The sequence below is a fragment of the Chionomys nivalis genome, chromosome 1 (genome assembly GCF_950005125.1).
Source record: "Chionomys nivalis chromosome 1, mChiNiv1.1, whole genome shotgun sequence".
Classification (NCBI taxonomy): Eukaryota; Metazoa; Chordata; class Mammalia; order Rodentia; family Cricetidae; genus Chionomys; species Chionomys nivalis.
The window spans coordinates 197,965,592-198,109,770 of record NC_080086.1 but is presented as its reverse complement, the minus strand read 5'-3'; the positions used below and the strand labels follow the sequence as shown (position 1 = coordinate 198,109,770).

At 37.3% G+C, this 144,179-nt stretch overlaps 1 non-coding gene across 1 annotated transcript; it reads right to left on the bottom strand.

Annotated features, from left to right (window-relative positions):
* Window positions 1–5,203: 5,203 nt before the first annotated feature.
* Window positions 5,204–5,310, bottom strand: LOC130890020 (U6 spliceosomal RNA). The gene has a single exon (XR_009058674.1). It is a non-coding gene; the product is annotated as a U6 spliceosomal RNA (small nuclear RNA).
* Window positions 5,311–144,179: the final 138,869 nt, after the last annotated feature.

Here is a 144,179-nt window from a genome sequence, read left to right as displayed (position 1 = left end):
TTGTCTGTTGCAGGGTTGGTGAAGATCTTCTCCCAGTCAGTGGGTTGCCTTTTTGTCTTAGTGACAGTGTCCTTTGCTTTACAGAAGCTTCTCAGTTTCAGGAGGTCCAATTTATTCAATGTTGTCCTTAATGTCTGTGCTGCTGGGGATATACATAGGAAATGATCTCGTGTACCCATATGTTGTAGAGTACTTCCAACTTTTTCTTCTATCAGGTTCAATGTGTTCAGACTGATATTGAGGTCTTTAATCCATTTGGACTTGAGTTCTGTGCATGGTGATAGATATGGATCTATTTTCATTCTTCTACAGGTTGACAACCAGTTCTGCCAGCACCATTTGTTGAAGATGCTCTCTTTTTTCCATTGAATACTTTTAGCTCCTTTATCAAAAATCAGGTGTTCATAGGTTTGTGGGTTAAAATCAGGGTCTTCTACTTGGTTCCATTGATTGACTTCTCTGTTTTTACGCCAATACCAAGCTGTTTTCAATACTGAACCTCTGTAATAGAGTTTGAAGTCAGGGATGGTAATGCCTCCAGACGATCCTTTATTATATAAGATTGTTTTGGCTACAAGTTTGCAGTCCCACCAGCAATGGATGAGGGTACCCCTTTCTCCACAACCTCTCCAGCAAAGGCTATCCTTGGTGTTTTTGATTTTAGCCATTCTGACAGGTGTAAGATGATATCTCAGAGTTGTTTTGATTTGCATTTCTCTGATCGCTAAGGAGGTTGAGCATGACCTTAAGTATCTTTTGGCCATTTTAACTTCTTCTGGTGAGAATTCTCTGTTCAGTTCAGTGCCCCATTTTTTAATTGGGTTAATTATCCTTTTAAAGTCTAGTTTCTTGAGTTCTTTATAAATTTTGGAGATCAGACCTTTGTCTGTAGCGGGGTTGGTGAAGATCTTCTCCCAGTCAGTAGGCTGCCTTTTTGTCTTAATGACAGTGTCCTTTGCTTTACAGAAGCTTGTGCAACCACTTTCGAAATCAGTGTGGCGGTTTCTCAGAAAAATTGGGATCAACCTACCCCTGGACCCAGCAATAGCACTCTTGGGAATATACCCAAGAGATGCCCTATCATATGACAAAAGCATTTGTCCAACTATGTTCATAGCAGCATTATTTGTAATAGCCAGAACCTGGAAGCAACCTAGATGCCCTTCAATGGAAGAATGGATGAAGAAAGTGTGGAATATATATACATTAGAGTACTACTCTGCGGTAAAAAACAATGACTTCTCGAATTTTGCATGCAAATGGATGGAAATAGAAAATACGATCCTGAGTGAGGTAACCCAGACCCAAAAAGAAGATCATGGGATGTACTCACTCATAATTGGTTTCTAGCCATGGATAGGGGCCACTGAGTCTATAATTTGTGATCCTAAAGAAGCTAAACAAGAGGGTAAACCCAAGGAAAAACATATAGATATCCTCCCAGCTATGGGAAATAGACAAGATTGATGGGCAAAAAATTGGAATCTTGGGGGGTGGGGTGGGATGGGGATGAGGGGTGATGGGGAGAGAAAAGTGTGAAGGAGAGGATGAGGGGAACTGGGGGAATCGGGGTGATTGGGGTTAAAGGAAGGTTGGATTGGGGAGCAGGGAAACTCATACCTTAGTTAAGGGAACCACCTAAGGGTTGGCAAGAGACTTGAACCTGGAATGGCTACCAGATGCCCAGGGCAATGTCCCCAGTTAGTTCATTGGGGCACCTGAGGATAGGGAACCTGAAATGAACCTATCCTATAATCATACTGATGAATATCTTGCATATCGCCATAGAACCTTCATCTAGCGATGGATGGAGATAGAGACAGAGACCCACACTGGAGCACCGGACTGAGCTCCCAAGGTTATAATGAGGAGCAGAAGGAGAGAGAACATGAACAAGGAAGTCAGGACCATGAGGGGTGCACCCAACCACTGAGACAGGGGGGCCGATCTATTGGGAGCTTACCAAGGCCAGCTGGACTGCTACTGAAAAAAACATGGGACAAAACAGGACTCTCTGAATGTGGTGGACAATGAGAGCTGACGAGAGGCCAAGGAGAATGGCACAGGAACTTTCACCTGGCGATGGATCGAGAGAGAGACAGAGACCCAATTTGGATCAACCGTCTGAGCTCTTAAGGTCCAAATGAGGAGCAGAAGGAGGGAGAACATGAGCAAGGAAATCAGGACCACGAGGCGTGCACCCACCCACTGTGACAGTGTAACTGATCTATTGGGAGCTCTCCAAGGCCAGCTGGACTGGGACTGAATAAGCATGGGTTGAAACTGGACTCTCTGAACAAGGAGGACAATGAAGGCTGATGAGAAGCCAAGGACAATGGCACTAGGTTTCGATCCTAATACATGAACTGGCTTTGTGGGAGCGTAGCCTGTTTGGATGCTCACCTTCCTGGACCTAGATAGAAGTGGGAGGACCTTGGTCTTCCTGTAGAGCAGGGAATTTGGACTGCTCTTCAGTATCGAGAGGGAGGGGGAGTGGACTAGGGGGAGGAGAAGTGGATTGGGGATAGGGGGAGGGGAGCGGGGGAGGGGGCAATATGTGGGAGGAGGGGGAGGGAAATGGGAAACGGGGAGCAGTTGGAAATTTTAATTAAAAAAGAATAAAAAAAGAAAAAAAAGATTGTTTTGGCTATCCTGGGTTTTTTGTTTTTCCATATAAAGTTGATTAATGTCCTCTCGAGATCTGTGAAGAATTTTGATGGAATTTTAATGGGGATTGCATTGAATCTATAAATTGCCCTTGGTAGAATTGCCATTTTTACTATGTTGATCCTCCCAATCCAAGAGCAAGGGAGATCCTTCCATTTTCTGGTATCGTCCTCAATTTCTTTCATCAAAGACTTAAAGTTCTTGTCAAATAGATCCTTCACTTCCTTGGTTAGAGTTACCCCAAGATATTTTATGCTATTTGTGACTATCATGAAAGGTGATGCTTCTCTGATTTTCCTCTCTGCTTCCTTATCCTTTGTGTAACGGAGGGCAACTGATATTTTGGAGTTGATCTCATATCCTGCCACGCTACTAATGGTGTTTATCAGCTATAGGAGTTCTTTGGTAGAGTTTTTGGGGTCGCTTATGTACACTATCATATTGTCTGGAAATAATGAAAGTTTAACTTCTTCCTTTCCAATTTGAACCCCTTTGATCCCCTTATGTTGTCTTATTGCTCTCGCTAGAATTTCAAGCACTATATTGAAGAGGTATGGAGAGAGTGGACAGCCTTGTCGTGTTCCTGATTTTAGTGGAATAGCTTTGAGTTTCTCTCCATTGAATTTGATGTTAGCTGTCGGCTTGCTATAAATAGCTTTTATTATAGTTAGGTCCGACCCTTGTATCCCTAATCTCTCTAAGACCTTTATCATAAAGGGATGTTGAATTTTGTCAAATGCTTTTTCAGCATCTAATGAAATGATCATATGTTTTTTTCTTTCAGTTTATTTATATGGTTGATTACATTGATAGATTTGCGTATGTTGAACCAGCCCTGCATCTCTGGGATGAAGCCTACTTGATCATAATGGATAATTTTTCTAATGTGTTCTTAGATTCGGTTTGCCAGTATTTTATTGAGGATTTTCGCATCGATGTTCATGAGTGAGATTGGCTTGTAGTTCTCTTTTTTGGTTGTGTCTTTGTGTGGTTTTGGTATCAGAGTAACTGCAGCTTCATAAAAGAAATTTGGCAATGACTTCTCTGTTTCTATATTGTGAAATACATTAAGGAGTATAGGTATTAGGTCTTCTTGGAAGTTCTGGTAGAATTCTGCTTTGAAGCCGTCTGGACCTGGGCTTTTTTTGGTAGGGAGGTTTTTTATAACAACTTCTAATTCTTCACGACTAACAGGTCTATTTAGATTGTTCACCTGGTCCTGGTTTAACTTTGGTATATGGTACTTATCTAAAAAAGTGTCCATTTCTTTTACATTTTCCAATTTTGTGGCATACAGGCTTTTGTAGTAAGATCTAATGATTCTCTGAATTTCCTCTGTGTCTGTGGTTATGTCTCCCTTTTCGTTTCTGATTTTGTTAATTTGTGTATTCTCTCTCTGCTGTTTGATTAGTTTGGATAGGGGTTTATCAATCTTGTTGATTTTCTCCAAGAACCAGCTTTTTGTTTCATTGATTCTTTGGATTGTTTTCTGTGTTTCTATTTTGTTGATTTCAGCCCTCAGTTTGATTATTTCCAGTCTTCTACTTCTCCTAGGTGAGCCTGCTTCTTTTTTTTTCTAGAGCTTTCAGGTGGGCTATTAAGTCTCCAGTATGTGCTTTCTCCGTTTTCTTTAAGTGGGCACTTAATGCTATGAACTTTCCTCTTAGCACTGCTTTCATAGTGTCCCATAGGTTTAAGTATGTTGAGTCTTCGTTTTCATTGAATTCAAGAAGGATTTTAATTTCTTTCTTTATTTCTTCCTTGATCCAGGTGTGGTTCAGTAGTTGACTGTCCACTTTCCATGAGTTCATAGGCTTTCTGGGGATAGCATTGTTGAATTCTAACTTTAATCCATGGTGATCTGATAAGACACAGGTGGTTACCGATATTTTTTTGTAACTGTGTAAGTTTGCTTTGTTACCGAGTATGTGGTCTATTTTCGAGAAGGTTCCATGAGCTGCAGAGAAGAAGGTATATTCTTTCCTATTTGGATGGAATGTTCGATAGATGTCTGTTAAGTCCATTTGATTCATTACCTCCCTTAATCCTCTTATTTCTCTGTTAGGTTTCTGTCTGATTGAACTGTCCATTGGTGAGAGAGGAGTGTTGAAATCTCCTACTACTAGTGAGTTTTAGTAATGTGTCTTTTACATAAGGGGGTGCTTTTATATTAGGGGCATAGATATTCAGGATTGAGACTTCATCCTGATGAATTGTTCCTCTTATGAGTAAAAAATGTCCCTTTCCATCTCTTCTGATTGATTTTAGTTTGAAGTCAACTTTGTTAGAAATTAGTATGGCCACACCTGCTTGTTTCTTAGGTCTGTTTGCTTGATAAACATTTTCCCAGCCCTTTACTCTGAGTAGATGTCTATCTTTGTGGTTGAGGTGTGTTTCTTGTAAACAGCAGAATGTTGGATCCTGTTTTCATATCCAATCTCTTAGCCTGAGCCTCTTTATAGGTGAGTTGAGTCCATTGATATTAAGTGATATTAATGACCAGTGGTTGTTAACTCGGGTCATTTTTTCTTTCTTTAAAAATATGGAACGCTTCATGAATTTGCATGTCACCCTTGCGCAGGGGCCATGCTAATCTCCTCTGTATCGTTCCAATTTTAGTATATGTGCTGCCGAAGTGAGCACTGAACCACTGAGTCTTAATACATCCAAAGAACAGCATTCATATATGAAGAAGGATGCATAAAAGAAATCCCATACTAGCTCAGAATTGAGAAAGAGATGGTTATTTTTTTAGGGGTAGACTCACAAATCTACCCCTGGAATCCTCTGTTGGAATGGAGATCAGAAACCAAATCCTGCAGCTAGAAAAGTGGGAAGAAGCATGCTCTACATCAGCATAAATAGTATAAGAGGCCATGCTCCAATGGGTGGGTAAATATTAGTTGTAAGATTTTCTACAGCACCTTCCCCTTTTGTTTAAATAAGAGCCTAATACAACATTATATACAATACAAACAAATATATTCAGTAATTATCCTAACTAGTTTAAGTCTTGTATAATAAACAACTTGGCCAAGTCATGAGAGGAAAGAAACTGCAACTATCTAGTCTTTAACCCCATTGAAGACCTGAGAAGGAAAATAACATTACTTGTGTAAGCAGGAAGTGCAATCAAACAACTTCCAAAATGTGCAACAAATGACAGAGACAACTGGCTCCCTGGGCAATCACCCAAAGTCTCATTTGCAATATCGAAGCAACCAACTTTGGCTAAGACCTAGAATAACCAACAGACCATTTTCAGAGGCAGGAAACTTTTCACAACCATCTTACCCTGTCTTGGCAAGATTTGACAGTCCTGATTATCCTTTCCAGATACCATGTACCTTGTTAGTGGTTGAGGCATGGGCAGTTCTTTGCCCAAAGTTCAGTTTTGCCAAAAAGAAAACAAGCTCCAAATGGCGTGTCTTCAGTGTTCAACATTCTCTCAGGAATAGATCAGTGCTGCCAGGAGCAATCATGTTTCACTTCAACAGAACCCTTAATTATTTAAATGCCACATTCTACAGCTCTTTGAAGTGGTTGAAGATTGCCTATCTATGCAGAATATAATCTTTATGTATCTAAAGAACCTGATTAGTCTAACTATAAGTATGACAAACATAGATGACTATTGACCTATAATTCTTATTACCTATATAACTTAAAGACTAAGACTTTATTTTAAAATATTAAACAATAAACAGCTGTACAACAAGTGAAGACAATGACCTCAAAATGTAAACAATGTATAAGTGTCTTGATCAGAGGTAGAAATGTACATTGCAATATGATAAATATATCCTAAAATTGTATCAATATGCAAAAATGTTTTAAGGAGAGGTAGAAGCATGCCTGCATACAATATGACAAAATAACTTTGCTAGGTATACAAATATGGTGGATGAAAATAGAAATATATTTAATTTAATAATTGTTAGTATCAATACACAAGATCTATACCAATGTAAATTGCCTATAAATAATAGCTCACAAGTATTCACTCTATTGCTCACTATTATTATTAGTGTAAGTAAGCCCACACTAATCTATTATCCCATTCAATTTTTCCATTTTTTAAAAAGATCCCTGAACCAATAAAATTTCCCCCAACCTGCAATTCTATACCAATTATAATCAACCCTTAAATGATGTCCCTAACCCTGAGGACAAACTTTGTTGGGAGAAGGGATACCATCTTCTAGAATTACTTCCAGCTGTCATGGGGGTGATGTTCTTTCTATGGAATCTTGTGAAAGTAAAGTGATGATTAAGTTCCAAGATTACTGGCTGATATAATTGCAAATAGTCTCTGAGAATTTGATAAAGTTTTTCTGAGCTTCCTATTTGAAGGTCTGGCCATAACATTGTAAAAAAAAGTGCATCATTTTAGCTAACCAAGTTGGAACCATCTCGAGTAGCTGGTACCAAAAAAAGGTCTTATGGTAGCACCATCAGCATCATGACATCATATCAACCAGGTGGAGTTATTGTGGGGTCCCATCTTCTTCCTGGAAACCTAAAGGATTACTGAAGGAAAATTAATTGTTCATTGTGGAAAACTTAAATATTATTTATATAGACATATACATATATATACATATATATGTAATATATATGTACCTACAATGAAAGGTACAATAGAGACAAAAATAGATATGAAGAAAAGTAAAATTTTTCTAAATTCTTTTTTCTTTCTGTCCCATATCATGGCTCCTGACATGGACAGAAGCTCTGAATTTTTATTTTAACAAATCCTTAGATTTAGAGAGAGACAGGGCAAGTAGCCAGCTCCCTATATGAATATGTATAATTATATAATTATATAAATATATATATGTATATATGACTATATATATATACATTTAAATGTATGTGTATCCGTTACCTGATCTCATAAATCTGATTCATTTTTCCCAATGATCCTTACTGGATAGTTAATTTTCCTTCTGTCAGCTTCCAAACATCCAGGATCTCTCAGACTTTTGAAGATGCGTATTTTCCTGCAAAGACAAGAACAGAACCCTGCCCAAACCCTTATGAAGTTTCCTTACCATCTGTATGATTGTCACCATTTTAGATGAGCTGTCATTTCTCTTTTTCAAGAGGTTTCTTCATTTCAAACAGAATCTTCATTAATTTTGATAGTATTCATAGTTTTTATTCTCTTGTGGAAATAAGACAAAAACCCCTTCCACAATGCCACACATCTCCTGGCTTCCATTGTGAGGTCAGTATATTCTTGAAATAAATCGGTTGATTTAATTCAGAAGACTTTTCTATTATACAATGTCTCTCTGCTTCTGTTGTCCCTTTCTCATTAGCGTTAAGCAAATTCAAGGTTAATAATCTATTTCGGGAGCCTTTTCCCACCTCTTCCTGTTTGTTTAACATATCCTTTAAAGGTCAATTTGATTTTTCTATAACTGCCTTACCTGGACAAAAAAACTGTTTTTTTTTTTTTTTTTTTGTGCAGGTATACCCGTGATGGCCATAACTTCTAAGAAATGTAGGATTACTGAATCAGCCTTTTCTTAGCTTAAAGCAGTTGCCCACTGAAAACCTGAATAAGTGTCAATGGTATGGTGTACACATTTTAATTATCCAAATTCTGCAAAGTGGAACACATCCATCTGCCAGATTTCATTCCTTTGAGTACCCTTTGGGTTAGTCCCTGCAGGTAGCAGTGTTTGGTTATAGGAAGAACAAGCAGGACATCTCTTTATAATCTCATCAGCTTGTTGTCATATAATATGAAACTCTTTCTTTAAATTTTTGCTATTGATGTGATGTTTTTTATGAAATTCTGAGGCCTGCAACATGTTTCCAATCAATAATTGATCAATTTCTGCATTACCTTATGATAGAGGACCTGGCAGATCCGTATGGGACAGGATGTGTGTTATGTACATCAGACAAAGCCTATTCCTGATTATGTCTTGTACCTGGATAAACAATGAAGTCAACTCTTGTCATTTGGTATAAATTCAGCACTTTCAATATGCAAGACAACTCTTTCTGTATATTGTGACTCAGTAACTATATTAAGAGGTTCTTTAAAATCCCTTAGCACCATGAGAATAGCATATAATTCTGCTTTCCTCACAGAATTATAAGGGCTTTGTTCTGCCTTACTTAATTCTTCTGATTTGTAACCTGCCTTCCATGATTTATTTGAATCCGTAGAAAATGTACAGGCTCCAGTTATTGGAATATCACGTACAATTTGGGGAAGAATCCAAGAAGTTTTCTTTATAAGGTTAAGTCTATCACTTTTGGGATAATTGCAATTAATTTCTCCCAAAAAATTATCACAAGCCCTCTGCCATGATTCATTGTCTTTCCATAACTTTTTTATTTCATCAGCAGTAAAATGCACTATAATCTCTGCACTATAGTACCTGCAAATTTATTAAGTCTCAATTTGCCTTTTAAAATTAATTCAGAGACTTTTCCCCATAAGTTTTTAATTTTTACTTGGTTTATGTGGTAAAAAGATCCATTCTAAGATAATATCATCCCACTGTATTAAAATTCCTGTAGGAAAAATTCTGGAAGGCAATATGATTAGAATACAATTAGGATTTGCATTCACCCTAGCCACATGTGCCTCCTGTAATTTCTCCTCAACAATTGTCAATTTCTCTTCTGCTTCAGCTGTTAATTCTCTGGGACTATTGAAGTCTTTATCACTATCTATGGTTTTGTTTAAATGAATTATTAGATCAGGTGTTAATCCAACAGCCAGTTGTAGACTGGAAATGTCTTCTAATAATCTTTGAAAGTCGTTAAGAGTCTGCAACCAGTCTTTCCTAATTTGTGCCTTTTGTGTTCTAATTTTCTGCAAACCTATTTTATAATCTAGATGATTGACAGAATCTCCTCTCTATATTTTTTCAGGAGCAATTTGTAATCCCATTTTGGCAAAACTTTCTTTACTTATTCAAACATTTGTTCTAAAGTATCTATGTTTGAATTAGATAGCAAAATGTCATCCATGTAATAATATAATGTAGATTATAGACTTAGGAAATTGCTTACATATTATTTCCAATGGCTGATTTACTGAGTATTGGCACAGAATGAGGCTATTGAGCATTCCTTGTGGGAGGATATCTCATAGTAGGCTGAGAATTATTATAAGTAGGCACAGTGAAGGCAAATTTTTTCTCTATCATTTTCTTGTAAAGGTATGGTGAAGAAACAATCTTTTAAATCAATAATTATAAGAGGCCATCCTTTTGGTAATAGAGAAGGCAGAGGAATTCCAGAGTGTAGAGGCCATAGGTTTAATTACCTTATTTACACTCTTAGATCTGTCACCAGCTGTTCTAAAGCCTGTATCTTATCTTCAACTAGAGACTGCTGCTTAGCCCATATTGGTTTCTCAGTTAACCATTTTAAAGGTAAGGCTATTGGTACATCTAAAGGTTTGCTAGTTGCTTTATGTTCTTGTACAGCCTGAATGGCTAGTGACCTTTGTGTATAGTACCTTATTATATCCTTCCCAGAATTATGAGTTCATGGGACCACAGCAATGTTAATTTGGGTATTCCATTTCTGTAGCAGGTCATGACCCCATAAATTTACTGTAATATTAGCCACATATGGCCTCAGCTTCCCTTTTTGACCTTCTGGCCCAATACAGTCAACACATCTCGTGCTTTGTTTAACTTGAGATATGGTTCCAATTCCTAGTAACAGAACAAGTGCCTTTTGAAGAGGCCAATTTGTATGCCAAGATTTTGGGGCAATTATACTCCCATCCGCACCTGTGTCTATCAAACAAACAATTACAATGCCATTTATACTCACTCTTAGCTTTGATCTTTGATCATTTATAGAAGTCTGCCAGAATATACGTTTCCTATTGGAATTTTTGACTTATCCTCCATGTTTATGCCATCATCTAGAACAGTATAGTCTTTTACAGAAAGCTCTGGAGTTTTTAATTTTCCTGGTGAGACATGCCCTCCATAGTTACTAGGAATGACTAGGCAACTTTTGGCTTGGGGGCCTGTGAGAGGCCCCTCAGGAGTTTCCTGATGGTATCAGGTTGCCCTGTCTGTCTTTTGTTGATCTGCATTCATTGGTCCAATGTTGACCTTTGCCACACTTTCTACATATACCTGAAGGCTAAGATCTCCTATTTTTGCTATTCCCAGGGGAGATATTATTTCTAGCAATTTCTTGTCTACAATCCCTTCTCAGATGTCCTATTCTACCACAATTAAAACATTTAGGATTTTGATGTCTCTTCATTCCTTTGGATATTGCTTCTCCTACCCAAGATTCTGTATTATAGTCAAATGTCTCAATATTCATTGTATGCAGGATCCATTTATCCATAGGTGCTGATCTAATATTTAACTGCCCAAGCATCTTTCTGCATTCTAAATTGGCATTTTCAAAAGTCAGAGATTCAATAAGTACTCATCCAGCATCTGGGTCTGTTACTCCTATTTGTACAACCTTAGTTAATCTTTGTAAAAAGTCAGTAAAGGGTTCTCTCTGACCCTGTTTAACCCTGGTATATGATTCAATTTATTTTTATGGTTCTTGAATTTTGTCCCAAGCATTTAAGGCTGCTTTGTGGCATAGGGACAAGATTTTTTCATTGTAAAGAGCTTGAACCTGTGGGTCAGCATAAGGACCTTTACCAAGAATTTGATATTGGGAAATCTCAAGGCCTTTTGCTTTTCCCTGTCATTCCAAAATTTTTGTCTCTTCTATGAAATAAATTCTAAACATTAATTGAGGCCCATTATCAAGGACTGCTAAAACTGAGTCCAGTCATGTGGCATTGCTTTGATGCTTGAAGACCATGTCTTTATCATCTCCCTAACAAATGTGGAATGCAAGCCATAAGTTACAACAGATTGCTTAATTTCTTTTAGATCATTCATTCCAATAGGTATCCATCTACCTTTTTGGATCCTTTTTGGCCTGTGGAACTTGATGCTTTGTCAGAGTAGATTATAGGGTAAGAAACTGAAAATCTGAGTAAGTCATCTCTGACAGCTACTGGCAATGTTTAATCCTGTCCTTGTGGCTTCTTTCCCTGTTCATCAGCTTCACTAATTTCCTTAATCATTTCAAATCCTTTTACTATCATCTTTTGTAAATCCTGAGTCTCCTGGCCTGTATATATTTCTAGTGATTTTATTGAGGTACCTAGCCTCTTGTCCTCATTCTGCACATATGAGTCCAAGTTCTGAACTTTCTCCTTTAAAGATAACGTCTAATTCTTGGACATTACTTCAATAGCGTGCAGACTGCCATCATGGTGAGATATTCTATCTGCTAACTTATCATAACTTTTCATCAATTTTTGATTGTCAAATTCAACAGTATGAATTCTTTCAGATAATTTCTTAGTACCCTTAGATATGGATTCAATTTTGTCTGCCAAATTAATGTTATCCTTTTTAATAGTATTAATATTTTCATGTAACTTTTGATTTTCTATGGTATTAATCTTTTCAACTAGCTGTACATTATTAATCTGTAAAGACTGTATCATTCCTACAATTGCCGCATTCTTTCTTAATATGAAAAAAATTGAGTCCCAATATTCAATAATTTGAAGTATCACCATAACCTAATATAACTTAATGTAAAAAATAAATAACTTAAAATGAAAAATATTGAGTCCCAATACTCAATAATTTGAAGTATCACCATTACCATATAAGCTTAGCAAAATACAATCCATAGTATTAGAAAAAAGTTACTAAATTTTCAATATTAATGTAGTCTGCTATATTGATTTATTAATTACCTGTTATGTGATCTCGTAAACTGTAATCTTTATTGTCCAGCAGATGTTGTGGTTACAGAGTTGTGACTAGAAGCAATGCAACCAGTGGTGACAGGAACGGTCCTGAGCCAATTTAGTTACCCACCTTGGTACTGGTTAAATACTGAGAAATATGCTTTGCTTGACAACTTAAAAGCAATTAAATCAATACCATACATGGAGTAAGAAACCCAGAACTCATGGGCAAGGAGCAGAAACCAGAAGCTTCACAAGTCGCAGTGAGGCAAGGAACTGTGCCAGGGAACCCCACCAGGGAGCCCAGGTAACTGCACCAGGAAACTGCACCAGGGAATGCAGCAGTCATGCACGCACTTAGGAAATTTACAAGTTGCCACACGCAATAAGCTCCGCTGTGGCAGGGGTTTTACAAAAAAATTGCTTAGGTAAAAGCAAGCCAAGCGGGCAGGGTTGGGAGACTGCCTGGGCTGTAGAGTGGTTAGGGCATTGGCCGTCCACCTAGTAGATGTAGAGTCTGAATCCATGTGGGTACCAGAACGAAGAAGGATGCTTAAAAGAAATCCCACACTAGCTCAGAACTGAGAAATAGAATGTTATTTATTTAGAAGTAGACTCACAAATCAGAATCCTCTGCTGTCCCACAGCCAGAAAAGAGGCAGGACTTGGATGCTCTACATTGGCATAAATAGTAAAGTAACCACTGGCTGTAAGACTTTCTACAATACATACAATTTTTATTATTTTTCTGGGACACATGTATTTGTATCCAAGTTTATATGTCAAGAAACTTTTCATTCTAGATAAAGACAGAGCAGTTGTCCATTAATTTAGCATCTTTTAGGTTATAAAAACAGATATATCTTAAGATCTAACCTTTGATAAATTTTGAAAATTGAGCTACATAGGATGTGGACAATATTGAGAGAGTGAGGGAAAGAAATAGTAACTAAGATAAAGTATAGTGATAAAAAAAACACCAGAAAGAGAAGAAAACAAGGGAGTTGAAGGCTTGAAGCTCCTGCAGGACTGGGTCCTCAGATCACCCCATACGTGTTTCTGAAGTTTTCACAGACTAACCTTCCTTTCAGCCCTGGGTCATCATCTCCTGCCTGACCCTGCTCTGTGATCTCATTCCACTCCCTCATCTCTGGACTCTGAGTGATACCATCAGCTTGAGTTTTAATAGACTTAGGAGCCACACCACACCCCCAATAGAGTAGATTATGACATGCCTTATTAAGTTTCTTGTGAATTGTATTGCTTTATGAAAATTAGGTGCCTATTTGAATGAGAAGGAATAAATTAGCAGAGTAATGTAACAGGTATAGATGTCATGCACTATACATATATTAAAACATTGGCTCTGTATTAATTGTTGCTGAATCATTATTTTTTGTTTGCTGTTTGTTTGTTTTTTTCCTTTTTTTCTTTTTGGAGATGGCTTCACAGTGGAGCCGTATTTATCATAAACTTACAGTGATTCTCCTGTCTCTGCCTCTCTGGGGTTGGAATTACAGGACTAGGCCTCCATGTCTGACTGAATCAGTTCTTTTGTCCAAACTGTTTCTGTGGTCACAGCAACATTATAAATAGTGTATCTAAGAAGAAGGAAAGCAGGGATTGAAAAGTAAAAATTAACCAAAAGAAAGCAGGTATGATTTGCATATACCTATTTAGATGATTTTCTATTTAACTAACAAGTTTTAAGAATAGCTGTCAAACTTTTAAGACCATAGTTCCACTAACCTTGTTGGCTTTTAAGAGGAATGAACAAAATCTACTAGAGACCTAGAGTGAAACATTTTATTTCCTTCTATTGTGTAGAAAAAGAAAAGGGAAAGAAAAGGAAAAGAAGATAAAAAAAACAAATACGAAAATTAAAGACCAACATTAATTTTAGATGTGGTTTATAGTATTGGATTAATCTGATCCCCAAAGGCTGTCACTACAATGCCCACTAAAACAAAACAGAATATTAGTTATCGAGACACATACACTCTTTTTGAGCCTTCATAGATGTAACTAGAATTCCAAGACTGATGAGTGAGGGCTAGATGGAAAAGTCACAGAATATGTGCGTTTTGCTCAGTTTGTTCTTGGGGTCTATATTTCCCACTATTCATAAAGATAGTGGCATTTCATGTGTTCTTACTCATTAATCAACTGGTAGCTTCATTGATTCTTTCTGGCAGACAGCTCTATTCTGAAAACTACCATGATAGAGATCCCTTGACCAAGATAGAAATCCCCTGCTCAGAGAAGAACCACACATGTAGCAGCAACAATTTATCCAGGATTCCTTTCTTCTATCCTTTGATAGACATTTTACCAGCATTCCCAAATACACTCAAATCCTTGTAATAAGAAGACAGCAATTCTATTGCATTTCTTTGATAAAATGAGACATAGAAATAATGAAGGTTAAAGACAGTAAAATTTCCATCATCTTTAGAAAAGAAATGCTACAGAATAACCTGCATTGAGACACTGACAGCCTGAGTAGTATTTTAAATTAAAAATGTATCCTTAATTTACATGCAGTTAGAAATCAGTTTTTATGCCTTGTAAATCTAGGAAGGTTGGCGAATGTTTAGAGTCACATAATCACAAGCACAATCAAGATACAGAATAATTTCATCAGTCCACACTGCCACTCAAATAATTATCCTGGGCTGCTACTTGATAGTCTGAACTGCTTGTATTGACCTGCTCGATAGTGTACAATTTTGCTTTTCTTATATATTCTGGAGTGCCAAATACAAGGAATCATACACTGGCATGCTTTTCTTTTATATAGTATGCTGTATTTAAAATACATGCATGTTATTGTGATGTCAGTAGTGTGTACATTTATTATAAGTACTAGTATTATTAATAGTATTGTGTGATGTTACAGATCAAAATCAGGGCTTTACATACAATACAGAAGCAGTCTATCACTGAGTTTCATTCCCAGACCTGTGATTTTATACTTGAGTAATTCTTTCAAGTGAGTTTACCTCTTCTGCCTACAAAGGAGTTTTGATGTTCCTAAGTCTTAAAAAATAAAATTATATAATCATGTTTATTAATAGTTTTTGTTTGGGCAAAGATATTTCACTACCAGATAACTTTGAGTAGGAGTTATGAGTATGTTCAAACTGTCAGTTAACTTTACATGAACCCACCAAGACATTTTCATTAATGTTGTTCTTTTCAGTTCAGAATGTGACAGCCCTGCTTGTTCCTCTTCATCCTTGTCATGATTGCCATAGCCAGGTAGTTTCTACTTCCATGTAGATTAGGTCCATATATGTCTCTTTTAGGGTCCTTATTGTCATCTAGGTTCTCTGGGATTGTGAGTTGCAGGCTGGTTTTTCTTTGATTTATGTCTAAAAGACACTTATGAGTGAGTACATATTATATTTGTCATTTTGGGCCTGAGTTACCTCACTCAAATTTATGTTTTCTGGAACCATCCATTTGCCTACAAATTTCAAGATGTCATTATTTTTTTCTGCTGCGTAGTACTCCATTGTGTAAATGTACCACATCTTTCTTATCCATTCTTCAGTCAAGTGCATTTAGGTTGTTTTCAGGTTCTAGTTATGACAAATGATGATCACATGTCCTTGTGGTATGATTGAGCATCCTTTGGATGTATCCCCAACAGTGGTATTTCTGGGTCTTGAAGTAGATTCTTATGGTTCCATTTTTTATCTCATGAATTAAATTTTCATTTTTTAATCTTTTAAAAATATAATCTGAAGATTTAGTATGTGTTTTTGTATATGTTTTAAGATTTTGTGTATGTTTTAAAATATTCCAAATTCATCTTTAACCACAAAGCACTTTTCACGTGCAGCTCAGGAAACAAGGATTAGTACTAGTTAGCCTTTCTTTTCAGTGTTACTAATTATGACTATCATCATTATTACGTTGTGTACATTCTTGGCACATGTTCCTTTTTAAGGGTACATGTGTGTGTGTGTGTGTGTGTGTGTGTGTGCATACTTTCCATAGCATGGTCCTGGAGGTCAGAGGGAATCTTTATGGAACTGATCATCTCCTTTCTCCTCTATATGACTTCTGAAGATTGAACTCTGTTTCCAGGCATGTGTAGAGAGTATTTTAATCTTGTGAGCTACCTTGCTAGCCTTAGCCCTCCTTAATTTGTAATTTCCTAAATCCTTCTTGCATTTGCCAAGATAATCTTTGAGACGGAGAAGAAAGGGGAGGGAGAATGAGAGATAATTTATCAGAATGATATATAATGCTGTATCAAATACTCTACAAAACCACTCATTGAATTGGTGACATTAGTGACTGTTCAGTTTGAAGATGGTGAAAATAAGAGAAGAAAATTATACCGTATTAAAATGCTCATTTTTATAAGTGGCTACAATCAATGAAAATATTAGCTCAGTTTTATCTAATATATCATTGTGCAAAGAATCAAAATTATTCTGTATATGTAGTGAAGATTCCAAATTGAGTTCCATTTGTTTTGTTTTGCAATGTTTGTAACAATGCCAGATCATAATCACCAGAAGACAATTCATCATTCAAATATTTGTCTTAGGTAAAGAATAAATTATATCTCATCTACAATAATCAAAACAATAAACACAGGAATAAGTTTAACTTAAATGGCTGCTTTGTGAAATGTTCCAGTTACATTGGAATAGAATTTAGTATTATTTTTAAAAACTGAGAATGTAAGCCTAGACATCCTGCACCCCATGTTTATATTAAGCGCAGTGTACAAAGATGTTCTTTTATTAAAGTGGTGTGAAGTCAGGCATAGCCTGTTTATCAATAGACAATACACACACACACACATGCATAGTAATTAGAAAAGAAAAACAGTGTATTCACATGAAATAAAAATTGGGGCAATTATAAGAAATCAATGAATTATGTTTATTAAAGAAAATTTATACCCAAAATACATTGTTAAAATATAGACTTATATATCTACCTAAAGTCATATGACCACTACACATTAGGAAGTATCTTCAGGGAAGAGTTCCAAAGCATTAACACAACTAGAATGACTGATGGACCAGAATAGAAGAAAGAAATGTTTGACATTCAAACAAAATTTTTTTAGTGTCCCTCTAAATGCGATGCAATACTAAAGAGAGAATAATTTGTATTGTGATATATACATGTGTACATATAACATAACCTTTTGTGTAAACATGGTTTAAGACAATAATGACTTAGTTTTGTATTAATGCTGCAATTACTGATTGGTTGGCAAAGGTATTTGTTTATATAACACTTTCAGAGTTTTAGGTTGATAGGCCAGCTACCCTCTCAAATATTAGAGGGTTTTGCATTGGGGATTAATGTTTGACTTGCAAGCTACATGCAAAAGTTACTGCCTCAGCTAAAATGCTGGGAGAGTAACATGACATCATTCACTGGCAAGTGAATTGGAAACTGGAACCTGTCATAGTCCGGGAACATTAAGAGTGAGAAATATTGGGGGAACCCAAACTAAATTCACTTCACAGGAAAGCAGACTGTGTGTAAGCTCTGCACTGGTTGTTTAGAAATGGAGTGACACAGGGTGCAGTCCTTTTGTGAGAACCAGACAGCAAGTGCAACCTGTGGCTCTATAAGGCAATTAGGTCTGCTTTCAATGATAACTATGATGGCTAGTCCTGGCGGTCAATTTCTGAAATCAAGTTAAATGCAAGCTTTTGGTTATTCTACTGTGGGATTTCTTGATAGGTTTATTTAAAGCTGGAAACTACACTCCATACATCTCCAAAATATATAAAGAACTCAAGAAATTAGAAACCAAAATCCAAACAACCCAATTAAAAATGGGGTACAGAACTAAAGAGAGAATTCTCAACAGAAAAATCTCAAATGGCCAAAAGACACTTAAGGAAATGTTCAACATCTTTAGCCATCAGGGAAATGCAAATCAAAATAACTCTGAGATATCATCTTACACCTGTCAGAATGGCTAAGATCAAAAACACCAATGATAGCCTATGCTGGGGAGGATGTGGAGTAAGGAAAACACTCCTCCATTGCTGGTGGGAATGCAAACTTGTGCAACCAGTTTGGAAATCAGTGTGGAAGTTTTTCAGAAAATTGAGAATCAACCTACTTCAGGATACTCTGGGGCATATACCCAAAAGATGCTCAATCATACTACAAAGACATATGTTCCATAGCAGCATTATTTGTAATAGCCAGAAACTGCAAACAACCTAGATGCTTTTCAGCTGAAGAATGGATAAAGAAAATGTGGCTTATTTACACATCAGAGTACTACTTAGTGGTAAAAAACAATGACATCTTGAAATTTACATGCAAATAGATGGAACTAGACAACACCATCCTGAGTGAGGTAACTCAGAGCAAAAAGATGAGTATAGTATGGATACTCTGAGTATACAGCTCATAAATGGATACTAGTTATAAACAAAGAATATTGATCCTATAGTTCATGATCCTAGAGAAGTTAAGTAACAAGGTGAACACTAACAAAAGCATATATAGATCCATCTGGAACAGGGAAATAGACAATATCACCTGACAAAATTGGGAACATAGGGGGTAGGGGAGAAGGGAGGCTAGAAAGGGAATAAAAGGGGAGAAGGGGAGGGCAATGAGAACTTGAGCAATGGAAACTTTCAACAGAATACCATCTGGCAGGAACTCGAAGGAGCTGGGCAATGAGACATTTGCAGAGTAGACAGAGTAAGGCATTTTATTTATTTGCACTGCATAGAAGTAGAAATTGTAGATGAGATTCTACAATGACTTTTAGGATATATCTTGCAAGGAAGAAATTGAGAGGAGCACAATTGAGAATTTATGCTGATGTTAAGTATGTTGGAGATGCTAGGCACCAACTTCATGGTCAGACATCTCAGAAATAGCAGGGTAAGAGACAGTTGAATTTAAAGTGCGTGCTCACTGCCATCATCTACTTCAGAGGATACTCTAATGAGGTATGCATGTGATGTATTTCCATTTTTCTCCACAGGGCAAGCTGTAGGGTGGCTTATTAGTACTGACCTTTCTCACCTTTCAACCCTTCCAATTTTAATACATCAACAATTCTTTTTACCATAGGGATTTATTCTTAGGATGCAGAGACTGATTTGGTTTTGGCTAATTAAAAACTGACAGATACAATATGTTATAAAGGCGGTAAAGTGTTACAATTGGAAGTGTGTGTGCCTAGGAAAGTACAGCTGAGCAGAATATTTGGATAAAGCAGGAGTTTTCTAATAATAAATTTGAGATGAATAGTCTAAAATATCCATTAGAAATATATTTACTTTTTTATTCTTTTTAGCATAAATGCCTGGTATAAAACTTTCCAATTTAGATACTATTTAACAGTCACATAGGGATGGGTTGGAACAACAGTAAGTTATGCCATTGAATTCAACTATTTCATATGTTTCTTTAAATTTTTGTATAGAGTTTAGGTGAGGTTGTAAATATAGTGGTCCAGAGGATGTATAACTTTCTAATTGTAGGCTGATTATATGGAAGAGTTTTAAATTTAGTTTACTCTTAATATAAGTATAGAATTAAAAACAACTACAAATTTTATCATGGAAAAGGAGTTATCTCAAAATACAATACAGTGACTTACAAACCAGTGGGGGGGGGCGGTCAAGCAACTCTTCTCATTTTTATTGAGCAATATTTCTGTGCTAATCGCTAATTTTTATTCTTTCAAAAATATAGCTTTGATTTTTCTAGTTATTACTCTCTCATTATCCTGCCCCCTAGCTCAAAACACTAGCTGAAAAATTTCAATAGCCCTTGGTATTGTCAGCCCCTTCTACTTGTGTTGTCTCCTGTTTATCATTATCAGAGCAAACAGCTGGCTTAAAGTGATATGTGCAGAGTGGTTTTTCTTTACATACAGTCCACAACTCCAGACAACCTAGACAACAAAGAAGACCCTAACAAAGGCATACATGGATCCACATAGGAAAGAGAAAAAGACAAGACCTCCTGAGTAGATTGGAAGCATGGGGGTCGTGGCAATGGGTATAAGGGAGAGGGGAGGAAGGAAGGGGAGCAGAGAAAAAAATCTATAGTGCCATAAAAAAATAATAAAAAAGTGGTGTTTGCGTCTTTGATCTTGCTACATTGTCAATGGAAACTCTCTTGTAGGTTTCCATTTCTTCTCAGAGAAGTTCTTTGTTTCTTGACAATACTCACTACACCCTCTTTAAGAATACTCAGCCTTTGTTTCTGGCCTCTCAGCCTTGCACTGCTTTCCCTTCACAATGTGTGTTCCTTCTTTATTTGTTCAACCACTTTTCTCCTTCCCATAGACTTTTCCTGTGATATTTCTCTTCCCAGGATCATAATCTTCTGCTATCTAATTCTTACTTACGCATTCTATCTCAATTTAAATTAGTGTTGTTTCATATAGGATGACTTAAAACTATTTTAGGTCATAATGGGTTTATGTAACTGCATGTTTCTCTCCTGACTGCCAGTTCCTGAACAGCCATTCAGAGGCTTAGTATTAATTATGAATGTTTGGCCAGTGACTCAAGCTTATTACTAGCTAGCTCTTTCATTTCAATTAATCCATTTCTATTCATCTAAGTATTGCCATGTGGCTGTGGCATTGGCTGTGCAGTTGCCAATACATTGGCATGTCGTTCCTTGTGCAGGTAGATGGCATCTCTCAGACTTCACACTTCTGTATTTTTGCTTGGGTCTCCTACCTGGCTCTATCCTGCCTTGCCATTGGCCAAAGCCACTTTATTTATCAACCAATGAGAGCAACACATATCTACAGGGTACAGAAAGACCCTGTTTCAACAGCTGGTTTGGAACAGGAATTTAACTAATATATAAATGCAGAACTCAAGAAATGTTTAAACACTCCCCCAAGTGTAAGATGTCTGCCTGTGGGCAGGAACTGACAATCCCACAGCACTGACAGTTTGAGAACTGAAAGCTTCGCTTTACACTCATTTCCTCAAAGATTCTAGAAGCATAAAATGAATTCTTTTCTCTCTATCATGCTATTCTTTTCCTCAGAAAGTCATTTGAACTTCCAATTACGAATTCAGTTCTGTACCCATTTGTTAATGCTTACTTCCTCCACTAACGTAAATCCCACAAGAACAGGAACCATCTCTTTTTAAAAATTCTCTGTGAAGTCAAAATTGCACAATATTTGGCACATAATAAGTCATCAATAACAATTGTTTAATAAATTATTTAAACTTTATTATTAAATAGTGCACTAATTTATAAACCACATAAGAGACATTACTTGACACATTATCATTAATATCCACAGGGAGTGTATCAGAGGACCTACACACACACACACACACACACACACACACACATATATATATACCAATTTTATGACAAGGCAGCTTAAAATAATATCTAAACAGACTTTAAAACTATATATGTGAATATTTCAAAGAAAGAAAAGTTCCAAATTAATAATTTGAAATAATTTGGATTATGGAAGATAATCCCCACATTCTCATGATATTACTTATATTTTTGAGAAATGATAAACAGCAAGGGTTGAGTACTCAGCTCATAAAGAGAGGCATGTGATCTGTCACTATCAAATGTTAATTTCTTTTACATTCTGGATTTATTAGTCTTCCCTACCAATAAGAATAAATGGCCCAGAGTAGAGAGTTATTTTTTTTCATTCTATCTTATGGTGATCAATCTCAAACCACCTAATAAAGCTAATTAAGGTGTTGAGAAAAATCAGAACTCTTTCCCTTATTTGAGATTACAAGGTAAACTAGAATAAAATAACCAATCATGCCTGTGAAGTGAGATGTCCAAATGGCCAGTCAGCATCACTGCTAAAATTGGAACAGATTATTTTGGTGAAAATGAGTTATTCATTCCATATGTCTGTGTATACAAATAAATATATCCATGCATATTTTCCCTCATGAATTACCCTATGTCCTTGATACTCCATAAAACAATTCTGTGACATGTCCAAAAGCCTGAGAATTTAGGTTTATGCTCTTCTGTTTCTTGAAAGTTAAGCTATTTTGAATTTTGGTTTCCAGTCTAAACAGATATCTGAACACTTGACAAGGCAATGTGTCCTGGACACTTGTTTCTAAATTCTTACACAAAGCATTCAAGTAATTCTTAGCTCCAACCGAAGCCCCTACAGTTTTATTTGTTTGTATGCTTCTTCTTCTGCTTACAAATTGCAGAGAAAGAAATGCTTGATGGGGCCCTTTTAGGAAAAACATAAATTCTTCATGCTAAATCTATAAACTTGCTTCTATTTCCATCAAGGCCTTATTCCTCTCCATTAACCTAGTGGAGGAACTGTTTCTCCCTAATAAAGTTAAATCCTTGCAGTGTTTGGAATCTCCTCCCTTTCCAGGTCTCATCGTCACAGTGATATTCTACAATTTTAAAAGTTCTTTCAGGGCTGGAGAGATGACTCAGTGGTTAAGAGCACTGATTGCTCTTCCATAGGACCTGGGTTCAATTCCCTGTACCCACATGGCAGTTCACAACTATGTTTAATTCCAGTTTCAGGGTACCTGATACCCATGGCAAAACATCAACGCACATAAAACAAATAAACTAAAAACTCTCTACACTAGTCTTCCTACCTTCTTTTTGAATCTCCAGACCACATACTGCTCTCCAGTTTCTTCTCTACCCAACCTCATGTTATATAACATTTTATCTATTAAGAATGCTTAAAATCCACCCACTTTTCTCCATTACTTGCCACCATTTAAATATAAATGGTTGTCCTCTCATCTCTGAATCAATGAATTCTCTTTCTTTGATACATTCTCCACATAGCATTTATGGCAGAACACCTTGTGACTAGTAGCTTGCTGGAGTTGTACTTATTAAAATTGTATTCATCATCACTCCAGTCTGAAGTAATCAACAGTAATAATCCACCATGATACCACCCTGCTGAAACATTGTAGCCACATTCTCCTCTTATATTTCTAAATATTTATTTTGACCCATAACTTCTTACATTGGTCCCAACTTTGTATTTCTGCTAAATAGAGTTTATCATACTTTGAATTCCCTAAATTCTCCTTACTTTCCACTATACTCTTTCTTTTGTTTCTTCTTAAGTGTCTCCCGACTCTTTGTCCAAATGCTATATAAATCCAGGTTAGCCTTTGTCTTTACCTAAGGACCATTTCCCCGTGGAAGTGATTTCTTATCTGATACAATTGCTGCTGTAATTTTTTTCATCACATAGAGAATGCATTTTTTCTTGTTACCATTGTTGTAGTTTAAGTGTCATAGAGGCCATAACTCTGGCATCTAACTCATCCGTCTGTATCTCCCTAGTGGCAAGAACAATAGATATGTTGTGAATATGTGCTTAATGAGCCAAGTGCTAGGCTGTCAGTGAAACATCAACTAAATTAATTATATAAGGAATTTACTTTAGGTCACAAAGTGACTGTACTGGTAGCTTACAGAATTCAGAGTCTCACTTATTACAAAGCTGTGATTTATGTCACGCCTTATTTGAAAACAGACTTATGTACTTATAAATCTAACATATTCATATATTAGAACATATTCAAGTGGTTTGAGAAATGTGGTTTGAACAATTTATTGTTTCTCTTAGGTCTTAAGTAATACTGTAATGTAAAAACAAATGTGTGTGCAGATACTCATTAAAGATTCTCAATTAATCAACCAAAATGTTTCTAAAATTATAACTTTGTTTTCAGAAAATGTATGTCTTAAAAACCCACCTTTTAGTTTTTATAAATAGAGTCTGAAATTCTTACAGTAAAAATTGTAAACCAAAAGAATGATATTTTTATCTGCACTCTGACATTTATGGTAATAATATGGGAAAAACAAAATCTTCATGCTTTAGTTTCCTAATACAGGATGAAGACATACAAGTGTGAGCCCTGATTCATATAGAGGACTTCTCTCTCTTTAAAAGAAGAGGAGCTGTCCTTCATGAGGAGTGAGATGCTCTTCCTAGCAGGGCTGCCATTTGTATTCTGGCTGTCCTTCCTTCCTTACATATACACACACTCACACAATACACATATTCCCCTTCTTTTTGTGTTTTATTGCACCTGATGTTCTTACTGCAATTTGTGAGAGCATTATTTGTCCGAAGGGGGTAATGTATATATATGGTCAGTATATGTTGTAAGGAGGCTGCTTTCATTTTCTGATCACCCAGACTTCCAAAATAATCATGCAGAAACTATATTATTTAAATCACTGCTTGGCCCAGGAACTCTAGCTTCTTATTAGCTAACTCTTACATCTTAATTTAACCCATTTCTAGTCATCTGTGTATCACCTCATGTCTGTGGCTTACCCGATAAAGTTCCCACCATATGTCCTGGTGGGGCTACATGGCTTCTCACTGACTGTTCCTCCTTTCTCCAAGCATTCAGTTTAGTTTTCCCTGCCTAGCTAAGTTCTGCCCTATTATAAGGCCCAAAGTAGTTCTTTATTAGCCAATGGTATTCACATACAGAGGGGACTCCCACATCAAGCATATATCCTTTAACACATAAAATGGAATGTGAGGAAACCATGATAAGATAATGGTTCTGATAGGCATTGGAATGAAGGTATTGTGTTTTGTCATTTTTTTAAAAAAATCACACAAGGTGATGTTACCAAGCTCCTACTGTGGTGACTTCATAATCTTTTTTTTTCATGCCACAGAGGTCTTAGGTTACAAAGCATGGAAATATTATTTTACAGTACAAAGGAAGATCTTTGGCCCATAGGTGTATGTGAGCTATAAGAGAAGTAACCAATCAGCTTCCCACATGTGTCATAGCTCTCATTTTCCAGGACAAAAAATGCCCAAAGGAAAAGTGAAAAATGTTTGGAGACTGGAAAGCAAAATGATTATACACCAACTTGGCAGGTGTAGGGGCTTGTGGGCAACCCTGAAGCACTGTCTAGTGCTGCCTGTGTGAAGCAGAATGGACATACAAGGTGTCCTATGAGCCGGGGGAGGGTAGCAATGACGAACTGGTAACAATTGGGACTGTGTATTACCAGCAACATATCAGTTACCTTCCAATCCCAGCAGCTGTGTTCATATTACTCACCCAGCAACAGTCTAAGGAAAGTTCTATCATTATCCATGCTTAAAACTGTGAAAATGGAGCACATAGGTAAGCAATTCCCCAAGAGAACACAGCCATTGAATGCTATAACTCTATCTAGAGGGGTCACTGAGTTAGAGCTAAATAATACTGATTTTTGTATTTTTCTTCTTGTGTGCAAGTATCTGTGATTTGCATGTATATGTATACATGTTTGTATGCCAGTGTTTGTGGAGGCCTGAGGTTGATATCAGGAATCTTCTCCATTCATTACTCTTCCAGTTTATTTTTTTTGACCTGTTCTGCCATAAAATCAACACTGGTCTCCCAGGATCTCAGCTGATAATACCAGTAATACTGATAATGCCATAGAATCAGAACAAAGTCCACCCAAGAGCTCCCCCACTGCCATTCAGTCCCAAACCCTTCTCCACACACCCAGTCACTGTCACTAACTTGAGAAAGGCAACAGGAAGGAGAAGTGGCTCAGATAGTCAGACTTTGTTGTAATAGGAGCGGCAGGGCTGCGTCCCCGGCACCCGGCCGCCCGCATGGCTTATGCCCCAAAATAATTACAATAATAATTAAAGAAACTGTATTCTTTTAAACACTGCCTGGCCCATTAGTTCCAGCCTCTTATTGGCTAGCTCTTACATATTGATCTAACCCATTTCTAATATTCTGTGTAGCACCACGAGCTGGCTTACTAGGAAAGATCTTAACCTGCATCTGTCTGGAGTGGGAGAATCATGGCAACTGACTGACTCGGCTTCTTTCTCCCAGCATTCTGTTTTGTTTACTCCACCCACCTAAGGGTTGGCCTATCAAATGGGCCTAGGCAGTTTCTTTATTAATTAACCAATGAAAGCAACAGATTAATACAAGACCCACCTCCATCAAGACTTGGTCCTTTTTATTGTCCGTAAGAAGGTATTTTTAAACAACTAATTCCTTGGGAGGATACAAATTCTGTTGACAGTGGCTTTGGATCCTTTTTCGTGGTCCAGAAATGGTGGACACTGACCCATGATAGAGTTAAAGAAGTGGAGTAGTTGTCTGCCTTCTATGTGGCGATGTTCTTCAGCTTCTGTCCGTGGATGTCCACTGCGCATGCTCCTCCCTTTCCTTTCACATGCTAGCGTTATTCTTCCCTAAGTCCTCACTCGTGTCACCTCATTTGTAGAAAACATCCCTAGAAGGCCCAGGTTACGTTAGTAACTCAAAAACTCAGCTCACACATCTCTACCACAGTGTATAGAGTCCAGCTATTGACTTGTTTTTTTTTTCCAGTAGACATTAAACACTTGCATGGTTTCAATCTCATTATTTTAAAATCAAGTTTATGGTTAGTCAATTAGGGATATCTATTTAAAGGCATTGGAATTCCTTCAGCTACAAAATAAATAAATAAAAAACAAACCAAACTAACAATATACACACATACATACATACACTCACACCCTAGCTTTAGGTTTCTAAAAGAGAGTCTCACAATAAATATAGCAATGGGTCTGGTAACACGGAAGAGAGAAATCACATAGGGCCTCAACGCTACACAAAGGACTATGGACAACTTGGGAATGCTGACTGAGAGTGGAAGAAATGTTCTTTCCCAGGGAAGAGCAGCCCCCCCCCGTCACACACCAAGTCAGTTCTTTAATACCAAGTCATCATCTGCAAGTTCTTTTATAACACAATTAACACTATATGGATTGCACAGGTTGTATTTATGTGTTTAGGGATTTATACATACATCATGTGTGTGTATGCATGTGTGTAATTTATACACATATCGTGTGTGTATGTGTGTGTTAGCATATAAAAAGAGGCCATGGATGCATGGGAGAGGTTGGTGAAAGGAAGTGGAAGTGAATAAATGATGAAATTATTTAATAATTTCAAAAAATTAATAGTTCTTTCCTAAAGCACATCATCATCAATAATTTTAGGGTACCATTGGGCCACTAAATGACAAGTTGACTGTGTACATGGTGTATAAATTCAAAATTAAGTATCATTTCTGGACACATGATGTGAGAGTAGAACCATTAGTTTCTTAACACTCTTTTTCCAAACAAAATTAAACCTATGAACACTATCTCAAGCCCCTTCTATAGTCCTTCTTTAACTTATTAGTGTGATCACTTGGCTGAGTTCGATATGTGCCATCTGAGGAAAAGATCTACCTCCTCAAATCTTTGGTTACACAATTGATAGAGTGGCAACGTTCAGAAAAGATTTGTTATGTAAGTAAGGGCTTTATTGTTGTCTGAGGCTTAAGACTTTTCTCTCAGACAATCTCAACCCTCAAATGGTAGAATTCCTTAGAAATACCTCCAGGATATGAGAGATGACACATTCTCAGGACACATGTCAGAGGTTCATAGGTAACCTGAGGAAGATGCATTTTAATAATTATCTTAGCTACTGTAGTGCCGGAGTGCTCAATGCTAGTCTAGACAGTTTCTCTTACCTTGTGCTTGGCTGTGTTCCCAGGCATGCCTGAGCTTACTCCTGGACTGCGTACACTTTATAGAGAGGCAATTTTCCATCAATTTTGATTAAGTGCCTTCTTGCTCACAGGTGATATGCTGTTGACATTGCTGCTCTCAAAACTCTTCACCTTCTTACCAGTAGGAAATCTGCAGGGTGGCTCCCCACTACTCCCACTAGTTACTGTCATCACCTTATTTTTCTTCAGTGTACTCATCACACATAAACAGACTACATCACTTACTTATATTCTATCTTCTTCCTTTGTGGTGGCGCAAATGAATGTAGACAGATTATATAGATATATACAGCTTTAATAAGGAAATAAACTTACAGGACCACAGGTTCTCGCGGTGTACCGGAAAAGCGGAGCAAAAGAAAAAGGGCTGCTGGGCTCACGCCCGGCAGATTTATCAGTAAACATTAGCCCGAGGCGAACACGCCCCCAATGGGTGGGGCTATGTCCCTACATCTCCCCCTTTTGTCTAAATAAGATAGAACCAAACCAAATACAACTATATACAATAATAACAAATAATAAATATAACAAACAATATTGAGGACAAAACTTTTGCTAAACATTCTATCTCAAGGAGTCTAAATAACATAGAGAGTAACTACAATTATATAATCTTCAACTCCGTCAAAGATCTGAGAAGGGAATAAATATTACTTAACAATCGAGAGATATCCAAAATGTGCAACAATTGACAGAGACAACTGACTACCTGGGCAATCACCCAAAGTCTCGTTTGTAATGTTGAGTCAACCAACTTTGGCTAAGGCCTAACATAACTGGCATACCATTATTAAAGGCAAGGAACTTTTTTAGGACTATCCTACCCTGTCTTGGCAAGATAAGACAATCCTGTTTTATCCATTTAGGGATATTTTGTATCTTTGTCAGAAGTTGAGGTATGGGCTTTTTTTAACCCAAAGGCCAGTTCTGCCAAGAAGACAAGCTCCCAGTGGAGTGTCTTTGGTGCTCAACGTTCTCTCGGGAGTAGAGTGGTGTTGTCAGGAGTAATTGTGTCTCTTTGGCATAGAAATTTTAGGTTAGATTAAAGGCCATTTTTTACAGCTCTTCGAAGAGGCTGAAGATCATACTATCTATACTAAATATAATCTCTATGTAACTAAAAGACCTGATAAACTTAAAAATAAATATGACAAACATATAATTCTCAATACCTATCTAACTTTGAAGACTAAAAGAATAAACAACTGTGCAATATATGAAGACAATGATCTTTAACTGTAAACAATGTCATAGTATCAGAGGTAGAAATGTACAATGTAATCATCGTCAGTTTTTTTTTTGTTTTAGCTGTTAATTTTTTGGGACTGTTTAAATCTTTGTTATCATTTAAGGTTTTGTTTAAATGAATTATTAGATTAGGTGTTATCCCAATAGCTGGCCGTAGACTGGAAATGTCCCCTAATAGTCTTTGAAAGTCATTAAGAGTCCGTAGGCGATCTTTTTGAATTTGTGTCTTTTGTGTTTTAATTTTTTGTAAATCTATTTTATAACTTAAATAATTAATAGAATCTTTCTTTTGAATCTTTTTAGGAGTAATTTGTAATCCCCATTTTGGTAAAAGTATTTTTATTTTTTTAAACAGTCTGTTTAAGGTATCTATGTTTGAATTGGATAACAAAATGTTGTTTATGTAATGATATATTATTGATTTGGGAAATTTTTTGTGTATTATTTGTAATGGTTGATTTACAAAATATTGGCATAGGGAGGGGCTATTTAACATACCTTGGGGGAGGACGGCCCAGTGGTACCTCTTCGAAGGTTGAGAATTATTATAAGTAGGCATTGTGAAGGCAAATTTTTTTTTTATCTTTTTTTTGTAAAGGTATAGTGAAAAAACAATCCTTTAAATCAATAACTATGAGAGGCCATTTTTTTGGCAATAAAGAGGGCAAAGGAATTTTAGATTGTAGAGGGCCCATAGGTTGAATAACCTTGTTGATAGCCCTGAGATTTGTCATCATTTTTTATTTACCTGATTTTTTTTTAACCATAAATACAGGAGAATTTTAAGGGCTGGTAGATTTTTTTATATGTCTAGCATCTAATTGTTCTTGTATCAATTGTTTTAAAGCTTGTAACTTTTTTTTAGCTAAAGACCATTGCTTTGTCCATATTGGTTTTTTAGTCAACCATTTTAAAGGCAAGGCTGTTGGTATCTCTGAAGGGACATTAATTGTTTGTTTTTGTACAGTCCGAATGGCCGGTTTTTTTTCGTTTGTAATATCTTTTAATATTATCCCCAGAAATATAGGCTCTAGATGTAGCAGGAATGTTAATTTGGGTATTTTATTGTTGTAATAGGTCACGACCCCATAAATTTATTGTAATATTGGCTACATATGGCCTTAATTTTTTTATTTGTCCCTCTGGTCCTATGTATTTAACCCATCTCGTGCTCTGCCTTATTTGAGATAGGGTTCCAATTTCCAGGAGCTGAACATTTACATTTTGAAGAGGCCAATATGGATGCCAAGATTTTGGGGTAATGATACTTACATCCGTATCTGTGTCCAGCAGGCCAGTAATAAAAATGTTATTTACATACATTTTTAGCTTTGGTCTTTGGTCATTTATAGAAGTTTGCCAAAACACATGGAACTTATCTTTTTGATCATTATTGTTTGTAACAGTAGGCATGGGGCTTTTTAATTGTCCTGACGAGTCACGTTCTCTGTAGTAACTGGAAATGACTGAACCATGTTTGTCATGGGGGCCTGTGAGGCCCCCCCTCTCATGTTTTTTGTCTGTATCAGGTTGTCTTGTCTATCTCTTGTAGACCTGTATTTATTTGTCCAGTGTCTGCCCTTTTTATATTTTTTACATAAACCTGAAGGCTGAGTCCTCTTATTTTTGTTATTTTTAGAAGATGTATTATTATTATTTTTGAAAATCCGTTGTCTATAATTTTTTTTTATATGACCCATTTTGCCACAATTAAAACATTTGGTATTTTGATGTCTCCTTTTACCATTGGAAATTGTTTTTTTTACCCATGTTTTAGTGTCATAGTCAAATGTATCAACATCTAGTGTATGCAAGACCCATTTTTCTAATGGCGCTGATCTGAGCTTTAAAGGTCCCAAAATCCTTTTGTATTTTACATTTGTATTTTTATAAGCCAAAGTTTTGATTATTATATGTCTTGTTTTTGGGTCAGATATCCCTATTTGTACAGCTTTAGTTATTCTTTGTAAAAAGTCATTAAAGGGTTTTTTTTGACCCTGTTTAACTCTGACAAATGATTCCATCCTCTGTCCTGGGTCTTGCACCCTGTCCCAAGCCCTTAAGGCTGTTGTAGTACACACAGAGAGTATGTTTTTATCCAAATTAGCTTGTTCCTGAGGTTCAGAAAATAGCCCCTCTTCCAAAATTTGATCTATGGAAATTTCAATTTCCTTTGTTCTTTCCTGTTGTTTTAAAAGTCTAGCCTCTTGCCTGAATAAGCATTTTTATTTTAATTGTGTTCCATTCTCAAGGACAGCAGAGCTCAGTTGAAACCAGTCATTGGGCGTGACTTTATTTGTGGTGGCCCAAGACCTTAGCATCTCTTTAACAAAAGAGGCATTTATTTTAAAAGTCATTATAGCCTGTTTAATTTTTTTGAGATTATTTATATGGACAGGTTTCCATGTATCTTCCTTGATGACCCTAGGGTTTTTGGAACCAACTATTTTTTCAGTTGTTACAACTGGAAAGGCAGGTAGAACTGTAGGTAGAGTTTTGTGGGAATTGTCCCGGAGGGATTTACCCACAGATTTAGTTAAAATATGCCTTTTTACCTCCTGTTCTTCTTCCTCAGAATTTAGAAATTTCTCAATCTTTTTAATTTTATTTATCATTGTCTTTTTTAATGTCTGAATCTCCTGTCCAGAATTATGTTTTAAAGCCTTTATTGAGGATTCTAAAGTATGAAGTTTGTCCATTAGAGATAACGTCTCATCTTTGGACATAAGTTTTATAGCATATACCGTGCCTTTTTGTATAGATAATCTTTCTGTCAATCTGTCATAAGCTTTAGACAAAATTTGATTGTCATATTTAGCAGTTTTGATTCTCTCAGTTAATGTTTTTGTTCCTATTGAAAGGGACTGAAGCTTACGATCCAAATCAGTTGTTCCTTCTTTTATAGTAATAAATTTCTCCTTAATATCAGCCGTTAATATTTCAGTTCCTACTGAAAGGGACTGAAGCTTACGATCCAAATCAGCTGTTCCCTCTTTTATAGTAATGAATTTCTCCTTAACATCAGCCTGTACCTCTTTTAAATTTTTTTTAGTTTGTCGAGTTGTGTTAAACAAAGATCTGTTCTCTGCCTGGAGAACTTTAAATTGATTTTTGAGAAGATTGTTGTCATTCTCAATTGTTTTTAAGCGTTTAACCTTGTCTCGTAAAGACTTTATCATATTTCTATTATCAAACCATACAGTACCAAGGAAAACTACGAATCCCAGAAAGATCCATATCTGTGGGCTGACAGACATTTCTTGTAAAATCTCCCACATGGTACAACTGAAAAGGCTGTTAAAGTCTTGAATGGTAATGTTTTCAGACATTTTTCTTATTTATAAAAGAAAATTATGTACCTGTAATGAAGTTTTCCTGCCAGTGGTGGCTAAAGAAATGCACCTGAGTCCACGTGGTCTAAGCCAGAGCCGGTCTGAAACAATTAACTCAAAACAAAAATTATTGTACTGCCTGTTATGGGAAGGGGTTGGTGGCTTTTACTTCAAAACTGCGGGTGCTTCACTTAAATCAGGCAGTGAGGGTTTGGAAGAAGCAGGGAGCTATTAACTGCTCTGTGGGGGGTCTCTGCGACTGTAGTGGCCTGGAGTGGGGGAAGGGAAAGCGAGCAGGGAGCGCGCTGTAAATCGCCTTCCTGAGCTCAGGCAACTAGCTGGGAAAGGTGGAGCTTGCGCCCCCCCGTGCCGGGTCGGGGGCAAAATAGCCCCACGTTGGGCGCCAAATGTGGTGGCGCAAATGAATGTAGACAGATTATATAGATATATACAGCTTTAATAAGGAAATAAACTTACAGGACCACAGGTTCCCGCGGTGTACCGGAAAAGCGGAGCAAAAGAAAAAGGGCTGCTGGGCTCAGGCCCGGCAGATTTATCAGTAAACATTAGCCCGAGGCGAACACGCCCCCAATGGGTGGGGCTATGTCCCTACATTCCTTTATAGTGTATATGCCCTAGGGAGGGGAATGTTTTTGTTGTTGTTAGTTTCATTTACCCTCATGTTCCAGGTAGCAGAACATTACAAGTTACTTACAGAGCAACAAAAACAGTTGTCTACCAGAAAAACTGAATGGCTAGTTACTACAGACACAGAATGCACAGGCAATGCATTTGACTTATGTTCCATTGAGTCTTCTCTTTCAGCTATTATCAGTTTCTAAATGGAAACAAGAAGCCACCTTTTGTCATCATTTCTTTGAAAAATCACTAGTAACATGATGTCTTTTGACAATTGCTGGTAACAGCTGCAATAGCTTGAGAGAATTTTGTCTATCCAGCAATGATTTCAGGAGCAACAGTGTTTGTAGCTAGTTATTGTTCTACATAACTCTTTCTGAAATCTGTTCAGTCTAGATCTCATTTTTCCAACTTAAGCCATCTCTATCCAAGCCACTGCTAATCAGGGGTCATTTACTTTATGATGAAGGCCAGTGACTAGCTGACTATTGATGGAATAAAGGATGACTGTATTCTCAAAGAAAGGTGACAAAGGTCTAGAGCCACCATCTAGCCTGCATTCTACTACAATTAGATGATGATCTTAATTAATAAATAGTGCGAAACAATTCAACTGCAGTCTTATACTATACTGGAGGGAAACTTAGCTCAAATGCCCTGAACTTTCATTGCATGTTGTGATGCTTCTGATTTGCCATAGCTATTTTATAGTAAAAAGTATGGAATCCACAGCAGCCACATTGGAAATATCACTTTACATTTTGGAAAGTTTCTACGCACGCCTCTATGTGTTTGAGGGACACAAGATACTATTTTCTTTTTCATTCTGTCATTTTTTTTCTTTTTCTTTTTCTTCCTTTGACCACTGCATAAGATATCATCATCAGGCACAAGTAGTGAACAACATGAAGAACATTTTACCCTAGGAAGATGATCTTACTGTTCAGATGTACATACAAATGTTGATTTATGTTTTGTCTCAGAAATTGGTTAAGAATGGGCCAATTACATTATTTATTTTCTTTTATACTAATATCTAAGACAATGTTTTTAGAGTTGGCTATTTGGTGAAATTTATAATCATCATTGTGATTAAGTAGACATTTTAAGTCTTTGACATCTATGATGTAAAACACAAGATAATTCTATGTAATAATATCACTAATGTCTAATTAAATGTGTATTTCCTGGGCAACTGAATATAAATATAGCCTGATCACCTTAGGATGTCATTTATTTATTTATTTATTTATTATTTATTTATTTATTATAATGAAAACAAACTTTTAATTTTATATACCAATACCAGTTCCCACTCCCTGTCTTCTTCCCATCCCCTCCACTTACCCCCACTGCCAATGCACACCCCATCCACTCCTCAGAGAAGGTAAGGCACATTGCTTTGAGGAAGGACAAAGACCCTCCCTACAATATCTACACCAAGTAAAATATCCTTCCAAAGAGAATAGTTTTCAAAAAAGCCAATACAAACAGTAGGGATAAATCCTCGTGCCACTGCCAATGGCCTCTCAGTGTATCCCAGCCATACAACTGTCACCTACATTCAGAGGAACTAGTTTAGACCTATGCTGTTTCCTTCCCTGACAGCTGAAGTTGGAGAGCTCCCATTAGCTCAGGTAGACTGTTTCAGTGGGTGAACCCATTATGGTTTTGACCTCTTTGCTCATATTCTCACTCCTTCCACTCTTCAAGTGGACATTGGGAGGTCAGTCCAGTGCTCTGCTATGGTTCTCTGACTCTGTTACCATCAGTTGCTGGACGATGATTCTATGGTGACATTAAGATAGTCATTACTCTGACTACAGGGCAAGGCTACTTTGGGCCCCCTCTCCTCTATTGCTAAGGGTCTTAGCTGAGGTCATCCTTGTGGATTTCTGGGAATTTCTCTAGATCCATGTTTCTTGCTAGCCCCATAATGACTCCCTCAATCAAGATATCTCTTTCCTTGCTCTCATATTGGTCCTTCCTCCATCTCGACTATTCCATTTTCTCAAGTTCTGCTCTCCCCTTTTTTTCTCCCCTCATTTCCCCCTTCTGCATTCCTTATTTCTCCCACCTCCATACTCCCAATTTTGTCAGGTGATTTTGTCTATTTCTCCTTTCCAGGTAGATCTATGTTTTTTTTTGTTTTGTTGTTTTTTTTTTTTTTTTGATTCACCTTGTTACTTAACTTCTCTAGAATCATGAACTATACAGGTTCAATATCTTTTGCTTTACAGCTAGTATCCACTTATGAGTGAGTACATGCCATGTCATCTTTCTGGGTCTGGGTTACCTCACGCAGGATGATCTTTTCTAGTTCCATCCTTTTGCATATAAATTTCAATGTCATTGATCTTTATACCACTAAGTAGTACTCTGATGTGTAAATAAGCCACATTTTCTTTATCCATTCTTAAGTTGAGGGGCATCTAGGTTGTTTGCAGGTTCTGGCTATTAGAAATAATGCTGCTATGAACATAGTTGAAAAATGTCTTTATAGTATGACTAAGCATCTTTTGGGTACATTCCCAAGAGTGGTATTTCTGTGTCCTGAGGTAGGTTGATTCTCAATTTTCTGAGAAACTGCCATACTGATTTCCAAAGTGGTTGCATGTTGGACTAATATTATCTTAGGGCCTGTACCTCAAGGCCTGTAAGACAGAAAAAGTCCTGGCTTGAGTTTGAAAGATAGTCTCAAAGCTACCAAGTGAGGATGAGACTGCAAAATCTAGGTAGACACCCCTCCACCCGGGGGGTGGGGTTGGCTGTCTCTCATTGGCTGGAGGTAGGTACTTCCACATCACACGATTTCACCTAATTTATATAAGCTGACACTCACAGTAATAAAATGAGTTCCTGCTTTGACTTGACTCCCTATCATGTCTGATTGTACTGTGTAGTGGGGCTGTGGTATGGGCAGATAATGCACTCATCTTTCCCAGGGGAATAAGGTGAAGGAGGTCTGGCGGTTGTACAAGTTTGCATTCCCAGCACATGCTCTCCAGTATAAGCTAACATGGGTGCTTTTGATCTTAGCCATTCGACTAGTGTAAGATATTATCTCAGAGTTTTTTTGATTTGCATTTCAAATAGTTCATTGAACATTTCTTTAAGTGTTTTTCGGCGATTTGGGATTCTTGGGTTGAGAATTCTCTGTTCAGTTCAGTACCCCATTTTTTTAATTCCGTTATTTGGAATTTTGGTGTCTAATTTCCCGAGTTCTTTATATATTTTTGAGATTAGTCCTTTGACGTGGGGTTTGGGGAATATCTTTTCCCATTCTTTAGGCTGCCTTTTTGTTTTACTGACTATATCCTTTGCTATACAGTAGCTGCTCAGTTTTAGGAGGTTCCACTTATTTATTGTTGCTATCAGAGTCTGTGCTACTGGAGTGATATTTAGGAAGTAGTCCCCTGTACCCATGCATTGAAGCCTACTTCCTACTTTCTCTTGTATCAGGTTCAGTGTGGTTGGATTTATGTTGAGGTCTTTCATCCATTTGGACTTGAGTTTTGTGCATGGGGATAGATATGGATCTATTTTCATTTTTTAACATGTTGATGCCCAGTTATGCCATTTGTTGAAGATGCTTTCTTTTTTCCATTGTATAATTTTAGCTTCTTTGTCAAAAATCGGGTTTTCATAGGTCTGTGGATTAATATATGGGTCTTTGATTTGATTCCATTGATCAACCTCTCTGTTTTTATTCCAATACCAAACTGTTTTCATTACTGTAGTTCTATAATAGAGCTCGATGTCAGGGATCGTGATGCCTTCAGAAGTTTCTTTATTGTACAGGATTGTTTTGGCTATCCTGTTTTTTTTTTTTTCATATGAAGTTGAGTATTGTTCTTTCAAGGTCTGTGAAGAATTGTGTTGGGATTTTGATGTGGATTGCCTTGAATCTATAGGTTGCTTTTGCTAGGATTGCCATTTTTATTATGTTGATCCTACCTATCCAAGAGCATGGGCGATCTTTCCATTTTTTATTATCTTATTCATTTTCTTTTTTCAAAGACATAAGGTTCTTATCAAACAGGTCTTTCACTTCTTTGGTGAGTGTTACTCCAAGACATTTTATGTTATTTGTGGTTACTGTGAAGGGTGTTGTTTCTCTGATTTCTTTCTCAGCTTATCATCTGTGTGCAGGAGGGATACTGATTTTTTTTGAGTTAATCTTGTATCCTGTCACATTGCTGAAGGCATTTATTAGTTGTAGAAGTTCCCTAGTAGACCCCTATTAGTTTGGGGTCACTTATGAATACTATCATTTAATCTGCAAATAGCAAAATTTTGACTTCTTTTTTTTCCAATTTGAATCTGCTTGGTCTCCTTTTGATATCTTATTGCTCTAGTAAGAACTTCATGAACTATGTTGAATAAATATGAGGAGAGTGGACAGCTTGTCTTTTTCCTGATTTTAGTGGAATCACTTTGATTTTCTCTCCATTTAATATGATGTTGACAGTTGACTTGCTGTATATTGCTTTTATTATATTTAGATATATTCCTTATATCCCTAATGTCTCCAAGAGCTTTATCAGAAGGGGTGTTAAATTTTGTCAAATGCTTTTTCAGCATTTAATGAGATGGTCATATGTTTTTTCTTTCAGTTTATTTATATGGTGGATTTTCTTATTAATAGATTTTCTTATGTTGAACTATCCCTGCATCTCTGGGATGAAGCCAACTTGATCATGGTGAATGATTGTTTTTTGATGTGTTCTTGGAATTGGTTTGCTTCTTTTTGTTCTAGAGTTTTCAGGTGTGCTACATAGTCACTAGTGTGAGCTTTCTCTACTTTCTTTAAGTAGGCACTTAGTGCTATTAACTTTCATCTTAGCACTGCTTTCATAGTGTCCCATAGGTTTGGGTACATTATGCCTCCATTTTTGTTAAATTCTAAGAAGAATTTAATTTCTTTGTTTCTTTCTTGACCCAGGGGTGGTTCAATAAAGCAGTGTTTAACTTCTAGGTGTTTGTGGGCTTTCTGAAATTAGTGTTGCTGTTGAATTCTAATTTTAAACCATGGTGATAGAATAAAATACAGGATGTTACTTCAGTTTATTTTGTATCTGTCGAGGTTTACTTTGTTATGAGAATGGGCTCAGTTTTTGAGAAGGTTCCATGAGATGCTGAGAATAAGGTGTATTCTTTTATGTTTGGGTGGAATGTTCTGTCAATGTCTGCTAATTCCATTTAAGTCATGAGATCTTTTAGTTCTCTTATTTCTCTGTAAGGTTTCTGTCTGGTTGACATATTCATTTTGGGAAATGGGGTATTGAAGTCTCCTACTGATAGTGTTTGGGGTATGATGTGTGATTTAAGCTTTAGTAATATTTCTTTTACAAAATTGGGTGCTCTCGTATTTGGGGCATAGATGTTCAGGATTGAGACTTCATCTTGATGAATTGTTCCTGTTATGAGTATAAAGTATCCTTCTCCATCTCTTTTGATTGATTTTAGTTTGAAGTCTATTTTGTTAGATTAGATAGCTACACCTACTTGTTTCTTTAGTTCATTTGATTGCAAAATCTTTTCCCAGGCCTTTACTCTGAGGTAATGTCTGTCTTTGAGGTTGAGGTGTGTTTCTTGTATACAGCAGAGTGGTGGATCCTGCTTTTGTATCCATTCTCTTAGCCTGTGTCTTTTTATAGGTGAATTGAGTCCATTGTTATTAAGAGATATTAATGACCAGGGATTGTTAATTCTGTTATTTCTTAGTGGTAATGTTTGTGTGTTTCCCTTCTTTGGGTTTTGTTGGTGTGAGGTTATCTGTTGCCTGTGTTTTTGTGGGTGCAGTTAGCTTCCTTGGATTGGGGTTTTCTTTCTAGCACTTTTTGTAGGGTTGTAGGTTTTGTCTTTTCACTGTGTTCCAGATTTCCTGGATGTTTTGTGCTGAGTATTTGTTGGATTTATTGTGTTCTTTGACCAAATTCCTCTATAGTATCTTCAACTCCTGAGGTTCTCTTTTCCATATCATTTATTCTGTTGGTTATGCCTGCCTCTGTAGTTCTTGTTTGTTTACCCAGATTTTCCATATCCAGAATTCCATCAGCTTCTGTTTTTTTTTATTGCTTCTATTTCAGACTTCAAGTTTTGAACTGTTTGTTTCACCTGTTGTTTTTTTCATGGGTTTCTTTGAGAAATTTATTAATTTTTTCCCAATTTTTTGCTTTGTATTTTCCTCCATTGTCTGCTCTTTACTGTCAATGTATGTGTCTCACGGTTTTGGAGCAGCCTACCTGCAGAAAACTCACCTTCTGGGTATCTCTTGGTCCTCTCTGTGTAGCAACAGGCTGTGTTTCAGAGTTCCACTGAGGTTGTATGGGGATAGGAGAGTGTGGGCACAGGGTGAAACTTGCAGCTTTCAGGGTCCAATGATCAGGATAGGCGTAATAGAGCACTATAGGACCCTGCATCTGCACCCTTCCATTTGTAGTGGAGAAGCCACAGTTGCCCCTTCTCCATTGTTTGTAAGAGGTGGTAGGTGTGGGGATAGATTAAAAAACCTAGTAGGAGACTAATGGTTACCTAAAAACTTGAAGAAAAGTGTGAGGGAATGTACTAAAATAAAGAAAGGCTGGGGGATCCTTGAAGATGAAAAGGCTCCTTCTTCCATTAAAAAAAGCTCTAAAATGAATTCAAAACACATAGTACTTCAGAGGTAAGTCCCCACTCATACCCCATGAGATTTCTCTGTGGTAAATAAAATGCCTCTGTCTTCAGAGGGCATATTCAGGAAGGAAATAAGAGTGTCAAAGGTTGGAAGCTTAGAATCATCATTATGAACAATGTATATAAAATGAGACATATCCAAAGCAAACTCCAGTGTGCAAGTCAACGCCTAGTGGAGCTAAGCTTGTGGATTTGTTGTCAGTACCTAGCATGGGGTTTTACAGCATAGAAGTCTGGCTTCAGCAATAAAGCTTGCATCAGCACTGCTGATTATTAAGGATGGTACAGTCCACAACACAGTTCATCAGTTTTTTAGTTGAACAAAATTGGTCTTCTTTTACTTGAAACTATTGTTAAGAACAGACTTTTTGTATTTTTAGTATTTGTTTTTTTAGTATTCTGATTAATCATGGGTCAAATTATAGAGATTTTTGTACATCTTTGCAACTGTAACATGTAAAAGCCTAAGCCAAACCCATGATGTCTATTTCTCAAATTTTTAAGCTTAGACTATGAAAAATATGACTGGGGTGATAATTTTTCAGTAGTTAGACTATTTTCCTTGCAAGCATAAAGGTCTGAGTTTGGTTCCAAGGAACAAGATAAAAATGTTAGGCGTGGTAGCATGAATATGTAGTCCAGGTCTGGGAAGGCAAAGATGGGAAGATTTTTGGGACTCACTGAGCAGTCAGCCTATCCTATTTGGTGGGTTCCATGCCACTAAGACACCCTGTATCAAAAACCAGTGTGGATGGCACCTAAGGAATGACACCTGGTATGCATACCCGGATGTGTACACACATGCACACACAGCTATGAACTCACTTCGGCCAGTCTGCATACACAAGAAACACAGACAGACAAACAGAGAGACAGACAGACACACACATACACACAAACACAGACACACCTTGAAGCAACTAACACTTGCATAGTAAGACTTGAGGCTCGTTTGAGAAAACAGCTTACTCTAAGGATGACAAATTCACTAATACTGTAAATAAATGTGTGCTGGGATCCACTGCCCAGTGGGGACATGAGGACTGCTGTTTTGCCTGACTTTCAGCTTAGGGGCAGCAATAGAATTTGCGTGTTCCCTCTAGAGCCAAAATGCTTTAATGGTAATAGGCATGTTTCCAAAAATGGTTAATCTTTAGAGAACATGATTAGTCACGTACCTTGCCAGGAAAGCAACCTTTAATTGGAAACACACGTAGAAATGTGAGGGTGAAGGAAAACAAAAAGGAAATAATACCTCAAGCGGGTGTACCTCACCCGTCACCTGCCATACTGAACATCATTATTAATACCATTAATTTTTGAAGGATATTCTATGTAATTCCTACAGTCAGTTATCACAGTCTTCATGTAAGCAAATACACAGTGTTTGATTTGGCAGTAAATGGTAGGCAGATCTTGCTCTCCAACTGTTTCCAACAGTAACTACATCATCATACACTACCCGAAATCCTCAACAACATGCTATTTTATGCTTTGTTTTATTTTGTGTTCAACAATGGCCACTCTTTTCTTAATAATTGTTAAATTTTAATTAACTTACTATTATATCATTTTCCTCTTCCCTTTCCTCCCTCCAACCCCTTCAGCATACTCCCTTACTTTATTTTGGGGCCTCTTTTTCTCTTATTATTATTTTTAAACACACACACACACACACACAGAGAGAGAGACAGACAGACAGACAGATAGACAGACAGACAAGCTATTGAGTCTGTTTAGTGTTGCTTATATATTTACAATTTCAGGGCTAACATCTTGTATAACTGATTATGGGTCTTATCTCTGGGGCAGAACAATTCTCCCTCTTTCAGAAGAACTGATTTGCATGTAGTTCTTCGTCTAGTTGTGAGGACCCTTCAGATTTCCCCGTTTCATATATCTATTAGTTTTGGCAATGTTTGGGTCTTGTTTAGGCAGCCATGTTGTTGTGGTGCCTGGAATAGAAGTCAATCTTACAGTAGACTTCCTGGTTCTCTTACTGTTATGGCCTTTCCTTCCTCCTCTTCAGTAATGTTCAGTGGACATTAACTACATGGGTTGTTTTGTAGATGTATCTACTGGGGCTAGATAGTTTGGTATCCATATTTTGATTAGTTATAGTTTCTCTGTGTGATGTAAAAAGAAGCATCTTTGCTGAGTTATAAAGTTACAATTACCTGTGGGCATAATGGTAAGTATTTAGCATGCAGTTAGAAATGATAATCGACATTTTAATGAATATAAAACAAATATTTGTAGGGTTTTGAGTAGGGAAAGTGACATCACTTTATTTCCATTAAAAATAAAATCATCCCCACCCACCTGAAATCCACTCATAACATCTTTTCTATTTCTCCTTCTCTCCGGGTCTATGGATTGTAGCATAGTTATCCTTTATTTCGCAGCCAATATCCACTTACGAGTGAGTACATACCATTTTTTCTCAGTTTCCATTACCTCACTCAGGATGATAATTTTTTTTTCTAGTTTTATCCATATGTCTTCTAATTTCAAGATGAAGAAAGGTTGAAAGTTGGAAATAGGGATGCGGGGAGGGATGAGAAGAAAAGAGGGAGGGAAACATCAGCCAGAATGTGAAATAAATTAAAAAAAATACTAATGGAAAAAAATTGGAAGTTTCTTTCCAGACATCTTCTTTGAGCTCTGGGTCATAAAGAAATTTATTTGACACACCTAGTAGCTGGTACTCTTATTGATTTCTGGTTTAGTTTCTCTGTGCCATTTCTGCCTATTGGACCTACTGATTGCTCAGGTGGATTGAAGTCTGTAATAATGACAGTGTATTCTCCTTTCTGAAACCCTACCAGTTTTTCTCACATATCTGATTTTCTATGCTTAGATGAAGAAAGTAACAGTTGCTATGTCTCCTATTAGAAATGATCCCATTTTTATGGTATTAAAAATTATCTATTAACTCATGATCACTATCTTATTTTGAATATGTTTTGCATCAAGGAGAAAAGTTTACCCTTCTTTTCTGTTGATTGGCATTAGCATGATCTATAGCATATCCTTCATTATGAATTTACTTTAATTATATACAAATCTTACCTAGTGCAGATTCATACCACAAAATATAGAGATAGTTTTATTGTCTGATAGGTTTTAATTGATTTATTCATTTTTAATTTATTCATAACAATGATGTGCTTGTGGGATAGTTTGTGATATTTTGATAAATGTTTTTATTGAGTAATGATCTGATTGAGGCAGTTAACATCCACACACATACACACACTCACAGAGAAGGGGAGAAAGAGATTCAAATATTAATTTATTTTTATAAAAATAACATTCACTATTCTCTCTTCTATCTGTTTTGGAATATATGCTACATTGTTGCTAACTATACTCACCATACAGAGAAAGAGAGTAGTAAAACTTGTTTTTTCTACCAAAATATTTATCAGCCTCTTTCCATCATTCCTCTAAATATCCCAGCCTTCAGTAAATGCTACTGTACTCTGTGCTTATATGGAATTAACAAATTAATTCTAGTCTGAGACAAAGTGTTTGAGGATGAAGTGTGTTCTCTCTCCTCTGTTCCTTCCCTTTGGGGTAACCGACTTCAAATCAGAGAGCAACCTTGGATTGACACTAATTTATGGAATATTGGGTTTCTTTGCCTCTGTGAGCAAAAAAGTTTTGTTCTTTCTGCATTAAATAACTCTGGGCATTCTGTTATAGCAACACAAAAGACTAGAAAAAGTATAGTATACATACATTTGCTAATGCAGAAAGGTTAGACATTGTTGTAAGTATTTCATAGGAAGAGTCTTAAGTGAAGGGGAAGTAAATTAACTTGTGCTAAATGAGAATTGGTTCAGCTGAAGGGTGCACATCTGTAACCCCAGCATTTGGGAGGTAGTGGTAACAGGAACGAGAGTTCAAAGTCATTCTCCAGGGGCTACTTAGCCTGAGATACACAAATCCTGTCTTGAAAAACACCTAAATAAAAAATAAATAAAATAAACACGTTAGATTTGATCAGAACTCATTTTTAGTGCAGACCATAAGTTTTCATGGTATTTGAATTTCCCATGAGATAAATAATGAGTAATCACAATTTTACCACCTGCTTTTGCAAGTAAGGTTTTATCACAATATACCTTCCTCATTGATTTACCCATTTCTGGCTATTCCTTGAGCTCCAATGACAGTGCTGGTTGCTCCAAGAGAATGTGAATGAGTCACAACTCTGAAATATTTACTAGCTATTTTTTTTTTATAGAAAATGTGTTGCCTAGGCCTGAGTTACAGAATGTTATATATTGAATATTTTATTATACTCTCAACTCATCCTGAAATAAAGTAAATTATACAACCATTATCAAAACATGTAAACTCAGCACATTGAAATACAAGTTTCATAGCATATAAAATTTTTAACACATAACAGCTTTGCTGTGCATTTATTCCAAGACTACTTAATTTATGAGGTTCTGTTATAATATTGTTTTCTATATAATAATGTTTTATGGCTCAGAAGTTGACAATATACTAAAAAATTTCAGGATATAGAATATGTTCATCATAGATATGTTATTTATGGTTAGTATAAATTATTGAACTTATGTAAACCCATAAAACATAAGATCATAAAAATTTCAGTGACATGGTAGACTTCTTGTTCTACCTGGGTCCCTAAAACACTTTTCTCATAAAACATCTCTTTCCCATTTCACATGACTTTAGGGGGAAGTAAATCACATCATTCACAAAAGAGTTCCCTTGCAATCCAAACCAGAGTTTATCAAAGTTCTTCTCCAGAATTAATTTGAATATTGGCATATACTTAATTGCTTCTTTTTCTATAGGATCACAAATTTTAAGGACATCACTAATCTTGGGTTGACAGTAAAAGCAACACTACACAAGCAAAGTAAAGATTAGTAAATGGACAAGAGCTTAATAACATCATGTAAATCCCTGTATTCAACCACTTTGAAAGTTCCTGGAAATTTTCCATTATAATATCCAATAAATTTCTTTCTTTTAAGTAATCCAGTTGACTAGGCCTCAGTCTTTTGCAATTTAAAGACACTTGATTAATTCCATTACAATTTTCTGGTTCAAAACAAATTTCTTCATTGCGCCTTTTATGCTTTTCTACCTATGCATTGCTTAATAAAAGAGCTAGCAATTCATATTTTTTTCTTTCTAGTTAGGCAATTACTTTACATTAGAAACCAGGAGGGTAGCTAAAGTACATGATCTAATGAAGAAGTTTGTCTTGATAGCTGTTATTTGGAATCCTAAAATATAAATTTAAACAGATGATTTATAAATGTGCACTAGAAAATGTTCTTAATGACTAAGCCTGGAAGAGGGAATCCGAACAAAAAATTTGAATGGTATTGACAATGAGGAACATGAGCTTCCTAGTACCCAAAATAGAGCACAAAATCCCATAGATAGAATATCAGTGTCCATATTTGATTTTGAAATTATGACTATTGTCATAGAAGTGATGACTTTAGATGCTAGTCCATCATACTGATTATGACACGATATCATGAATAAGTATGTGAACTAGAGGGTGTGAACTAGAGGTTCTAGAGGCTGTGAACAGCTCTACTTCGTCTATTTCACGATGCTGAAATGGACAGCTCAAGAATAGGAAATTTATAACAAGCAGAATTGGCTTGTATTGGAAGTTGGGAAGTTCAAGATTGACTAACGTCTATTGAACTTCTTATGGTTGTGTTAGTAGTACTAGAATAGCAAACAACAACAATGTAAAGCTAAAACAGAGAGAACAGGGTTCTAACTCACCCCTTTAAAAGGAACTTGTTTTTATAACAATGGTATTAATCCATTCATGAGGGCCAGACCCTCCTGGCTTAACCACCCCTCAAAGATTTTGCCTCTTAACACTGTGTTAAGAGGCACTAAGTATCACCTGATACACAAACAACTGTTATTTAGTTTTAGAAACAAGATGCTTACATATAATAATGAAATTAACCAGTCAAAATGACAAATTGTCTATGTGATATGATTTCAGTTACATTTAGGAAATTTTCTATCCAAAAATTATCATAAGCTATACCCATATTTACCTTAATAGCTTTGTTTCTAGACCTTAGGTTTCAGATATAATGTTTTAGGAGGTGACATTTGCTGGCTTAATCATTAAGATGCAAAGAATGCAGCATTTTTCCCTTAATAGAATTTCAAGTGGCAAGGAATGGGCAAAATAGAATGAGGTTGAGAACATCTAATTATCTTCAATCACAGTTTGCCCAAGGAAGACTCAATGATCAAGAACAATGCAAGGTCAAACATTAATAAAATCATGCAACAAGACTTCAAGAGACATTTGTATTTGAAAACAATGTAAAAACCACACAACCCTTCAAATACAATGATAAATAAAGGAAATTTGGTGTAAAATTGGCCATATTTTACAAATTACTCATTAGAAGAGAAACAGTAACACCTAACAGTGATTATAACCTTGCCTCCAAACAACAAAAGAACAAACAAAAACAAAAATTGAGTCTAGAAGGAAGACTAGAATGCTGGGAAAATATCTTGAAGGTCTGTATTACAGAGGAGGGAGTGTAGAGAAGAACTGCTTTTTGGGATGGGTACATCTGTAGCAAGGTGACTTCTGGGACTTTCTGGGACTCCTGGCTCAGCAAGCTTAAGATCAGAGCTGTGCTGTTCTGTGTCCACAGTACACATAATTTCTATGCCTCCCAATTCATTCCCTCGTGGAGAAAGCAAGACTTTAGAAAACCCAGTTCCCGAACTGGGAAAGTCTCTAGGTGTGCTGTTGCTACTCTTACCTATGTTGCCATGGGAAATGGATACACAACAGAAATGATTACCATTGCACTTCACTGATGGAGATGAGAGCATCCAGGTATAGGGCACTCACAACAGGCATGGGATCACACAATAAAAGTTAAAAGAAGAAACATGGATTTTATTATAAGGCCCTGCTAGGTTCCAATAAAAAATGTTCTTAAAGTAGATTATAGTAAAATAATACTGTGTTTGGAGTTTAAGAAAATTTATTATCAGTTTCTTTTCTGCCTCTTGTAACCATTTGTACCATGTTGAATTTCCATGAACATTATAAAAAATCAAAGCCAGCAACAACTAGAATGATATTCATAAAGATTATGCTACCAAACTAACCCAACATGATTAAGAATAACTGTTAGAATAACTTCCTCTAGAAAGTCAAAAATAGTATAAGATTGTTCATACTGCCATTTGCTCATTTACACACTCAGTGGCATATATCTGAAATACAGTTAATCGACTCCTTTTCATATTTAGATATGTTATCTAATATTTCTTGTGTTTCTTGAGCTCTATACCAGTTATAGTGATATAAACTTTCAGTTGTACAACTTATTTTACTAGAACATCTAGATATAACCCTCACAAACTTAAGGGAATTATTGTATCTTTTTTTACATATGTAAAACATGATCCAGAATTCTCTACTCACTTTTATTTTACTGAGATTGGCATACCCTTTTCTGTATCCATTCTGAATTTCCCCAGAAACAGGTCATGCTTCGCCTACAATCACAAACAGACGGACCATTGTGCTATTTTGATTTACTGGATCAACTGCAACAGTTTCATGGTATCTGGAATATATTTTCTCACCACTTGGTATTGTGCTTGTATGCCCACTTGGGTGTGGGAGAAAAGTAGCTGAGACCATTCCCACAGCTTAGTGCTCCTTGCCTGGGCAGGTGGCAAAATAAGGTCTGCTAGGCATGCACAGTTAGGAGAGCATGGCAGATTCTTGCAGCCATACACAGAGATGTTTTCAGGCTGTGCAGTGTGCTGCATGGCAGATTCAGGTATTACTCAGATAAAAAAGGGTTATGTGCTACACACTCCTTTGCAAAGTTAAAGTGGTGATCTCAGCTTCTACCTGGCAGTACCAGAGCTGTCAGTAATGGTAACTCTGCCATATTGAAAGGCAGAGAGAGGCCGAGCCAGCATCCAGGGCTGCTTCAATCACACTACTTACTATTTTAAAGCTATCCTTGTCAGAAAATAATTACAAATACACAATAAAGACAGATTCAGATAAAAAAGACCTCTAAGTGGGCCACAGTGTTGCATAATGTGCATAGGCTTGGGAGAGAGAAGAAAAAGAGTATAGAGAGTTATAAATGAAAATAATTTTTTTTAAAAAGTCTTTAAAGAGACAGTCATAGATTAAAATAGAAAAGAAGAACAAGCCATGTAAAGATAGAATATGTACAGAGAGTCTGGATTATATATATATTTGTGTTTTCTCTTAATTTTTTGACTGTGAATGAGTTAAGCACAGAGAGACATTTCATTGTATATGCTGCTAAGATAAACCAATGTATATATTTTATTTGGGTCTATAGATACATTGCTTTGGAAAAGAGGTCCTGCTTGTGTTTCCACAGAGGATGAAACCCTATGGATTCCTTCCAGACTAATGTGGTTTGATGGATTAAGACCCCCTTAAAAGTCTCCATTAACCCCCCCCCCAAGAAAATATTTCACCCAACAAAAATCAGGAAGCAGTTTGGAGAAAACTACACCCAAATTCCCTAAATACTGTTTATAAATGTTTCTTTATATTTAAAGGGTGATATGTTATAGAGATGGATATTTGCATTGGTGTGGATCTTGGTTTACTGATACAAATTTAAGGTCAATTTTGTTAAATGTGTATTTTTGTTCTTGATTAAGGTATTTGTACAATTCATTTAAAAATATAACACATAATTAAGAAACACAGGTTAATACATAGTCATCTTGATAGTTAAACTTGTAGTCGTGTTAGTTAGATTTTCTGGATGTACAGAGATGTATTCCAGTAGTATAGTTATTCTTCAAACCTTTCAACGACTGCAGAATATGGCATTTAAAATGTTTTAAGAACTTAGAACTTTTCATGATAGTGAGACACATTTGCTCCTGGCAGCATCAATCTACTTCAGGAGGATAATGGGTATTGAAGAGGATCCTCATGAAGTTTGCTAGCCATTTGGGCAAGAAACTGCATTTCCCTGAACTGTTTGACTGGACTTGCAGGACATACAGAAAATGACTGCTAAAGTTGCCTTAAAAAGGTGAGACAGTCCTTGGGGTTCCTGCTTCATAAAAGAGTCTGCCAAACATTCAGCAGGACACAGAAGAAAGCAACTGACCACTTTACTATTACAACGCAAAACAAATCTTCAAATTTCCTGCTTCATAAAGCAGTTTGCTGGATACAATGGGCCTGTAATCTGAAGATGGATGCCCCAATGGTACAGAAGAACTTTGGATGACTGTCCAGGCAGCAAGATGTCTCTGTAAATTCTAGAGTTTTGGAAATTGCTTACAATGTACTTTCTGTTAACTTAGGTAATATTATATTGTTCTGCAATCTTTGATAGAGCTGAAGAATAGATAGTTGTAATTATACTGTTTCTTATTATTGATAAAAGATAAAGTATATATAAATACTGAAACTGTAATTCTTTTTGATACCTGTTTTGCTATATGTAATTTTACTATGTTAAAATTGAAACCTTCCTTTTTATTTAGACAGAAAAGGGAAGGTGATGTGGGATCCCCCTATATATGCTGTGAATATATTTTATTGTCATTAGTTAATAAAGAAGCTGCTTTTGGCCAATGACATAACAGAATAAAGATAGATGGGAAAACTAAACTGAATGCTGGGAGAAAGTCAGCAGGTTCAGTGAGAAGCCATATAGCTACCATTTGGGTATTTTGTAGGTAGGCCACCACCTTGTGGTGATGCACAGTTTAGTGGAGATGTGTTAGTTTAGGATATAAGAGCTAGCTAGAAAATATGCTTAAGCTATTGGCCAAATAGTATTGCAATTAAAGCAGATTTCTGTGTTATTATTTCGGGAGTCTAGGTGGCCAGGAACAAACAAGTGGCGTCTAGAAACAACTTGTTTTAAACTTTGGACATGTACTTTTATTTGACCATTTGAATGCTGACAGCTGTAGAAAAGCAGACTCTTAGATGGCACTCGTGGGTCATACTCACACTGCACTCGTGGGTCATACTCACACTGCACTCATGGGTCATATTCACACTGCACTCGTGGGTCATACTCACACTGCACTCATGGGTCATACTCACACTGCACGCATGGGTCAAACTCACACTGCACGCATGGGTCATACTCACACTGTACTCATGGGTCATACTCACACTGCACTCATGGGTCATACTCACACTGTACTCATGGGTCATACTCACACTGCACTCATGGGTCAAACTCACACTGCATGCATGGGTCATACTCACACTGCACTCATGGGTCATACTCACACTGCATGCTCTTCTGGTTTCCTGTGAGAGTAACCAATCGCAGATAGACCTCACCAGTTCAACCGAGCACCAATATATGATTCTCTGCTCAAGATCCAAATCTATATGACTTGCTTCAAGAAACAGTCCGAACCAGTTAAGCCTGTACTTTATTGATTGAATTGATGTTGTTTTAAGCCATTGAGATTTAGGGTGTGTTGGGAAGTGTATTTTTTAGAGAATACCTGACTGATACACTGATATGGCCACTAACTACCATTGCTACTAATAAAAGTGAGAGGAGGTGAAAGAGTGGTTACTCCACGTTTAGTCTATAGCATATGGACACAACATGATTACATCTGGCTTCTGGACCTAGTTTTACTCTATGCATTAGGTACTGAATTCTCCCTATAGCTCTTCAGGCATGAACTCCTTAAGAATTTGGTGGCACCTCACATTTGAGCAACATATGTTAAACCATGGAAAAATAGAAGCAGGTACATGATTTTTACTCCATTTCTGCCATTGAGTAAATAATTAGCATATGACATGACCTCTCCCAATGTATTCTAGGAAATCAAACTACCAGAACAGTCACAACCAACTCAGTGGCCAAACTTCAGCTTTGCATTTTCTAAAGATCATCTAAAATAAAACAGAAACAGAAAACTTACTTGTGAAATTTGGAGATTAAGTAGGATAATGAGTCCTCAGGCAAAAGATTTCTGAATCTAAAACTCAACAATAATCCACTGATTTATATCATATTATTTTAAATTGTTTTAACACACTGAAAATACTTATTATGATTTAGTTATTAGTTGTCAGAACTCAGTCCAATAATGCAGAAATGTTAGAATTCTTAGTGCTTGTGAGAAAATTCCAAGAAAACAAGATCAGAGTCTTGTGACCTCAGTATTTTCAAAACACATAGTGGTTCTAGGAATGTGTTTTCTTACTCCTCCCCGGTGTAGGATAGGAGTAAATTTTCTTCAGCTCCTCTATTCATGTGCCTCCTACAAAAACATGTTTTTGACATGTGTGTCTTGTCCTTGTGGTTGATGTGGGATTCCCTTCTGTATGCTGTGAATACCATTGGTTAATAAATAATCTGTCTTAGCTAGTGGCTTAACAGAGTAGAGATAGGTGGGGAAAACTAAACTTAATGCTGTGAGAAAGAAGGCAGAGTCAGGGAAGCCAAGTATCCCCACCAGAGACAGATGCTGGAGTTTGGTGATGTTTCTTCTGTTTCTGTTGTGTGGAATAATTTGAGGAATATTGGTATTAGTTCTTCTTTGAAGGTCTTGTAGAATTCTGAGCTGAAACCATCTGGTCCTGGGCTTTTTTTTTTGTTGGGAGACTTTTGATGACTGTTTCTATTTCTTCAGCAGTTATAGGTCTGTTTAATTTGCTTATCTGACCTTGATTTAATTTTGGTAAGTGATATTTATCCAGAAAGTTGTCCATTTCATTTAAGTGTTCCAATTTTGTGGACTACATGTTTTCAAAATTATACCTGATGATTCCATGTATTTCCTCTGTTTCTGTTGTTATGTCCCCGTTTTCATTTCTGATTTTGTTAATTTGGATATTCTCTCTCTGCCTTTTGGCTAGTTTGGATAAAGGTTTGTCTATTTTGTTGATTTTCTCAAAGAACCAACTCTTTGTCTCATTGATTCTTTGTATTGCTTTCGTTTTTTCTATTTTGTTTATTTCAACTCTCAATTTGATTATTTCTTGCCGTCTAGTTCTCTTAGATGAGTTTGCTTCTTTTTGTTCTAAAGTTTTCAAATGTTTGTTAATTCACTAGTGTCGGATTATCCTAGCTTCTTTATGTAGTCATTTAGTGCTATGAACTTTCCTCTTAAGACTGCTTTCATTGTATCAAATAAATTCGAGTATGTTATGTAGTCATTTTCATTGACTTTTAGGAAGTCTTTAATTTTTCCCTTCATTTTTTCTTTGACCCATTGATTATTCAGGTAAGCATTGTATAATTTCCATGTGCTTGTGGGTTTTCTGAAATTAGTACTGCTATTGACTTCTAGTTTTAAATCATGGTGATCTAATAAGGTCCATTGGGTTATTCCAATTATTTGTATTTATTGAGGGTTGTTTTGTTACCAAGTAAGTGGTCAGTTTCTGAGAAGGTTCCATGAGGTGCTGAGAAGAAAGTATATTCTTTTCTGTTTGGGAGAAATATTCTATAGATATCTGTTAAGTCCACTTGAGTGGTAACATCTGTTAGTTTCCTTATTTCTCTGTTCATTTTTTCTCTCTGACTGACCTGTCCAGTGGTGAGAGGGAAGTGTTGAAGTCTCCCACTATTAGTGTGTGGGGCTTAATGTATGATTTAATCTTTAGAAATGTTTCTCTTACATATGAGAGTGCCTTTGTATTTGGGGCATAGATGTTTAGTATTGAAATTTCCTCTTGATGGATTTTTCCCGTGACTAATATGAAATGACTTTCTTTGTCTCTTTTGTTTGATTTTAGCTTGAAGTTTATTTTGTGAGATATTAGGATAGCTATACCCACTTGTGTCTTAGGTCCATTTGATTGGTATATTTTTCCCAACCCTTTACTATGAGATAATGTCTGTTTTTGACATACAAGATGTGTTTCTTGTATGCAGAAGAAGGATAGATTCTCTTTTCATATCCAGTCTGTTCATCTGTGCCATTTTATAGGTGAGTTGAGTCCATTTACATTAAGGGATATTAATGACCAGTAATTGCTATCTCCTATTAATTTAGTCATTGTTGCTAATTTGTGTTTTCTCCTTCTTTGGAATTTGCTGCTATGAGACCATCAATTTTCTGTGTTTTTGTTGGTGTAGCCAACTTCCTTGGGTTGGAGTTTTCCTTCTAGTATTTTGTGTAGGACTGGGTTTGGGGCGAGGTATTGGTGAAATCTAGTTTTGTCATGGAATATTTTGTTTTGTCCTTCCATGGTGATTGAAAGTTGTGTTGGGTATAGTAGTCTGGGCTGGCATCCCTGTTCTCTTAATGTTTGCATAATGCTTTACCATGACCTTCAGGCTTTCATTTTCTCCGATGAGAAGTCAGTTGTAATTCTGATAGGTCTACCTCTCTATGTTACTTGGCCTTTTCCTTTACAGCTCTTAAGTTCTGTTTAGTGTTTTAATTATTTTGTGGCTAGGAGACTTATTTTGGGATCCATACTATTATTTGGTGTTCTGTAAGCTTCTTGTATCTTCATATGCATATCTTTCTTTAGGTTGGGAAAGTTTTCTTCTATGATTTGTTAAATATATTTTCTGCTTTTGAGTTGAACTTCTCATTCTTCTATACCCATTAATCTTAAATTTGGCCTTTTCATGGTGTCCCATGTTTCCTGGAGTTTTGGTTTAACCTTTAGTTAGATTTAATGTTTTCTTTAACTGATGAGTCTATTTTCTCTGTTGTATCTTTAGCACTTGAAATTCTCTCTTCCATCTCTTATATTCTGCTGTTCACGCTTGCATTTGTGGTTCCTGGTCATTTTCTCATGATTTCTGTTTCTATAATTTTCTTGGCTTGTGTTTTCCTCTTTTTTTATTAAATTTATTTATTTATTTATTAAAGATTTCTGCCTTCTCCCCGCCACCGCCTCCCATTTCCCTCCCCCTCCCCCAATCAAGTCCCCCTCCCTCGTCAGCCCGAAGAGCAATCAGGGTTCCCTGCCCTGTGAGAAGTCCAAGGACCTCCCACCTCCTTCCAGGTCTAGTAAGGTGAGCATCCAAACTGCCTAGGCTCCCACAAAGCCAGTACGTGAAGTAGGATCAAAAACTTATTGCCATTGTTCTTGAGTTCTCAGTAGTCCTCATTGTCCACTATGTTCAGCGAGTCTGGTTTTATCCCATGCTTTTTCAGACCCAGGCCTGCTGGCCTTGGTGAGTTCCTGATAGAACATCCCCATTGTCTCAGTGTGTGGGTGCACCCCTCGCGGTCCTGAGTTCCTTGCTCGTGTTCTCTCTCCTTCTGCTCCTGATTTGGACCTTGAGATTTCAGTCCGGTGCTCCAATGTGGGTCTCTGTCTCTGTCTCCTTTCATTGCCTGATGAAGGTTAATATTCAGGAGGATGCCTATATGTTTTTCTTTGGGTTCACCTTCTTATTTAGCTTCTCTAGGATCACAAATTATAGGCTCAATGTCCTTTATTTATGGCTAGAAACCAAATATGAGTGAGTACATCCCATGTTCCTCTTTTTGGGTCTGCCTTACTGTAGGGGAGACCCAGCCAATCACCTTGCTAGCAGAGGGTGGGGTCCCCCAAGGATATTTTTTACTGATAAAGATTGCAGGCCTGCTCCCAGTTCTGCTTTCCTGTTCTCTGCGGGAACCTCTGGTTTTGTAAGTCTATTTCCCCATTAAAGCTGTATATATTTTTACAATCTGTCTGCATTCATTTACGTCGTTACACCTGGCGCCGAACATGAGGCTTTTTCGGATACCCTTCCCCAATCATAACCTCCTGGGTGGCGACCGCTGTGAGCCAGTGGCCCCCGCATCTCTCAGGAGGTCTCTCCCTCCATGCAGATTGTACCCTCTCAGCACAGCTGAGCTTCTGAGTCACTGAACATCTGCAGCGACTCAACTTTTCCTGGCGCTTGCTAGAAAGTCGGCAAAGAGGACTCCTGAAGGGCGACTCGGCCCTGCCCACCATAGTACTCGGCCCGGGCCCCTAGCCCACCACAGCTTTCACAGCACCTGAAACAGAGTGCACCTGCGGCTTGGTGGATCGCTGACTTGGCCCATCCCGCACGAGTCTGTGCGGCCCCACCCTGCCCGCCAGACTTGCTGGGGTCTAGAAACAGGGGTGCAAGTGCCTCTGTATTCAATTCCCCCAGCACCTAGCAATAAACAGTGTGATCAATACACAATGCCACTCCTCGCACATGAATGCTCTGCATCCCCTCCCCGTGGGTGACTGAGTTCGGCCTCCTTTTCTGGACCTCCCCCCTGCTGCTTACAGTAATTTTTGGTTTTGAGTTAATTGTTTCAGACCAGCTCTGACTTTGGCCATGTGGACTCAGGTGCATTTGTTTCACCACCACTGGCAGGAACCGGTCATTACAGGTAAAAAATTTTCTTTTAAATACTGATTTGATTGAAAATGTCTGAAAACATTACCATTCAAGACTTTAACAGTCTTTTTGATTTTACCATGTGGGAGATTTTACAAGAGGTATCTGTCACCCCACAACTATGGATTTTTCTGGGATTCGTAGTCTTCCTCGGTACTATACGGTTTGATAATAGAAATATAATAAAGTCTTTACGAGACAAATCCAGGATTCTTAAGGCAGAGGTTGAACGCTTAAAAACAATTGAGAATGACAACAATCTTCTCAAGAATCAGTTTGAAGTTCTCCAGGCAGAGAAATTTAGAAAAGGTACAGGCTGATGTTAAGGAGAAATTCATTACTATGAAAGAGGGAATAGCTGATTTGGATCATAAGCTTCAGTCCCTTTCTGTAGGAACTGAAACATTAACGGCTTAAGGAGAAATTCATTACTATGGAAGAGCTGATTTGGATCGTAAGCTTCAGTCCCTTTCTGTAGGAACTGAAACATTAACTGAGGGAATCAAAATTGCTGAATGTGACAATCAGATATTGTCTAAAGCCTGTGACAGATTGGCAGAAAGATTGTCAATTCAAGAAGGCATGGTTTATGCCATGAAAATTCTGTCCAAAGATGAGATGTTATCTCTAATGGACAAACTTCATACTTTAGAAGTCCTCAATGAAGACTTTGGAACATAATTCTGGACAGGACATTCAGACATTGCAGAAGGTAATGGTGAATAGAATTGAAAAGATTGAGGAATTTCTAAATTCTGATGAAGAGGAGCTAGGGGTAGAAAGGCAAATTTTAACTCCATCTGTGGGTAAATCTCTCCAGGATAATTCCCACAAAGCTTGACCTACAGCTCTACCTGCCTTTCCAGTAATATCAAAAGAGAAAGTGATTGGTTCCAGAAACCCTAGGATCATCAAGGAAGATACATAAGAGCCTGTCCGTATGAATGATCTCAAAGAAATTAAACAGGCTGTGATGACTTTTGAGATGCATGCCTCCTTTGTTACAGAGATGCTGAAATCTTGGGCCACAACAAACAAAACCATGCCCTCTGACTGGCTTCAGTTAGCTTCTGCGGTACTTGAGAGTGGATCACAATTGAAATGGAAATGCTTATTCAGGCAAGAGGCTAGACTTTTAGAACAGCAGGAAAGAGCGAAGGGAATTGAGATTTCCCTAGATCAAATTCTAGGTGAGGGGCTCTTTTCCGACCCTCATAAACAAGCTAATTTGGATGAAAACAAGCTCTCCATATGTGCTACAGCAACCTTAAGGGCTTGGGACAGGGTACAAGACCCAGGACAGAAATTTGAATCATTTGTCAGAGTTAAACAGGGTCAGAGAGAACACTTTAGTGACTTTTTACAGAGACTAACTAAGGCTGTACAAATAGGGATATCTGACCCAGAAGCAAGATATATAATGATTAAGTATTTGGCTTATGAAAATGCAAATGTGGAATGCAAAAGGATCTTGGGGCCTTTAAAGCTCAGATCAGCGCCCTTAGAAGAATGGGTCTTGCATACACTGAATGTTGATACATTTGACTATGGCACTGAAGCATTGGTAGACGAAGCAATTTCCAATGGTAAAAGGAGACACCAGAATACCAAATGTTTTAATTGTGGCAAAATGGGTCATATGACAAGGAATTGTAGACAATGGATTTTCAGAAATAATAATAATGCATCTTCTAGAAATAACAGAAATAGGAGGACTCAGCCTTCAGGTTTCTGTAGAAGATGTTGGAAAGGCAGACACTGGACGAATGAATGCAGGTCTACAAGAGATAGACAAGGCAACCTGATACAGACGGGAAACGTGAGAGAGGGGCCTCACAGGCCCCCATGGCAAACATGGTTCAGTCATTTCCAGTAACTGCAGAGAACGTGCCTCATCAGGACAATTAGGAAGCCCCATGCCTATTCTTACAAGCAATAATGATCAGAAAGATGAGTTCCGTGTGTTTTGGCAAACTTCTATAAATTATCAAAGACCTAAACTGAGAGTGTGTGTAAATGGCATTTTTATTACTGGCCTGCTGGACACAGGTGCTGATGTAAGTATCATTACTCCAGAATCTTGGCATCCATATTGGCCTTTTCAGAATGTAAATGTTCAGCTCCTGGGAATTGGAACCCTATCTCAAGTAAGGTAGAGCACAAGATGGGTTGAATGTATAGGGCCAGAGGGACAAATAGGAAAATTAAGGCCATATGTAGGCAATATTGCAATGAATTTATGGGATTGTGACCTATTACAACAATGGAATACCCAAATTAACATTCCTGCTACTTCTAGAGCCTATATTTCTGAGAATAATATTAAAAGATATTACAAGCAGAGAAAACCAGCCATTCAGGCTGTACAAGAGCAAGCAATTGATGTCCCTTCAGAGATACCAACAGCCTTGCCTCTAAAATGGTTGACTGAGAAACCAATATGGACAAAGCAATGGCCTCTAACTGAGGAAAAGTTACAGGCTTTAGAACATCTGGTACAAGAGCAATTAGATGCTGGACATATAGAAGAATCTACCAGCACTTGGAATTCTCCTGTATTTGTGGTTAAGAAAAAATCAGGTAAATGGAGAATGGTGACAGATCTCAGGGCTATCAACAAGGTTATTCAACCTATGGGCCCTCTGCAATCTGGAATTCCTTTGCCCTCTTTATTGCCAAAAGGATGGCCTCTCATAGTTATTGATTTAAAGGATTGTTTTTTCACTATACCTTTACAAAAAGAAGATAGAGAAAAATTTGCCTTCACAGTGCCTACTTATAACAATTCTCAACCTTCGAGGAGGTACCACTGGGCCGTCCTCCCCCAGAGTATGTTAAATATACCCTCCCTGTGCCAATATTTTGTGAATCAACCATTGCAAATAATATGCAAAAAATTTCCCAAATCGATAGTATATCATTACATGGATGACATTTTGTTATCCGATTCAAACATGGATACCTTGAACAGACTGTTTGAAGAAATAAAGATACTTTTACCTAAACAGGGATTGCAAATTGCTCCTGAAAAGATTCAGAAGAGATATTCTGTTAATTATTTAGGTTATAAAATAGGTTTTCAAAAAATTAAGACACAAAAGGCACAAATTAGGAGAGATCGCCTACAGACTCTTAATGACTTTCAAAGACTGTTAGGAGACATTTCCAGTCTACGACCAGCTATTGGGATAACACCTGATCTAATAATTCTATTTGAACAAAACCTTGGATGGTGATAAATATTTGAACAGTCCCAGAGAATCAACAGCTGAAGCAGAAAAGGAACTGACAATGATTGAGGAAAAACTACAACAGGCGCATGTGGACAGGGTGAATCCAGAGCTCGATTGTATTCTCATCATACTACCATCAAAAATTTCTCCTACAGGAATTTTAATGCAGAGAGATGATATTATCTTGGAATGGATCTTTTTACCACATAAACCAAGTAAGAAACTGAAAACTTATGTGGAAAAAGTCTCTGAGTTAATTATAAAAGGCAAGTTGAGACTTCATCAACTAGCAGGCATAGACCCAGAAGAAATTATAGTGCCTTCCACTGCTGATGAACTAAAGAAATTATGGGAAGATAATGAACCATGGCAAAGAGCTTGTGCTAATTTTTTGGGAGACATTAATAACAACTATCTAAAAAACAAGAGGCTTAACTTCATAAAGAGAACTTCTTGGATCCTTCCTCGAATTGTCCGTGATGCTCCAATAACCAGAGTCCATACATTCTATATTGATGCCAATAAATCAGGGAAGGTAGGTTACAAATCAGAAGACTTGGGTAAGGTGGAACAAATTCCTTATGATTCTGTCTAGAAGGCAGAATTATATGCCATTCTTATGGTGCTAAGGGATTTTAAAGAACCTATTAATATAGTTACTGATTCACAATATGCAGAAAGAGTTATTTTACATATTGAAACTGCTGAATTTATACCTGATGATACAGAACTAACCTCATTGTTTATCCAGGTACAAGAGTTGATCAGGAACAGGCTTTGCCCTATGTTTATAACACACATCAGATCCCATACGGGTCTGCCAGGTCCTCTAGCACAAGGTAATGCAGAAATTGATCAATTATTGATTGGTAGTGTGCTACAAGCCTCTGAATTTCATAAAAAACATCATGTTAATAGAAAAGGCTTGAAGAAAGAGTTTTCTATTACATGGAAACAAGCTAAGGAGATTGTAAAGAAATGCCCTACTTGCTCTTTCTATAACCAAATGCTACTGCCTGCAGGGGCTAATCCTAAGGGCACTCAAAGGAATGAAATTTGGCAGATGGATGTGTTCCACTTTGCAGAATTTGGCAAATTAAAATATGTTCATCACAACACTGATACTTATTCAGGCTTTCAATGGGCAACGGCTTTAAGTTCAGAAAAAGCTGATTCAGTAATCACTCATTTATTAGAAGTCATGGCTATCATGGGTATACCTACACAAATAAAGATGGATAATGGTCCTGCTTATGTCTCTAGGAAAATGAAATGGTTTTTTGATTATTACAATATCAAGCATGTTACAGGTATACCATACAATCCTACAGGTCAAGCAGTCACAGAAAGATCAAATTGAACTATAAAGGATATGTTGAACAAACAGAAAGGGGTGGAAAACACCCCCAGAAATAGGTTACATAATGCTTTGCTAACCTTGAATTTTCTCAACGCTAATGAGAAGGGAACAACGGCTGCAGAAAGACATTGGATAATGGAAAAGTCTACTGAACTTATCAACCAGTTTATTTCAAGGATGTGCTGACCTCATAATGGAAGCCAGGAGATGTGCTGCGTTGGGGAAGGGGTTTTGCTCTTGTCTCCACAAGTGAGGAAAAATTGTGGATACCGTCAAAATTAATAAAGGTTTGGTTTGAAGAAGAGAAGCCACATGGAAAAGATAAATAACAATTTATTCACAAGGATGGCGATCATACTGATGGTAAGAAATACAGATAGGTTAGGGACAGGGTTCTTTTCTTATCTCCACAGGAAAATACTCATCTTCAAAGAATTTAAGGGACCCTGAATATTTAATTACTGACGAATGGAAACTAGTAATGACCCACTAAGGATCAACAATAAAATTCTATACATTTTGTAAATATTACTTTTTTATATGTCTTATTAAACATTTCTTTATAAATATGTAGAGCTGGTTTTGGAGTTGGACTATGGCTCAGTCCCTCTTCAATTCCAAGCCTGTTGATAAGAGATATCTCAGAGTTTCTGTCTCAGGTCAGGAGCCATAAAATGGGACAGAAAAAGAATAATTATGCACTTGATAAACTTTCTTTGCCTTTCCTCATATCTGTCTCTTTCTTTATATGTCAGTATATGTCCTTGTTGTTAATGTTTAAATTTCCCATAACAAGCAACAAATTTTCCTACAGTAATCTTTAAAGTTTCCAGGATGAAGATGGGGCCCCACGACATCAACTCAATCTGGTTTTTATGGCGTCATGAATTTTTTTTAAGTGCTAAAATTAGACCTGTTTTTTGGTACCAACTGCACGAGACAATTTTGAATGGTGCACATTTTTGACAACACTCTGGTTAGACCTTCTCAAAATGCTCAGAGAATAGTTAAAATTTTCTTAGGTCAAAGGTCAATTTGGGAATTTTATCATTTGCTTTCACAGGAGCCCCTAAGAAGAATATCGCCCCCATGTCAGCTAGAAGCAATCTTAGAGGATGATGTCCCCTCTCCCAACAGAGTTTGCCCTCAGGGTTAGGGACATCTTTTAGTGGTTGGTTTAAGGTTGAGGGGATGGGGTGATATTTTTATGGAATTAGGGGTATTTTCCAAAAAAATGGGGGGGATTAACTGGTTTGATGGGATGATTGGTATTTGTGAATTACTGTTTTTAGAAAATTGTATTGGTACTGTTTCTTGTATATTGATATATTGAATATTGAATGTGAGTGTTCCTACCTCTATTTTTGTATAAGAGTATGCTTATAACTTTGTCTATATTGTATTGATACATCTACCATATTACAATGTACCTCTGATACTATTTTTTTTTTTTTGGTTTTTTGAGACAGGGTTTCTCTGTGGTTTTGGAGCCTGTCCTGGAACTAGCTCTTGTAGACCAGGTTGGTCTCGAACTCACAGAGATCCGCCTGCCTCTGCCTCCCAAGTGCTGGGATTAAAGGCGTGTGCCACCACCGCCCGGCCCTCTGATACTATTTATATTGTATTGATATATCTACCATATTACAATGTACATTTCTACCTCTGATACTATTTATGTAATAACATTGTTTACATTTGATATGTAATGACATTGTTTACAGTTGAAGATCATTGTCTTCATATATTGCACAGTTGTTTATTCTCGTAGTCTTCAAGTTAGATAGGTATTGAGAATTATATGTTTGTCATATTTATTTTTAGGTTAATCAGGTTTTTTTAGATACATAGAAATTATATTTAGTATAAATAGTATGATCTTCAGCCTCTTCGAAGAACTGTAGAAAAATGGCCTTTAATCTAACCTAGAATTCTGTGCCAACGAGACACAATTACTCCTGGCAACACCACTCTACTCCCGAGAGAACGTTGAGCACCAAAGACACTCCACTGGGAGCTTGTCTTCTTGGCAGAACTGGCCTTTGGGTTAAGAAAAGCCCATACCTCAACTACTGACAAAGATATGGAATATCCAGAAGTGGATGAAACAGGATTGTCTTATCTTGCCAAGACAGGGTAGGATAGTTCTAAGAAAGTTCCTTGCCTTTAATAATGGTATGTCAGTTATGTTAGGCCTTAGCCAAAGTCGGTTGACTCAACATTGCAAACGAGACTTTGGGTGATTGCCTAAGTAGTCAGTTATCTCTGTCAATTGTTGCACATTTTGGATATCTCTCATTTGTTAGGTAATATTAATTCCCTTCTCAGATCTTTGACGGAGTTGAAGATTAGATAATTATAGTTACTCTCTACATTATTTAGATTCTTTGAAATAGAAAGCTTAGTATATTTATTATTTGTTTCTATTGTATATAGTTGTATTTGGTTTGGCTCTATCTTATTTAGACAAAAAGGGGAGATGTAGGGGAGACCCAGCCAATCACGGTGGGGTCCCCTGAGGATATTTTTTACTTATAAAGATTGCGGGCCTGCTCCCAGCCGCCCCTTCTGCTTTCCTGTTCTCTGCGGGAACCTCTGGTTTTGTAAGTCTATTTTCCCATTAAAGCTGTATATATTTTTATTATCTGTCTGCATTCATTTAAACCATTATACCTTACCTCACTCAGGATAGTGTTTTCTATTTCCGTCCATTTGCATGCAAAATTCAAGAAGTCATTGTTTTTTACTGCTGAGTAGTACTCTAATATGTGTATATTCCATACTTTCTTCATCCATTCTTCCATTGAAGGGCATCTAGGTTGTTTCCAGGTTCTGGCTATTACAAACAATGCTGCTATGAACATAGCTGAGCATATACTTTTGTTGTATGATAGGGCATCTCTTGGGTATATTCCCAAGAGTGGCATTGCTGGGTCCAGAGGAAGGTTGATCCTGAATTTCCTGAGAAACCACCACACTGCTTTCCAAAGTGGTTCCACAAGTTTGCATTCCCACAACCTCTCCAGCAAAGGCTATCATTGGTGTTTTTTATCTTAGCCATTCTGACAGGTGTAAGATGGTATCTTAAAGTTGTCTTGATTTGCATTTCCCTGATCGCTAAGGAGGTTGAGCATGACCTTAAATGTCTTTTGGCCATTTGAACTTCTTCTGTTGAGAATTCTCTGTTCAGTTCAGTGCCCCATTTTATAATTGGGTTGATTAGCCTTTTACGGTATAGTTTCTTGAGTTCTTTATATATTTTGGAGATCAGACCTTTGTCAGTTGCGGGGCTGGGGAAGATCTTCTCCCAGTCAGTGGGATGCCTTTTTGTCTTAGTGACAGTGTCCTTTGCTTTACAGAAGCTTCTCCATTTCAGGAGGTCCCATTTATTCAATGTTGTCCTTAATGTCTGTGCTGCTGGGGTTATAAATAGGAAGTGGTCTCCTGTGCCCATGTGTTGTAGAGTACTTTCCACTTTCTCTTCTATCAGGTTCAGTGTGTTCGGACTGTTATTGAGGTCTTTAATCCATTTGGACTTGAGTTTTATGCATGGTGATAGATATGGATCTATTTTCATTCTTCTACAGATTGACATCCATTTTTGCCAGCACAATTTGTTGAAGATGCTCTCTTTTTTCCATTGTATACTTTTAGCTCCTTTATCGAAAATCAGGTGTTCATAGATATGTGGGTTAAAGTCTGGATCTTCTACTTGATTCCAATGGTTGACTTCTCTGTTTCTATGCAAATACCAAGCTGTTTTCAATACTGTAGCTCTGTAATAGAGTTTGAAGTCAGAGATGGTAATACCTCCAGATGATCCTTTACTGTATAAGATTGTTTTGGCTATCATGGGTTTTTTGTTTTTCCATATAATGTTGATTTTCATCTCCAGATCTGTGAAGAATTTTGATGGGATTTTGACGATGATTGTTGAATCTATAGATTGCTTTTGGTAGAATTGCCATTTTTACTATGTTGATCCTCCCAATCCAAGAGCAAGGGAGATCCTTCCATTTTCTGGTGTCCTCTTCAATTTCTTTCTTCAAAGACTTAAAGTTCTTGTCAAATAGATCTTTCACTTCCTTGGTCAGAGATACCCCAAGATATTTTATGCTATTTGTCGGTATCGTGAAAGGTGATGTTTCGCTGATTGCCCTCTTTGCTTTCTTATCCTTAGTGTATAGGAAGGCAACTGATTTTTTGGAGTTGACCTTGTATCCTGCCACATTACTAAAGGTGTTTATCAGCTGTAGAAGTTCTTTGGTAGAGTTTTTGGGGTCACTTATGTATACTATCATATCATCTGCAAATAACGAAAGCTTAACTTCTTCCTTTCCAATTCAAATCTTTTGGATCCCCTTATGTTGTCTTATTGCTATTGCTAGAACTTCAAGCACTATATTGAAGAGGTATAGAGAGAGTGGACAGCCTTGTCGTGTTCCTGATTTTAGTGGGATGGCTTTGAGTTTTTCTCCTTTTAATTTAATGTTAGCTGTCGGCTTTTTGTAAATAGCTTTTACTATATTTAGGTATGACTCTTGTATCCCTAATCTCTCCAAGACCTTTATCATAAAGGGGTGTTGAATTTTGTCAAATGCTTTTTCAGCATCTAATGAAATGATCATATGTTTTTTTTCTTTCAGTTTATTTATATGACGGATTACATTGATAGATTTGCATATGTTGAACCAGCCCTGCATCTCTGGGATGAAGCCTACTTGATCATAATGGATAATTTTTCTAATGTGTTCTTGGATTTGGTTTGCCAGTATTTTATTGAGAATTTTTGCGCCTATGTTCATGAGTGAGATAGGTCTGTATTTCTCTTTCTTGGTTGGGTCTTTGTGTGCTTTTGGTATCAGGGTAACTGTAGCTTCATTAAAGGAATTTTGCAATGACTCTTCTGTTTCTATATTGTGAAATACTTTAAGGAGTATAGGTATTAGCTCTTTTGGAAGTTCTGGTAGAATTCTGCATTGAAACCATCTGGTCCTGGGCTTTTTTTTTTTTTTTTGGCAGGGAGATTTTTGATAACAGTTTCTAATTTTTCATGACTAACTTGTCAATTTAGATCGTTCACCTGGTCTTGGTTTAGCTTTGGTATATGGTACTTATCTAAAAAAATGTCCATTTCTTTTGCATTTTCCAGTTATGTCGCATACAGGCTTTTGTAGTAAGATCTAATGATTCTCTGAATTTCCTTTGTGTCTGTGGTTATGTCACCCTTTTCATTTCTGATCTTATTTATTTGCGTGTTCTCTCTCTGTCGTTTAGTTAGCTTGGATAGGGGTATGTCTATCTTGTTTATTGTCTCCAAGAACCAACTTTTTGTTTCATTGATTCTTGGGGCTGTTTTCTGTGTTTCTATTTTGTTGATTTCTGCCCTCAGTTTGATTATTTCCAGTCTTCTACTCCTCCTGGGTGTGTATGTTTCTTTTTATTCTAGAGCTTTCAGGTGGGCTGTCAAGTCACCAATGTATGCTTTTTCTGTTTTCTTTAAGTGGGCACTTAGTGCTATGAACTTTCCTCTTAGCACTGCTTTCATCATATCCCATAGGTTTGAGTATGTTGTCTCTTTATTTTCATTAAATTCAAGGAAGACTTTAATTTCTTTCTTAATTTCTTCCTTGACCCAGGTGTGGTTCAGTAGTTGACTGTTCAGTTTCCATGAGTTTGTCAGCTTTCTGGGGGTAGCATTGTTGTTGCCTTCTAACTTTAATACATGGTGATCTGATAAGACACAGGTGGACAGTGATCGTTTTTTTATATCTGTGGAGGTTTCCTTTGTTTCTGAGTATCTGGTCAATTTTTGAGAAGGTTCCATGAGCTACAGAGAAGAAGGTATATTCTTTCCTATTTGGGCGGAGTGTTCTATAGATGTCTGCTAAGTCCATTTGCTTCATTACCTCCAACAATTCTCTTAATTCTCTATTAGGTTTCTGTCTGATTGACCTGTCCATTGGTGAGAGAGGTATGTTGGAGTCTCCTACTACTAGTGTGTGTGGTTTGATGTCTTCCTTGACTTCTAGTAATATTTCTTTTACATACGTGGGTGCTTTTATATTAGGGGTGTAGATATTCAGGATTGAGACTTCCTCCTGATGAATTTTTCCTGTTATGAGTATAAAGTGTCCATCTCGATCTCTTCTGATTGATTTTAGTTTGAAGTCAGTTTTGTTAGAAATTAGTATGGCCACACCTGCTTGTTTCTTAGGACCATTTGCTTGAAAAACCTTTTCCCAACCCTTTACTCTGAGTAGATGCCTGTCTTTGTGGTTGAGGTGTATTTCTTGCAAACAGCCTAATGTTGGATCCTGTTTTTGTATCCAATCTCTTAGCCTGTGCCTTTTTATAGGTGAATTGAGTTCATTAATATTAAGTGATATTAATGACCAGTGGTTGTTTAATCCGGTTATTCTTATTGTTTTTGGTAGTAGAGTTTGTGTGTCTCCCTTCTTTGAGTTGTGTTGATGAAGGGTTGCTAGATTAGCTTGTGTTTTCTTTATTGTCTTTATTTCAGTTTTGAAGTCCTCAATAATTTCCTTCATATATTTGATTTCTTTTTCTTGGTTTTCTTTGAGGGATTCCCTGATGTCTTTTAATTTTTAATTTGTCTTTTCCTCCACTTCTTTGAGGGAATTTCTCATTTCTTCTTTAGGCATTTCAAACATTCTCTTGAAGTTATTTTTTAGGTAATTTTCTTCTGCTCCATCTATATTTCAATGTTCAAGTCTTGCTGTTGTAGGGTTTTTGGTTTTACTGGTGTTATGTTGTTCTTTGTGGTATTGTGTGTGTTCTTTCCTTTTCTACTCATCTTTTCCTCTAATAGGTGTGGTTGGTACTGTCTGAGATCCTGTTGAATAATCTTCTAGGTGCCAGTGAATCTGAGGCTCAGATGGTTGTTTCTCATGGTACAGTCAGTGCCAAGTTGTAGTTATTCCATTGGTTACTCAATGTTCCTGAAGATAGCTCAGCACTCCTGTGCTTTGCTCTGCTCCCCTGGAGTTTGCTGTCTCAGGCCTACTTTGCTCTAGGTTACCAGCTTTTACCGTTTCTGCAAATCTTGGTCTGGATCCCCTGCAGAAGTTGCTGGCTTGGAGTTGGTCCTGCAAAGTTTTCTGGCTCTGGTCTACTGCCTCGGAATTCCCAGACTCAGGTGCTCTCAGCACTGCAGAGGACCTGGCTCAGGCTTGCTCCCTCAGAGGTCCTAGACTCATGCTTGGACCTGAAGAGGTTCCAGGTTCCTGCCTATTCTCTTTGATGTCCCAATCCAATGCCTCAACCCACAGAGTTCCTTGCTCGGGCCTATTTCATGAGAGCTTTTAGACTCACAACCTGGGGTCCTGGCTTAGGTCTACTCCCTTGAAGGTCCCATATTCACATGCAGACCCTCAGCAGTCTCTGGCTCTGGCTCTCACTCAGCAGTTACTCCTCTGTACCTGTTCCAGTGGAAGGTTGCTGGCTCAATCCTCATTCGCCATTGTTGCCATTGTTCGCCATTGTTTGGCTCCCTGAACTGGATTGGCTCCTGGCTTCTGCTCCAGTGGAGCTTGTTTCCTCAGTCCCATTATGTTCTGGGTATCTGGTTCAGTCCCACTCCTGTTCCAGTGGAGCCCCATTAAGTTTTGAGATTTTGTTTTTGATTAATTTTATTTTGTTTTGATAATATCAATCTCTTTGCTGAGAGAAACAAGGTTAAGGATTTATTTATAGCCACATATTTAAGGTAAATTACTTTGTTTCTTTGTGACACCATGTGTAGTTGTATCAGGGCAACCTTTAAGATTTAGAAAGCAAGATAATTTAAAGCATATAAAATCGCAAGCATAGTGTGTTGGAGGAGAGAACCACTTGTTGCTTCCCAGTCACTCAGCTAGCTTAGGCCTGAAATAATCATACAAAACCTGTATTAATTAAACCTCTAATTGTCCCATTAGCTCTAGCTTCTAATTTGCTAACTCTTACATTTTAATTTACCCTATCTCCATTAATCTTTGCATCACCATGAGGTCATGGTTTACCAGCAAAGTTTCAGCTTGTGTGTCTCAAGAAACTCCATGACTTCTCTCTGACTCCACCCTTCTTTCTCCCAGCATTCTGCCTAGCTTTCCCTGCCTACCTAAGTTCTTCCTTGCAAAGAACTTAGGTTCTTTGCCTTAGGTTCTTTGGACCTAACTTAGGTCCAAAGCAGTTTCTTTATTCACAGCACATATGCTAAGCATTTTTGTACAGGGAAGTAAATTTGCAGCATAATAAAAATCAGGAAAGAAGGTTGATGGCTAGCAAAAATGATTTGCCAAGATAATGCAGACTCTAAGAAGCAATCATCATGGTATAAACTGAGGTTGGTGTTGCTTCTTAGTAAAGCTCCTAATGATTTTGTATAAAGCTAAAACAACAACAATAACAAAAAACTCTTAGTGAAAGACAATGCCAAGATGGAAGTATTTGCATTTTTTTTTTCGGAAATCATACATGATAAATTCATGGTGGGATTTTATCCTTTAATAGAGATTGATCTTCCTTTGTGTATATAGAAAAACTTGAAGAACTGGTTCTTGTAATTCTGTCATATAAGAAGTCACCTATAATTTCTGCTTGAAAAAACACTGAAAATTTTCTTTCACATTTACATAGATTATTAAAACCCTTATAAGGGTCACTCCATTTTATTTTTAATTAATATGCTATTTGAAACCTTCTGTTAAAATATTTGTTATCCTCTCATACAGACATTTTGGTGTGTATTAGTTGTGCTGTTGTATTTTATGGGCATTGTTTTGGGTGAAGATCTACACTATTTGAGAGTTTTATATTACCCTTAAAAATAAAAGTAGTAAGTCACCCTTTGCAAATGCAGTGTTATTTTATATTAGATTGTTAAAAAATAAGTTAACCTCTTACATACATTCTCTGCAGCAGCAGATCTCATTTGGAAGACAGTTGAGAATTAATATCAATCTTCATATTTCCGTAGAATATCAGCAACTAAAGTCATTGCTGTATTTTATATCAAGCTGAAGCAACATTTAAAGAAGTCAAGAAACTTACCCAATCAGTTACTAATGTGTTTCTATATTCTCTACATGGTAAAATTTGATTTTTGAAGTTTAATTTAATATGATGTTTTAATTTCTGCAGTTTCATTTTGCTACAGAAAATCAATGTTGCTATTTTGACATCACATTGATTTCCCAGTGATACACAAATGATGATATTTTTTATGAAATTTGCTTTGCCATATGTTCTACATTTATAATAATGATCTTGCCTAATTTGCTGACTTATACAATCAAAATGACATTTATTTCTTCCACAAGTCATACACTTTGCAAACTGTATTGCATTTTACAAGTGATATAGATAATATACAAATACTATATGGAACATACTTTATGCATCACTGGACACATATCACCTAATTTCTTGGTCAAACAGTGGGCTTCATGGTATTTTAAAACATTTATGTCATCCTGCTCCAGGGTCTTGCTAGGTGAGTCTGTCTGATCCTACCGTCCCCAACTCCAACCTGTCCCCTCCACTTTCAGATCTAGCTCAGATTCTCACTAGTCTGGTCACATCCAGTCTAGTCTGGTCACCCTTGCCTATACCACTAGGCAACCCCTGCCCATATGCTACCATCAGAACCATCTCTGCCTCATGCAAACCTACAGAACCCTCCCATGCCATATCTAACTTCTCTGTTAAGCCAGATCTGCACATGTTCTCCAGAGTCTAACACAGGGAGAGTCTTACCTGAACTTCCCCTCCCCTACCGTCTCCCACTTCTAGATATAGCTGCAAACTCCTGACTGAAACCTGTCCTGTCCACCAATCCAGTCCCTTCTGTCTACCTTTCTGCCCAGAAAAGCCATGTCCAACTTCTAGCCCAATATAACCTGAATGAATATATTCTCTTCTGCATCAATCTCCACTGCCAATATCAGACAAAGAACTGAAAAAAGAAGTCCATGTGTCTATACATCACCACAAAAAGCACAAACAATATGAAAGATAGAGGCAATATTTCCACTACTACAAACTGATCTGACTCCTATAGAAATGTCTGCCAATGGGAATTACCTAGATGAACCTCAGGACACAAAATTTCAAAGAACAATCATAAACTTTGTCAAAGGATTCAAGGAATTTAAAGAACATACAAAAAACAGCTCAATAAACTTAAAGAGAAAGAACTTAAAGAATAAATGTAAGAGATGCCCAAAAAGAATAAATGTAAGAGATGCCCAAGAAAACAAAAACAAGACTGATAGAATTAAAGAAGACAGCCCAGCATCTGAAAATGGAATTCAACGAGGAGCTAAAAACATTGAAGAAAACCTAGCACAGACCCATGTAGGCTCTGGGGTTGCTGCTTCAGTCTCTGTGAGCCCCTATGGGCCCTTAGTTGATTCTGTGGACCATATTCTATTGTCCTCAACCTCTCTGGGTCCTAATTCTTCCTCTTCCTCAGGGTTCCCCAAGCTCTACCTATTGTACAGATATGGGTCTCTGCATCTGTTGGGGTGTTTGGTTTCCAACAGTGGGAATTACTAATTGGCCTACTCTTGGAACCACTTTCCTTCTACTGGGTTATTTTGTCTAGCCAGGGAATGAGGGTTTGTGTCTACTCTCAATGTGCCTTGATATGCTGCGTTTGGTTGGTATTCCTGGGAGGTCTGCTCTTTTATGAAGGAAAATAGAGGAGCATGGGATTTAGGGAAGAGAAGGGACATAGGGGAGACAGGGAGGAAGAGAACAGGGAGGGAGACTGTGTTGGGGATATGTTGTATGAGAGAAACATAAATAAAAACAAAATGAAATACAAAGCAAACAAAAACTTTTAAAAAGATTCAAGCTTAAATTAAGATGGAATTGAAAATCCCAATAACCCAACTAGAAAACACGAAGGAAATCCTTACAAGAAGAATGAGTCAGGAGAAGGCAGACTATCAGGACTTAAAGATAAAGTAGAGTCTCTAGATAAAATAATTGAAGAACTTGAAATATTTTAAATGTTTGTTACTTACATACTTTAGAATTTGCTGTTTTAAGATACAAATAAACCATTTTTTCCCTTATCAATAAAAATAGATTTTCCTATTTTCTTGAGATAAATTGGAACAGTTTTGTGATATTATTCATCATTCTATAACATTTTTTCATTGCTTGTTTGATGCTTAACTGCACATCTTTAAAAACCATTTCTTCTTAATATGGTTAATTTCTTTTTGGCTAATAGCAGTAGAATAAACTTATTAATGCCAAATATTCCTTCTGTTTTCACACACACGCAGGGTGATAGATATTTATTACATTTTCATCAGCTTAATTGAAGAATAAAATAATCTCATATCAGGATGTTGTCTGGTATATATTTTAATTTTATATTTTCCTAGTGACAATTAGATTAATAGATATTATCTATCCTTGATGAGCATGGCACCATTGCTTTTATTCCTAAATTGTTATTTTACTCAAGCATAAATCAAATTTTTTTTTTTTGGAGCCTGTCCTGGAATTAGCTCTTGTAGACCAGGCTGGTCTCGAACTCACAGAGATCCGCCTGCCTCTGCCTCCCAAGTGCTGGGATTAAAGGCGTGCGCCACCACCGCCCGGCTCATAAATCAAATTTTGATGAACTCTACTGCTATCTTTTTCCCCAGTATTTGACCTCAGCACACAATAGATCAAATGGATTTAAGTGCAAAGTTATGTCAGAGATATAAACACTATGGAATGTGTCTGTATTAAATGGGTTGAACTTACACTTTCTGGTAGAAAGAATGTAGCGTTATCTGATGCAAATACATTCTGACTTAATAGAATAAAAGTGAACAAAAGGAGAATCACTGTCTGTTGGCCTCTTGCTACAACTTTCTGACTAGTTTTATGTCAACTTGAGCCAGCAGAAGTCATCTGAGAGGAGAATCTCAATTTAGAAAATGCCTTGGCCTGAAGGTATGCCTGTAAGCCATCTCCTTCTCCTTCCTTCCTTTCTTCCTTCCTTCCTTCCTTCCTTCCTTCCTTCCTTCCTTCCTTTCTCCCTTCCTTCTTTCCTTCCTCCCTTCCTTTCCTTTCTTACTTTTTTCTTTCTCTATTTTCTTTCTCTCTCTTCTCCTTTCTTTCTCTTTCTCTCTCTCTCTCTCTCTCTCTCTCTCTCTCTCTCTCTTCTTTCTTTCTTTCTTTTTTTTTTGAAGAGAGAATATCTCTGTTTAGTCCTTACTGTCCTGGAACTCACTTTGTAAACCAAGATGGCCTCCAACTCAGAGATCCACCTGCCTCTGCCTCTCTTTTTCTGGGATTAAAGGCATGTGTCACCACTGCCCGGCCTGTAAGGCAATTGATGGACGAGACTGATGGAGGAGAATCCATTGTGCCCTTCTTGGGATGGTGGTCCTGGGTTCTATAAGAAAGCAGGCTGAGTAAACCAGGGAGAGCACCCATGATAACCACTGCATCAGTTCCTGCTTCCAGGTTTCTTCCCTCTTCTAGTTCCTGTCCTGACTTCCATAAGGGATGGATTGTTGCCTGGAAGTATAAGATAAAATAAACCTTTTCTTTTCTTTCCAAGTTGCTTGGTCATGGTGTTCATCATAGCAATAATAAGCCTAAATAGAACAATCACTTTTTCATCAAATGCAGTTACAGTGAAATACATGATAATCTCAAGCTATGACAACACATGATTAATGAAAGCTATTTGTACTGATATCTAAAACTTTGTGTGTTTTTTACAATTTGCTATGTTATGCCAATGATAATAAAAATAATAAACATTGGAATTAAAATTTTAACTTAACTATTTTCTATTAATATATTAAAGATGATAATAGTTTTCATTATGACTTATTTTGATTGCTTTTGTTTTTTTTGTTGTTGTTGTTGTTTGTTTTTTCCAGGCTTTTTCTGTGTAGCCTTGGCTATTCTGACCAGACTGGTCTTGAACTCAGAGATTCACCTGTCTCTGCCGCCCAAATGCTAAAAGTAAAGACATGTGTCACCATTGCCTGGCTCATTATGGCAATTTTATATGCAAACATAATATAGTTTAATCATATTTCTTTACCTATCACTCATTTTTAATCACCAATGCCATAGTCTGTTAGTCTCCTTCTTTTTTCTTCTTGTATTTTTTGAGACAATGTTTCTGTGTGCAACCCAAATTAGATTTGAACTAAATATGTAGACACTAAAAACCTCTAGCTTGTAATAATTTCCTAATTGTGCAAATATTTCAAATGATACTTACTTTGCGTGTCCTTTCTATGTTATGTGTTTGTTTCTGTTTAGATTCCACACATAAAAATATATATGCCTATATTTCTATTTCTGCCTTATTTTCTTGACATAGTGATCTCTAGTTCCATGGATGTTCCTGAAAATTAAATGAATTATTTCTTCTTAATGACTGAATGATAATCCTTTGAGTATGTACACCACATTTTATTTATCTCTTTATCTCTTGATGGAAAGTATTAATTGCATTTCTTGCTGCTGTGACAGAGTGAGTTAAGAGAATGACTTGCCTGATTCACAGTTTGAGAGGAAAGTCCATTGTAGTGGGAAAGCACCACAGCAGTGACTGGTCGCAGGGCATCTGCTCTCAGGAAGCAGCAACTATTGCTGCTCTGTTCCCATTTTCTGTTTTAGTCTGCCTGAAACTACAGCCCACGAAATAGTGATGAGTGGGTCTTCGTAACTACAGCCCACAGAAGAATGATGCCCGTGTTGTGAGTGGGTCTTCCTAACTACAGCCCATGGAAGAATGGCACCCTTGTTGTGCGTGGGTTTTCCTAACTTACTTATTTAACCCAATCTAGAAGCTATCTCATAAACATGTTTCAGAGATTTTCTTTTTACAGGAATTCTAAGTTTTACCAAGTTGAAAATCGAGATTAGCCATAACAATTCACATCTTGTCAACTAGACACCCAAACACAGTTAAGCCTTAATTTTTCTCACTTTTCCATTCTTGATCCATTATCAAATCAAAATTCAAAATACACAGTTACACTTTAAAAGTTCCAGTCTTTAACACTTCCAATACGATTTAAAAGGCTAACAATTAGGTCATAGACACAAGGCAATCTTTTTTTTTTTCAGCAAAGCAATTTTATTTATATCAAAAGCATAATGTACCATAAACAAATAGGGTCACTTTGGAACACAGATAGCAGCACATTTAAATGCCTTGACAGGAATCAGCATATATTAAAACATAAAACGATGGCCATTTGTGGTCTTGCTGCAAAGGAATTTTGTTTTTATTAAAAATTTCTGCCTCCTCCCAGCCTCCCTTTTCCCTCCCCCTCCCCCCACTCCCCATGCCCCACTCCCCTCCCCCTCCCTCTCCAGTCCTAAGAGCAGTCAGGGTCCCTGCCCTGTGGAAGTCCAAGGTCCTCCCCCCTCCATCCAGGTCTAGGAAGGTGAGCATCCAAACAGGCTAGGCTCCCACAGAGCCAGTACATGCAGTAGGATCAAAACCCAGTGCCATTGTCCTTGGCTTCTCAGCTGCCCTCATTGTCTGCCATGTTCAGAGAGTCAGGTTTTATCACGTTTTTTCAGTCCCAGTCCAGCTGGCCTTGGTGAGCTCCCGTTAGATCAGCCCCACTGTCTCAGTGGGTGGGTGCACCCCTCGCGGTCCTGACTTGTGAGCTCCTACAAAAAAGGTTGCATACTCATACTTCAAACATGCAAAGTTAGATATAGTGAAGCATTTATCCATTATGTGTGGATGATGATGGAATTGTCTGAGTACCAAAGGTTTGGAAAGCCCCACCCACCCAGTGGTGCACCTATCACACAAACATGCGCTCCCTTGGCCTCACTTGCTTTTCTCAGTGGATGTAACATTGGTCCTGGAATCTACGAAATCCTGAGATATATTTGTAAAGACATGAAGGTTTGTCATAACCTTTTAGGGATTCAAACTGGGTCACACATTGCCTGATCTCACCTGATCTCTAGAACCACAGTGTAAGACTCTATGATACACTCAGTCTTGCATCTTTTATGCCAGCAAACTGGTGTCAGATTGATGCTGTTGCCAATATCTGTTTCCAGTTTGGAATAGAACCTGCACCAATACCCCTTGATCCACAGTACACTAGTTTCTGTGTGCTGACTCAGGGGAAATAGATCCTTAGGGGTTTATTCTAGTAGATAACACCCTACATTCTCAGCTTAGGCTTTTCTCTTTCAAATGAATTTGAATTTCATAAATTAGAGCTACTGATAGATGAGTTCATGCCTTTAGGTACCTTCCTTTTGTTCAATGCATAATGCCAGGTTTCTTTACAAAGGGGCAAACCTGTTTAGCAATTACAACTACGTTTGAGTCTTTTCTCTGACTTTAAATTTTACAGCCCATTTTCTTACCAATATGTACACTTTCTCATATATTTCTGTTCTACCTTTTGTTTTCTTAATGTTCATTAGAATGAGCACAGTTAATCAAGAACCATGGAGTAGTCTAAATGCTGCCATGTCTTTAGAACTCTCAACCAAACTAGTTAGTTGTTGCTTTTGAATTCAGTCTCATTAAAGTCCATAGGACTCACACATAATTTATCTAGATTTTTAAACATAATATACCTTGACTGTCTGTAGCCCAGTTCTTCACAGACTCCTTTCCTTTCTTTGATCCTGTAAGCCAGGTGGCCACTGTCTGTATGTCTGTCAGCATTCTGGCCTGCTGAGATATCACTAGAATAGCACAGTCAGCATGGATGGCATCTGAGGATTTTCTCACCCTTTCACATTCCTCACTAAACCCCATGGCTGTGAACCACACTCAGGTTTATGAAAACAATTGCCTCATTCTCAATACTAAATTTCTGTAGTACTTATTTTCCTTGTTGTTATGACAAAATGCCTAGTAAATAACTTAAGGATGGCTGGAGAGACAGTTCAGTGGTTAAGAATGCTGACCTCTCTTTCAAAGGACCTGGGCATGATTCCAAGCACCTGCATAGCAGCTCACAGCAGTCTGTAACTTTCCAGAGGATACAAAGTACTTTCTGGCTTCCATAGGCATCAGGCAAACATGTGAACATAGACATACATACAGACAAAGCACTCATACACTTAAAATTATAAAAATTTAAAAACTATTAAATACAGTAAAGAAGAGTTAATTTTGGTTCACATTTTGAAAGTACAGCCCATTACAGCAGGGGATACACTGAGGCAGAGGCATAAGGTAACTGTTTACATAGACCCCATACTTAGGAAGTAGACAAAGATAAGATAATGCCCAAGTTGTTATTCCCTTTTATTTGGTTGCTTCCCTAATCCACAGATTGGTACTATCCACTTTTTGGATGGATATTTCTATCTCATTAAGCTAATCTAGAAGCTCCCTTAAGGTATGCCGACATGTTTCTTTCCAACATGATTCTATACCTCCTCAACCTGTCAATAAAAATTAGCCATCACAGTAGACTAGTCTAATTCTTTTTTTAAATTAATTAATTAATTCATTTATTAAAGATTTCTGCCTCCTCCCCGCCACCACCTCCCATTTCCCTCCCCCTCCCCCAATCAAGTCCCCCTCCCTCGTCAGCCCGAAGAGCAATCAGGGTTCCCTGCCCTGTGGGAAGTCCAAGGACCAACCAGGTAATAAAGACATCCCTGTAATGAACATTTGTGTGCATATATAGCTATGGTACTTTCTTTTACTTCAGGTATATACTCAGAAGTGGTGTACCTACACCATCATATGGTATTTGTATTTTTAGTTTCTCAGAGAATTGCAACATTGATTGTACAAATTCACATTCCCACCATTATACATGGTTCCTTTCTCCATCTCACCCCTGCATCCCTGGGAACACTTAATTGTCTTCACTATCATATAATCATTCTGAATAGATGCTATGAAATCTCAATTCTTTATTGATTTTCCTAGTGGCTAAGGATACTGAACTTCTTTTCCATGTAGTTATTGAACACTGTATTTCTTCATTCAAAGTGTCTTTTCAGTTTTCTGTGAACTGATTTGATTGTTTGTTCTTTTGATACTTAATTTCCTGAGCTACTTCTGTATTTTAGATTTAATACCAGGTTAGATGAATAGTTAGTAATGATTTTTCTGCCTCTCTGAAGGCTGTGCCATTACTGTTTCCTTTGCTATGTAAAAGGTTTTTACTTTGATTCAGTCACATTTGCCAATTTCTATGATTATACTTTGAGCTTACAGTACTTTTCAAAAATTCTTTGCCAATATCCAGCTCTTGAGTTATTCCTAGTAGAATCAAAGTTTCAAGTCTTTCATTAAAGTGTTTGATCCATTTTTATTTGAATTTTGTGTATGGTGAGAGTCAGGAAACAAGTTTGAGTCTTTTACATGTAGAAGATAAGAGCTTCATCTCTAAAAATGAATAATATGCTCAATGGAAATCTACTAATTCAAATTTAAATTAGCCGCAGCTCACAGTGATATTTTCTTGATTAGTTTTTCATAAATAATATAACTCAACATTTCTAGCACAGTAGGTATGTTGTTAATCGTCTTTGAAAATTATTCAGCTCTGATTCATTCATTAGTCAATTGTTTTTTAATTATTTAACACTATTAATACTAATTTTCTTCATGTTTAAAATATAGAGTATTGTATCGGTTATTTTGTATCACTGTGATAAAACATACCTGATGCAAATAAGTTGTGGAGAAAGATTTATTTGGGCTTTTAATTTCATAAGATTTCAGTTCATTATGTGAAAGAAAGTGGGAACATACATTTAATCCCATGGTGGCTAGATCAGGTGGCAACAAGAAAATTCTGGAACCAGGAACAAATAAAACCTTCAAAGTTCATCTCTTAGTGACCTACATCTGTAAGCTTTGACCCGAACCCCTCAGCTTAAAATGTCACTATCTGCTGGGGAATAACAATATTTGAACCTGTACAGAACGTTCTAAATTTGACTATAGCAGAAAGAAAAATAATAGCCTCAACAAACTTAGGATATTGTAGAATACATGAATCAATTATATAATAATTTTTTATAATATTATTAGGAATGTATTTGTTTTTTAAATATGTGTGAAATCTATGGAATATGCTTGATGGTATTTTCTATTTTATGAATGCATTACAGAATAGCATTTTTTGCTTTGTGTCACTTACTGGGGTAATGATAATTAATAATAAATGAGAAAATATAATTTTATATAAAAATTACAACAAATTTGTTATGTAAAAATACAACAGATGTTACAAAAGTAAACAAAGCAAAATATAGGAGAAATATGGAAATAGTAAAATTTCAAACAAGCTACAAATTTCAACAGAACAAACTAAGTATACATTGGAGTGTTTTCTTTTTTTTTCGCGTTTAGAGCTTCATTTTAATTCTTTTGGATAATTCCCTCGAAGTAGAACCGCCCGCAGTTTGCCTTTGAAGCTTTCAGAGAAGTTGCTTACCGCCTCTCATTGTGGCTGCGTCGTGCTACATTCTCAACAAAAGCATAAAGAATTCCAGGTTCTTCCCAGTCTTGATGATTACATCCAGTGTCATTCCTATCGCTTTAGACATTTGTAGACCTTCTTTAGAGAAACTGACTTTTCAAGTTCTCTTTCTTTCTTTTTTTTTTCATTTTTCAATTCTTTTTTTATTAATTAATTTATTTAATTATTAAAGATTTCTGCCTCTTCCCCGCCACCACCTCCCATTCCCTCCCCCTCCCCCAATCAAGTCTTCCTTCCTCCTCAGCCCAAAGAGCAAGCAGGTTTCCCTGCTCTGTGGGAGGTCCAAGGACCACACACCTCCATCCAGGTCTATTAAGGTGAGCATCCAAACTACCTGGGCTCCCACAAAGCCATTACGTGTAATAGGATCAAGAACCCATTGCCATTGTTCTTCAGTTCTCAGTAGTCCTCATTGTCCATTATGTTCAGCGAGACCGATTTTGTCCCATGCTTTTTCAGTCCCCGGCCAGCTGGCCTTGGTGAGTTCCCGATAGAACATCCCCATTGCCTCAGTGTGTGGGTGCACCCCTCGCAGTCCTGAGTTCCTTGCTCGTGCTCACTCTCCTTCTGCTCCTCCTTTGGATCGTGAGACTTCAGTCCAGTGCTCCAATGTTGGTCTCTGTCTCTGTCTTCTTTCATCGCCTGATGAAGGTTAATATTCAGGGGGATGCTTATATGTTTTTCTTTGGGTTCACCTTCTTATTTAGCTTCTCTAGAATCACGAATTATAGTCTCAATGTCCTTTATTTATGGCTAGAAACCAAATATGAGTGAGTACATCCCATGTTCCTCTTTTTGGGTCTGGCTTACCTCACTCAGGATAGTGTTTTCAATTTCCGTCCATTTGTATGCAAAATTCAAGAAGTCATTGGTTTTTACTGCTGAGTAGTACTCTAATATGTATATATTCCATACTTTCTTCATCCATTCTTCCATTGAAGGACATCTAGGTTGCTTCCAGGTTCTGGCTATTACAAACAATGCTGCTATGAACATAGTTGAGCATATACTTTTGTTGTATGTTTGGGCATCTCTTGGGTATATTCCCAATAGTGGTATTGCTGGGTCGAGAGGTAGGTTGAACCCGACTTTCCTGAGAAACCGCCACACTGCTTTCCAAAGTGGTTGCACAAGTTTGCATTCCCACCAGCAATGGATGAGTGTGCCTCTTTCTCCACAACCTCTCCAGCAGAGGCTATCATTGGTGTTTTTGATTTTAGCCATTCTGACAGGTGTAAGATGGTATCTTAATGTTGTCTTGATTTGCATTTCCCTGATTGCTAAGGAAGTTGAGCACGATCTTAAGTGTCTTTTGGCCATTTGAACTTCTTCTGTTGAAAAGTCTCTGTTCAGCTCAGTGCCCCATTTTATAATTGGATTGATTAACCTTTTACGGTCTAATTTCTTGAGTTCTTTGTATATTTTGGATATCAGACCTTTGTCAGTTGCGGGGTTGGTGAAGATCTTCTCCCAGTCAGTGGGTTGCCTTTTTGTCTTAGTGACAGTGTCCTTTGCTTTACAGAAGCTTCTCAGTCTCAGGAGGTCCCATTTATTCAATGATGTCCTTAGTGTTTGTGCTGCTGGGGTTATACGTAGGAAGTGTTCTCCTGTGCCCATGTGTTGTAGAGTACTTCCCACTTTCTCTTCTATCAGGTTCAGTGTGTTTGGACTGATATTGAGGTCTTTAATCCATTTGGACTTGAGTTTTGTGCATGGTGATAGATATGGATCTATTTTCATTCTTCTACAGATTGACTTCCAGTTTTGCCAGCACAATTTGTTGAAGATGCTCTCTTTTTTCCATTGTATACTTTTAGCTCCTAATTGCTGTTTTCTTTTCTTTTTTTTAAAATTTATTTATTTATTAAAGATTTCTGCCTCCTCCCCGCCACCACCTCCCATTTCCCTCCCCCTCCCCCGATTAAGTCCCACTCCCTGGTCAGCCCAAAGAGCAATCAGGGTTCCCTGCCCTGTGGGAAGTCCAAGGACCACCCACCTCCATCCCGGTCTAGTAAGGTGAGCATCCAAACTGCCTAGGCTCCCACAAAGCCTGTACATGCAGTAGGATCAAAAATCCATTGCCATTGTTCTTGAGTTCTCAGAAGTCCTCATTGTCCGCTATGTTCAGCGAGTCCGGTTTTATCCCATGCTTTACATTGGAGTGTTTTATGAGAAAAGATGATGCAATTTGTTTTATGATCAATATATTTTGTTTTTCAGAGGGGAAGTTTGCCTCAGTTACTTCCCAAGACAGCCCACCCTCTGCCACAGTTGTTGGTCTGTGTTACTGGAGGACAAATTGCTAATGGAGCAATTTAAATACTAAATGTTTAGTCTTTACCCTTCCCCCATTGTTATAATGTATTCTCCAATCATTTACTTATGCATATTGGTCCAGTTCTCTGTTAACTCACAGAAAAATAATTGCATGATAAAATATGAGAAGAGATATCACTGGACATTTTCACAAGAAAAAAGTGCAATGAATGTTTTTGTTTTGTTGTCATTGTTCTTTCCTCTTTCAAGTAGATATCAAAAGCAATTGTGATAACAAAATATATTTTCTACAAGGTTTATTGTTAGTTGAAAACTTTGCTCAGGACTAACTGTGGTTATGTGAAAACCACAGCAAGTATTGAGCTAATCAGCCAATCCCTGTGGAGTTCTTTAAGAAGTATAACTGTTCCAGTCGGCAGTCATTCCTTCAAATGCAGCTTTCTATCTCTCTTTACTTCAGTGGCATTGAGGATAACTTGCAAACTTCAGAGCTGGGCAACCCAACTTAGAGTTTTACCTTTATAACGTATCAAGGATACTTAAAATACTTGAGGAGCGATCCACAAGGTTAGGGACGTGTTAAGTGTTAGCACGTATTATTATCAGTTTTATCCATCATTAACTTGAAGAAATACAATGAAGAACTTATCAATTCCAGAGTTGCTTTTGTTTATAGATAGTCTAGACAAAAATCCTTCAGCCTTTGAAGGGGAGAGTTTTTATTGTTTTTCAATAGATTAAATGTCACAATTTTCATGTTTTATACTGACATTTCCAAAAGGAGTATAACTGGCCTGAAGGTTCCTGGGAAATACGATTTGTACATTATTTATTTTATACCTTACTGCTATTTTGGTCAAACAAGCTGTTACTTCATCAGGGATAGTTCATTTATCAAGCCAGTTAGACAGAGCTCAATACTGAGTTTCAAAATGAAGAAAGGAAGCTTCTGCTCTTTACAATGTGGTGCCATATCAGTATTTCAGTCATTCACCTAGGTTATGTAAACCTTCATTTAAAATTCCCAACACATTGTGGTTTTTAAACAGTTTATGATCCCAGGCATTTAGAGAGGTTGACTTATTAACCAAAAGAAGGCATTCAACTTCTTGTGGTTCTCAGTACAAAGATGCATTCTCACTTGTCAAATTCACCATGTATGCTTAGATTCTGAGAATTAAAAAAAAACAATAAACCGTTTTACCCAAATACCGCAGCATCATTATTCTGTCAAGATGGAAATGGCTTTAGCATATATGTGTATATATATGCACCATATATGTTCACACACACACATATATATATATTACAAATTTCAAACAAAAGCAACACAGCTGATTTTTCTTATATGTGTTATTAAACTATGCTGCTCTTAGAATCATGGAATATTTTATACTGTGAACCCATAAATCATAATATATTGCTGTTTTAGTCAGGGTTCACTTGCAGAGAGTAGAATGCTCTGAAACAAGTTAACAAAAACAGATTTATCACAGGGCATTTAAAGATCTGCCAAAGCATTAGCATTGCTGAAGAGAAGGTGTTAATACAAAACAGTCCGTTAGACTGAATCTTCTGCAGTGGAACACCAGATACTGACTGAGGGAGACATCCTACACTCAGCCTGTACAAGATTGTGAAGCAGCAGAAAACCACATTCCTAACTCTCCTTGCTATAAGCCAAACCACTTTTTATCTATCTATCTATCTATCTATCTATCTATCTATCTATCTATCTATCTATCTATCTATCTATCATCTATTTTTTACTCCTGGGTTAATTGGCTGTAGTGAACTTCTTGTAAAAACCAAAGATGATACATTCAAGACAAGCTGTAGCAACAGACCCTGACAACCCTATATATACACATTTGCACTCATCAGCCATGCCAGCTGCCAGTCTTCCTACATTTTCATCCAACAACACGTTTCTCCACATGGTTCTAAGATGGGTGATGCTCCATTAATAATGAGTACTTTGGATCATGAAGTCCTCTCGATTCTGAATCCAATAGTCATTGTTTACTGAGGCGCACTACTAAGCCAGAAACTGGATTTTCTGACTAGCCATCACCATTATAAAAAAAGGTTACTATAAATACTCTGGGGAATCTTGTACCACCCGGCTCCTTACAAATGTCAAAGAGCGCTTGGTGATGCTTCTGATTGGCACACTCTCTGTACCACTAAATCTTTATTCTTGATGATAAAAGTGGGAGGTACGAAAGCACATGTCGTAGTGTGAATCTGCTAGAGTCTTATCTTTCTATAGTCCTAATTTAAATCTAGAAACTGCTGTAGGAAGACCTGCAGCTTGTAATTACCCGCCTACTGGGGCATGGCCTCTTATACTATATATGCGGACGCCGAACCTGCATCCATCCCTTTTCTCCTTCCCCTTGCTCCTTTTCGCCAATTGCTCATTCAGATTGTTTGGATTCAATCTCCATCCACTGTTCAAGCAGAGAATCCTGATTTGTGAGTTTACCCCTAAATAAATATCTATCTCTCAGTTCTGAGATAGGATAAGATTTCTTTTAAGCGTCCATTCAGAAGTAATTCTAGAAGACGAAGTCCCCACTCCCAACAAAGCTTGTCCTCAGGATTAGGGACATCATTTAGGAGCTGATTATAATTGATAAAGGGTTGGGGGAGAATTTTATAGGTTTAGGAATCTCTTTGAAAAAAAAAGGAAATTTGGATGGGATAATAGATTGGTATGAGCTTACACTAATAATAATAGTGAATAATAGAGTGAATACTTGTGAGTTATTATTTATAGACAATTACATTGGTATAGATTCTTGTACATTATACAAAGTTAAATTATACTATATTGTATGCATGCATGCTTCTACCACTGTTTAAGACATTTTTTATATATTGATATATATTTACCATATTGCAGTGTACATTTCTACCTCTGATCAAGATACTTCCTCAAACACATTTCCCATATAATTTTCAATATTTAAAAAAACTGTAACATATTTTGTGTGTAAACAATAATCCTGTTAAGTTTATCTTCTCCCTGTTCACCAGGACTACAATGGAAAATGGGCATTATTTTGGAATTACAGTGTGAGAATATTAAAATTGAGTCCTATGGAGATTTAGGACTCCTTTATGAGGCTTTCTTTCCTGGCAAATCACTAGATATTCCTAAGGAATTGAGTATTTCTTCACTAAAAGAAGAGGAAAAACACTAGGAATCTTGGGAATATTTTTGTCCTTATCTGTTTAGTTTAGTTGTTTGTGACCCAACCCAAGGGTCTAAGCTTTCATTAGCAATGTTTTACTTTAGCATAAAAGCTTTGGAAGTGTTAAAATTATTAATACAAGAACAGAAAAATTGCAATGGTATCATAAGGTACTGTGATTAATTCACATGGCTTTTGAAAATAAATGTGTTAAAGATTCACTGAAACATTTCTGATTTGCATTCATTCCAAATTCTTGAGTTGAGGATTTAGACTTCCCATTTTCTTTCTCTTTGAATTGTATCTAGTCCAGGAATTAAGTAGTCTGAAAATGCTACTGTCATACTTGCTACATTCTAGAGATACTAAATTTTCTAATAGCTTGTTTTTATTTTAATTCTACCCCTTGCCTTTAGTGATGATAACTCTTTGTTAAAACCACTGCATGATGCATATTGTTAATGCCCCTTCATTTTCCTTAATGATATAATTGTTTATTAACTTACCCAATACATAAGCAAGTCCATCCAGTTCTCATTTCAGTTTTTAAATTAGTTCTTTTGATAATTTTATATACTGTGTTTCGATCATATTCACCTCTATCCCTCAACTCCTAGATCCACCCCTTCACTATCCAACCATCTTTGTGTCTTCTTTTTCATTGTGTATATCCATCAAGTCCAGTTTGTGCTTTCTGTGTATTTTTGGATGGGTCTGAAGCATGATTGACTTACAGGGACTGATTTTCCCTCTCCCACCAGCTAATAGTATCAATACCACCCGGACTAGTGATGTGACTTTGAGTCCTCTCACCTCTTCATATTGAGATTTGGTCTGGTTTGAGTTTGCACAAGTATTGTGTACACTATTACAACTGTGTGAATATACATTTGCAGTTGTTCTCTTGTGTCTAGGAGATACCATTTTCTTGTAGTTTTCTGTAAGGAGAGACTGCTCTTTCATTCCTGGCTGCTCAGACCTGAATAATCGCACAGAAACTGTATTAATTACAACATTGCTTGGCCTGTTAGCTCAGGCTTTTTATTGGCTAGCACTTACATCTTTAAATTAACCCATTTCTATTATTATGTGTGTCACCATGAAACCACATGTGTCGTCATGTGACCCACTGGTAAGGTTCCAGGGAGTCTTTCTCCTTTGGCAGATACATGGCATTTCCCTGACTTTGCCTACTTTCTCACTATATCTCTGTTTGGATTTCCTGCCTGGCTTTACTCGACTAAGACATTGAATGAAATATCTTCTTTAATAACCAATGGTAATAAAATATACTCATAGCACACAGAGGGGAATCCCACATCATCTCCCCTTTTCTGTCTAAATAAAAAGGAGGGTTGTGACTTTAACATAGCAAAATTACACATAACAAAACAGGTATCAAGCAAGAATCATAGTTACAATATTTATATCTACTGGATCTTTTATCATAACTAAGGAAAACTATAATTATAACTATCTATTCTTCAACTCCATCAAAGACTCCAGAAGGATATATTACCTAAGTAAACAAGAAGTACATTGTAAGCAACTTCCAAAACTTTATTATTGACAGAAACTTCTTGTTGCCTGGACAGTCAATCACAGTTCTTCTATAATGTTTGGGTATCCATCTTCAGCCTATAGGCCCATAGTTTCCAGCAGACTTTTCCATGAATCAGGAAATTTGAAAGGCCTTTTCACCTATATTGGCAGTTTGTCAGTTTCTACTGGGTCCTGTAGGATGTCTTGCAGTTTCTTCTGTTAAACAGGAACCCTGAAAGACCATCTTGTCTTTTGGAATGTTTAGCAGTCACTTTTTGTGGGTCCTGCATGTCCAGCTTATACAGCATACCATTAAGAAGTGAAGTTTTTTGCCCAAATGACTAACAAACTCCATAAGGAGCCTCTTTGAAGCCCTTCATCCTCTTGAAGTATATTGGTGCTACTAAGGAGCAGATGTGTCTCGCTGTCAAGAAAAGTCCTAATTTCCTAATATTATTTCTTAATGAGATTTTAAATGTCATATTCTGTTAATCTTTGAATGGTTTGAATAATACCTGCCCATCTGACACATATCTCTGTACATCTAGAAAACCTAACTAACCTGACTGCAAGCTTGACTATATAGATGACTATTTATTAACTTGTATTTTTAATTATACATTAAGTTTTTAAATGAGTTGCACAAACACAATACCTTAATCAAGAGCAGAAATATACATATAACAAAATTGACCTTAAATTTGTATTAACAAATCAAGATGAATACCAATGCAAAGCATTCATATTCATAGCATATCACCTCTTTAATTGTAAACAAACATTTATAAAAAATCATTCAGAGAATTTGGACATTGTTCTCTAGACTACTTCCTGCTAATTGGATGTGCTGTTAATTGGGTCTTTCATGGGGCATCTTCCGTGCTAGGTCTATCTCACCCAGCAGTCCTGAAGCTGTTGTGGATGTTGAACTATTTGGGCCATTGCTTCAGTGGGTCTTGTTTGATCAAACCATATTAATGGGTAAGGAATCCATAGTTTTCTATCCTCTCTGGAAACAAAAGCAGATCGTCTCTTCTAAAGCAATATATCCTGAGACCCAGATTTTAAAGTCAAGATACTTTTAAAAGATATATGTTGGTTTAACTTAACAGCCCCCAGAAACAAATGTCTCCCTGCAGGCAAAAAATTCAAAGATAATAAACATTATTCAGACTCCCTGTAGGTTTTCCATCTGCACATGGCTTATTTTTCTTAACTCCATTAATCTATGACTGTCTGTATGCTTTTATATTGCTGTCTCTTTAAAGACTTAGATTTTTAAAACTATTTCTTTTATAACTATCTATACATTTTCTTCTCTTTCTCAAGCCTACATTTTTTAAACACACTATAACTAATTCAGAGGTTTATTTTTGTCTGAAGCTGCCTTTATTATGTATCTGAAATCCTTTTCTCTCAAGAAACATTTTATTTTATTTTTAAATTCACTTTTTTATATTTTTATTTTATTTATTTATTTATTAAAAATTTCCACCTCCTCCCATCCTCCGATTTCCCTCCCACTTCCCCCACTCCCTCTCCCTCTCACTCTCCAGTCTTTTTTTTATAACGATTTATTTATTTATTTTTTTGTTGTTGAAAAGAAATTTCCACCTCCTCCCCGTTTCCCATTTCCCTCACCCTCCTCCTACTCCTCTCTCCCTCCCCGCACTCCCTTCTTCTTCTCCCCACTCCTCTCCCCTCCCCCCATTCCATTCCCCCTCCCTCTCAAGACTGAAGAGCAATCTAGATTCCTTGTCCTGTGGGAAGTCCAAGGTCCTCCCACTTCTATCCAGGTCCAGGAAGGTGAGAATCCAAACAGGCTAGGCTCCCACAAGGCCAGTTCATGCAGAAGGATCGAAACCTAGTGCCATTATCCTTGGCTTCTTATCAGCCTTCATTGTCCGCCATGTTCAGAGAGTCCAGTTTCATCCCATGCTTATTCAGTCCCAGTCCAGCTGGCCTTGGTGAGCTCCCAATAGATCAGCTCCACTGTCACAGTGGGTGGGAGCACCCCTCGCAGTTCTGACTTCCTTGCTCATGTTCTCCTTCCTTCTGCTCCTCATTTGAACCTTGGGAGCTCAGTCTGGTGCTCCAATGTGGATCTCTGTCTCTATCTCCATCCATCGCCAGATGAAGGTTCTAAGGTGATATGCAAGATATTCATCAGTATCGCTATAGGATAGGGCCATTTCAGGTTCCCTCTCCCCAGTTGCCCAAGGTACTAGCTGGGGACATCTCCCTGGACACCTGGGAACCCCTCTAGGGTCAAGTCTCTTGTCAAACCCTAAGATGGCTCCCTTAATTAGGATATATACTTCTCTGCTCCCATATCCAACATTCCTTTATCCCAACCATCCCATTCCCCCAAACTCCCCCGATCCTCCCCTTCTCACGTTTCTCACGCCATTTCCCCTTACCCCCTTCCCACCTCATCCCCAGGTTCCCAGTTTTTGCCCGGCAATCTTTTCTACTTCCCATATCCAGGCGGATGACTATATGTTTTTCTTTGGGTTCACCTTCTTATTTAGCTTCTCTAGGATCAGAAATTATAGGCTCAATGTCTTTTATTTATGGTTAGAAACCAATTATGAGTAAGTACATCCCATGTTCATCTTTTTGGGTCTGGGACACCTCACTCAGGATAGTGTTTTGTATTTCCATCCATTGCATGCAAAATACACGATGTCATTGGTTTTTACCGCTGAGTAGTACTCTAATATGTATATATTCCACACTTTCTTCATCCATTCTTCCATTGAAGGGCATCTAGGTTGTTTCCAGGTACTGGCTATTACAAATAATGCTGCTATGAACATAGTTGAGCAAATGCTATTGCCATATGATAGGGCATCTCTGGGGTATATTCCCAAGAGTGGTATTACTGGGTCTTGGGGTAGGTTGATCCCGAATTTCCTGAGAAATCGCCACACTGCTTTCAAAAGTGGTTGCACAAGTTTGCATTCCCACCAGCAATGGATGAGTGTACCCCTTACTCTACAGCCTCTCCAACAAAGACTATCATCGGTGTTTTTGATTTTAGCCATTCTGACAGGTGTAAGATGGTATCTCAAATTCATTTTAATTTGCATTTCCCTGATTGCTAAGGAGGTTGAGCATGACCTTAAGTGACTTTTGGCCATTTGAATTTCTTCTGTTGAGAATTCTCTTTCCAGTTAAATGCCCCATTTTTAATTGGGTTACTTAACATTTTAAAGACTAGTTTCTTGAGTTCTTTTTTTTATAATTCTTTTTTATTGTTTATTTATTTATTAAAGATTTCTGCCTTCTCTCCGCCACCACCTCCCATTTCACTCCCCATCCCCCATCAAGTCCCCCTCCCTCATCATCCCTAAGAGTAATCCAGGTTCCCTGCCCTGTGTGAAGTCCAAGGACCACCCCCCTCCATCCAGGTCTATTAAGGTGAGCATCCAAACTGCCTAGGCTCCCACAAAGCCAGTACGTGCCGTAGGATCAAAAACCCATTGCCATTGTTCTTGAGTAGTCCTCATTGTCCATTATTTTCAGCAAGTCCGGTTTTATCCCATGCTTTTTCAGACCCAGGCCAGCTGGCCTTGGTGAGTTCCTGATAGAACATCTCCATTGTCTCAGTGTGTGGGTGCACCCCTAGTGGTCCTGAGTTCCTTGCTCGTGCTCTGTCTCCTGCTCTTGATTTGGACCTTGAGATTTCAGTCCGGTGCTCCAATGTGGGTCTTTGTCTCTGTTTCCATTCATCCCCTAAATGTTTTTCTTTGGGTTCACCTTCTTAATTAGCTTCTCTAGGACCACGCATAATAGGCTCAACGTCCCCTATTCATGGCTAGAAACCAAATATGAGTGAGTACATCCCATGTTCCTCTTTTTGGGAGTGGCTCACCTCACTCAGGATAGTGTTTTCTATTTCCGTCCATTTGCCTGCAAAATTCAGGAAGTCATTGTTTTTTACTGCTGAGTAGTACTCAGACCCCTTCACCCCCCTGGTAACCCTGCGAAGCCTGATACCCTCTGCGGGGGCTGCTCTTGAGTTCTTTATATATTTTGGAGATCAGACCTTTGTCTGTTGCAGGGTTGGTGAAGATCTTCTCCCAGTCAGTGGGTTGCCTTTTTGTCTTAGTGACAGTGTCCTTTGCTTTACAGAAGCTTCTTAGTTTAGGGAGGTCCCATTTATTCAATGTTGTCCTTAATGTCTGTGCTACTGGGGATATATGTAGGAAGTGGTCTCCTGTGCCCATATGTTGTAGAGTACTTCCCACTTTCTCTTCTATCAGGTTCAGTGTGTTCAGAATGATATTGAGGTCTTTAATCCATTTGGACTTGAGTTTCATGCATGGTGATAGATACGGATCTATTTTCATTCTTTTACAGGTTGACAACCAGTTTGGCAGCACAATTTGTTGAAGATGTTCTCTTTCTTCCATTGTATACTTTTAGCTCCTTTATTGAAAATCAGGTGTTCATAGGTTTGTGGGTTAAAATCCAGGTCTTCTACTCGATTCCATCGGTCAAGTTCTCTGTTTTTATGCCAATACCAAACAAGCTGTTTTCACTACTGAAGCTCTGTAATAGAGTTTGAAGTCAGGGATGGTAATACCTCCAGATGATCCTTTATTGTATAAGATTGTTTTGGCTATCCTGGGTTTTTGTTTTTCCATGTAAAGTAGATTATTGTCCTCTCAAGGTATGTGAAGAATTTTGATGGAATTTTAATGGGGATTGCATTGAATCTATAAATTGCCCTTGGTAGAATTGCCATTTTTACTACATAGATCCTCCCAATCCAAGAACAAGGGAGATTCTTCCATTTTCTGGTATCCTCCTCAATTTCTTTCTTCAAAGACTTAAAGTTCTTGTCAAATAGATCCTTCAATTCCTTGGTTAGAGTTACCCCAAGATATTTTATGCTATTTGTGGCTATCATCAAAGGTAATGCTTCTCTGATTTCCCTTTCTGCTTCCTTATCTTTTGTGTATATGAGGGCAACTGATTTTTTGGAATTGATCTTGTGTCCTGCCATGCTACTAAAGGTGTTTATCAGCTGTAGGAGTTCTTTGGTGGAGTTTTTGGGGTGGCTTATGTACACTATCATATCATCTACAAATAACGAAAGTTTAACTTCTTCCTTTCCAATTTGAATCCCTTTGATCCCCTTATGTTGTCTTATTGCTATTGCTAGAACTTCTAGCACTATATTGAAGAGGTATGGAGAGGGTGGACAGCCTTGCCATGTTCCTGATTTTAGTGGGATGGCTTTGAGTTTCTCTCTGTTTAATTTGATGTTAGCTGTTGGCTTGCTGTAAATAGCTTTTATTATATTTAGGTATGACCCTTGTATCCCTAATCTCTCCAAGACCTTTATTACAAAGGGGTGTTGAATTTTGTCGAATGCTTTTTCAGCATCTAATGAAATGATCATATGTTTTTTTTTTCTTTCAGTTTATTTATATGATGGATTACATTGATAGATTTGTGTATGTTGAATCAGCCCTGCATCTCTGGGATGAGGCTTACTTGATCATAATGGATAATTTTTCTAATGTGTTCTTGGATTCGTTTTGCCAGTATTTTATTGAGGATTTTCACATCGATTTTCATGAGTGAGATTGGCCTGTAATTCTCTTTCTTGATTGAGTTTCTTTGTGTGGTTTTGGTATCAGCATAACTGTAGCTTCATAAAAGGAATTTGGCAATGACTCTTCTGTTTCTATATTGTGAAATACCTTAAGGAGTATAGGTATTAGCTCTTCTTGGAAGTTCTGGTAGAATTCTGCATTGAAACCGTCTGGACCTGGGCATTTTTTGGTAGGGAGGTTTTTTATAACAGCCTCTAACTCTTTGCGACTAACATGTCTATTTAAATTGTTCACCTGGTCCTCGTTTAACTTTGGTATATGATAGTTATCTTAAAAAGTGCCCATTTCTTTTACATTTTCCAATTTTGTGGCATACAGGCTTTTGTAGTAAGATCTAATGATTCTCTGAATTTCCTCTGTGTCTGTGGTTATGTCTCCCTTTTCATTTCTGATCTTGTTAATTTGTGTATTCTCTCTCTGCCGTTTGATTAGTTTGGATAGGGGTTTATCAATCTTGTTTATTTTCTCCAAGAACTAACTTTTTGTTTCATTGATTCTTTGGATTGTTTTCTGTGTTTCTATTTTGTTGATTTCAGCCCACAGTTTGATTATTTCCAGTCTTCTACTCCTCCTGGGCACATCTGCTTTTTTTTTCTAGAGCTTTCAGGTGGGCTGTTAAGTCCCCAATGTGTGCTTTCTCAGTTTTCTTTAAGTGGGCACTTAGTGCTATGAATTTTCCTCTTAGCACTGCTTTCATAGTGTCCCATAGGTTTGAGTATGTTGAGTCTTTATTTTCATTGAATTCAAGAAAGACTTGAATTTTTTTTCTTTATTTCTTTCTTGATCCAGGTGTGGTTCAGTAGTTGACTGTCCAGTTTCCATGAGTTCGTAGGCTTTCTGGGGGAAGCATTGTTGTTGAATTCTAACTTTAATCCTTGGTGATCTGATAAGACACAGGTGGTTACTAATATTTTTTTGTAACTGTGGAAGTTTGCTTTGTTACTGAGTACGTGGTCAATTTTCAAGAAGGTTCCATGAACTGCAGAGAAGAAGGTATATTCTTTCCTATTTGGGTGGAATGTTCTATAGATGTCTGTTAAGTTCATTTGATTCATTACCTCCCTTAATCCTCTTATTTCTCTATTAGGTTTCTGTCTGATTGACCTGTCCATTGGTGAGAGAGGAGTGTTGAAGTCTCCTACTATTAGTGTTTGTGGTTTGATGACTGCCTTGAGTTCAAGTAATGTTTCTTTTACGTATGTGGGTGCTTTTATATTAGGTGTGTAGATATTCAGGATTGAGACTTCATCCTGATGAATTGTTCCTGTTATGAGTATAAAATGTCCCTCTCCATCTCTTCTGATTGATTTTAGTTTGAAGTCAACTTTGTTAGACAGTAGTATGGCCACACCTGCTTGTTTCTTAGGTCCTTTGCTTGATAAACCTTTTCCCAGCCCTTTACTCTGAGTAGATATCTGTCTTTGTGGTTGAGGTGTGTTTCTTGTGAACAGCAGAATGTTGGATCCTGTTTTTGTATCCAATCTCTTAGTCTGTACCTTTTTATAGGTGAGTTGAGGACATTGATATTAAGTGATATTAATGATCAGTAGTTGTTAACTCTGGTCATTTTTTCTTTTTCTTTTTCTTTTTCTTTTTTTTTGGTAGTAGAGTTTGTGTGTTTCCCTTCTTCAAGTTGTGCTGGTGAATGGTCATTAGATGTCTGAGTTATTGTGGGCATTGTTGGACTCCTTGGGTTGTGATTTTCCTTCTATTACTTTCTGTAAGGCTGGATTTGTGGCTACGTATTGTTTAAATTTGTTTTTATCCTGGAAAATTTTGTTTTCTCCATTTATAGTGAATGAAAGCTTGGCTGAGTATAGTAGTCTAGGCTTGCATCCATGGTCTCTTAGTTTCTGCAGTACATCTATCCAGGACCTTCTGGCTTTCATGGTTTTCATAGAGAAGTCAGGTGTAAGTCTGATAGGTTTACCTTTATAAGTAACTTGACCTTTTTCCTTTGCAGCTCTTAATATTCTTTCTTTATTCTGTATGTTTTGTGTTTTAATTATTATTATTTGTTGAGGAGATGGTTTTATTTTGATCCAGTCTATTCAGTGTTCTGTATGCTTCTTGTACCTTCAAAGGAATATATATCTTTAGGTTGGGAAACTTTTCTATAATTTTATTAAATATGTTTTCTGGACCATTAAGCTGTATTTCTTCTCCTTTCTCTACCCCTATTATTCTTAGGTTTTGTCTTTTTATTGTGTACCAGATTTCCTGAATATTTTGTGATGAGAATTTGTTGGTTTTGCTGTTTTCTTTTATCAGTGTGTTTATTTTCTCTATGGTATCCTCAGTGTCTGAGATTCTTTCTTCTATCTCTTGTAATCTGTTGGTAGTACTTGTCTCTGTAGTTCCTGTTCATTTACCCAGATTTTCCATCTCAATCCTTCCCTCGGTTTGTGTTTTCTTCATTACTTCCATTTCATTCTTCAAGTCTTGAACCGTTTCCCTTACCTGTTTGATTGCTTTTTCTTGTTTCTCTTGGTTTTCTTGGGTATCTTTGAGAGATTTATTTATTTCCTCTACCTTTTGTTTGTAATCTCTAGTACTTTATGGCAGTTTTTCACCTCCTGTTTAAGGTCCTCTATTATTTTCATATAATTCACTTTTGAGTCGATTTCTTCTATTTCTTCTGGAGTAGGGTTTGCAATTCTTATTATTTCAGGATCCCTGGATTCCGGTGATGTCATGTTGTCTTTCAGGTTGTTGGAGGAATTCTTGCATTGGCGCCTGCCCATCTCTTCCTTCAAATGGAGGCAGGAGAGGCCTGGTTTCTTGGTCCAGTCTTTGTTGTGACTGACTCTCTGGGTGGATCTCCTCAGTGTAGAAGTAGGAATCGTTCCTGTCCAGATGGAACTCCTCAGCACCTAAACAGGGACACCTGGTAGCCCAATGAGCTGGGGACAAAAGGGAGAACGTGGCAGGCAAGGCGGGGTCCAGTAGAGCACAGGAGACCCTGCAGCACAAGCTGAAGGTGCCTGAACTCCCTTGTGAGGGACCTTGAGGCCTGCCCGCTAGGTGGTCTGGGTGGGTAGCCTTAGTCTAGGAGCAGGAAACTGTTCTTGAGCAAAGGACCTAGCAGACAGCAGGGCATGCTTGGGGGGGGGCTTGGGGGCTGGGTCATGTGTAAGAAAGACAGCCCTGCAGCAGGAGCTGGGGGAGGGGGGTTTGTGCTGTCTTCCAGGACAGTCCACCCCTGGATAGCACACACTCACACACTCACCCGTCCAGATGGAACTCCTCAGCACCTAAAACCCGAAGGAACATTTTAAATTGGTAAACAGGGTAGTAGCAGTGGCCCTGGTTGCTGGCTCTGCTTCTCTGAGCTTTTTAATATGGTGGAAGTACCTTTACCACCAGCACTGGTACAGCTAGGCAGCTGTGTTTACCACCCCAACTCTGGAAAGGAGCCTGCAGCACATAAGCCTCTTTTATCTGAGTGAAAGAAATCTGTCATGCAGCACTATGCAGCCTGGAAATGTTTCCGAGTATGGCAGCGGGAATCTTCCATGCTTTTCTGCCTGTACACACCCAGCACCCCTGCCTGGACAAGAAGCTGAACTGGGTGCTCTTAGCTACTTTCCTTGTAACCCCGAGTGGGCACCCAAGAACCCAGACCTGAAGTGGGTGGTAGGCCATACGTGTTAGCCCCAGTCGTTTGGGTGCCATTCTGTAGGCTTCTTTAATAACCAATTGCAATAATATATATTCATATTATATAGGGGGGTCCCACATCAGTTATCCTCTGCCTCTGACACTTCTCATTCTGCTCCCTCTTCCACAATGACCCTAAGCATAGGAAGGAGGGAATGTGATACATATGCTCCATTCAAGACTTGACATTCTGCTAGCTCTTGTTCTTTGCACCATGATGGATTGTGGGTCTCAGTGTTAATCAACATTTACTGATGCTGGAAGCTTCTATAATGAAGGTTGAGACATGCATTAATCTTTGGATATAAGGGAAGGTCATTAGGATTTGATTTAATGTTATCATCATTCAACAACAACAAAATAGTAGTATGTATTTCAGTTGTTTATTTGCCCTACTCACAAGTTTCTTGTCTGATAATGGTGTCAAGTATGAGTTTTATCTTGTGGAGTAAGACTTCAATTTGAAAGTGGTTTCTCTCATGGTGTCCATGTCACTATTGCAACTTCATGAAAGGCCAGTGTTTTACTATTCTTCACAGGATTCACATGTAAATATCACTTTTATCCTTCAAATAACATGCATAGCACCTTTTAGCCAGCAGGGATAGCTTTCAAGTCAGTCACACTTCTGCTTTAAGATCAGTTTTTAGGAAAACTGCTGCTGCCTACTGTCAAATTTTTGTTCAAGACAGGGTTTCTCTGGATGTCCTGGAACTCACTTTTTAGAGCAGGCTGGCCTAAAATTCACAGAAATCCACCTGCCTCTGCCCTCTGAGTGCTGGGATTAAAGGTGTGTGCCACCATGCCCAGCAATGCTGCTGTCAATTCTTTATCAATCAGGAATAGTAAGTGCAAATGAGATGAAGACTTCAGATATAGTCACAGAACATGGGCAAGATTAAATGAATTAGCAAAACAGACAATGACCAGGATTTAGCGAAGTGTAAAACAAACAGTGACCAGGGTTTAGTGAAGTTTGCACTTGTTGGGGAAATCTGCCTTCTGAAAGCAGTGGTTTTAATTAGTACTGACAATCCATGGGTAAGTAGAGGATATTGAGCTAGGAAAAATAAATGTCTCAATCTCTTTCCTTTCTTCTCCATCTAATCCCTTTCTGGGAAATGCATGGGAAGCTAATTGTGTGATGATGAAGACCACTGAGAAGAATATTTCAGAGGGTGAGGTTATATATAGATGGGTAAAACATAGATCAGGCTATACATGGGTAAAACATAGATAGGTAAGAAAAATAAGTGTCAATGACAGATCTACATGGCCAAGACACCAAAGAAGCTCTTTGAGGAAAATATCATCCTTTTTTTTTTCAGTCCTACCCCTTGCACAGTAACATAGTGATGTCAGATTACTGGTGGCTAAATGGTACCCACTGGCCTATGTTAATTCAGAATCTCACCATTTCCATTCACAGAGCATTGATCACCAACTTTATCTCCTACATTCTCATCCTTCAAAGAAGAACTTCTGTAGTAAGTTTTAAGTAAAGGTTCCTCAGTGATCTCATTGAATAAAACATCCTTAGGCTCTCTATGTGGTTAGGCATAATTAAGCAAGTCTCTGTGATAAAACCCTTCAAACTTCCTGAGTCTGTGAAAATTTACTTCTACTTTCTGTGTCTAAAGGATTTCTGGCCTTTAAACTCCATTTATGATATCTATTCTCCATGTTCCAGTTTTAGTCAACCAAGTGAGAAAACAGAAAATTATGCAATGAATCTAATACCTCAGGTTATAACTCCTCTATAATAAGTTTATTCAGTTAAGATTTGTTTTCTTCATTGGGACTTCTGTTCCCATGAACTGGTCAATATAAATTAGCCAAGGCTTGCAAATTTATTTGCAAGAAGATCTTGTCAAAATTTCACCGACATAGATACTTACTAAGGAATACAAAATTCCTCATGCTTCATCCATCCTTTCATTGACTGCAATTTAAATTAGAGTCAGCCCTGGTTCTGTTCCTTAGGACACAGTGCTCACATGACTCTTTTTAAAAGAAGCCTTTTTGGCATTCATTACTAACGCTTAACTTGTCTGCACAAAATTGTACATTCACACTTTCAAGCCGCAGTGATTATTGAGTTCTCTTTAGAGTCGCTGTGGCTTGTTACACCATCTTTGGAACAAAAGCAAAGCATCACTTGAGTTCCCCATGGTAAGAAAATCAATTAACAGCAAAGACAAAACTGACAAACCTCTAATATGTCAAAGTAGATGCTCTGCTCCTATTTTGTTCCATTAAAACTTATTCTGAAGCCAGGTGTGATGAAGTTTACCTGTAAACCTAGCACTAAGGAGGTGAAAGCAAGAGCATCAAGAGTTCAGGTTTAGGCTATGCAGCATGTTCAAGGCCTGCCCGGGCTATAGGAGACCCTGCCTTAAGCAATAAAAAGTTATTTGGCATTTTGATTTCTAGGTAATTAGTTCTGAACCTTTCCAGTTCTGTTCTCCTCAGAACTATAAAGAATAATAGAGGAAAGAGTAACAGAAAGAAACCAGTTCACTGACTAGACATGTACTTCTTAGAGTCATATAACAGAACCAGAGTTCAACTGTGAGACAGTCAGAGAAAACACAAGTCATCACCTAAAATGTAAGCAAAAGTGAAAGTGTGTTAGATCTGGACCAGCATGGTTATGAAGTGGGTTTGGCTTACCTTTTTTCACAAAGCAGTCTAATTTCAGTCATGTGAGAAGCAATAGAGAAGAAGCATATATCCCTAACGGGTCAAGTGGATGAAAGAAAATAATCAACAACTCTTACCTTAGACTTTTGCCCTGAGCAAGAAACTAACTTTCCTATTGTTAGTCATTGAAAGTTAGGGTTTCTGTTTCTGAATAGTTTAGATTTTTCCTAAATGACCCTAGCAATGCAATAAAATCTTACACGCTAACTAAATTTTCAGGAAATCTAACTAAAGAACCAAAATTTTGAGTTCCAAGATATTTATGCGTTCAAACAAAGAAAACATCCTATGGAAAGTTGTGAAAATATTACAGTGATGGAAGAGGAAGTGTTGCGGCTAGGAATTTCTATACTTCTCGCGAAAATGTTCTCTACTGGAAAACACAGCTCTCTCTGAGACCTGCTGTTCTTGACTGAATAAGGCAGCAGCTGGTAGAGGAAAAAATGTAAAAAGAGGAAGTAGATGAGAGGCAGAATTGAAAAAATCTTAAAATCTAAGTGTGGTGATATTTGTAAAAGAATCCACAAACAAGCCAAAAGCTAAGAACTCTTCTCTAATAAGGCAGGTTGCAAGTATCAGAACAAAAGGAGCTATGTGAGATTGGTGTATCTTGTGATCTGGGGTAAAGTGATATGGAGAAAAATTGTAAGCCATATGTTTGGTAAAGAATTTACATTGTTCCCATGTCCCCTTTCTTAACAATTCTTGCTCTAGTTGGAAGAATTTATTAGATGAATGTTAAAATGTTGATTTGGTTATTCTATACCTAAGGACACAAAAGAAGAAGAATAAGACTGAATGTAACATGTTGAAAAAAACTTACCATAAAATGTTAACAATTATATCCCATGAAAATATAAAGTATTCCTTTGATATCAAGACCAAAAATGGTGTGTCATCTCTAGCAAAATTTTATTTAAAAAATCAAGTTATATAAATTGAAATTTAAAGTTAATTAAAAAAATACTGTATTCATTGATTTACTTATTTTTATTGTAAATGTGTATGAGAGAAGGTATACATACCATAGCACATATGTGGAAACTGGACAAGACTTGTGCAAGTCATTGCTGTCTTTGAACCATGATGGTTCTGGTGACTGAACTCAGGACTTCAAGCTTGGTGTCATGTTCCTTTATATATCTGAGACATGCTTCCAGTCCTGATTTGTTGTAATAAAAGCGACAGGGCTGCGTCCCCGGCACCCGGCCGCCCGCATGGCTTATGCCCCGAAATAATTACATGGAAACTGTATTCTTTTGAACACTGCCTAGCCCATTAGTTCCAGCCTCTTATTGGCTAGCTCTTACATATTGATCTAACCCATTTCTAATATTCTGTGTAGCACCACAAGCTGGCTTACCAGGAGAGATCTTAACCTGCGTCAGTCTGGAGTGGGAGAATCATGGCGACTCCCTGACTCGGCTTCTTTCTCCCAGCATCCTGTTCTGTCTACTCCACCTACCTAATTTTCTGTCCTATTAAAGGGCTAAGGAAGTTTCTTTATTTAACCAATGAAATTAACTCCTCCATCATTTCCCCTTTTTGTTTAAACAAAAAAGAAAGGCTTTCACTTTAACACAGTAAGATTACATATAACAAAACAGTTATCAAGCAAGAATTACAGTTACAATATTTATATCTACTTTATCTTTTATCATAACAATGGAAAACTATAACTATAACTAACCATTCTTCAACTCCATCAAAGACTCCAGAAGGATATAATATTACCTAAGCAAACAAGAGATCCAAAACTCTAGAAATGACAGAGACATCTCGCTGCCTGGACAGTCACCCAAAGTTCTTTTGTACCATTGGGGCATCCGTCTTCAGCCTTCAGGCCCATAGTATCCAGCAGACATTTTCATCAAGCAGGAAATTCCAAAGACAGTTCAGTCACTTTTTGCTGTGTCCTGCAGAATGTCTCGCAGACTCTTTTATGAGTCAGGAACCCCGAAAAACCATCTCACCTTTAGGCAAGTTCAGCAGTCCTCTTTTTGCGGGTTCTCTGTGTCCAGTTTATGCAACAGTCCAGGCAAGAGCAGTTTCATGCCCAAATGGCTATCAGACTCCATAAGGAGCCTCTTCAATGCCCATCTTCCTCTTGAAGTAGATTGGTGCTGCCAGGAGCAGACGTGTCTCATTGTCATAAAAAGCCCTAAGTTATTAAAACATTAAATGCCATATTCTGCAGTCTTTGAAAGATATGAAGAATGCCTAATTGAAATACATCTCTATATATCTAGAAAATCTAACTAACATGACTATAAGCTTGACTATTACTTATGATTATCCATTAACAACCTATATACATTACATTTTTAAATGAACTATACAATCACAATACCTTAATCAAGATTAGAAATATGCATATACATATAACAAAATTGACCTTCAAATCCACACCAATGCAAATTATTCATATCTATATCACTGATTTTAATTTTTGATTGATACAAAGTAACAACAAATTTATGGGATATAAGTATATATTGTAGAATCAAAAATTAAGGTAATTATCATATCTACTTCTTAAAAATGTATAATTTCTTTATAGTAGGAATAAAAATTCAAAATTCTTTCTTTTAACTATTTTGAGACATAACATTTAGTGATTTATCATCAACCCCTGAACAATAAAACGCCAGAACTATTCCAGTCTTCCAACTGTATTTCTGCCCTTATTGACCAGTTTCTCCCCATTGTTTCTTTCCACAGGTATACTAATTTCTTCTACAGCATTTACTTCTTTAAATTACGTATATGACTGAGACTGAGATTTTTGTCTTTTTGTGACTGACTTGTTTCACTTAATATAATAATAAACTTCAGGTTTATTGAAAATAATAATAAACTTCAGGTTTATTGAAAATAATAATAAACTTCAGGTTTATTCATTATCAATAGCAATATCAATATTTTACTCACATGCCATTGCATATATGTGCATGAGAACAAACACACACATGCACATACACACACACACACTGCATTTCTCCATTAGTAAGTATGAATTTGATTGATTTTAAATCATGTTTATTGTGAACAGTGCTGAGAAGGGTATCTCTTGCAATCATATGTTGCGAAAGAGACTTAGCTAAGCAATTTTAAATTATTGAAAATGAAATGATAGGCAAAGAATACCATGAAAAGTTGGAACGAAACTATCCTATGTCTTCTCATGAAGAATTTCTTGAAGATACAACAATACAGTGGGAGAGCCAGGACTCAACCTCGAGCAGAACAGCTTCATTGTCCTTTTCACTGGTATTCTATTGTATATAGAACAGAGTCTCGTGCAAGAGGTCTAGTGCTCTGAGCAAAGAAAAGAATTAGCAAAACTTTGCTGTAGTTTCTCAGAGAATCCAAGCAAGATAGCAAATTCAGGAAAAAGTATAATTTTACTAATATTTCTGTAGTTATATATAAATTGGGGTCAGTTCCTATATTACTAAAAGAGAATATAATCTGTACTAATATCAGCTAGATAGTTAGAGAATGTCTATTGAGATGACTTTATATGTACTGAATAATTGTGCTAAGATTCCACACTCCAAGACATATTGATGAATTAAAAGTTACTATCTCAGAGCATTGCCACACACTATAGAGTAGGTTAAGACTCTTTATGCAGTATGGTTAGAAAGTAGTGTATGCAGTTAAATACATTTCTTCTGATATTTTAAGAAGAACTTTATTAAACTTGATGAAAAATTAAAATATCAAATTTTGATTGGGTTCTGATAAAAATTAAAAATATCTGTAGCAAAATGAAATGAAAGTCTAAAATAACAACAAAAAGAAACTTGTATGAAAACAAAAGAATAAGGACCTTCAATAATTTTCTGATCCATAAAAGCAACAAGAATGAAAGCAAAACATGATTTTTTCAGAACTTTAAAGACTGGGCAAAGAATTACAGCAATCCAAGAGGAAGTTATTAAAAACAAAACACAGATGAGTCCCTGCCAAAACAGTACACTTTTAAGCATCTTAGTTCATTCTATTTATGCCTTCAATTATTCAATGTTGCAGTAGCCATCTAAGCAAACAGCCCAAATCATTGTGAAAATGGCTCCCTATAAATCATTGAAGAGGTATAAGAATACTGAATGTTTTTCACAGTCCCAGTTCCAGACGATTGTTCTCGCTGATGCATCTTGTGATTCAGTAGACTAGGCCATTTTCAACCCTGTCATCATGTGTTTTGGTGCAAAGTTTGCTAGAGTGCTAACAACCTCTTATGTGGAGCTATTTGCCAAATAATTACATAGACAATGTTAACATTCTGTCAGTCTGGAGCAGTGGAAAAATGCTGGAGAAATACTGGGATAATTAAAAAGCATAGAAGAAGAATCTGGAGATAAGACTTATAAACACTATGGAAGGAAACCATGTATTACAGGAATTCTAGTCAGAAATATATATTCATAAAACTGTGTCCGTGCTTATTAAAGTACTGATAAATCTTATCATATCTTAGATTTATTCCAATGTTCTGTACAAAGAGGAAATAAAGGCTAAAACAGAGTTATTGATGGGTTAGTTGAGTGTTCAAAGTATGCCTGAACACACACACATGCACATGTGTAGCCATGCTCAGAGAGGGGGGGAGGGAGGGAGAGAGAGAGAGAAAGAGAGAGAGAGAGAGAAAGGTGGGGGAGAGAGGGAGACAGTTAGAGAGAGAATTCAATAAGAAACTCAGAAAATCCTCTCAGGTATTCAAGAAAAATTCTGTTGAATCCTTAGGTGAGTTTAAGAAGGAAACTATAGTGGCCACACATGACAAACAACACAGCTTTTTCAGAATATTTTAGAAGTATCACATGAACAACTAATAATAATTAACAACATTAATAGATTTGGTGTGTCCATAGAAAGAGGGCTATTTGACTTTCATGGTTGCTATCATAAGTATTTTAAATGTCCAAATGAAAAATTTTGAACCATTAAAATTAATAAGAAACAAAGGTCGATGTACAAAACAAAGAAAAAGTAGTCAAAAGAAACATAGGAGCTATATTTGAGGATGCCTGGATGTTAACCTTACTAGCCAAAGAATTTAAATACACCATTTAAATTATGTTCCAATAATTAAATGAAAGCATGGCAAAGTACTAAAGGAAAGTCTAAATAAATCAACAAAGAGGAAACATATTAACACTCAAAACCATGCTAAAGTTGAAATCAACAGAAAATGAAAATATTGCTAGACTAGAGGAGTACAATGCGCAGCCAAGCATGATGAAGAAGGAACAGCGGAGCCAGAACATGGTTCATTGAGACAGTCAGCTTTGAGGGACAGAACTGAAACTGAAGGAGTCACAGAGTTCCAGATTTGAACAATTCTAAGCAAAAAGTGTTAGAGATGAAGTTATGAGATCAATTTGTGAGAAACTTTTTGAAATGGTAGACTTGTTTTCTATGGTCCAAGGTTTAAGTAGTATGCGTGTGTATGTGCATGTGTTTGTGTGTGTGTTCCTGGTTTCTTTCCAGAACTCAGCTGTAGCACAGCATTTGGAGAAATAATTACCATTAGGATGAACATTAATTAGCATGATAGAGAGGAGTCATGGCTTACTCAAATATGTTTTCAAGCTGCATATAGCTGAGACAAATGGAAACTGGAATGAGGGATGCTGCAATATGAATAATGACAGATTAGCCTGTATAATCTAAACTTTTAGAAACGAAAGGAAATCACTGGCTAAATTGTTTTGGGGGACTAAATAATGATTAGTACATTATTACTAGCATTCAGTTTGACAGGCCCAATGTCACTCTAATGTATATAAGAAGGAAGCTCTTTTGCCTTTGTATCAAGTAAGCAAGATGCACATAAGCTCACAGAGACGGGAGCAACAAGCAAAGGGCCTCTGTGGGTCTGCACCAGCTCCTCTGTATGTATACTACAGCTCTTACCTTAGTGGTTTTATGGGACTCCTGACTGTGAGAACAAATGGGTCTCTGACACGTGTGCCTGCTCTCGGGACTCTTTTCCTTCCAAGTTTAACCAAAGTTTATGATAGTTTTTGATTCATCTTATTATATTTTATTCTATCATGTTTGGTTGTTGTCTTTTAGACGTCTGTGTTTTGGTTGGATTGTTTTTTGTTGTTGTTGTTTGTTTGTTTCTAATGAGAGACAGAAAAGGAGTAAATTTGTGGGGGAGGAGAGACAGAGGAATAGAGGGAGGAAAAACTATCATCAGTATATGATGTGTGTTATATTTTCAATATAAGGAAAAAAGAAGGAATGATTTCTGCATCATAGTCCACCACAGACCCATGTGACATACATGCTTTAGCATTTGGGTTGTATTTTTTTAGTCTAGAAATTATTTAACTCTAATGTTGGACACACATCAACATTAGCCATCCAAGTGGAAAATTTTGCTCAGCTTTCACAATTTTCATAAATATCAGCTAATCAATAAACTAGGTAAAGAAGATTAAGTTTTGCTGTTTCAACAATGTCTTCTATTATGTGTGTGTGTGTGTGTGTGTGTGTGTGTGTAACATTTCTAGGAAATAAATAACCAGTGGAAGATTGGTTTCCTTAGAAGATTTTATATATATAAGAAATGTGCTTGGTGTCATTAAACTTGGCTCTTAGTCAAGCCTTAGCAGATCACTGGTTACAATGCCAGCAAGAGCTTCAATGACTCTAATTTTTATATAATGTTATGATATTCATTTATTTGCTGCTGGAAACACACCATAGAAAACATTGCTAAAATACTGCTAAATATAAATGCCCCAGAAATAATAATTTTATTTCAATGTGTCACAAAATTATATTTGAAAACACTGAAGTTATATAAAAACACAGAAGGAATAATATTATCTTGTTATTATAATTTTAGATAACTCAAGGCATCAAAATTATGTGTTTAGAGAATTTACATTATAACTTTGAAGCTGTTCTGACATGTGGATTATAATAGTATCAGTCCATCACAGATTCAGAATTTTTATCTACTACTTCCTGTAAAATGAGCTACCTGTATGAACAAAATGATTTTAATAACATAGGATTGTTACCAAGTGCAAAGGCACCTAAGAAGGTTATTTACCAACTTTGCACTGTGATCCTAAGGCAGCGATAGGCTTGATGTTATGAGGCTTTCCTGACATGCTCTCCGCCTACCACAGGATGCACAGAGCAGTGGTGGCTATCATTTCACTCTACCTTCTTCTAACCCTCACACTTTTCTTACATGCAATGTTCATCTGTGTAAGGAAAATTCTATTCCTGCTGCCCAAGAGAATGTGTTATTTCTATAGAGTAAAGAAAATAATTTATTTGTGGAAGAAGCATTGCGAAAGTCTAATATTTTTAAAGATATTAAATATATAAGGGCAAAACTTATCTTTAATGTTTAATCATATTGGTAATAATATCTTTCATAATTGCATTTTCAGGGAAGTATTAGGAAGAAAATAAATTTGAGTGGCTTAAAGAGGATGTAATCAGGCATGTTCTAAACTCCGCTTTTGAGAAGGCTGCATATACAGCTTGAATATGGAGTAAAAGTAAATTTTTGTTGACAGGGAGAAGACTGAAGAACTTTTCAAATACTTATGTAGACACAACTTATGTAGACACACAGACACACATACACGCACGCACGCACACACACACACACACACAGGGGTGAGAAATGCTTATGGTGAAGTCATGGTCCACCAACAGATTGAACTGTTTCTTGCCTTTTGTATGCCTCAGACATGAAGAGCAAAGGATTTTTGGAAGCAGCACCTGGGTCTCCCTATCTAGTCTTTAGCCAGTTATTCTTGTAAGCACTTTAGTTGGGATTTATCAGTTAACAAAAGAAATATCCCTTTAGCTTACAAGATCGCAGGAGGTATTTTAAAAGTTATCTTTTAAACACATAGACACATTCCTTCAGTAGTTAACTTACACTCTACAAGACCCTTTAATCTTACTTGGTGACTGGCCATTCATTGGTCAGATGCCAAAGATTTGTAATTCATAATAAAAATAGTATTCTACTTCTTGACTTCTGAACAGAGGAAGCATAGCTTAGGAACTGTGAACTCACAAAGATAGAAATCTGTTATAGAGTAAAAAGAATTAAAGTCTCAGAGGATGGGTTAGTGTTTGAGAGAAGCACAGATATGCCTAATTTTCTCCTCATTGTGTTTCTGGGGTTTAGTGCTATACTTAGAATACATAGACTGTATTTGTTAAATGAATTAATGAATATCTAAGTAAAATAAGTGTAGTGTTGCTTTAGGAGATGGCCCCACAATCAAGATTATTTAGACTGTACAATCAAACTCAGTAGGTTTTAAGGGGGAAAAAAGGCACAAAGTTGAGTGGGTAGGAAGGTTGAAGTAAACCTGAGAGGATTTGGGGAAAGAACAAACATTATCAAAATGCATTGTATGAAATTCTCAAATAATTTGTAAAATTATTACTTTAGAAAATAAGGGGGAGACAAGGGTGTGAATCTGGAGGAGGGGTTTTGGAAGGAGTCGAGGGAGGGGAAGCTGCATTGGGTGATGCCATATGAGAGAAATATAAATAAATTTACAAAAAATTTGAAATTGTTTTAACAAAAATAAAACAAAATAAATGTTGCATTATATACTATTGGTCATTAACCAGGTCTCTAAAGATATTGATTGCCTAAATATTCAAGTATGGGTTTATTACCATGAGCCCTGGAAATTTTTCATTAAACAAAAGAAACAATCTGGATACACGTCTATTCATTTTCTTCATTCACATGAAACTACCACCCAGTCCTTGGTATTAGTGCATTTCATTTCATTTCAATCTCTTTTTAATTGGCTTAATAAAATTTAATTAATTTAACAGAATAATCCTTTGTCAATTTTACTTTGACAGAAATGAATTGCTACAAAATTCTATAAAACCTACCTAAGTGTTTTGTTTTCCAATTAGGCTTTTTTCCCTTGCAGTATACTAATTGACTAAAAGGAACAATTTTCTCTATATTTGGAAAATACTGTGGAGAATATTTCTACTCAGAGAAATCTTGGGGCTTCATCCTATCTGTACTCAATTTTAAAAATAATTTTAATACAAACTACATTGAGAAAGCACATTTGTTTTTGTCTAGAAGCTTTAGAAACTTAGACTATGAAGACACTGATCAGAGACATTTTGTCCTGATGAGAGCTCTTCCAAAATCTGGAAGAGAAGTAAGCTATAGGTTGAACTCTGTTGCTAGGCAACCCTGAGACCTCAAGTGTACTTGAGGCTTTCCTCAGCTCTAAGAAGTAGAGAACTGCACCAATCAATGCAACAATCACGCCATTTCTGTGAAGGAGAATTCTTCTGATGAGAACAAACCCTTTCATAGACATCTGCCACAAGTCTGGTGGGCACCTGTAAGTTTTATAGCATTCAAGTGTAGCCATGGCTTAAATTAATTCTTTTTGCTGAATTATTTTTAGATCAGGAACTTGTAAGCCATTAATTGAGACCATTACTGAACCTGTACATCATGCCAGGAACTACAAATGTAAAGATGGAAAAGAGATTAACAACTAAATAAAATTTAAGAACACATCAAAAAGGCCATTCACAGGGAGCCATCTTAGGGTTGGCAAGAGACTTGACTCTAGAGGGGCTTGCAGGTGTCCAGGGAGATGTCCCCAGCTGGTACCGTGGGCAACTGTGGAGAGGGAACCTGAAATGATCCTATCCTATACTGATGAATATCTTACATATCACCTTAGAACCTTCATCTGGCGATGGATCAAGATAGAGACAGAGACTCAATTTGGAGCAACGGTCTGAGCTCTTAAGATCCAAATGAGGAGCAGAAGGAGGGAGAACATGAGCAAGGAAGTCAGGACCACGAGGGGTGCACCCACCCACTGTGACATTGGAACTGATTTATTGGGAGCCCACCAAGGCCAGCTGGACTGGGACTGAATAAGCATGGGTTGAAACTGGACTCTCTGAATATGGCGGACAATGAAGGCTGATGAGAAGCCAAGGACAGTGGCACTAGGTTTCGATCCTAATACATGAACTGGCTTTGTGGGAGCTTAGCCTGTTTGGATGCTCACCTTCCTGGACCTAGATAGAAGTGGGAGGACCTTGGTCTTCCTGTAGGGCAGGGAATTTGTACTGCTCTTCAGTATCGAGAGGGAGGGGGAATGGAGTAGGGGGAGAAGAGGAGTGGGGATAGGGAAAGGGGAGTGGGGGAGGGGCAATATTTGGGAGGAGGGGGAGGGAAATGGGGAACGGGGACAGGTGGAAATTTTAATTAAAAAAGAATAAAAATAATTAAAACAAAACAAAACAAAACAAAAAAAACCAAAAAGGCCATTCACAATGTTCAAGTTGAATCCATTCCAAACACACAGGATTAGTTTAATGTATGTAAATCAGTAAATGCAATTGATTACACAAATGACTCCAAAGATAAAAATAATATGATCATTTCACTGGGTATAGATAACTCCTTTGACAAAACCAAGTATCCCTTCCTGGTAAAAGACCCAGAGAGATTAATGATACAGGGATTTCTCAACTTGATATGAGCTATACATGACAAACTGATAACAATTATCATGCCAAATAGGGAAAAACTTGAAATGCCCCCACTAAAATCAGTAACTTGGAAAGGAGTTCACTCTCTCCACTGTTATTCAATGCTTGAAGACTTAACGAGAGGAATAAAGCAAAAGAAGGAAGAGGAAGACAAACAGAAAAGGAAGGAATCAAAGTATATAATTTGCAAATGATGTGATTCTATACATAAAAGAGACCCTAAGTTGTTTCTTTTTGTGCTGACCAGGACTTTCAACATGAATGTCAAAAGTGGGAAAAAGGAACATGCTTGTCAGATTCCAGAGTTCATTTAAAAGATTTTGGTGGATCAATTGCTCATCATTTATCTTATTACCTATCAAGTTTGGGGAGTGAGCCCTCAGTTTCTAGTGTACTAAGAGGTTTTCTTTCTTTTGTCATTAAATGAGGGTTAGTTTTTTTTTTATCAAATATTTTCTTTCATTTATTCATATAGACATGTATTTATCCCTGTAAATTGTTAGAATGTGTTACAGTAATTAATATTTAAATTTGAGGCAGCTACTCATAGCAAGAATAAATACCATGTGATTATAATTCTTTCTACATGTTTGATTTGATATGTAAAATTTTTGTTAATTTGTTTGGCATTTATGTCCATGGCATATATTGATTTGTTTTTTGTTTCAAAAACATTTCAGTGTTTGCCTGATCATAGGGTTATACCAATCTCAACAGATGAGCTGAAAAGTATTCCCACAGTTCTAGTCTTCTGGGAGTATTTGCAGAGAAGAATTATAATCTCTTCCCTGCAAGTTTCATATAATTTACCAGTGAGCATATCTAGGCCTGATGCTTCCAGTTGTAGAATGTTGTTTATTATTGATTAAATTTCTTTAATACATAGATATCTATTTAGAGTATTTCTTCTTTTTTGAGTTTTAGACTATTGACTCTGTTGACTGAGTTTTTTGTCCTGTCCTGTTCCCACAGTTGTTAAGTCAAAGAATCATACATTAGTCTACATTAGTTATAAACTGATTGTCCCATTAGCTCAGGCTTCTTATTAATTCTTTTTTATTTATTTATTAAAGATTTCCGCCTCCTCCCCGCCACCGCCTCCCATTTCCCTCCTCCTCCCCCAATAAAATCCCCCTCCCTCATCAGCCTGAAGGGCAGTCAGGGTTCCCTGCCCTTTGGGAAGTACAAGGACCTCCCACATCCTTCCAGGTCTAGTAAGGTGAGCATCCAAACTGCCTAGGCTCCCACAAAGGCAGTACGTGCAGTAGGATCAAAACCCAGCGCCATTGTTCTTGACTTCTCAGCAGTCCTCATTGTTCGCTATGTTCAGCGAGTCTGGTTTTATCCCATGCTTTTTTACACCCAGTCCAGCTGGCCACGGTGAGTTCCTGAAAGATCATCCCCATTGTCTCAGTATGTGGGTGCACCCCTCATGGTCCTGAGTTCCTTGCTCATGTTCTCTCTCCTTCTGCTCCTGATTTGGACCTTGAGATTTCAGTCCCATGCTTCAATGTGGGTCTCTGTCTCAGTCTCCTTCCATCGCCTGATGAAGGTTAATATTCAGGAGGATGACTATATGTTATTCTTTGGGTTCACCTTCTTATTTAACTTCTCTAGGATCACGAATTAAAGGCTCAATGTCCTTTATTTATGGCTAGAAACCAAATATGAGTGAGTACATCCCATGTTCCTCTTTTTGGGTCTGGATACCTCACTCAGGATAGTGTTTTCTATTTCCACCCATGTGCAGGCAAAATTCAAGATGTAATTGTTTTTTACTGCTGAGTAGTACTCTAATATGCATATATTCCATACTTTCTTCATCCATTCGTCCATTGAAGGGTATCGAGGTTGTTTCCAGGTTCTGGCTATTACAAACAATGCTGCTATGAACATAGTTTAGCATATACTTTTGTTGTATGATAAGGGATCTCTTGGGTATTGCTGTGTCTTGGGGTAGGTTGATCCCGGATTTCCTGAGAAATCGCCACACTGCTTTCAAAAGTGGTTGCACAAGTTTGCATTCCCACCAGCAATGGATGAGTGTACCCCTTACTCCACAACCTCTACAGCAAAGGCTATCATTGGTGTTTTGGATTTTAGCCATTCAAACAAGTGTAAGATGGTATCTTAAAGTTGTCTTGATTTGCATTTCCCTGAACGCTAAGGAAGTTGAGCATGACCTGAAGTGTCTTTTGGCCATTTGAACTTCTTCTGTTGAGAATTCTCTGTTCAGCTCAGTGCCCCATTTTATAATTGGGTTGATTAGCCTTTTAGGGTATAGTTTCTTGAGCTCTTTATATATTTTGGATTTCAGCCCTTTGTCAGTTGCAGGGTTGGTGAAGATCTTCTCCCAGTCAGTGTGTTGCCTTTTTGTCTTAGTGACAGTGTCCTTTGCTTTACAGAAGCTTCTTAGTTTAGGGAGGTCCCATTTATTCAATGTTGTCCTTAATGTCTGTGCTACTGGGGATATATGTAGGAAGTGGTCTCCTGTGCCCATATGTTGTAGAGTACTTCGCACTTTCTCTTCAATCAGGTTCAGTGTGTTCAGAATGATATTGAGGTCTTTAATCCATTTGGACTTGACTTTTGTGCATGGTGATGGATATGGATCTATTTTCGTTCTTCTACAGACTGACATCCAGTTTTGCCAGCACAATTTGTTGAAGATGCTCTCTTTTTTCCATTGTATACTTTTAGCTCCTTTATCGAAAATCAGGTGTTCATAGGTTTGTGGGTTAAAGTCTGGGTCTTCTATTCGATTCCATTGGTTGACTTCTCTGTTTTTATGCCAATACCAAGCTGTTTTCAATACTATAGCTCTGTAATAGAGTTTGAAGTCAGGGATGGTAATGCCTCCAGACGATCCTTTATTGTATAAGATTGTTTTGACTATCCTGGGTTTTTTGTTTTTCCATATAAAGTTGTTTATTGTCTTCTCCAGATCTGTGAAGAATTTTGAAGGGATTTTGATGGGGACTGCGTTGAATCTATAGATTGCTTTTGGTAGAATTGCCATTTTTACTATGTTGATCCTCCCAATCCAAGAGCAATGGAGATCCTTCCATTTTCTGGTGTCCTTTTCAATTTCTTTCTTCAGAGACTTAAAATTCTTGTCAAATAGATCTTTCACTTCCTTGGTCAGAGTTACCCCAAGATATTTTATGCTATTTGTGGCTATCGTGAAAGATGATGCTTCTCTGATTTCCCTCTCTGCTTCCTTATCTTTAGTGTATAGGAAGGCAACTGATTTTTTGGAGTTGATCTTGTATCCTGCCACATTACTAAAGGTGTTTATCAGTTGTAGGAGTTCTTTGGTAGAGTTTTTCGGGTCGCTTATGTATATTATCATATCATCTGCAAATAACGAAAGCTTAACTTCTTCCTTTCCAATATGAATCCCCTTGATCCCCTTATGTTGTGTTATTGCTATTGCTTGAACTTCAAACACTATACTGAAGAGGTATGGAGAGAGTGGACAGCCTTGACGTGTTCCTGATTTTAGTGGGATGGCTTTGAGTTTTTCTCCTTTTAATTTAATGTTAGCTGTCGACTTTCTTTAAATAACTTTTATTATATTTAGGTATGACCCTTGTATCCCTAATCTCTCCAAGACCTTTATCATAAAGGGGTGTTGAATTTTGTCGTATGCTTTTTTAGCATCTAATGAAATGATCATATGGTTTTTTCTTTCAGTTTATTTATATGATGGATTACATTGATAGATTTTCGTATGTTGAACCAGCCCTGCATCTCTGGGATGAAGCCTACTTGATCATAATGGATAATTTTTCTGATGTGTTCTTTGATTCAGTTTGCCAGTATTTTATTGAGAATTTTTGCATCGATGTTCATGAGTGAGATAGGCCTGTAATTCTCTTTCTTGGTTTGGTGTCTTTGTGTGTTTTTTTTTATCAGGGTAACTGTAGCTTCATAAAAGGAATTTGACAATGACTCTTCTGTTTCTATATTGTGAAATACATTAAGGAATATAGGCATTAGCTCTTTTGGAAGTTCTGGTAGAATTCTGCATTGAAACCATCTGGTCCTGGGCTTTTTTTGGCAGGGAGATTTTTGATAACAGTTTCTAATTATTCATGACTAACAGGTCTATTTAGATTGTTCACCTGGTCTTGGTTTAGCTTTGGTATATGGTACTTATCTAAAAAAGTGTCCATTTCTTTTGCATTTACCAATTTTGTGACATAGAGGCTTTTGTAGTAAGATCTAATGATTCTCTGAATTTCCTCTGTGTTTGTGGTTATGTCCCTCTTTTCATTTCTGATCTTATTTATTTGCGTGTTCTCTCTCTGTCGTTTAGTTAGTTAGGATAGGAGTTTGTCTATCTTGTTGATTGTCTCCAAGAACCAACTTTTTGTTTCATTGATTCTTTGGACTGTTTTCTGTGTTTCTATTTTGTTGATTTAAGCCCTCAGTTTGATTATTTCCAGTCTTCTACTCCTCTTGGACGCATCTGCTTCTTTTTTTCTAGAGCTTTCAGGTATGCTGTTAAGTCCCCAATGTATGCTTTCTCCATTTTCTTTAAGTGGGCACTTAGTGATATGAACTTTCCTCCTAGCACTGCTTTCATTGTGTCCCATAAGTTTGAGTATGTTGTCTCTTTATTTTCATTAAGTTCAAGGAAGACTTTAATTTCTTTCTTAATTTCTTCCTTGACCCAGGTGTCGTTCAGTAGTTGTTCAGTTTCCATGTGTTTGTTGGCTTTCTGAGGGTAGCATTGTTGTTGTCTTCTAACTTTAATCTGTCGTGATCTGATAAGACACAGGTGTACACTGATTTTTTTTTTGTATCTGTGGAGGTTTCTTTTGTTACCGAGTATGTGGTCAATTTTCGAGAAGGTTCCATGAGCTGCAGAGAAGAAGGTATATTCTTTCCTATTTGGGTGGAGTGTCTATAGATGTCTGTTAAGTCCATTTGCTTCATTACCTCCAATAATTCTCTTAATTCTCTATTAGGTTTTTGTCGGATTGACCTGTCCGTTGGTGAGAGAGGTGTGTTGAAGTCTCCTACTACTAGTGTGTGAGGTTTGATTTCTGCCTTGAGTTCTAGTAATAATTCTTTTACATAAGTGGGTTATTTTATATTAGGGGCATAGATATTCAAGATTGAGACTTCCTCCTGATGAATTGTTCCTGTTATGAGTATAAAGTGTCCATCTCAATCTCTTCTGATTGATTTTAGTTTGAAGTCAGTTTTGTTAGAAATTTGTATGATTACACCTGCTTTTTTCTTAGGACCATTTCCTTGAAAAACCTTTTTCCAACCCTTTACTCTGAGTAGATTCCTGTCTTTGTGGTTGAGGTGTGTTTCTTTTAAACAGCCTAATGTTGGATCCTGTTTTCGTATCCAATCTCTTAGCCTGTGCCTTTATAGGTGTATTAAGTCCATTAATATTAAGTGATATTAATGACCAGTGGTTGTTTACTCCAGTTATTCTTATTGTTTTTGGTAGTAGAGTTTGTGTGTTTCCCTTCTTTGAGTTGTGCTGGTGAAGGGTCCGTAGATGTCTGAGTTATTGTAGGCAGTGTTGGCTATGTTGGATTTCTTGGGTTGTGATTTTCCTTCTATTACTTTCTGTAGGGCTGGATTTGTGTCTACATAATGTTTAAATTTGTTCTTATCCTTGAATATTTTGTTTTCTCCATTGATAGTGAACAATAGCTTGGCTGGGTATAGTAGTCTGTGCTTGCATCCATGGTCTCTCAGTTTCTGCAGTACCTCTATCCATGACCTTCTGGCTTTCATTTTTTCCATAGAGAAATCAGGTGTAAGTCTGATTGGTTTACCTTTATAGGTTACTTGACCTTTTTCCTTTGCAGCTCTTAATATTCTTTCTTTAATCTGTATATTTTGTGTTTTGATTATTATATGGTGAGGGGATTTTTTTTCCCAGCCTATTTGTTGTTCTGTATGCTTCTTGAATATTCAAAGGAATATCTTTATGTTGGGAAAGTTTTCTTCCATTATTTTGTTAAAAATATTTTCTGGGCCTTTGAGCTGTGACTCTTCTCCTTCTTCTATCCCTATTATTCTTAAGTTTGTTCTTTTTATTGTGTCCCGTATTTCCTGAATGTTTTGTGATGAGAGTTTGTTGACTTTGCTGTTTTCTTTGGTCAGTGCGTTTATTTTCTGTATGGTGTCCTCAGAATCTGAGATTCTTTCTTCTATCTCTGTATTCTATTGATTATGCTTGTTTCTGTAATCTCTGCTCATTGACCCAGATTTTCCATATCCAGCTGGTCCTCAGTTTGTGTTTTCTTCCTTGCTTCCATTTTAGTTTTCAATTCTTGACCTGTTGCCATTACTTCTTTGATCGTTTTTTCTTGGTTTCCCAGGGTATCATTTACGTATTTACTCATTTCTTCAAATTTTTTGTTATATTTCTCATCCATTTCTATAAGGGCAATTTTTACATGTTGTTTTAGGGACTCTATTCCTTTCCTAAAGTCGATTTTTTTCCACGTCTTCTGTGTTAGGGTGTTCAAGTCCTTCTGTTGTAAGATCATTGGGTTCTGGTGTTTTCATGTTGTTTTTCAGATTGTTGGGTGAATTCTTGTCTTGACATCTGCCCATCTCCTCCTATCAATGCTATCTAATGGATCTTTTAAAACAGGATCAGGTTTCCCTGCTGGCCAGGGGCCCTGCTTACAAAATGACTTCGCTCTGTTTCCTGGCTCCTGCCGTGGACCAAGATCCCTCTCACCACTCAGAAGGTTCTTCAGGAACAGGAACAGGCTCCCTGTTCACCAGGGACCTCGCCAACAAAAGGCGTACCACTCTGCAGGCCAGCCACCAAAACAAAGAAACTCCCGCTGCCCTCTGCCCCGCACACCTGACCCAGTGCCCAAACAGGCTGAACTGGGTGATCCCGGAGTCCCGCGGAAGGGAGGGATAAGGAAGGAGGCCCCTGCATGCAAGCTGTGATGGGCCAGGGAGAGAGAGGTGGTAGCAGAGGAGGAGGAGTCCCAGCAGAGGGAGCAGGCCTCGAGGTCTGACCAGGGAGTCAAAGGGATCGGGAACACCCCTGCTCTGTTTCCTGGGTTCCGCCATGGGCCAAGAACACTCTCCCTACTCAGGAGCATCTTCAGGGACAGGACCAGACTCCCCATTCGCCAGGGGACCTCGCCAATAAAAGGCCTACCACTCTGCAGGCCAGCCCCCCAAAAACCTACTTGATTAAATTGTAGTGGGGCAATCTGCTCTCATTGTGGGCTTCACTGTTTCATGCTTGGACCATCCTGCATCTGCCACGTCTGCAAGCCGGTCGCGTCTGCGAGCTAGTCATCTGCGTGCAGGTCTCATCTGAGCACTGGTCTCTGCGTCTGCGTGTCTCTCTGCCGCGTCTGCGTGGCTGGCTGGGCTCTCTGCCACGTCTGTGCGCTGGTCTGGGCTCTCCACCATGTCTGCCTTAATTAATTCTTATAACTTACATTAGCCCATAATTTTTGTTTAAGTTAGCTCTGTGGCTTGGTACCTTTTTCGCCGATGCAGTCACATCTTACTATCTTGCTTCCTCTGAGGCTGGATCACAACTGCAGACTAAATCTTGCCTCTTCCCAGAATTCTCATTGCCCCACCTCTACTTCCTACCTGGTTACTGGTCAATGAGCATTTTATGAAAAATAATAAAGTGACAGGATACACATCATTGTTCCACAGCAAAGAATTGTACCATTATGTTGTTACTGAATGTTTGACAAAGTATTATTTATAAACTACCTTTACCATCATCTTAATGTCTACTGGAATCATAATGATGCCTGTTTGGTTCCTGATACTGTAATCTGTGTCATTTTTTTATGTAGATACCTTGGCTAGACAATTATTAAATTTATTGATTTTTTTCAAGAGTCTAGCTTTTTGTTTATTTTAATTATCTCTATTGATATTTTGTTATCAGTTTAACTGATTTCTGTCTGCCCCAAGATTTGTCAGTTATTAATAGTTTAATTACATGCGATAATAATTTTGCATTAATACATTCTATATAGCAGTGAAATTGACACTTTTCAAGTGACTATAATTAATATTGCTGATATGTTTATATAAATAATCATGATACAATCTTCAAATATTTTAATTATGATAAGCAAAAGAGATTTTTAAATTTCAATGGTTTGTAGATTTTTTTTATTTTTTCTTTTATGTTTTGAAATTGAAATTATTTCTCTCTTCCTTTTCCTCTACTCAAATCCTCTCATGTGGCTGTCTTCTCTCTTTTTCAAATTCTTGTGTTCTTTTTTCATTAATTTTTGTTACACAAATACATATTCCTAAATACATGAGTACAACCTGCTCAGTATGTATGTTAATTCATAAATGTTTTCAGGACTGATCATTTGGTGTTGTGAAAGCAATTGGTGTGTTTTTCTCTGGAGCAATTACTCTTGCTTTTCAGCATCCTTAGTGTCCTGTAGATCTTTGTGTAGAGTGAAGGCGTCATAGACTTCCTCCCTCTCCCACATTATGATGCCTATTATTGGCCTTGTTCAGCTTGAGCAGTTATGTCAGTGAGACTTCACGGATGTGACTTCTGATGTTCCTAAGGGACATAATCTCACATCAAACTCCATGTTCTTCTGGCTTTTGAAACTTTTATTACTTCTTTTTAGTAGTTTAAGGCAAACTATGCATGGGTTTGTCCTTAATTTTGGGAATATTTATTATTCATTATGACATATTCATACATGTAAAGTATGTTTTGATACCTCTTTACTCTAGGTTTAATTTTCTCTTCTATATCCATTTTTGGTGTAGTATTTGATTGTTGATTTTAGACTTTTTTCTTTTATAATAATCACTAAAAGCTATCAATTTTCCTCTACATGGAGTTTGTTGTATCCTAGAAATGTGGATGTTTTAATTTTCATCTATTCTATTTCTTTGGAGACTTAACTTTTTGACCCATGTTTAACTTGGAATTACCTTATTTAATATCTAATATTGGGGTATTTTTCACTTATCTTTTTGTTGACTTTTAAATTTAATTATATATATTTTGATTTTACAGCAGGCATTGTGAAATAGGTAAAATCAAAAGAATGAGGAAAGCAGTAAAAAGTGATCTGAGAAGACAAAAAGAACTGATATGATGTGGTGATGTTTGCAGAGTGTTATACCCAATAACTTCAGGATTCACTTTCTTTACAACTTCACATGGCCATTTGTCAAGCTAGACAATGGTGTAGGTTTTGAAATGAACTTTGATTAACTCACAAGGAGTACAGTGTTAGGATATATTCTCTGATAGAACTGAGATTAAATTTTATATTAATAGAAATATGTAACTTGAAGAATCTTCAGATACTTTAAAACTAACACATTTTAAGATTATCTATGAGTTAAATCTAGAAAAAATAGAAAATATTTTAATGATAGTAAGATTATAAGTTATCAACATTTCTGAGATACAACTAAAATATCATATGTATCTGTCAAATATATCTTTAAATACTGATACTCAAAACTGTCCAATTTTATACAATACTTGTAAGTGCTCATGAATAGAAGAATGAAGTTAAAATCAAAAATTTTATACTAATGTGCTTTTGACTCCCAATCTATTGTCAGGATATGTAATTACATTAGCAACATTTATGAAAATATTTTCATTAAAAGTTTTTAGATGGTCACGACCATACTTTTTTCTTTTCCAGGTTTGGAGGACTTTCCAATTAAGATGCTAAGAGAACAGTTAGAAGTGATATATTAAATTTAAAACCAAAAATGATTCTGTGAACAAAAATCTTGAGAAATCAGTATAGGAAATGTACAAGAAAGTCAACAGCATGGCTGAAAAATTGAGCAAGTGTGTTGATATTCTTTTTTTTTAAAGTAGAGATGCTAAAGATGAGACACTAAATGGTCAAATATAAAAAGCATGAGTAAGATATTAGCAATAATAAATGTAAAGTAAAAGAATGAATAACAAAAACTGAAGCAAATGAGGAAATATGGCCGTAACTTCGAATAATTCTGGAACGTGATGAGGAAATAAAACTTAAAAAACTATATGGCAGAAAAAGCTAAAATACAAACTAATGCACAAGAAAACATAGTCAATGAAATAGTAACAGATAACTTCCCAAATGAATGGGAAAATGTGACCATTCAAGGTATGTAAGTATAATCTCGGATAAGTTCAGTAAAGAACCTCTTCCTGAAACACTATTTCACAAGCTCAGAGTACCTAGTGAAACAATACCAAGTACAATAAAATACCAACTAGCAAAGGCAGCCTTATAAAAATAATAATAAAAGCCAGGGGAACATAGAAGGATGTATTTTAAGCGCTCTCATCTAAGAGAGGCTTCCTGACTCAGCTTTAGCTGCAAAACCCTGCAGCTAATTAAGAGGTCCTGCCACAAAACACTTAAATGGTATTGATAAAAGCTGACTGAATGCTTGTTTGTTTTCAGCCATAGCAGGAAAAAAGTTGTGCTGTTTAAAAATGCCGGCTTTCTGGGCTGTCCTGCCAGGGCAAACTCTGACTGTTTGAGGCAGGTGGGCTGGTTACAGAGAGAGGACTTGAGTGTTGCTTAATACTGTTGCAGCCTGCTTGCTGGCAAGGACCTTGAAATGCCATAGACTTAGACTTGTGGCAATAAAAATGGCTACAGCCGGTATCTCCGCCATGAGGCTGGAAAGCTAAGGAATGGGATGGATCCAGCCGTCAAAGCCACGGCTTTTGTCCTACTGATATTGCTTGGAAAATTAAAGACTCATGTGGTCAGAAAAAGAGAGATATACAGTAAAGAGAGATTCAAAGACAAAGAAAATTTCTAAATGATTTACAGTGTGTTAAAAATATACGCAGGCTAAAAGTTAAAGTTCTTAAAAATAAAAAAGAAGAAAAGGAAGTAGTTGGGTGTGGTAGTACACACCTTTAATCCCAACACTTGGGAGGCAGAGGGAGATTGACCTCTGTGACTTCAAGGTGTGGTAGCACACACCTTTAATCCCAATCCCCGGGCGGCATAGACAAAAGGATCTCTGAGAGTTCAAGGACAGCCTGGTATCCAGAGTTATTCCAGGACAAAAATATACAGACAACCTGTCTCAAAAAGCAAAAAATAAAAGTAAAAATAAACAAAATAGAGGTTAAAATAAAGCCGCACAAAGATGGAAAATACAATGAGAATCTTGATACTATATGCTAATATGCTCTATTTGAATTGTTTGAATGCTGAGGTAGGAGCAACAGATGTTAAAAGATATTTGTTTATAAATGCTGCTGAACTAATCCAACATAGATATTTTGAAAATACCTTGACTTCAGAATTTGGATCTAAGAATATGATACTTTGGAAAAAGAGTTTCTTCTTTTGTTTCAACAGAGGATGAGACCCTGTCGATTGTTTCTATTCCAATATCGTATGATAGACCATGCCCTCCTGAAAGGTTGCTGTGAACACCTTCAAAAAATTACTTCACTCAACTGCCGACTGAGATGAACCTAGCACACAAGTTATACCATAAAAGACCTAAATAACAGTGCCCCCATTCAGCAGGAAGCAGTTTGGAGAGAAATAACTGTGCCCATATTCCCAAATATTGTTTATAAATGTTCTTTTAAATTTAAAGGGGGATATGATATAGATATGAATAATTTGCATTGGTATGGATTTGACTTTATTGATATAAATTTAAGGTCAATTTTGTTATATGTATATGTATTTCTGATATTGATTAAGGTATTGTGATTGTGTAGCTCATGTAAAAATGTTATGTATATAAGTTGTTAATGAATAGTTATCTATAATAGTCAAGTTTGTAGTCATGTTAGATTTTCTAGATGTACATAGATATATTTTAGATAGACATTCTTCATATCTTTCAAAGACTATGGAATATACTATTTAATGTTTTAATAACTTAGGACTTTTCATGAGAATGAGACATGTCTGCTCCTGGCAGCACCAATCTACTTCAAGAGGAAGATGGGCATCGAAGAGGATCCTTATGGAGTTTGATAGCCATTTGGGAAAGAAACTGCTCTTGCCTGGACTGTTGCATAAACTGGACACAAAGAACCTGCAGAGAGAGGACTACTGAACTTGCCTAAAGGTGAGATGATCTTTCGGGGTTCCTGATTCGTGAAAGAGTCTGCGAGATATTCTGTAGGACACAGCAGATAGTGACTGAACTGCCTTTGAAATTTACTGCTTCATGGAAATGTCTGCTGGAAACTATGGACCTGTAGGCCAAAGATGGATGCCCCAATGGTACAGAGAAACTTTGGGTGACTGTCAAGGCAGAGAGATGTCTCTGTCATTTCTAGAATTTGAAAGTTGCTTATTTCTTGTTTGCTTAGGTAATATTGTATCTTTCTGGAGTCTTTGATGGAGTTGAAGAATAGTTAGTTATAGTTATAGTTTTCCTTAGTTATGATAAAGATAAAATAGATGTAAATATTATAATTTTTACTTGATAACTATTTTGTTATATGTAATTTTGCTATGTTAAAGTTAAAGCCTTCCTTTTTTTGTTTAAACAGAAAAAGGGGAAATGATGGAGGAAGGTCATTGATTAAAAAATAAAGAAACTGCTTGGCCCTCATAGGTTAGAACATAGGTGGGTGGAGTAAACAGAACAGAATGTTGGGAGGAAGAGGAAGTGAGCTCGGACTCGATAGCTCTCCTCTCTGGGGCAGACCCAATGAAGCTCCGACCCAGGATGGTCGTAGGCTAGAATCGTCCCGATAAGCATACCTTGGGGTGCTACACACATTATTAGAAATGGGCTAGTCCAGGTGTGAGAGTTAGCCGAGAAGAGGTTAGATATAATGGGCCAAGCAGTGTTTAAAAGAATACAGTTTGTGTGTTGTTATTTTGGGGCATAAGCTAGCCAGGCGACCAGGAGCTGGGGTGACAGAAACACAGCCCACAGCTCCTACTACACCTACTAACCAAGTCAACAAGGTTATCTTTTAAAAATTATGAGGAAATAAAGACACTACAAGATAAGCACACACACAAGCAATTCACACACACTAAGACAACATTGCAGAAGACACTTAAAGAAATATTTTTTTAATTAGTCAATTTTTTAAAATAATCTTTTCCCATTTTACACATCTGTACCAGTCCCACGTCCTCCCCTCTTCCTGACCCCATCTTTCTACCACCCCACTCCCTATCCACTCCCAGAAAGGGTAAGGCTTCTTTGGGGGAGTCAACAAAGACAAGCACATCACTTTGAGGCAGTACCAATGCTCTCCCCTCTACATTTAAGCTGTGCAAGGTAGCCCTCCAAAATGAATGGGCCAGAGCAGGATTGAGGCAACAAATTCCATAGGAGTGGGACTGAACCATGTACCTAAGCCAGAGTGGGCCTGAGGAAGCAAGTTCCACAGGAGTCAGCAGTCAATCCATTCCCGGGACACTGGCAGACCAGGATTTAATCAGCCACCTAATTCAGGGACAACGAACTCCCCCGGAACAGGTACAAAGAAGTAGCTGCTCAGCGAGTGAGCCAGAGCCAGAAACTGCTGAAGGTCCAGACATAAATCTGGGACCTTAGACCTAAGCCAGGACCCTGTCGGGTCTGGGTGTGAATCTAGGACCTCCCAGGAACTAGGTCTGAGCCAGGACCTCTGCCAATATGGATTTGATCTGGGACCTCCAAGGCAGTAGGCAGGAACTAGAGATCTCTGCAGGGCCAGGCATGAGTCTGGGACCTCAGAGGGAGTAGGCTTGAGCCAGGATTTCTGTGGGTCTGGGCGTTGGTCTGGGACATCAAGGGAATAGGCAGAAACCTAAAACCTCTGTGGATGCGAGCATGAGTCTTTGACCTCTGAGAGAGTAAGCCTGAGCCAGGTGGCCTATGGTTCTGGGTACACCCAAGCCAGGGGACTCCAAGGCAGTAGACTGGAGCCAGAGAACTCTGAAATAGCAAATCCAAGCCAGGGACTTCTGCAGGAGGGGATCCAAACCAGGATTTACAGAAACAGGGCAAAGCCAGTAACCTAGGCCAAAGTAGGCCCGAGACAGCAAACTCCAAGGGAGCAGAGCAAAGGCCAGGAGCACTGAACTATCTCCAGGAACACATTGTAACCAACAGGGTAACTAGAATTGTGGCACTGACTGTATGCAATCTGAGGTTTTGATTCACTGGCACCTAGAAGACTAATCAATAGAATCTCAGACAGCCCCAGCCACACCTATTAGAGGAAAAGATGAGTAGAAAAGATAAGAACACACGCAACACCACAAAGAGCAACACAATACCAGTAAAAACCTAAAGACCCTACAACAGCAAGACTTAAACAACCAAATATAGATGAAGCAGAAGAAAATGACCTAAAAAATAACTTCAAGAGAATGTTTGACTTTGAAAGAACAGTATTCAACTTCATATGGAAAAGCAAAAAAAAAAAAAAAAAAAACCCACAAGATAGCCAAAACAATCCTGTACAATAAAAGAACTTCTTGAGGCATCACAATCCCTGACTTCAATCTCTACTATAAAGCTACAGTATTAAAAACAGCCTGGTATTGGTCTAGGAATAGACTGGAGGACCGAATCGAAGACCTGGATAAAAATTCACACACCTTCGAACACCTGATTTTTGACAAAGAAGCAAAAATTATCAAATGGAAAAAAGAAAGCATATTTAACAAGTAGTGCTGGCATATATAGATATCAACATGTAGAAGAATGAAAATCTATTACCATGCACAAATTCAAGTCCAAATGGATCAAAGCCCTCAACATAAAGCTAGCCACATTGAACCTTATAGAAGAGAAAATGGGAAGTACATTTGAATGCATTGGCACAGAGAATCACTTCCTAAATATAACCGCAGTAGCATAGACACTGAGAGAAACAATTAATAAATGGGACCTCCTGAAACTGAAAAGCTTCTGTGAAGCAAAAAACATGATCAACAAGACAAAACAGCAGCCTGCAGAATGGGAAAAGATATTCACTACCCCACATCAGACAGTTCTGATCTCCAAAATATACAAAGAACTCAAGAAATTGGTCATCAAAAGAACAATAATCCAATAAAAAAAATGGAGTATAGACCTAAACAGAGAACTCTCAACAGAGGAATCTAAAATGGCTGAAAGACACTTAAGGAAATGTTCAACATCCTTAGTCATCAGAGAAATGCAAAGCAAAACAACTCTGAGATTCCATCTTACACCTGTAAGAATGGTCAAGATCAAAAACACTGATGACAACTTATGCTGGAAAGGTTGTGGGGTAAAGGGAACACTCCTGCATTACTAGTGGGGATGCAAGCTGGTATAGCCTTTTTGGATGTCAATGTGGTGATTTCTCAGAAAATTAGGAAACAAGGTTCCTCAAGACCCAGTAATACCACTTTTGGGTATATACCCAAAGGATGCTCAATCGTGCCACAAGGATATGTGCTCAACTATGCTCATAGCAGCATTGTTTGTCAAAACCAGAACTTGGAAACAACCTAAATGCCCCTTGACTGAAGAATGAATAAAGAAAATGTGGTACATTTACATAATGAAGTGCTACATAGCAAAAAAATAATGACATCTTGAATTTTTCAGGCAAATGGATGGAGCTAGAAAACATCATTTTGAGTAAGGTAACCCAGAAACAGAAAGACAATTATCACATGTACTCTTTCATAGGTGGTTTTTAAACATAAAGCAAAGAAAACCAGCCTACAAACCACAATCCCAGAGAACTTAGACAACAATGAGGACACTAAAGAGAGACATACATAGATAGATCTAATCTACATGGGAAGTAGAAAAAAGACAAGATCTCCTGAGTACATTTGAGCTTGGGACCTTGGGGGAGGGGAGTAGAGAAAAATGTAGAGCTCAATAAAAATCAAAGAAAATCTGGTCCCACTGTCAGTGACCACAAAGACTGCCCTAACCATACATCTGTCCCCCATATTCCATGGGCATTGTTTGGTCCTGTGCAGTTTTTCCTACTGTCTGTTCACGGTCAGTGAGTTCCCACTAGTTCAGGTCAGCTGTCTCTTTGTTTCCCCATCATGGTCTTGACACTTTGCTTATGTTATCACTCCGCTCTCTCTTGGACTTACAGAAATATTACAAATAAATGAAGAAGAAAGATAATCATAAATACAAAAACTCAGGAAAGAATTTAATGAGTTAAACAGATTTGAATTATTAAACCAGAAAGCTCCCAAACTGAATAAGAGAAAGGAAAAGAAACACTGAACCTACTTGGGGAGAAAAAAAGGAAGTTACAGGACTTCTAAATGTTAATAATCTTAACTCTCTTGTCCAAAAACAGTCTAAATGATTTTATTAAAAGTCACTATCCAGCTGCTGACTGCAAGAAACTCTTCACTGACAAAAGCTACAACTGAAAATGAAATGACCTGCAAATTATCAGTAGCCATTCCACAACTTAAATTACTCAAAATAGTAATTTCACTAAGTATTAATGAAAAATGACCCATCGGGATACAATGATTGTGTGTGTGTGTGTGTGTGTGTATGTGTGTGTGTAGTGAGTACTGTGCATCAGTATTGTAAACACTACTAGACAAAAAAAATACTGACAGATTCAGATACTTCAACACTTTCATCAGGACCTAGATTGTCCAGAAAAAAATATAAGCAAAGGAACTTAAAAGCAAGACTCCATTAAAGATCACATGGATTTCATAATTCCACAGAAATGTCCATCTAATAGCAACAGAATGTGCATTCTTCTTAGTAGCTCATGGATGATTTCCTAAAATAGACTTTATTTTAGGACATTGAGCAAATTATAGCAGATAGCTTTTCACAATTGTTGGCTTCTGATAGAGGGATGGGTAGGGACTAAGTTATCATTAACGGCCTGGCCACTGGGAAATTGACCATGTTCTAATGAGTACAGGGCACACAAGTTGTACTTGCCGTATTTTGGTGGGACACAGGGTGGGAGGGTGGACCTGGAAGGAATGGGAATTGAATGTAATCAAAATTCAATGTGTGAAATTTCCAAAATGAAACCATTATGTTGGAAAAAATTCAAAATAATTTATTATCAAGTTTTTGTTGAATAAAACAAGAATCCAATATCAAGAGATAGTGTACACATTTGGAAACTGGATTATAAATGCTTTAATAATTAGAAGGTCATTTAAAAATCTGAGGAGATAATTAAAAATATCTAGAATCAAATCAAAATGGAAACACAGTGTATCAGAACCTTAGTAATACAACAAAGTTAGTTTTAAAATGAATTAGAACACCCCAGTGATTTCATATAAAAAACTGGTAATGTACCTAAGGGTTGTAGAATGATACAAACCATGCCCATTAAAAAAATTAAGGAAATAAGTATAAGCAGGAAAAACAAAACTCAGAGTAACCAAGTCGGTTATTTGAAAAATGAATGTTAAAAACCCTTAGCCAAATGAATCAAAAGAAAGAAATGAAAAGATCCACACTGGGAAGGTTCTAGTTTGAATGGGGCCACTTCCTAATATCTTTTGCCAGTCTTTGTGGTTGTTATATGGTCTTGCATTGCTGTAGGTTTGTTCTTATGTGGAAATCATTGTCAATGGGATTTTACAACACAATTATTGTGAACAGAGCTTCTGTAAGCAGAGAGATGCCTTTGGTTTTTGATATAATGATTTTACATGGAACTACAAAACAAACGCAACAAAAAGGTAGTTAAATCAATCGAGCAAAAATACTTTGCTAAATATATTATAGTTGGAGGAGTTATTATGACACTGGCATAAAAGTATTGGCTGGGGAGGCAACCAGTACAATGGGAGGAAAATCTTTGCCAGCTATACATCATACAATGGATTAGTAGATACAATGTACAAAACATGAAAAAAAGATTGTCAAGCAAATGAACAACTGACTTAGAAATGGGCTGTGCATCTGAGCAGACAGTTCTCAAAAGAATAAACTCAAATGGCAGTAATTATTTTAAAAAGTGTTTTACATTCTTAGCCATCGTGGAAATACAGATAAAAGCTGATTCTACCTCATCTCATTCAGGAATATAAACTACATGGGTATATGTCAGGAAAAGCAAACGTTAGCGAGAATATAAACTAGTACAGACACTTCGGAAATGAGCTTGGTGCTTTTTCAACAAACTAAAGATGAATTGTCATATGATTCTGCTATAACACTTCTGAGCATATCCCCAGTGTTTTCTATAGAAATACTTGCAGATTTAAGTTCAATGCTGCTCTATTCACAACATCTAGGGAATTGAATCAATATGTCAGTTAGTTGGCGAATGGGTAATGAAATGTATGCATACAGCTGTAAAGAAGAATGAAATCATGCAATTTTCAAGCAAATTAATGAGACTGGAAAAAGAGAATGAAATCACTTAGGCCCCAAAAGACAAATGCCATATGCTTACTGTCATATATATTATATATAAATACACATTAGATATACATATATTATTTGTGATAATTTTTAAATAGGTATAAATTTTAGAGGGTGTTAGGGGTATGGGAGAGGACATGGGAGGGTTTAAAGGGAGGTAAAAAAAAGAAGGGAAGTAATTTAATTATATTTTAATTTAAAAATTATTAAGAAAAGCATTCCAGCAAAGAGGGTGAGGGGTTCTTATTGCTGTACCCCTGGTTGAGTAACTAATGACAGTCTTTGGCTACTAAGAGAGAGAGCTACTTTTCTATGGGCTGAAATGGCCATTGATAGGTTGTCCATGTTCTGGTAGGTGACTGTACACACATGCACATTGGAAAGCACTAATCAGACTTAATGGGAAAAGACAAAGACATGAAATTGGGACGGAGATGAGAGATGTGCTGGGGATTCAGGGTGAGCTGGAATAAAAGAGTGGAAGGTGAACATATTCAAGGCACATTATATGCATGTGTGAAATTTTCAAAAAAACAAATAATTATTTTTTGCAAAATACTTTTTGATTTATATTACTTTATTGATTATAATACAATAGGGCAAATATGTTCCTTGACTTTAACCATTATGTATGAAGATAGTTTCAAGTTAGTTAAGTAGCTATGTAGTTATATGTAGTTCTCCATTTTTCTAATATTTTAAATACTTAAGCAACAATAGTATCTATTACTATTTTCCTCCCTGTGTTGAACAATGCTTTCTCAAAGGTAACTTTAGTATTTCAGAAATTTAATAAACTTCTATGATGGTTAACCTGCTAATTTTATTTAATGTGTATGATTATTTTGTCTAGATAGATAGATAGATAGATAGATAGATAGATAGATAGATAGATAGGTAGATAGATAGATATCTGTGCATAGTGTGCATTCCAGGTTACCAGAGAGGACAGAAGGGGGCAACAGATCCTCTGGGACTTGAGTTAAAGACAGTTTTGAGCCATCTAGTGTGTGCTTGGAATTGAACCTAGGTCCTATGAAATACAGCCAGTATTTTCATCCACTGAGACATCTCTACAGCTCCAAGGTAGATAATCTTAACTAATGACTGTATTGGTTTGAGAACTGTTAACAAGATAATTAAAGCACAGTTTTGGAAGTGCTCCTGTAATGCTGTTTCCAGAAATTACCTAGCGAGTGGTCTAATCCCCTGGTGGATTCACAACATGAAAATATTGCTGGTGGAGCTTAGATGTTGGAGAAGAGCTGCTTGGGGGACAGGAGTCCTGCAGGCTGATCTCGGGGTCAATATCTATCCTGACCTTTCTTTATTCACTCATTCTCTTTATCAGGTTTTAGTCATTGTGGTGTGAGTTGACTGCCATGCCTTCCCATCATGAGCACTCATATGCTAAAACTGCAAATCAATCTTTCTTATTTTGAGTTGTGACAGATAGCTTGCCACATTGATGAGAAAAGGAACCACATAGCCTCCAACTCACATTAAACCTTTCTCTTTCTAATAGCCATCATTCAGACTCCATATTGTTTACTCGGTACAACAACCATAGATTCTTAATGTGCCTTTGGCCTTCTTTAGTCATTGAGTCACTCAGTTACTCATCATTCAACTATTATTGGAAACTACAAAATTGGGGGAGGATATAGAGCTACATCCAGCTTTTTTAAAAAAACCCTAATGGTCATCAACATGAACAAAAGTAATACTACCAAAAATCCCCACAGTTAGGGTCCTAGACCCCTCAGTATACATGGTGAGGGGATGTATAGAAATGCAGGGGTCGGGTGGGCTGTGTTTACTCTGATGGAAGGCACTGACGACACAACTGACCTCAGCTGCGTATTCTGTCTAGCACACAAGGAGCTGTTAACTATAGTGTCTTGGTAGGAGAAATCTGTAGGTAAGCAGTCCCAGGCTATAAATATATAGAAGGACGAAGATTGTTTTGATTCACACTGATCAATGGTTCACAGACACTCATACTTGGAACAGATGGAAGATTTTGCTATTGTGAGCCTGAATGTCCTGAGATAGTTTTGCCATTCCTATAGATCTGAGGCATTGGGTCCTTGACATGGTTGTGCCCATATCAATAACAGATATTCATTCAAGGGTACATCTGCTCTTTACACATTCACTCAAGGCTTTCTTGGTGCCCTAGAATATACTGATTTCTCCTTTTTTGTAACTGCATCTGTCCTTTCTACCTCAGAAGTCTAAAGCTTTCTAATTGCCTCATGAGTGAGCTTGGGAATCAAGCCATAAAATGATGCCACCTTGACCACAGCCTGGTTTGCAGTTTTCCAAGATATAGGCATCAAAGAGACTGATAAGCCATGACAGCATTTCTGACATCATAAGGATTATTGATTTAGACCTTTAAATTCTTGGAGTAATTTATAATTTGCAGAAGTAGGTTGCTAATGAAGATACTTCAATTTGAAAAATGTTTTAACCTTACAGGAGTTAATTGCTTACATTTGTCTTGTGGAGACTTTCATAGTTTTTAGTGATATTGGCTGATTCTGTGAACCATAAGCTATTAAAAGGGGTTTGATGCTAGGTAAATCAGAGAAAAATATAGAAATACCTTCCCTCCCTAGAAGAGCCTGCTGGAAGCTGGAGGATCATTGTCTGTACCTATAGGGATTCAGTGATGTATCTTTTTCAACTGCCAGGTGACCGAGAGGAGGAACACATTTAGTAACCATATTTTGATACTCTGAGAAGTAAAGTCATAAAAGAAGAGAAACTAAAGAGTAAAATCAATGAAATTGCATAAGAGACAGGAAAAAAGATAAATTTTATTCCAGTACAGTTTTTCTAAAATAGGTCATAAAATATTTTATAATTTGTCGGCAATACATTGTCATTAAGAACTATTCAACTCTGTCTCTGTCTGTCTTTTTGTAACATGAAAGTTGTTGTTGATAATTGGCCAATGAACTGAATGGCTATGTTCTGAAGAAAAATTGTACTCATAAAAATAGGCTTCATTTGATCTTAGTTTTCCAGTCCTGGATATAGCTAGTAAGTGCATCTTGTTCACTATTTGAGGAAAACAGAAAATTCACAGGACTATTAAAGATTGTGAAGAAATGTACCAAGAAGATTAATAATGAGATTAAATTATGGTATATTTTTCATATTATGAAATATAAATTAAATTTTTGTGCAAGTTTCAATTAAGAGTCATAATAATTAAACTCTGATAAGTAAAGTATTAATCACAAAGATGGAAGGAGAAAGATTACTGTCCCAAATCATCATGGCCAAATTCAATAAAACGGGCAATTAGTTAAAGCAAGCTTTTTTATTTGTGTACATAGGCTGCCTTCCCCTAAAATTGGGTTTGAGAGGTCAGCATTGGATGTGAGAATACAAGGATTTTATAGCTCAGGAGTATGAGGTGTCCAGATGGGGGATTGGCAGACAAAATAGGGAGGGTTACAGGAGTAGAACATGCAAGGTGGTCAAAATAAGGTAGTAGTAATTAACTTTTGAGACAAAGGTTGGGTTGCAAGATGGTCATACAACTTTTTGAAACAAAAACATAGTTGCAAAGTGGTTGAAAGGGGTTGTAAGGTAGTCATAACAACAGGAGGTCATAATAACCTTTTGAAACAAAGATATAGCAGCCATTTTTCAGACCAGACAGTTCAGAACCATTTGGGGTTAAGGTTAGAGGCAGGCATAGCTCAATCCTTGAGAAACAGGTTTACTCATAAACAGGAGTGGACCATTTGTCTTTACTGTAAGATGGCTTTTAAGCCTAAGATGGAGGCAGGCTGGTTCATCAAAAGAACAATTGAAAAGTGTGTAAGTTGCTGTCATCCCTGAAAGAAAATATATTTCTTCTGAACAGCTTCCAGCAGTCATAAAATTAAAAAGATACAACATGGAAATCAAATTTGTAGGAAAATTAAGTATTTAATTTGAATCCAGAGACTTTCAGGAAGTTATGCTTCTGAAAAAAAAATGTCTGGTTAAAATATAAAAGGTGATCCCAATTTCATGCATTTATGCTAAAATGCAAGCACTTACTTCTTAGGAAAAGGTTTATGATTGCAGGTCCAAATATATCGTCTGCACCCAAATGTCAAGGGTTAAGAGATGTTCAATGGGATGTGGTTAGTGAAATGTCAGGTGGCAGAATTCTGATCGTGAAATGCTTAAAAATGAGGGGTCATGGCAACCCACAGTGTGAAGGAAAATGTCAGTAATGGAACAGGCAGTAAATAACAGCACTGCGCTTGTTATCTGAGCGGACATTGGTGATTCATTTCTGCTTCCCTTGGTTACTTTACTTCTCCTCCTGACAATCTATGCACAGATGAGCTTGCTCTGCCTAGCTCTTCTTTCCCCTCTCATTTAAAGCAGGCACTGTTTGAGTAACTTTAAAAATGAATAAAATGATATTAAAAACAACCAATTCTGTCAGGCTCAAGGCTAGCTGTTCTTACAACACACTCTGTTAAATAAAATGCAATAAGTTGAAGACTGAATAATATATGAGAGATAAGTCCTTGAGAAAGATAGATTTGGAAAAATGACTCACAGCTTTCATAGGATTTATAGTCCTATTAAAAGAAAGGCAAACTGAGCCTGTCTTCCTGTGCTCTGTAATGCTTAGCATTCTCAATGTTTTCTAAAACACTGGATCTTATTGGAAGGACTTAGTTGTACATAGCATTAGAAATCTGTTCTACTTTTCAGATACTATCTTTGAACCATGTTCAGTTTTCTAGGAGTTAGGCCAGATTTTGTAAGTATGGTAGTATCTTTGGAAGTAAGTATTGTTTGGGCAAAGCACATTGACCCAATCTCCCAGTATTTTCAACCTTGCAGAGTCTCCTATCCTCAAGTAAGAACTGGTGTTGAGATCTTCAAACCATGAAAATAAAGTAGAAATGGCATTGTCCCCATTCTATGCTGAATTTTTAGAAAAAACAAGACTTTTGATTTTCAACTTTACACATGTTCATGTGTGGGAACAATTAATTTTCTCACCTCCATGAGTATTCCAAATAAAACATGTATGTCTGGAAGTTCAAACCTAACATCCACAAATGAGAACAAACATTCAACATTTGTCTTTCTGACTGGGGTACCTCACTCAGAATGATTGTTTTCAGCTCCATCCATTTACTAGTATACTTAATTATTTCCACTTTTTTGTTCATTTTTGTTGTTGTTTTTACATTCCAAGCAGTTTTCCCTCTCTTCTCTCCTCCCATTTCCTCCATTCCATGCTGTACACTATGAAAATGTGTTGTGCTCATTGTTAATAAAAAGCCAATTAGCCAATAGCTAGGAAGGATTTGGGGGGCAGAGAGTGTGCTAGGGTGTTGTTGGTTGTTTCTTTTACTCTTAGCTCTTTGCTCTTTGGGAGCCTACCACACAACTCCCAAATAAATACAGAGTCTGATTCTTTTTTGTAGATGCCTGGCCTTAGATTAGCTTGTTTCCAGCCAGCTTTTCTTAAATTATCCCATATACCTTTTGCTTCTGGGCTTCTACCTTTCTCTATTTCTGAATACAATTTCTTTCCTTCTTATCCCATGTCTGACTGTGTGGCTGGGTGGCTGGCCCCTTCTTTTCTTGCTCCTTTATCTCTCTTGCTTCCTGATTCCTCTTTTCTCCATCTATTTATTCTCATTGCCTGCCAGCCCCTCCCATTCTTTCTCCTGCTTTGCTTGTCAATGATCTTTCAGTTTTTTATTAGACCAGTCAGGTATTTTAGACAGGCAAAGTAACGCAATTTCACATTTAAACAAATGCAAAGTAAAAGAATACAACACATCTTTGCATCATTAAACAAATGTAACACATCTTAAAACAATATTCCACAACACTGGGGAGAAAAAGGGCAGAGTAAGAGAAGTTGCCAGTCAGATGGAGAAGAAGCCAGACATGCGAGAGAGGTAAATGCCATGAGTCTCAGGCCATCACATAAATTAATAGAAATGGTTTAACCTAAGTTATAAGAGCTAGTTAGTAATAAGCCTGAGCTATTGGTCAAGCATTTTCAGTGACTATTTAGACTATATGTTGGTTATTTGGAAACTGGTCGGTGGGGAAAAAAATCCACCTACACTCTTTTCTCCCCAGCTCCATCCTCTGCTCCTCTGTTCTCTTCAGACACTTGTGGGCCTCCCATGTCTTTAACCAGCCACAGCACATCAAATTGCAGTGAGACTAGGTACCTCCTCTCCTTTTAAGACTGGTTGAAGCAATTCAGTGGGAAGAAGGGTCCCAAAAACAGGCAAAAGAGTCAAAGACAGCTCCTCCTCTCACTGTTACAAATTTCACAAGAAGACTAATTTTCACAATTGTAACATATCCAGAGGGCCTCAGGTAAATAGTATTCAATTGTCTAAGTTTATCATTGTCATTATCTATTTACCAGTTGATGGTTATTTATATTGTTTCCATTCTCTGGATGTTGTGAATAGAAAAGCAATAAACAGGAATGGGCAAGTGTCTTTATAGCAGGGTACAAAGTTCTTTTGGATATTACCCAGAGTGGATTAGCTCGATCTTGTGATAGATCTATTTTCAATAATTTGAGGAAAGCCCACATTGATTTTCATAGTGGTTGCACCGGTTGGCACTCCTACCTGCAGTGAGCAAATATATTCCTCTCTTCCCACACCCATGCCAGCATCTGTCATTCTTTTTAAAATTTATTTTATTTGAGCCATTTTGATTGGGGTAAGATGAAATCTCAAAAATAGTTTTAGTTTTCATTTTCTTATTAACTATAAGTATGTTGGAAATATTTTTAAATTTTTTAAATTTATTTTATTTTTTTAATATTAAAAATTTCTGCCTCCCGCCCCCCGCCTCTGCCTCCCATTTCCCTCCTCCTCCCCTGCTCCCCTCCGCCTCCCTCTCCAACACGAAGAACAGTGAGGGTTCCCTGCCCTGTAGGAAGTCCAAGGTCCTCCACCCTCCATCCAGGTTTAGGAAGGTGAGCATCTAAGCAGCCTAGGCTCCCACAAAGCCAGTACATACAGTAGGATCAAAACCCATTGCCATTGTTCTTGGCTTCTCAGCAGCCCTCATTGTCCACCATGTTCAGAGAGTCCGGTTTTATTCCCTGCTTTTTTAGACCCAGTCCAGCTGGCCTTGGTGAGTTCCCAATAGATCAGCCCCATTGTCTCAGTAGGTGGGTGCACCCCTCAAGGTCTTGACTTTCTTGCTCATGTTCTCCTTCCTTCTGCTCCCCATTTGGACCTTGGAAGCTCAGTCAAGTGCTCCAATGTGGGTCTCTGTCTCTATCTCCTTCCATCGCCAGATGAAGGTTTTATGATGATATGCAAGATATTCATCAGTATGACTATAGGATAGGGTCATTTCAGGCTCCCTCTCCTCAACTGCCCAAGGAACTAGCTGGGGACATCTCCCTGGACACCTGGGAACCCCTCTAGGGTCAAGTCTCTTGACAACTCTAAAATTGGCTCCCTTAATTAAGATATAAACTTCCCTGTTCCCATATCTACCCTTCCTTTATCCCAACCATCACTTTCCCCCAAGTTCTTCCCATCCTCCCCTTCTCACTTTTCTCTCCCCATCTCCCCTTTCCCCCATCCTACGCCACCCACAGTTCCCAGTTTTTGCCCGGCAATCTTGTCTATATACAATATCCAGGAGGATAAATATATGTTTTTCTTTGGGTTCACCTTCTTATTTAGCTTCTCTAGGATCACGAATTATAGGCTCAATGTTCTTTATTTATGGCTAGAAACCAATTAGAGTGAGTACATCCCATGTTCATCTTTTTGGGTTTGGCTTACCTCACTCAGGATAGTGTTTTCTATTTCCGTCCATTTGCATGCAAAATTCAAGATGTCATTGTTTTTTACCACAGAGTAGTACTCTAATATATATATTCCACACATTCTTCATCCATTCTTCCATTGAAGGGAATCTAGGTTGTTTCCAGGTTCTGGCTATTACAAACAATGCTACTATGAACATAGTTTAGCATATACTTTTGTAGTATGATAGGGCATCTCTTGGGTATTTCCCAAGAGTGGTATTGCTGGTTCCTGGGGTAGGTTGATCCAGAATTTACTGAGTAACCACCACAGTGCTTTCCAAAGTAGTTGCACAAGTTTGCATTTCCACCAGCAATGGATGAGTGTACCCCTTACTCCACATCCTCTCCAGCAAAGGCTATCATTGGTGTTTTTGATATTAGCCATTCTGACAGGTGTAAGATGGTATCTCAATGTTGTTTTGATTTGCATTTCCCTGATCACTAAGGAGCTTCAGCATGACCTGAAGTGTCTTTTGGCCATTTGAACTTCTTCTGTTGAGAATTCTCTGTTCAGTTCAGTGCCCCATTTTTTATTTGGGTTGATTAACATTTTAAAGTCTAGTGTCTTGAGTTCTTTATATATTTTGGAGATCAGACCTTTGTCAGTTGCGGGGTTGGTGAAGATCTTCTCCCAGTCAGTGGGTTGCCTTTTGGTCTTAGTGAAAGTGTCCTTTGTCTTAAAGAAACTTCTCAGTTTAAGGAGGTTCCATTTATTCAATGTTGCCCTTAATGTATGTGCTGCTGGGGTTATACGTAGGAAGTGGTCTCCTGTGCCCATATGTTGTAGAGTACTTCCCACTTTCTCTTCTATCAGGTTCAGTGTGTTCAGACTGATACTGAGGTCTTTGATCCATTTGGACTTGAGTTTTGTGCATGGTGATAGATATGAATCTATTTTCATTCTTCTACAGGTTGACAACCAGTTCTGCCAACACCATTTGTTGAAGATGCTCTCTTTCTTCCATTGTATACTTTTAGTTCCTTTATCGAAAATCAGGTGTTCATAGGTTTGTGGGTTAAAATCCGGGTCTTCTACTTGATTCCATTAATCGATTTTTCTGTTTTTATGCCAATACCAAGCTTTTTCAATACTGAAGCTCTGTAATAGAGTTTGAAGTCAGGGATGGTAATGCCTCCAGAAGTTCCTTTATTGTATAAGATTGTTTTGGCTATCCTGGGTTTTTTCTTTTTCCATATAAAGTTGATTGTTGTCCTCTCAAGGTCTGTGAAGAATTTTTATGGGGATTGCATTGAATATATAGATTGCTTTTGGTAGAATTGCCATTTTTACTATGTAGATCCTCCCAATCCAAGAACAAGGGCTATCCTTCCATTTTCTGGTATCCTCCTCAATTTCTTTCTTCATTGACTTAAAGTTCTTGTCAAATAGATCCTTCACTTCCTTGGTTAGAGTTACCCCAAGATATTTTATGCTATTTGTGGCTATCATGAATGGTGATGCTTCTCTGATTTCCCTCTCTGCTTCCTTATCTTTTGTGTATAAGAGGGCAACTGATTTTTTGAAATAGATCCTGTATCCTGCCACACTACTGAAGGTATTTATCAGCTGTAGGAGTTCTTTGCTGGAGTTTTTGGGGTCACTTATGCATACTATCATATCATCTGCAAATAACAAAAGTTTAACTTCTTCCTTTCCAATACCAATTCCTTTGACCTCTTATGTCGTCTTATTGCTATTGCCAGAATTTCAAGCACTATATTAAAGAGATATGGAGAGAGTGGACAACCTTGTCATGTTCCTGATTTTAGTGGAATAGCTTTGAGTTTCTCTCCATTTAATTTGATGTTAGCTGACGGCTTGCTATAAATAGCTTTTATTATACTTAGGTACGACCCTTGTATCCCTAATCTCTCCAAGACCTTTATCATAAAGGGGTGTTGAATTTTGTCGAATGCTTTTTCAGTATCTAATGAAATGATCATATGTTTTTTTTTCTTTCAGTTTATTTATATGATGGATTACATTGATAGATTTTCATATGTTGAACCAGTCCTGCATCTCTGGGATGAAGCCTACTTGATCATAATGGATAATTTTTCTAATGTGTTCTTAGATTCGGTTTGCCAGTATTTTATTGAGAATTTTTGCATCGATGTTCATGAGTGAGACTGGCCTGTAATTCTCTTTCTTGGTTGAGTCTTTGTGAGGTTTTGGGATCAGGGTAACTGAAGCTTCATAAAAGGAATTTGGCATGACTCTTCTGTTTCTATATTGTGAAATACTTTAAGGAGTATAGGTATTAGCTCTTCTTGGAAGTTCTGGTAGAATTCTGCATTGAAACCATCTGGTCCTGGACTTTTTTTTTGGAAGGGAGGTTTTTGATAACAGTCTCTAATTCTTCACAACTAACAGGTCAATTTTGATTGTTCACCTGGTCTTGGTTTAACTTTGATATATGGTACTTATCTAAAAAAATGTCCATTTTTTTGCATTTTCCAGTTTTGTGGCATACAGCCTTTTGAAGTAAGATCTAATGATTCTCTGAATTTCCTCTGTGTCTGTAGTTATGTCTCCCTTTTCATTTCTGATCTTATTTATTTGTGTGTTCTATCTCTATGTTTTGATTAGTTTGGATAGGGGTTTGTCTATCTTGTTGATTGTCTCCAAGAACCAACTTTTTGTTTCATTGATTCTTTGGACTGTTTTCTGTGTTTCTATTTTGTTGATTTAAGCCCTCAGTTTGATTATTTCCAGTGTTCTACTCCTCCTGGTTGAGTCTGCTTCTTTTTTTCTAGAGCTTTCAAGTGTGCTGTTAACGTCTCCAATGTGTGCTTTCTCCGTTTTCTTTAAGTGAGCACTTAGTGCTATGAACTTTCCTCTTAGCACTGCTTCCATAGTGTCCCATAGGTTTGAGTATTTTGTCTCTTTATTTTCATTAAATTCAAGGAATACTTTAATTTCTTTCTTAATTTCTTCCTTGACCCAGGTGTGTTTCAGTAGTTGACTGTTCAGTTTCCATGAGTTTGTCGGCTTTCTGGGGGTAGCATTGTTGTTGCATTCTAACTTTATTCCATGGTGATCTGATAAGACACAAATGGTCACTAATATTTTTTTATATCTCTGAAAGTTTGCTCTGTTACCGAGTATATGGTCAATTTTCGAGAAGATTCCATGAGCTGCAGAGAAGAAGGTATATTCTTTCCTATTTGGGTGGAATGTTCTATAGATGTCTCTTAATTCCATTTGCTTCATTACCCCATTAATTCTCTTAATTCTCTATTAGGTTTCTGTCTGATTGACCTGTCCATTGGTGAGAAAGGAGTGTTGAAGTCTCCTACTATTAGTGTGTGTGGTTTGATGTCTGCCTTGAGTTCCAGTAATATTTCTTTTATATAAGTAGGTGCTTTTATATTAGGGGCATAGATATTCAGGATTGAGACTTCATCCTGATTAATTTTTCCTGTTATTAGTATTAAATGTCCCTCTCCATATCTTCTGATTGATTTTAGTTTGAAGCCAACTTTGTTAGAAATTAGTATGGCCACACCTGCTTGTTTCTTAGGACCATTTGCTTGATAAACCTTTTCCCAGCCCTTTACTCTGAGTAGATCCCTGTCTTTGTGGTTGAGGTGTGTTTCTTGTAAACAACCTAATGTTGGATCCTGTTTTCGTATCCAATCTCTTAGCCTGTGCCTTTTTATAGGTGTATTGTGTCCATTGACAGTAAGTGATATTAATGACCAGTGGTTGTTGACTCTGATTATTGTTATTGTTTTTGGTAGTAGAGTTTGTGTGTTTGCCTTCTTTTAGTTGTGCTGGTGAAGGGTCACTAGATGTCTGAGTTATCGTGGGCAGTGTTGGCAATGTTGGATTCCTTGGGTTGTGATTTTCCTTCTATTAGTCTCTGTAAGGCTGGATTTGTGTCTACGTATTGTTTAAATTTGATCTTATCCTGGAATATTTTGTTTTCTCCATTGATAGTGAATGATAGCTTGACTGGGTATAGTAGTCTGGACTTGCATCCATAATCTCTTACTTTCTGTAGTACATCTATCCAAGACCTTCTGGCTTTCATGGTTTCCATAGAGAAGTCAGGTGTAAGTCTGATCGGTTTACCTTTACAAGTTACTTGACCTTTTTCCTTTGCAGCTCTTAATATTCTTTAATCTGTATATTTTGTGTTTTGATTATTATATGGCAAGGGGATTTTTTTTTATTTGATGTTCTGTATGCTTCTTGAACCTTCAAAGGAATATCTGTCTTTAGGTTGGGAAAGTTTTCTTCCATAATTTTGTTAAATATATTTTCTGGGCCTTTGAGCTGTAATTCTTCTCCTTCTTCTATCACTATTATTCTTAGGTTTAGTCTTTTTATTGTGTCTCATATTTCCTGAATGTTTTGTTATGAGAATTTATTGGATTTGCTGTTTTCTTTGATCAGTGCATTTATTTTCTCCATGGTGTCTTAAGAATCTGAGATTCTTTCTTCTATTTCTTGTATTCTACTGGTTATGCTTGTTTCTGTAGTCTCTGCTCATTGACCTAGATTTTCCATAACCAGCCGGCCCTCGATTTGTGTTTTCTTCCTTATTTCTATTTCAGTTTTCAACTCTTGAACTGTTTCCATTACCTGTTTGATCGCTTTTTCTTGGTTTCCCAGGGTATCATTTACATATTTACTCATTTCTTCAAACTTTTTGTTATATTTCTCATCCATTTCTATAAGGGCATTTTTTACATGCTGTTTAAGGGATTCTATTGCTTTCATAAAGTCAATTTTTCCACTTCTTCTGGATTAGGGTGTTCAAGTCCTTCTGTTGTAAGATCATTGGGTTCTGGTGTTTTCATGTTGTTTTTCAGATTGATGGAGGAATTCTCGCCTTGGCACCTGCCCATCTCCTCCTACAAATGCTATCCAATGCGTCTTCTGAAACAGGATCAGGTTCTCTTGCTGGCCAGGTACCTTGCTGACAAAAGGCCTACCTTTCTGCAGGCAGGCTACCAAAGCAAAGGAATTCCCTCCCATCCCTTGCCCTCAGCACCCATCCCAGTACCCAAACAGGCTGAGCTGGCTGATCATGTGACCCTGTGGAAGGGAGGAAGAAGGGAGGAGCTTCCTGGGGGCAAGCTGGGATGGGCTAGGGAGAGGTCCTAGCAGAGGGGAGCAGCCCCAGCAGAGGGGAGCAGCCCCTGCAGAATGATCGGGGAGCCAAGGGGGTCGGGTAATGTCCCTGTTCCGTTTCCTGGCTCCTGTCGCAGGTCAAGAACACACTCACCACTCAGATGGGTCTTCAGGAACAGGACCAGGTTCCTTGTTCACCAGGAACCTCGCTGACAAAAGGCCTATCTTTCTGCAGGCAGGTTACCAAAACAAAGGAACTCCTGCAGCCCTTTGCCCCCAGTACCCGTCCCAGCACCCAAACAGGCTGAGCTGGATGTTGAAAATTTTAAAAATAATTCTCAGTCATTTCTATTTCATTGTTTGAAGACTCTCTGATTAGTTCCATGCCCTTTTTAAAGCTGGGTTGCTGTTTTTATTGATGGTTAGTTTTTTTTATCTTTGGGTTATTCAGAATTTTAATGTCTAGTTTCTTGAGTTCTTTATATATTTCTTTATATATTTGGGAGATCAGGCCTTTGTTTGATGCAGGGTTAGTGAACATCTTCTCTCATTCAGCAGGTTGCCTTTTTGCCTTAATGACAGTGTCCTTTGCTTTACAGAAACTCCTCAGTTTCAGGGGGTCCCGTTTATTCATTATTGCTCTATTGTCTAAGCTACTGGGGTTATACGTAAAAAGTGGTCTCCTGTATCCATGTGTTGCAGACTACTTCCCACTTTCTCTTCTATCAGTTTCAGTGTGGTCAGATTTATATTAAGGTCTTTAATCCACTTGGACTTGCGTTTTGTGTATGGTAATAGATATGGATCTATTTTCATTCTTCTACAGGTTGACATCCAGTTAAGCCAGCACCATTTGTTATAGATGCTCTCTTCTATTGTATAATTTTAGCTCCTTTGTTGAAAAGCAGGTGTTCATAGGTTTGTGGATTAATATCTGGGTCTTTGATTCGATTCCATTGGTCAACATCTCTGTTTTTGTGTCAATAGCCAGAACCTGGAAACAACCTAGGTGCCCCTCAATAGAAGAATGGATAAAGTAGTGTGGCACATATACACTTTTGAGTTTTACTCAGCGGTAAAAAACAAAGACATCTTGAATTTTGCATGCAAATGAATGGAAATAGAAAACACTTTACTTGTGAGATAACCCAGACCAAAAAAGATGAATATTGTATGTACTCACTCATAAGTGGATTCTCACCATAAATAAAGGATATTGAGCCTATAATTCATGATCCTGGAGAAGCTAAATAAGAAGGTGAACCCAAAGAAAAACATATAGTTATCCTCCTGGATATTGGAAGTAGACAAGATTGCGGGGCAAAAGTTGTGAGCACAGGGGTGGGGGTGGGGTGGGTGTAAGGAGAGATGTGGAGAGAGAAGGGAGAAGGGGGGGGATTGGGGAGAGTTTGGGGGAATGGGATGGTTGGGATGGTGGAAGGGTGGATATGGGAGCAGGGAAGTAGATATCTTAATTAAGGGAGCCATTTTAAGGTTGGCAAGAGACTGGACTCTAGAGGGGTTCCCAGGTGTCCAAGGAGATGTCCCCAACTTGTTCCTTGGGAAACAGAGGAGAGGGTGCCTGAACTGGCCTTATCCCATAGCCACACTGATGAATATCTTGCATATCACCATAGAACCTTCATCTGGTGATGGATGGAGATAGAGACAGAAACTCACACTGGAGCACTGAACTGAGCTCCCCAGGTCCACATGAGGAACAGAAGGAGGGAGAATATGAGCAAGGAAGTCAGGACCATGAGGGGTGCACCCACCCACTGAGAAGGTGGAACTGATCTAATGGGAGCTCACCAAGGACAGCTGGACTGGGACTGATGGAGCATGTGATCAAACCAGACTCTCTGAATGTGGCTGACAGTGAGGACTGACTGAGATGCCAAGGACAATGGCACTGAGTTTTGATTCTACTGCATGGACTGGCCTTGTGGGAGCCTAGTCTGTTTGGATGTTCACCTTACTAGACCTGGATGGATGGGGGAGGAGCTTGGGCTTCCCACAGGGCAGGGAACCCTGACTGCTCTTAGGACTGGAGAGGGAAGGGGAGGGAGGAATGGGAGGGAAATTGGAGGAGGGGAGGAGATGGAAATTTTTAATAAGTAAAAAAAGAAAGAAAAATAAAACATTTTAAGTCAAAAAAAAAGATCTGGACTCACTATTAAATGTATAGTTGGTAAAGATCTGGACTCACTATCGAATGTATAGTTGATAAAGATATAGACTCACTATCAAATGTAGAATTGATAAAGATATAGACTCACTATCAAATGTATAGTTGGTAAAGAGCTTTTCTTATTCTGTAGACTGTTTATTTGTTCAAATGATGATGTCCTGTACTGTACAGAAACATTTTAATTTCATGAGGCTACATTTAGTAACTGTTGGCTTTGATTCCTGTACTTAGAGGATTCTGTTCAGAAAGTCCCTCCATGTACCAGTAAAGCTCAAGTATATTTATTTTCTCTTCTATTGGATTCAAAATATCTGATTTATGTTGAGGTTGTTCATCCATTTTGCATTGAATTTTGTATAGGGCAAGATATGCATTTATCTATTTAGTTTGACCAGCACCATTTTTTTTGAAAGATGGCTGCTTTCCTTCTATGTGTTTTGTTTTCTTATTTGTCAAAAATCAAGTGGCTCCAGAAGTGTGGGTTTCTATGTGGGTTTTCAGTTCCATTCAGTTGACCAGTGTGTATGTTTTTAACCCAGTTCACTTCTGTTTTATTACTACAGCACTATAGTATATCTTGAAGTCTGGAATGGCAGCACCTTCAGAAGTATTTATTGTTCAGTATTACTTTGATTATCTTGGATATTTTGTGTTTTCATATGAAATTTAAAATTATATCTTCAATTTCTGTGAAGAAATATATTGATTTTTTGAGACTGCATTTATTCTATCGATTAGATTTGGTAGGTAGGATGGCAATTTTCACAATATTAATTTTATCACAGCTTAATGGAAGGTTTCCACCTCCTGGAATCTTCGTACATTTCCTTTTTTCGGTCTTTTAAATTTTTTCATTACAAGTCTTTCAATTTCTTGATTAGATTTATTCCAAGATTCCTTTTGTTTTTGGTTTTTATAGGTGGAATTGTCTCCCTGATTTATTTCTCCATGTGTTTGTTGTTTGATATAGGAAGGCTAAAATTTTTAAAAGAGAGAGAGAGAGAGAGAGAGAGAGAGGAGACATGTATGAAATATATTGGCTCTGTTCACTATAGAACTCAACAGCTCCTCCTATTTACATGTTTCCTTATGTGTGGTAGAGGGATTATAATTTTCACAACTTTATCAGAACAATGCAGTTCCCCACTTCCTTTCTTAGCTTCTTAGAAAGACTAATGCGTATATTCTATTCCGTGGTTATAATAACACTGGTAAGCTTTGTATTGGTAAATGTTGATTGAATTGAATTAAAAATTATTTCCCCCTTTTATACCTCTTGTGTGAAAGTTGTAAGAAATTAAAAGCACATGATCATAGATTTTTTTCTGTGTTAATATTTTTCATTTTAATTAGGAAGGATTCATATAATGACAAATGGAACTAAGAAAATTTGTACTGTTTGTGAAATGGTTTCTGTTTTGATACCATTGCACAATGTTTCTACACTGGTTAAGGTAAATGCTTTCCAATATTATCAATTATGTAAAAATAGTTATTATTTTCCACTACTTTATGACTGTCTCGAGATGTTTAGTTATTTTGCTTTTGTTTTTCTTGTTTCTATTGTGCTGCTGCTTTGGTTCTGTTTTGTCTTGTTTTTATTATTCAACAAGGTGATTTGGGAACCTGTTGCTTAGGGAATGTATACATTACTTGTGTTATTCCACCTATATTATAAGCCTCTTTTTTCAGAATCCTGGAACTGTCTTCTCATTGAAAGTCATTAATATGTGTCCTCAAACAATGCATAAATCATTTATTATAAAGCCCCTTGTGAGTATGAATGGGTTGGAGACCTGTAATCACCAAGTAGGATAGACCCTAAGATTGCGGTGATGACATAGATCGTTGTTGTCCTTTTTCTGTCCATGTTACATGGCCCCTGTTTTCTCATTTGTTGGATCCAGCCCATTAGTCAGCAGCTTTGTCCATATAGGTATGAGTAGAACATGACAGTCTATGTTCTTAAAGTATTGTATGCACAAAAATTATTTTCATTTATACTCCATCACTGAGAGTTAATCTGCTAGGTCCCATGACTACTTCTTGCTGCTATTCCTAATTCTGTACCTGTATAAGTTTTAATCACTGAATATTTATGTTTAAGTCAAAAACATAAGGATCCCACTATGAAACTTTTAACTTTTTTGAAGTCCCTTGTTTTCTATCCAGTGAGTTCAAAATTGATAAAAGTAACCTGTGGATTCATCTTGACTCCTTCAGCTTTGTGTTCCATTGCCTGTCATATCAAACCTTAAGGGTCAAAAACACTTCTACTAGCCTTATTATTATTATTATTATTATTATAAAAAAGTTCCAATTCAGTGAACACTATTTTGCTTGTGATCCTTATTCCTGAATTTCTATTCTTCATCTCTCCTAGTCCTTCCTTCTGAGGCACAAGGTACTTATAGAAATATTTTCATTGTATTCTCTGAAAACCCCACACATACTTCTATCAATAAAAATATGTGTTGGATGGTGTTTATATTACATTTGAACCTTGTAATTTGCAGTGGTTCTTTTTGGTTTCCTTGTTTTGTTTCATTTTCCCCAGTACCTAAGATTAAACTCATAACCTTCCATATGCTCTGCAAACACTCTATCACTGTGTATATCTGGAGCTCTTTCGTGTGGTTCTTAAAAGGTACTCTGTGCCACCATGTCCTGGAAATTTCTTAAGCTCAGGAGTTCTCTCTAGAGTGTTCTCACATACATCGTACCTAATGTAAGAGC